General features: G+C 57.4%; 1 protein-coding gene across 1 annotated transcript; it reads right to left on the bottom strand.

Annotated features, from left to right (window-relative positions):
- Positions 1-24,110: 24,110 nt before the first annotated feature.
- Positions 24,111-126,622, bottom strand: CACNA1I (calcium voltage-gated channel subunit alpha1 I; the record flags this gene model as incomplete). The annotated part of the gene is made up of 36 exons (XM_082849693.1): positions 24,111-24,752; positions 26,122-26,318; positions 27,783-27,948; positions 29,560-29,682; positions 30,532-30,678; positions 30,927-31,271; positions 31,738-31,859; positions 32,553-32,631; positions 35,821-35,891; positions 36,731-36,864; positions 37,464-37,573; positions 38,817-38,968; positions 39,475-39,667; positions 41,009-41,098; positions 43,475-43,600; positions 44,899-45,025; positions 45,480-45,664; positions 46,187-46,255; positions 46,560-46,683; positions 47,426-47,526; positions 47,896-48,387; positions 49,055-49,257; positions 49,928-50,021; positions 50,512-50,667; positions 51,372-51,489; positions 51,796-51,981; positions 52,651-52,802; positions 60,415-60,851; positions 63,223-63,529; positions 66,892-66,984; positions 68,129-68,444; positions 73,397-73,556; positions 87,942-88,039; positions 106,765-106,898; positions 108,522-108,633; positions 126,381-126,622. The coding sequence occupies 36 exons, from the start codon at positions 126,620-126,622 to the stop codon at positions 24,111-24,113; spliced, it is 6,603 nt and encodes a 2,200-aa protein (XP_082705819.1).
- Between the last annotated feature and the right edge of the window lie 14,866 nt (positions 126,623-141,488).

The following is a 141,488-nucleotide window of genomic DNA, read 5'->3' as shown; positions in this document are numbered from 1 at the left end:
TGGTCAGGGAACTAAGATCCCGTAAGCCCCGTGGCGCAGCCCAAGAAACAACAACAACAACAATAACAAAAACAGAGTTTGCTCCTTCCAACCCAACAAACCCTAGGGTGCTTCCCTCCTCTGTGAGCCCCTGGGGCGGAGACCCGGCTTCCGGTTCTGAGTCCTAGGCACCTAGCAAGCGCTGACGGTCACTTTCCAGGGCATCCACCATGACCCTGTGGGGGAGCACGTGTCCCTTTGAAATCAGGACACTCGGGCCAAGGGGGTCTGTGTTTTGGCAAGAAGTGACAGGGTCACGGTTTCCACTCGGGTGTTGGCTCTGAGTCCAACTGTAACTGCTTCCCACAAGGACGTTACTGACTCGAATCCAGCAATCCCTCCACTTGTAGCAAGTTTCCTCAGAGCTCCAGTCCGACCCCCTGACCTAGGTACGCACCCTGGATGCCCTGTGTCTGATCAGCTGAGAGGTTGGGAGTTGCAGGAGTACCAGTATTTCTGAGAAATGGAAGGAACGCAGATAACGAGGCAGGCAGATGCACTTGCACGAAAGCACCAGGCTGTAGAGCACGGTGCCGCCCTGGGCTGGCCCCAAGGGTCCCTGGGCTCCTGAGAGCCCCTGGGGCTGTGCCCCAAGTCCTCTGCGGGCCCCGGCGGAGGAGGAGGTGACAAGACCAGCCCCGCTCGGGAACACGCAGGGTTTACTGTCCCTCTGAGGCTCTTCGGTGTTGGGCCCCAGTGTGGCTAGGGCTTATATAAGTCAGAAAATTCAGAAGTTTTCTCCCCATGTGACATTTCACAACCTCGCTCCCGCCCATCCTCATGACAAGAGCAGGGACACTTCCAGGGAAGACAGAAGCATTCAGGCACATGTGACCCTTGTCCGCAGGGACCCCATCTGGTCCTTGTCATCCCCTCCTCGTGGGATCTGAGCATCTGGGGTCTATTTGCCCAAGGACGTGAGAGGTTTCCAGAAGGATCTACATCCTGGCGCCACTCGGGTCCTCCCCAGGCCTTCCTGATGAGAACACGTGATGAAAACAAAATGATGTGACTCTGCGGTGTGTGAGCTGAGGGGACCGGGGCTCTGGGAGCTGAGCAACCCCCTCCAATGGATAAGATGATGCAGGCTGAGAGCAGCTGTAACCGAGTGGCATCTGGGAGAAAAGCCTGCTGGCCGAGGAGGTGGCCTTCAGACCTCTTTCACCGGAGCGGAGAGCCCAGCGCTGTTCCTTCTCTCCCTCAGGGCCAGCTGGTCTCCAAGGAGGGAGGTGACAGGGCAGGTCCCAGGAGCCAAGGGACATGGGGCCCTACAAGCCCTCCAGCCAGCCTTCTCCCACGGGGTCCCAGCCAGTGCTGGTGCCGGGCCTCAGGAAGTCCTGGGCAGCTGTCTCACGCTGGTTTGCGGGCTCCATCTTGGTGAAGTTAGTTTCTATCTGCATCAGGGGCCCCAGGAGTGACAGAGTCAGGTAGCCTCGTGGGCTGGGATTTGGACAGAACTAGTGTTCCTGGAGAGATGGGACACTGGGGTCAGACAGATCCAAAACAGGCGATGCCACGACGTAGCATACTGAGAGGGGGTAGGGTTTTGCAGCTCCAGGAGGACTTCCTGGAAGAGGAAATACCACGGACACTTCTTATAAAACCAGTAGTCACTCTCCAGCAAAGGCCAGGGAGTTGGGGAGGGGAGAGCATCCAGGCATCCAGGGACCAGCATAAGCGAAGATTTGGGGGGCGGGGGCAACATGAACCAGGTGGGGTGCTGTAGCCAGCGTGGAGTCTTGAGACAGGGTACGGAGAGAAGGCTGGAAGGGTGGGCAGAGGACAGCTGAAGTCAGGGAGAGGGAGCCTTGTGCCAAAAGCACTGAGGAGCCACCAGAGGTGAGGGGCTGATGCAGCGGGATTCATTCATGCCTCACATAGATCCCGTGGGTCAGTGAGGAGGGCGAGTGAGGGGACCCCGTGGGGTCCAGGGTAGAGATGACAAGGGGACCCGGCACAGAGGTCTTGGCAGCAGCAGATGGACCCCAGAGACATTTAGGAGGCAAAGTTCTCGGGGCTTGAAGCTCAGCTCCCTTCAGCTCAAGCCCTGAGCAGGGAAAGCTGGTGGCCTGGGCAGGTCCCAGACCGGAGGTGGGCTTCAGCCTGCAGGCGGTGGAGTGGCAATGAGGCAGTCCAGGGCGGGAGCTCGGGGGAGCCCGTTACACCCAGAGCCCAAGCAGGGAGAGGCCATTAAACGTCTTCACTAATTTAAGATCACGCGGAAGCTTCTCGAATGGTCGCTGCAGGCTGCCCCGGAGGCCTTGCTTGTCAGCTCCAGGTAACAGCGATTCCATTCACGTCTTATAGTCTCAGGCCTAAGCATCTGCTTTCACGTTCCAGAGACAGAAGATAAACGGCCCTTATCGTTTTGATGTATCTGGTGTCACCACCAAAGCTGTGCGTAGAGGGCCCTGAGCTGCTTTTGAACGTTGTTTAGGAGGCACCTCAAGACCTTTCTCCAGGAAGAAGACATATCTGAGCTGAGAAATGACTCCTAGTTTAACATAGTCCAGACCCACAGGACCCACGTAGGGGCGCTCACCCCTCCAATGAGAACCGCAGGGTGAGCCCGAGCCCAGGACAGCAGGAGCGATGGCATCGGTGCCCCAGTGGGCAGGAAGTCAGCAGGGGGGCAGCCAGCCTCTCACCGGATGACCGGGCGGGGTGTTGCAAGAGCAGGAGAGGAAAGGGTGGCGAGTGAGGGGGGCTGAGGGCCAGGCAGCCTGCCCGGCTCTCACTGAGGACCCTCGGGGTTACTCCAGGCAGGGTGATGGCCGCCAGCCAACAGGGAGGACGCTGTGGTCCAGAGGAGAAGACACAGCCCCTTCACCAGCCCCCGCAGGGAGGCTGGGAGGGCCGGAGGCCTGATCTGTGATGGGTGAGGAGATGGGGGATCTTAAAGCCACCTGAAACTGGGCAGGGTCTCTTTGGGCATGAGCCTGGTGTATTTGGAGACCTCTGTGAAGGTCAGGATGGAGCTGCAGTGCTACTTCCAAGTGCCAGACCACTCCATCAGGACACAACCCAGCCCCTTCATTATAGACCTAGGTCCCAGTCTATTTTTCAAACTAATGAGAAATCTTGTTTGGATGCATTGGGTTTTTTTTTCCTTCATCTTTTATTAATTTCCCCCAAAGCCTTTCCTGAATACCAATCTGTATGGGGAAGGGACGTGGCTCAGTGCGCTGTCAGCTCTGCAGGTCCCCTCTGGGGAGGCCGAGCTCGCCCAGGACCCGGTGCTGACCTAGGGTCTGCTCAGGAGGCAGAGCTGACACCCCCACTTCTTTCTTACTCCCCCTCTGCCAAGCACCGAGTTTCCTGGGTGAATAAAAATCCCACAAGCAAAGAGTTCCAAGTGCTGCCTTCTGACAGCAAGAAGGTTGCAAAGACAACAGCAAGGCTGCTCTGGAGTGGAGGGCCGGAAGTGGGGGGGGCAGCAGGAGGGGCGGGGGGGGGGGAGGGCGGGCACTGGCTGCTGGGGTGGGTGAGGCCCGCAGGCGGGAAGAAGTTTCCAGACCAGGTCCAGGATGGCCAGACTGTACAGGGAGGCAGAAGTCAAAGCAAGTTGCTGCCAGGGTGTGGGGACCGTGGGGACCGATCGTTTTGCATGAGGAGGACACCCTGCTCCACGGCCCGGTGGCCTCGTCGGGACCCAGGCAAACAGCCCATGCTGGTGCTCAGGGGCCCCCACCAAGGGCCAGGCTGGACCCCTGTGCAAGTGGGTATCAGGCCCTGACTCCTTCTTCTAGGAGAGACCGGGGGTGGTGAAGCAACTGATCTCATAACTCATGACGGTGCAAGACGCGTGGCCTCGCACGTGGTGGAAGTCAGGGTTCGAACCCTATCTGCACTCAGCAGCTGAGGAACCCAGGTAGGCGAGGCCTCGCGGCAGCCTTCTCATTTGCAGAAAGGGAGAACTAGTTCCTGCCTCCCCAGCAGGCGTGCTGGGGGCTGGGCGTGAGGGAGGGCTCCCCCTCCGCGTCCCAGGCCTGCCGTCCCCTCCTGGGGTCCCCGAGGGCACCCCTGCCCCATACAGCACAGCCTGGGCGCTGCAGCGGAGCCTGCGTCCTGGGTGTCCCCCAGGGCCGGAACCGCCTTGGCACGTGGTCCCGCGTGGGAGGGGCGGCAGCGAGGGGACTGGGTCAGGGGAGCTGTGAGTGAGCTCCAGGGTGCAGACGCTCCCCCAGGCTCCGGGATGCGGCTGAGAGTCTCTGGAAACACTCTGCTCCCGGGACATGGCCACGTGCCAAGGTCCCCACAGGTCCAGCTCCCCTAAACAGAAAGCTGGGCTCTGACACGAGCCTGCCTGGTGCCTGAATCTCCACCCTGCCGGGTGACCCGGGCCCCCCAGGGGGGCTGCTGTTGCCTGCCTGGTCCCCCACGGGCAGAGCAGAGGGCCCAGGCCACACCAAGCTTTCCCGTCAGAAAGCTGTCACTCTTTGGGCCCCCATCCCCTCCTGGCCCCAGGCAGCCCCAGAGCTGTGACCATTCCCGGCTCAGGCGGGGGACGCAGGCCAGGTCTGACCCGCCTCGGGATGAGGTGCTCCAGGAGGAGGGCTGTCGCACAGCCAAGTGTGCGTCTGGAGAAGTGGCCCCTCCAGGGCCCCGGGCCCCTCCCACGCCCGCTGCGGTAGATGCCCCAGGATCCTCTCCCTGCCAGAGCCAGCTTCAGCCCAGACAGATGTCACAGCCAAGATACCTTTCCTGAAGGCGGCTCACTTTCAACCCATTACTCTCCTGAACGGCTCTGTATAAAGCTTCTCCTCCTCCACGTTTGGTTCGTGCCCTTCAGAGGTTTGCAACGGGACTCATTTCTTGGTCCCGGGACAGGCCATCCGTCTGACCTCAGAAATCAGCCACCTGGGCATCCCCAGCGGCCCCCACTGCCCCCTCCAAGCCCTGAGTCCTCTGGGCGCCTCTCAGGGAAGCACCCACCCAGACCTCCAGCCCCTCCAGGAGAGGGACTGCTGAGCCCACGTGCCCAGCCCCGTCCTCCCTCCCGCCCCACCAGGTGAGGGCTCACAGCTGCTCCCGCAGGAGTCCGCCCGCAGCCTGGCGCTGCCTCTCCTGTCAGCAGGGCCTTCTCCCGGAACCGGGACGTCTTGAGCTTGTTGGGATCAACTGCCCGTGGCGTTCCACCTCGCCCCCCTGACAGGCACTGACAGCTTCAGTGGCGGGGAGGAGCGAGGACTTCTCAGGACTCTGAACCAACCCCTAAGGGACGTGGCCTTCAGGGTGGAGAATGAAGCGGGATCTGGAGGACGCGCAGTAAGAAGCATCCCAGAGCCAGTGACCTTGTATTTAGAAAAAGCCACAAGGCTGTAGGCCCTGGGGAGCCCTGGGAGGGGCAGCAGGACCCACAGAGTCCAGTGCCAGGCCCAGCACACAGTGGGTACCCAAGAAGGCCTGCTGAGGGGCAGAGGAGGTACGGTAACTCTGGTGAAGGGAAATGGTGTGTGTGTGTGTGTGTGTGTGTGTGTCTGTGGGGTGTGTGCATGGTGTGTATGTATGAGTTGTGTGTGTGTATGTGTGTCAGTGATTTCTTGGTGGGGACAAGTCCCAGCCTTCTCTATCTTTGACTTGAACCCCCATTCAAAGACCCACTGGCCGGAATATACCCTTTAAGTTTATATAGTGAACAGTTCAAAGAAAACGGATTGAGCATCTGCTCTGTTCTGAGCAGGCAAATGATGAAAATGCAGCGGTAGGGCTTCCCTGGTGGCGCAGTGGTTGAGAGTCCGCCTGCCGATGCAGGGGACGCGGGTACATGTCCCGGTCCGGGAAGATCCCACGTCCGTGGAGCGGCTGGGCCCGTGAGCCATGGCTGCTGAGCCTGCGCGTCCGGAGCCTGTGCTCCGCAATGGGAGAGGCCACAGCAGTGAGAGGCCCGCGTATTGCAAAAAAAAAAAAAAAAAAAAATTCAGCGGTAATGATGAAGACGCAGTCCTTGCTTCATGAGGTGTGTGTGCATTCTGGAAGGCTTCCTGGAGGAGGGCTGTTAACCCTGCAACAGACCAGAGAGACTTGGGATTATTAGACTAGTGGTTCTCAAACTGGAGTCTGAGCCCAGCAGCACCTGGGAATTTTAGAAATGTAGATTCTCAGGCCGAATCGGACACAGATGGTAAAAAGCCCTCCAGGTGATTCAGGTGAGAACCACTGGGCTGGGCCGTGGGAAGACCAGCACCGAGGGAACCAGATCCTGGGAACTCTCTCCTTTGGCCAAGAGTTTGGGGCCTGAAAGCGTTTTCCGGGCTCCTGTCCAGGTGCTGAATCATCCTGCAGGTCAACAAAGTGTGCACCTGGGGTACGGGCAAAGCAGAAAACATTTCTCAAAGAATTCGATATTTAGTATTTCTCCAAAGGGCATCAAAATCGTCATCCGGAAGTACCAGAATCTCGGACATTTTATCAGTTTTATCCCCCAAATTAGACAGTATTAGGATTGCTCTACAAAGTCAGTGTAACTTCAGGCTTTCCCACACATGGACCATCTCTTCGCCCCGTGCTCCTGCCCCCGGGGCCCTCCTTCCTTCAGGAATCACCTTCCTTTAGAAGCGGGTCTCGTGAAGGACCACTGTGCCCCTCTTGGCTTCCTCTGAAGATGTCTTCATCCTGTTCTTGAGAGATATGTTTACGTGTTACAGGTTCCAGGCGGACAATTAACTGACCCGTGTTTTAGTCTTTGATGATATTGGTTTCCAGGCTCCTGGCCTCTCTCACTGCCGTTAAGGAGTTTGCCTTCCATCGAACTGCCACTCACAGGTGGCTCATTTTCTCTTCTCTCGGCTTCTTGTAAGAGCTCCTTGCTATTCTGCATCACTGTGACGGGTCCAAGTGTGTTTTTTTTTAATCTCTTGCTTAGGATTTATCGTGTGCCCTGAACTGAAATTCATGTCTTTTATCAGTTCTGGAAACACCTCAGCCATCGCCCCTTTGAGTAATGACTCCCTCTCCTGTTCTTTGTTCTCTCCCTCTGGCCCCCCAAGTAGCTGTGCATTTATTTCTCACCCCAGCCTTTTCGTCTTAGCCTCCATCTCGTAGTTTCGGTCTTTCCCTCTGTCCTGCGTTACGCATTCTGGTAATTGCTTCTGCTCCAGCTTCTAGTTCACTGATTCCCTCCTGAACTGGGTCTACTTGCTATTCCTCCCATCTGTGGAGTTTTGTGTTTCAGGTATTACGTTTTTCATTTCTAGAAGTTCTATGTGGCTCTTCTTCATATCTGATCACTTTTTTAGCCTTTTCCCCCCCTTGTCTGTGTTCTCAATTCTTCTTTCTTGAAACATTGTTAACTTATTTTTTTTTAAACATCTTTACTGGAGTATAATTGCTTTGCAGCGTTGTGTTAGTTTCTGCTGTATAACAGAGTGAATCAGCTCTATACTTATCTTTATTCTAGTTCTGATCATTCGAAACTAGAGGGAATCTTTTCATCTAGCTTTGCAGGCATGGTTTCTGCTGGCTCTGACTCATCATGGATTGATGAGTTTTTGCAATCTGACACTGTGGCCTGATGATATTCTGTAGGCACCCAGGAGGACTCAGAAGACGTGGGTGTGCTCTGGCCACGTGCACCGGTTCTAGCCACCCAACACCACTGTAGGTTAATTTCTTGGCTTGAGGTTTTCTGGACCACTGATCTCACAAATTAGAACCCCAAATGCTAGTGAAGTTCAGGCTAAATTGACACGTTCTCAGGAAGGAATCTTTTTATCCTCATTCATTGCAGAGCCCGGGACAAATGAATGTCCTTGTTATCTTTCTTTGCCAGAAGGTTGGTTTTTATAGCCCACCCTTATGCTGAGGGTACCATCTTCGAGTGTCCCAGCTTGAGACGAGGATCTCACTTCCCACTCCCAAGCTCTCATAAGGTCTAGGTAAGATAGTGTCTGCATTGCAGTTAAAACCCAAAGTTCCAGGCTCCTGTTAGCAAACGCCTCAGGGCATCCAAAGGTCAGCATTTGCTTCTTGTTCTGGTGTCAGCTCCAGCATCGTTACTGGCTCTCAGGAATTTCCCTTACCTTCTTGCAAACTTAGCTGTGCATTGTATAAAGAAGTTTGTGGTAACTGAACCTGCATTTTTAGGTGTTATTATACCACGAGTGTCCCCGCAATGCCCAGGGGAATCTGACTATAGCAGAACAGATACTGTTCACCAAACCATTTCTTCTTCCTTTGGGGCTCACACCTAGACCACATCCCCAGCCCCCCTTGCAGCTAAGCATGGTGACATGTCCAGTGGGACCATTTCCAGCTCAGGCTCATGAAAACCTCCCACACGATGCACAGCAGCAGATGGCAGAGCCACAGGATGGATGTGCCTGCATCCCGAATCACTGCCTGAAGGAGAACTGCCTACCGTTCGATGTTAGATGAACAGGAAAAAAGCCCCTGGGACTTAGGGGTTTATCTGTGACAGCAGCTAGCGCTCCTTAACTAGTCCACTGGTCCACCATTTGCCAGAATTAAAGTCTCATTTAGAATTGTCCCACAGTTTAGTATCACCCACATAATCCTTTCACGCCGTAGGGGCTTCAAGGGTATTTATCTGGCCTGGCTCTCAGGAGGAAGGACAATGGGTCACAGAGCCTGAGGGGCTCACTGGAGCTGCAGATGGGATGATGGTTTGAGAAAGATCCCCCTTCCCTTCCCTTCCCTGCCTTGTCACCGCGCTGTGCCACGCCCTGCGCCAGCCACTGAGTCCCAGGCGTGGCCCTGCCCTTGAGGAGCTCCTGTGTACTGGGGACACAGATGCAGATACAGGCAAGCCTGGGACAAGAAGATGATGGTCGTAGTGGACTGAGGGGCTGTGATGACTCAGGCAGTGGCCCATTCAGACTGAGATTCCAGGGCCTGGCTGGGCAGTGCCTGTCACAGGGACCCCGTGGTCCAGGTCACGGGAGACAGAGAATCAGGCGGGCCTCTCCCTGATCCAAGCAGGCAAGATTCCAGAGGGCAGCACAGCCCGCCTGGCAGGGAGGGGCCTGGGCGTGCCCTGGAGGTGGACACGTGGCCCAGAGCCAGCAGGACTTCGAGGCCACCCTGGGCAGGAAAACCTTGCTTCCACAGCCCTAATGACACCTTGACTGGTCAGCTGGTGACATTGTCGGGATAGTGCCTACAGTGAGATATCAGGCCAGGGGATGGGGCTACTGGACCCCATCTGGACCCCAGTAGCCCATGGACACCCATGGGCTACTGGACGGCTCACAGCCTGGAGGGACAAGGAAGGGTCCCCCGCTGGGAACCAACACACACACACCCCTCCTCTCCCCCTCCCAGCTGCTGGTAACAGCAGTGTCCATAGCCCCCCAGCCAATAAGAACACAAGTCGATTTTATGTGTCAAGCTGGCTGGGCCATGGTGCCCAGACGCTTGGTCAAACACTGTGTAGGTGTTGCTCTGAAGGTACTTTGTGGGTGTGATGACATTTACAACCAGCTGACTTTGAGTAAAGGAGTTGGCCCTCCATGATGTGGGCGGCCTCATCCAATCCATTAAAGGCCTTAAGAGCAAAACCTGAGGCTTTCCAGAGAAAAAGGGATTTTGCCTCAGGACCAGGACACGGACATCCTGCCTGAGTTTCACCTGCCCTTGGGATTTGGGATTTGCCACCTCCCACAGTCATGCAAGCTGATTTCTGAAAATCAGTCTCTCAATTCCCTTCTCTTTCTCTCTCTCCCCTGCCTCTCAGCCTTCTCAACCAAACCACAGTCTCGAGAGCTTCCTGTGCACCAGACACGGAGGGGCAGCCCTTGTCTTTCAGTTCCTGGTGGGTCTCGCAGGGGATTCAGACTCATATACGAGGCGAACCCTGACATGTCCCAGAGGATGGGCTCCCAGCCAGAGGTTCGGGGAAGATGGCCCAGTCTGGGAAAAGCCTTGAGGGACAGGCTGAGAATTCTGCACTTTGCTCTGGAATGTCGTGCCGGCCTCCCCACCTCCATCCTGGGCCTGACTCCCACCCACCCAAAATAAAATGTCTGAGCGCACCCCACACCTGGAGGAATTGCCGGAACGGGAGGGGGTGACAGCAGGGACGGCCCGGCCCGGCCTCGCTCCCAGAAGAGTTTAGCAGACAGAGAAGCCCCGCACACTCGCCCCAGGGCTGCAAACTTGCCTCAGGAGATCGATGGTAACTGGGCTGCCCCTGCTCAGCGTTCACTCCGCGGCCACAGGGAGGCCAGGCTCCTGGGAAACAAAATGCCACTTAAAAACCCATCATCTCTACTCCCCTCCCATCCCGAGCTCCACAGGTCATAAATTCCAGAGGGAAGAGGAGGCCGGCACTGGGGGCTGCGGTCACGGCCCAGCTGCATCTGTTGCTGCAGGTGAAGGCCCTGTGGGAATGGGGTGCAAAGGGTCGCCATCAGCCCAGGGCATCCCTGTCAACCCCCCACATATCCTGCAGCCTGGGCCAGCCCTCCGACCTTGATGGGCACTATTTTGGTCACTGCCCTGCATTCCAGAGAAAAACGCTCCTCCTCTGCTCCTTCCTTCTCTGCTTACCCCACCTTGGAGTAGAGCCTCTGGGTTTTTAGGGTTAAAGAGCAGTGGGAAAGCTGTGAACACAGGTGAACCCAGTAACTAGCTCTTAAGAATACTCAGGAGGGAATTCCCTGGTGGTGCAGTGGTTAAGAATCCGCCTGCCAATGCAGGGGACCAAGGGTTTGAGCCCTGGTCCGGGAAGATCCCACATGCCGCTTAGCAACTAAGCCTGTGTGCCACAACTACTGAGCCTGTGCTCCAGAGACCGCAAGCCACAACTACTGAGCCTCTGAGCCACAACTACCGAAGCCCGTGTGCCTAGAGCCCGTGCTCCGCAACAAGAGAAGCCACCGCAATGAGAAGCCTGCGCACCGTAACAAAGAATAGCCCCCCTGCTCGCCATAATTAGAGAAAGCCCACACGCAGCAACAAAGACCCAACCCAGCCAAAAGTAAATTAATTAATTAAATTAAAAAAAAAAGAGAGAACACTCAGAAGCCCACAGACAACTGGGAAGTGTAGTTCATTTTCACTTACATCTTAAACCCTGTGGAGCCAGCCGGAAATAACACAGGCCTCGGTGCTGGCTGGTCAGAGCTGGAATCCCGGTGCTGCCCCCGACTGGTGGAGGGCCCTGGGCTGGTCACGTCACCTTTCTGAGCCTCCATCTCCTTGTCCACAGATGTGGGAATAATAACATCCTCTTCACCAGGCTGCCATGAGAGTGAAGGGCCGCATGGAAGCGCTCAGCCAGCATCCGGCGCTCTGTGCCCAGACCCCCAGCTCCACCTCTGTCCCTGCTTGCAGAAGCGTGTGGGGACACGGGACATGTAACAACTAACACGATTCCGGGGTGAGAGGCAGATGGGGGGTCAGAGAAGGCCGGGAGGGATTTCAGGTGGGGAAGGGCGTGGGCAAAGCCCAAGACAAAATGTGGGCTTTGTAGGCATTTGAGGGGCGTTTCCTGTGCCCCTTGATACTTTCAGAAGTAGGGGCTTGGAGGCTTCCTCTCAGCCCAGGGCTCCAGATGGACTGAGCGGCCTCCCTCCTTGTGAAGGGAGGGATGGGGATGAAGGCCCCATGGAGCCCTGGGGCTGTGAGGCATCATCACCTCTACAGCAAGTCACATCCCCTGTGGGATCTGACCACGTGGGAGTGAGGCCCCAGAAACCCCCGGCCGAATGTGGGAGCCGCAGAGGACAGGAGGCCAGCCTCTAAGGAAGGATGCGTCTCCCTGTCCTGAGCTACCTACTGTGCGCCATCCCTGGTGGAGGAAGCAGGGCCACAGAGGAGAAGTTCATGCACTGAAGGGTCTCACAGTGCATTCCACAGCTTCTTGTGGCTACAGCACGGAACCTGTGCGGAGCTGCCCTTGAGAAACACGGCCACAGTGACCTGATCTCACCTGAGGTAGCAGTTTCCATCTCCACTTCAGAGACTAGGAAACTGAGGCCCAGAAGGGCGTGACACTTCTAGGCTGGCACAGTGCAAACCTTCTGAGTACTCGGACCCGGGGATTTCCCAGCTCTGTGGCTTCCTTGCCGCATGACCTTGATGGAGACACTCCCACGTGCCTTGGTTTCCCCATCTATACACTGGGAATCATCACTGCTTCCTGTGCACTGGCCCTAAGAATGAAATGAGATAACACATGTGAAAGAGCCTCATCAGATGCCTAACATGATAAACCTTGATTAGAATTAGTATCCAGGCCACAGTGCTAGTATTCTAATTTTCTCCCATTAAGTACTCTGTATTTGCTAAATGAGTGATTTTTTTTAACATTTTATCATGAAATTTTCAAACACACTGATAAGTTGAAAGACTTTTTAGTGAACACCCAGATACGATAACAGTAGAATTCTACCGTTTACATTTCATACTACTTGCCTTAGCAATATCCATCCATCAATCCATCTTATTTTTTGATGCATTTCAGAGTAAGTTGATGATATCAGTCCAATTCCCCTTAAATGCTTCATAGTTAACTGTTTGAGAGGTGAAATTTGCATACAATGAAATGCACAAACCTTAAAAGTCATTTGCATATAAACATGTAACACAAACTTGTATCAGAATAAAAGACATGATTATCATCCCAGAAAGTTTCTTCATGCCTCTTTTCAGGCAGTCCTGCCCTTACTCCAAGGAGGCAACCACTGTTCTGATGTGGTTTCCACTATAGGTTTCCACTATAGGTTAATCTTCCTGTTGTAAAATTTCACATAATACAGGACATGATTTCATAACACAGTGTAGTATGTACTTGTACCAGTTATCTGTGGCTGCGTAACAAATTAGTCCAAAATGTAGCAGCTTAAAACAACAACACCTAAGATTTCACAGTTTCTGTGGGATGGGAACCTGGACATGGCTTAACTAGACCCTCTGGCTTGGGGTCCCCTAAGGCTGCAATCCACACACTGGCTGGGGCTGCAGTCTCATCTCCAGGCTCGGCTGAGGGAGGTCAGCTTCCAAGCTCACTGGAGTGGGGGTCGGCAGGCTCAATGCCTTGGAGGTTGTTGGACTCAGGGCCTCATCCCCCCGGATATTGGTCTGAGAGTGGCATCTTTCTGTCCCTCGTCACGTGGGCCTCGCACAGGGTAGCCCACAGCATAGCAGCCAGTTTCCATCAGAGCACGGAGGTAAAGGGTCAAGAGAGGGCAAGAACGATGGAAGCCAGACTTTTTGCCGACTGCTCTCAGAGTGACATCCTGGACTTCCCTGGTGGCGTAGTGGTTAAGAATCCGCCTGCCAACACAGGGGACATGGGCTCATGCCCTGGTCCAAGAAGATCCCACATGCCGTGGAGCAATTAAGCCCTTGCGCCACAACTACTGAGCCTGCACTTTAGAGCCCACGAGCCACAACTACTGAGCCCACATGCCACAACTACTGAAGCCCATGTGCCTAGAGCCCATGCTCCACAACAAGAGAAGCCACCGCAATGAGAAGCCTGGGCATCGCAAGGAAGAGTGGCCCCTGCTCACTGCAACTAGAGAAAGCTGTGTGCAGCAAGGTAGACCCAACACAGTCAAAAAATAATTAATTAACTAATTAAAAGAAGTGACATCCATCGCTTTTGCCATATTCTATCCGTTAGAAGGAAGTCACTAGGTCCAGCCCACACTCAAGGGGTGGGGACTGTACAAGGGCATGAGTCCCAGGAGGCAGGGTCACTGAGAGCCATCTGAGAAGCTGCCACCACAGCACCCTTGGGCAAGACACCCAGGGCCTGCCCATCACCAGCTGGGAACGGCCCTCCTGGCCGCTCTTTCTCCAAATGCCCCTCTGGCTCCCGGAGATGACCACGGTGCCTGTGTCCCTTGGCGTGGCCTCCTGGGTGGAAGATGCTCGTCTCCATGGCTGCAGGTGGCCTCGTTCTTGTCCCAAAGCTGACTGGGGCCTGGAGCTCCTGACTTTTGCCTCTCTGTCCTCCTGGAAGGATTGTCTGGTGCGGAACACCCCTTCGGGGAGCATGCAGCATGGGGTGCCCTGGGGTGGGGATGAGAACTCGCCCAGCTCTGCATTTAGCTGACAAGTTCTGGTGGCTCTCCTTTCCTTGGGGACAGTGCTGGCCATTTTCAGCACCAGCATGGCAGGCTGTCCCCTGATTTGCCCAAGAAGCATGACTCTGGGCCATGGTCACTCAGTGGCAGGACAGGGACGCTGACCTAAGTGCCCTTCCCATCACCTGAGACTCAGGAGGCGAGAGCGCACTCAAAATGCACCACGTGAGGAGGAAAGAGCACAGAATCAGGTCCAGGCCGTGACTCAGCCCTCAATCCACGTGGAGACCACAGCATCCTCCCGCCACAGACGGTGAACACAGAGGGCCTGGGGTGGCCGCTTTCACATAATAGAAAGTTATGTGATGTACTTTCTATTATTGCAAATATGAGGGGGAAATGGGCAGGAAGTCAGCAGAGAACCAGAGATGGAGGGAAATAGGACAAGACAGAGAGACAGAGATGGACAGAGGGACAGGCAGAGACGATACACAGAGAGGGACAGAGAGGGAGGGAGAGCAGCAGAGAAGACAGAGGGACCAGGACGTGAGGCTGGAAGGCCCACGCTAACGGGCTGAAACGGAGTGAACGGGGCTGTCGGCAGCAGCACAGGGGGAGACCTTACTCCCAGTGCCCTGCATTGCCCAGGGGAGACTCAGAAGCCTCATCCTCAGGAGCTTACATCTGGGTCATAGCTGAGGAGACCCCAGGAGCTGCCAGCCTGGCCCCGGCGGGGCACAGGGACCCCAGGCATCTGTTCGGGAGAAGATCAGACCCGACCCCTGGGAGAGGGCACAGCCGGGAGGGCGCTGCAAACCCCCACACACCGGACAGATGGACGGGTCAGTGCAACGTGTGTGGAGGGAGGCTTCCCTGCCCAGGAGCTCAGAAAGGCTCGAAATGCCACTTCTGTGTCCTCGGGGGCTGTCCCCACCCAGGGATTTGCCTCAGCGGTGTCCAGGCCTTAGAGACCCCTCCCCCTCCCCCGGAGCTCGTGAGCCGCGTGTGGCCCTGGGATGCTTCGCCGGGCAGGTGCTCCACAGGGCCACCCCTCCTGGGGTCAGACCCCAGTCCCAGTGGAGCAGAGCTCAGGACTCTGCTGGAGCAGCGGGGCAACACCCCCACCCCCCCATCCCCCCACCCCCCGCCACCCGCCACCCCGCCTCCTTGCTGGGAGCTCTCTCCTCCCTCCCCAGACTCTCCAAGTTCTCCTTTGTGTTTTGGAAATAAAAGTCAGGAAGTCTTGAGAACACTCATCTAAGCCGCTCACCTCCCCTGAGGCCAGGAGGCCGGAGTGTGCTAAAAAGAGAGGAAAGGAAACGAAGATGGGAAAGGAGAGGCAAAGTCTATAGATAATATATCCAAATATTAGCCAAGCCTCACACAAAAGCGGGGAGCAGAGGGGGCAGTAAAATGGTGCGGCTGCTGTGGAAAACAACACAGCAGTTCCTCAAAAAATTTAACACAAGATCACCATACGACACAGCAATTCCACTCCTAGATTTGCGCCCAGGAGAAAGGAGAGATATTTGTGCACCCATGTTCACAGTAGCACTATTCACAACAGCCAGAGGTGGAAACAACCCAGATGTCCAACAGCAAATAAATAAAATGTGCTGCATCTGTACAATGGAATATGATTCAGCCTTTAAAAGGAAGGAGATTCTGACACACAGATGAGCCTTGAAGACATGAGGCTCAGTGAAATAAGACAGTCACAAGAAGACCAAGACTGTACGATTCCACTTATATGAGCGACCTGGAGCGGTCAGCTTCGTAGAAGGAAGAATGATGGGTGCCGGGGGCTGGGAGGAGGGGGGCACAGAGTTGCAGTTCGGGATGATGAAAAAATTCCGGAGATAGATGGTGGTGATGGTTGCACAACCTAGTGAATGTTAATGCCCCTGAACTGCACGTTTAAAAATGGTTACAATAGGCTTCCCTGGTGGCGCAGTGGTTGAGAGTCCGCCTGCCGATGCAGGGGACGTGGGTTCGTGCCCCGGTCCGGGAAGATCCCACATGCCGCAGAGCGGCTGCGCCCGTGAGCCATGGCCTCTGAGCCTGCGCGTCCAGAGCCTGTGCTCCGCAACAGGAGGGGCCACGACGGTGAGAGGCCCGCGTACCGCAAAAAAAAAAAAAAAAAAAAAAGGTTACAATGAAAAAAGAAATGGTTAAAATGGTAAATTTTATGTTATGTATATTTTACCATACACACAAAAAATACATAGCTAATTTTTTTAAAAAAGTGAAGAGCTGATAGTTGTTAGAGGGTGGAGACCACCTGGAGTTGCAGGAAGGTTTCTGTAGGCAGTGACTCCCGAGTTGGAGGTTGAAGGCTGGGGAACAATGACCAAGTGAAGGGCAGGGAGGCGGTGCGGTCATCATAGTGGTCGGAGGGTGAGGACCAGAGCGCCAGCAGGCCTCCGGGCAGCGAGCCATGGAACAGGGCGGGGCAGGCAGAGGTGGGCTCAGAGGGCTCACAGTGAGAACAGATTGCAAGGTCGAGACTGGCAGAGAGGCTGCAAGCAGGCTTCCAGGAGGAGCAGGGCAGGGTGGCAGGCCACTGGGCAGTGTGTGGGCTCAGCTCCACCGCTCTGGACCTGGGCAAGTCACCTCATCTCTCTGATAGGCTCGGCAGATTTAACAATTAAGAATCTGAACTTAAAGAAAAGAATCTGAACTTCAGACAAACCACAGATAACTTTAGTGTAAGTATGTCCCCAATATTGTATGGGACATACTTGCACTAAAAAATTATTCGTGGTTTATGTGATATTCAAATTTAACCGTGCGTCCTGGATTTTATCTGGCAGCCTGACTCTCTGAGGGGTGGCCAATGTATTTGCATGGCTGTCTACCTCTTGTCCTTCAGGCCCTGGCTCAAAGGACTCCTCCCCAGAGAGGCCTCCCCTGACCTCCCCTCCCGTCAGTCACTCTGTCACATCACCTGGCCATAGCCTTCTTGGCCCTCGCAGGCTCTAAAACAACCCCACTCGTGTCTGTTTGCTGTCTATTTTCTGTCTCCCCCGCTGAGATGCAGACCCATCCATGCTGTATCCCCAGCACCTATCACAGGCCTAGCGCATAGTAGGTGCTCAACAAACATCTACTGAAAGGTGAAAGTGAGGAGCCATAGGGAGGGGAATGAGAAGATGTGGGTGATGTTGGGGCACTACGCACTTGCTGAGTTTTCATACTGCACCCCTCCCGCTGGTGACTTGTCCCCTCTCCTGTGAGGCTCAGGGCTGCCCAGGGGACAGAGCTGCCCGAGTCCAGCCCGCAGGTGGGGCTTGGAGGTCTGCACCGGCCCGGCCCAGTCCGGGCTGGCCGCCCCTCCCCACAGGACCAGCCTCCTATCCACAGACTCCTAGGGCAGCCCCGTTACCATGGCAATGGCAATCCGAGGTCACAGCACTGGAAACCAGAGGATGCTTCCCTCCTGGAACACCACCTCCAAGTCAGAATCTAATTCTCACTACAGTCATGATAGTGGTTTTGCATAATCGTCCATGTATTAGTACCTAACACGCCAGTGTTTATTTGGTTAAAATTCATGAATTCAGGTCTAAATAAGAAGTGCTGATGGACGAAGTTTTTCATTCTCTTAAAATGTTCTGGGTTTTTTCTTTTTTTTAAGTCAGCCTCTCTCCTTGACAGCAGCTTGCTTTTAATCCCATTATGAGCGGGTAAGGGACAGGAAAACACAGCACGGCTCTGCTCCCCAGGGTCCCTCACCTGCACCCCGGCCTCAACGGCAGAGCTGGACGCTAGCTCCCCGGCCAGCGAAGGGGCGGTGCGGGTCACTGTCACCGCTGGCACTGTCTCCCTGTGTGACCTGGCGCATGCCATGCCGCCTCTCTGGGCCTCAGTTTCCTCAGGCTTAGTTAGTCTTGAAAATCCCTTCTGCTTCCAAAACATAGACATATAGCTGACATGTGCTGAGGCTCAACCAGGCACCAGGCTCTGGGCTGGGAGAAGGGACCATGGTTGCAGTCCTCCGACTGATGCAGTGTGATGGGGGCTCAGGAAACAGACAAGGACATTGGGGAAAAGCATTGGTGTGGAGGAGAAGTGGAAGCTGGGGGGCAAAGACATGGGGCAGCCAGGAAGCCTTCCTGGAGGAAGTGACGTTTGAGTTGAGACCTGAAGTGATAAGTAAGAGTTAGCCAAGGGATGGGGAGAAAGGGAAGAGGGGAGTCAAGAGGGTGGGCCTCGTCCTATAGGACACTGGGGAAGAGGCGTGGGGTTGGCAGCACACGGGTGGTCTGCAGAGTGAGAGAGACTGACGAGGCCTGGAAAGGGTGACGAGGAGGGGCCTGGCCCCAAAGCTCCTGTGAGAACCAGGAAGCAGGGACAGCCTGGGGGCTGGGAGGGAGGAGAGAGTTCCAGAAGGAGGGATGGTCCTAGTGACAGCGGCCTCCACAGGGCTCAGCAGGGTGAGCTGCGGGCTGAGGGACGCGGCCCTGGGGGTCAGCAGGGAGGGTTGGGAGGGGATGAAGGTGTTTGGTTGAGGAGAAGATTGGGCCCGGGAGCAGGAGGGAAGCAAGGGTGAGGTGGGCCCAATTCAGGCCAGGGTCCCTGGTAAGGGAGGAGCCCAGGCTGACACCCAGCCTTCCAGGGAGGGATAGGTGTTTGGGGACAGCGATCTAGAGATTTTGGACACGTGGAGCCCAGCAGATCTGCCTCAAGGGGCTGGGAGAGGAGGGGCTGGAGCAGGGGGCCTCCCCAGGGAGCCAGGGCTTGCTGCACCCTTCGGCCGTGAGATCCTAGGCTGGGCAGCTAGACCAGGTCTCACAGGTGATGAATGAGGCTCAGGCTGGGGCCTGGACCTGCACTTGGCCTGCTCTGTGGACAGCCTGCTTGCCTCAGTTTCCTCAGCTGAAAATGAGGGTAACACCCCTCTCTGGACGGAGGTAGGCCGTCCAGGAGCAGGGGCAGGCCCGTGGCCGGCACACGTGCACACAGTGCGTGCACAGCTGCCCTCACCAGGTGTCGCCTCTCTCCCTGCCCCCACCGCTCTGTCTACCGTGAGGCCGATGCCCAGGTAGAAAGGCCCCTCTAGACACCCGGAGCAGGGAAGACATGGCACTCCGAGCATCACGGCCGGCAGCTGGGAGCGTCCATGTGGGCGCCGTGCAGAGGGGCCTAGACAGCTGCGGTGATTTCTCTGTTACCTCCCAGGGCTGCAGGGCCCACCAGAAAGGGATCACAGAGCAGAAACGGGGAAAGCAGGGGCGAGCAGACAGGATCACGCAGGGCCAGGGTTACAGGCCTGTCTGTGCGGTGACCTCACCTTGTTCTCCAGAGTGGGTGGGGCCTCAGAGAGGGAGGTGCAGTGTTGGAGGTCACACGCGACATCCCTGTGTCCCTCCCTTGGCCATGCCGAGACCCCGGTCAGCCCCTGAGGAAAGAGAGCGCACACTGGGGGGATGGGAGGCCCAGCAAAGGCTGGTGGGGACCAGGCAGGCCCTCTAGCCACCAACTTGGCTCTTCTGCTCCCACAGCTTGTTGACGTCCAGGTGACCAGCCTCTGGACCTCTCTGGGCCCCTGGCCTCATCTGAAGGGCGGCGGTGAGAGCACTCTTCCCAGGGACGAAGCTGCAGGGAGCTTAGCCCGAGGCGAGGTTTGGCTGCCTGCCCAGCCCTCATCCCCTCCTTCCAACAAGCGCACAGCGGTGCTCCTTGACAGCTCCTCCCTACCCTGCTCTCAGGCCGTGAGGCAGGTAGGTCGCCCCCATCCCTGAATCCCAGAGTTCAGACCTCGTCAGTCAGAGCCTGGCACGTACCCCGGTCAACCTATGAGATTCCGTGAACTTTGCCAGACTGTCAGGGAGAGGAGCTGTCTTTCATCTGGGGATAGGCAGACAGGCCCAACACCAAGGCTGCTGGTGGCCACTAGGGGAGGAGGGGAGCAGACCGAGAGGTGGAGAGGCTCCTTCCTAGCGACATAGCTGGAGCTCTTGATCCGACTGCACCTGAAGGCAACGCCACCTCTGGACTTTTTAGCTACTTGAGTCTCTAAGTTAGTTCCTTCTTGTTTCTCACTTTCCACCCTCCCTTCCTTTCCTCTCTTCTGGCTCTTTCTTTTTTTTATTCTCAGTTTCATTTGAGTCGGGTTTTTGTCCTTTGCAGCCAAAACAGTCCTGAAAATACCCATCGTATGATTTCAGGCAACAGTGCCAGGTGAGTAGACTATTACTCTCTGTGACCCTCTCACCAGGTCCAGCATCTTAGCTACAGAACCAGAGTGCGAGAGCCAGGCCCTGCTTCTTCCCCAGCCCAGCAAGTCCCCAACCCTTACCCCGGCCATGAGAGGACACTTTCATGGGTGTCTCTAAGTCCCAGACACCCCAGGCCCCACAGCCTGGGCATGATGAACACATCATCACCCCACCCACTGGGAAGCCCCCCAACTCTATACCCACCCCACTGGGGAAAGAACAGCACAGACACACGGAGAAATTCTGAAATAAGCTTCTGGGTTTTATTCAAAACAGCACTGGTGGCGGCTGCCGCTTGGTTTCTCTATCCCGGGCCATCTGGGCCAGCAGGTACCAGCGCCATCAGCAACTAGGAGGGAAGTTTATTCACACCATAGAAACTGTACAGTGACTGGGAGTGCGATAGTCACAGCAGCAGGGCTGGGTCGAGGGCTTCCAGGAGGAGGTGGCCTCTGTCTCCTCCCTAAACCCCAGCACGGCCCGGGCTCTGCCGGGAACACTGATTATTGCGCAGAGACAAAAAGAGTATGTGTACCTGGGCTAAACAGCGGCTTCTAAGAACCCAAGCCCTTACACAGCGCAGCAAAGGGGGCCAGAGGTGGCCCTGGAAACAGAAAGCTCCAGTGGGAAGATTTGGGGGGAAGACAGGCAGACAGGCTGGTACTGTGCACACTTCGTCCACTTTTAGGGGGCTGCCTGGTGCAGGAGGAGGCCCGGCAGGGGACAGGAAAAGGGTTTGGCTGGGTAGACTATGCCCCATCTGGTCTTGGGTCCCTTTGTACAGGTGTTGAGGGGCCCACCAGCCACCACGCTGCAGAAGCCTGCAAACAGACAGCTTGGGGTGTCCAGCACCAGGGTCCTCACTCTCCGCAGGGCCAGGCCATGTGGGTTAGGGTAGGTTTGTGCTTTTGTGATGGACAGGCCACAGGATCAGGGAGGGCCGAGGGGCTATTCACCCAACCCTTAGCCATTTGGGTTTTTCCTGGCCAATCACAGCTTCCCCGGTCCCCCATCGCCTGTAGCTCCCAGGAAAAAGGCCAAGTGCCTGGGGTCAGCATCTGGGACCCTCCAGGAGCCAGCCCCATCTCCCACAACTCCCTCAGGCAAAACTTCTATGCTTCGTGTTCAGCTATGCCCACCTCCAGACACACCCTGCTCTGTCCAGCCCTCACACCATCGCTCAGGCGATGCCTGGGTCACTCTTCCCACGTGTCTGCTGGTTCTGGGGTCACTCAGTTCAGGGTAAAAGGATGGCTCTATGTCAGACTCGCCCAGGATGTGTTCCCTGCCCAGCCACTTATAACCCGGTGACACCGAGAAAGTCACTTCCCTGGTCTGTGCATGGAGCAGCAGTGCACACGGCTCAGGGCCACCGTGCAGAGTAAACAGGATGACACCTGAGCCCAGAAGACGGAAGCCGCTGACCAGTGTCAGATGCCATCCCCTTGGACGCCAACCCATCCTCCACACGGTCCTCTCAGGTCCCACTGGCCACCTTCCGGCCCCCAGCACACACGTCCCTCCAGGAACACGCTGCTGTGCGCAGCCACTGTGTGCGTGGCCTCCCCTCCGCCTCGATGGCTGGCGCCAGCATGGCGCTGGGAGGGAGGGCGAGGCAGAGCTGGGCAGGCTGCCCGAGCCCTCCTCTTCCCCAGACGAGCGAGCACCCCACCCCGTGATGAAGCCATGGGCGTGGCAAAGGCAGCCAGCGCAAGGCTCTCTGGGGCAGGCAGGCGGCTTGGGACTTGGGCCCGGCCTCCCTCACCAGCCAACAGGCCACTGGGAGCAGGAGGGGACGCGACCCCAGGCCCAGCCAGCCTCCCACCCTGGAGGCTCCCGTCCTGGAAGGGAGCACAGCGTCTGGGCATCGCCTTGTGTGTCCTCATAGCGGCCCCTCGAAGAGGACTGCCCACCATCGCCCTTCTGGGCGAGGAGAGGGGGGCTCCAGAAGCTCAGGGGCAAAGCCAGGTCTCAACGCGCCCCCCCTGCAAGAGGCCCGCGGCCAGGCTATGGCTTCTGAATCCACCTGCTCTGAAACTCAGGGTCACTGTTGCACGTTCCAGGTACTCAGGTGCCCGAGGCCCCAGGGGATCCTGGGGTGGCCCCTTCACCTCCCTGGGCCTTGGTTTCCTCAGGTGTAAAGTAGGCCTGGCAACCCTTCCCCCCACCAGGTCTGGGGGAATGGCTTTGCAGGCCACATTGCCCTCTCCCTGTGCACGATGCCCAGGCCCCAGGGGGCCCTACGCTGCCCAGAAGACACCCAGAGCCCGTCAAGCAGACCCTCCCCACAACTTGCAGCCCAGCCCAGCCCAAAGCCAGACTCTTTAAGGTCAGGGTTTGGGAACAAGGTCAAGGGCTTCTCAGTGGGGCCCAGCTGAAGCCACTGAGACGATCTCACACAGGCAAAGGGCCTGGTTATTCCTGAAGCACAGTGGGTCCCAACTTGCAGCCTTTCCCTCCCCATGATCCCTGCGTGTCCGCAGACCATTCCACCACCACTTCCCAACCTTCTTCAGACTGACTTCAAGTCCATTCACTGCTCAGAAACTAGCCTTGACCTCAGCAATATGTCTGTGAAATCATGGGGTCAGTGTACTGTTTTTTTTCTAATAAATACTAAAATAAATGCATAACTAGTCAAATAAAAAAATACCCGTCCGTGACCCATTTGGGAAGCACTGCAGCTTTGAGAAAGTGGGGGTGATGGGTATGAGACAGAGACCCAGAGACGAGCAGCGGGAGGGGGGAGGATGTGGTCTCCAGGTGTCAGGCTGGGCGTCACCCCTGCTTAGAATCCTGTCAGATCTGCTTCACCCTGAACTCCATGGAGGGTGGGGAGAGGGGCAGCAGAGTAGCTCAGGGGACAGGGGGTTGTGAGGGGAGGGGGCGGTACAACCTCCTGGAATGGCCGTGGCTCAGGGACCACCTGGGGGATAAAAGGCAATAAGTAACCAGCCACTGACTGCCCAAGCCCAGGAGCCCCAGGGGCAGCACGACCAGCACAGACCAGGCGGGTTCCCTTGACCTTCAAGCATCTCATCTGCTTAATGCCTCCACCTTTCCTCTCCCTCCTGCAGCCTCGCTGCCCTCAGCCTCCTTGGGGCAAAGCCACCCGGGCCAAGGACCTCACCTGAGGCAGAGGCCCCTGCCCAGCCTTGGAGACGCCCTTCCCCCCACCCCTGCCCTAAAAAAATACGACTATTCGCCCCTGGTTTTTCTAAAGAAAGACACCTAACTGGTTGACTAAGAGAGTTTGTGTGTTCTGGGGCATCTACAAGAGACTGTCACAACAACTAGACGCTCGGGAACAAGACAGACACCCCAACACGTGGACGGGCGGGATCTTAGCAGCGTTTCTTCTTTAAAGGAAAAAAATGCACCCTGAATCCCACCTCTTCTTCTGGGCCTGTCTCCCTGGCCACGGGGCCCTCGGGGGCCTGAGAGCCCTCTCCAAGCTACTCTCGGCCCAGGGGAGACGCCAGAAATCACGGCTGCCAACGCCCCGGCAGGACCTTCTGCCCTGGAGCGGGTCTGGCCTGGGCCCCAAACATCAGGCGAAAGCCCCATCTGGGCCGGACCCGCACTCCCCACCTTCAGCACTTTCTGGAAGTCATAAGCTCTCAGTAGAAAAAATAAATAAATATATATGTCTGTCTCTATGTATATGCATATGTATACACGTATATGCACGGGCAGGACCACGCTGAGCCCATCTGAGCCTCGGCAGGCCGGACCCTGCTCCTCCCCCAGCCCCGGCGGCTCGGCGCGGCGGCCAGGTCGCGGACGAAGTATTGCTGTCTGCCCCTGGCTCCTGAGGTAAAGAAGGTGAGACGGGGCGGGCGGGCGGCGGCCCTCATCTCCTCCCCTGGCTCGCGGCGTCCCCGGGCTGTGGCTCCCCCGGCGGCGGCTGCGGCTCGGGCGCCCAGGGGCCCCGGGCGGCGGCCGGATCGGCCTGGCACGGCGGGTCCTTGCGGCGATCGGCGGCCCAGGAGGGGCTGCGGGCCAGGCCTTGGGACCGGGCGGCGGCGCGGGGATGGCCGGGGCCGGCGGCCAGGCTGCTGGTACTGCTGAACCTGCGCGCGGGCGGGAGGCCGGGCGGCGGGGGCGGCGGCCCAAAGAGGGAGGTGAGCGAAAGGCTGCTGAGCGTCTCCGAGTGCTCGCTGCCCGCGCCCCCGCCGGCCCGGCCGCCCGCGCCCTCCTCGTCCGACGGGTCCATGGAGTCGTGCTGGGTGCAGCCCGGGCTGGTGGAGCCCCCGCTGCTGTGGCTGCGCTGATGCGCCCGCAGCCCGCTCAGGCTGAACTGGCCCCGGCCCCGCAGGCTCGGGCGACGGCGGGCGGCTGGCGACGGGCCGGCGCGGAGCCCCGGGGCGGGCGCGGGCGGCCCCAGGGCGCGTCGCGGGCTGTCGCTCAGGGTCAGGCTGTCCTCCAGCGTGGTCTGCAGGCTGCCCGCCGAGCTGCTGCGGCTGCCCTCCAGCGACGTGTTGCTCCCCGTGGCCTGCGGGGAGGTCACAGGGGATGGGGGGCCGCCCGGTGTCCCGCAGCCCGCCCCTCCCGGTGACACGCGGGCACGCCCAGTCCTCCTTCCAAGCCCTCAGGAACTCCCTCGGATCACACGCGGCATCCCAGGCTTCCCCTTCGCCCAACCACCACCTGTCTGAGCTCCTGGGTGGCCCTCCGACCCGGCCCCCTAACCCCACCCCACTCCCCGACCCTCGGGGGACAGTCGGCGTCATCCTTCTCGGACCCCATCAGACCCTGGCCCCCCCGCGGGTGGCGTAGGCTCCGGGCTCACAGGGGGTAAAAGCCCTTGGGCCCCACCCCACCCCTCTGGGACCTCACTTCCCACCACCCTCCCCCTTGCTCACCGGGATCCTCCCGGCCCCACCCCACTGCCCTACCCCCACCCGCACCTCTGCTCTGGCTGCCGCCTGGAAAGTTCTTCCCGGCTGATACCCACCCGCTTTACCCCTCACAGCCTTCCCAGCCCCTCCGCGCCCCGGCTCCCCGCACAGCCCCCTTCCCTGTGCAGCGTTCTCCCTGGCCCGTATCACTATCAAACAGACTGTACTTTCCATGCATTTCTTTTGGTGTATCTTCTCTCCTCTCACATCCCTGCAACGCACTAAACACTAAACTGTAAAACCCAGGAGGCAGGGACTCTGTCATCGTGCCGCCCGCTGTAGCCTGCAAGCCTAGCACACAGCCAGGCGCGCAGCTGGGGTCAGCAGTCACCGAGTGAGTGAATGACTACCTGCCGGGGCCCTGGGCCCCGCCCTCCCTCCGCCCTCCCTCCGCCGCAGGGTGCCTCTCCCGGGGACCTGGTCCCTTCCCCCAGCACCCGCCCACAGAAGAGGGATGTCACGTCCGCAGACCCTTCTGCTCTGTGCTCTGGGCCCTGTGGGTGCCCAGGTGGTGGCCCTGACCAATCCAATACGGGTGGTCCTGCAGACCAAGACCTGCCATCGCCCAGACCTGCCCCCCATCTCCATTCCTAGTAATCACACCCCAACCCCCTCAGAGCTCCACCACCCCCTGCAAAGCCTCCCAACGCCCCCTCCTCCCCATCCCCTCAAGCTACACCCCATGACCATCCTTCAGGGCCCCGCCCCCCCCCACCGCGTCCGGGCCTGCCCCACCCTCTTCTGTCCCCAGATGCCCTGGGACCCGGCTCTGCCCATTTTATCAGCCTCTAGGGCCACCTCCTCCCTCAAGTCTCAGCACTACCCCCTCACTTTCCCAAGTGCCCCCAGCACTGCCGTGCCCTGTGCCTTCGGCTGGGCCCACCGCCTCCTCCTCCACCTTGGACTTAAGGGCCCCTCAGATGTCCCCTGACAGGAGAGCTCTCAGAGCTGGGAGTGCCATACCTGCTGGCGGAGGGTGCAGTTGACGCTTGGCAACCGCAGGGAGGCCCAGGAGCCCTGCAGGGCAATCTTGGGGAGGGTCCCGGCACCAGCGGCCTTCTCCTGTCCTTTCTGGCTGGCGGCCACAGCAGGGTGGAAGAACTCGGCCGGCATGGGCAGGAGTGGGTTGGAGGCATCCGGGGAGAAGGGGCTCGGGGGCGCTGCTGGGGAGGGAGAAGAGGGAGCTGGGGAGCAGGCTCAGGCCCCTGAGGGGGGTTGGCAGGAAAGGGCCACCTAACAAACTGGCTGTGAGACCGCGGGCTCCCTCTCTGAGCCTCGGTGTCCCCTTTGTGAAAGCAAGAGAGGAACACCGAGCCTGCCCGTGTGAGTCCTGGGAGGATGGGCACTTGGCAAAGGCACAGTTTCTGGAGCCAGGCAGACCCAGGCTCAAGGCCCCCTGGGTTCCTTCCTCTGTGAAATGGGGACCAGCTGCCCACCTCGAGGAGTGGAGAGAAGGCTGTAAGAGCAAGAGGCAGCTGTGGAGCTCCCAGCCCCGTGCAGAGCACTGCTCACTGTGACAGTCACCCCCCAGGTCCTGACACCCAGGAGGTCTGGCCAGGCCTGGGGGCCCCCCTAGGACAGCAGGCAGGATGGCAGACCAGACAGAGTGCTGGGGATGGAGAGGGGCAAGGAGAGGGCGAGGGGGAAATGAGAGCTGGGGCCCGTCTTCGGGGGCAACCTCTGTCCACCGTCCCCTCAGTGCCTTCCAGGATGAAGATGGAAGCCTGAGTGTCCCCAGGTAGGGGGATTCCTAATCTATGTCTTATTATGTAAGAAAAATGCTAATGAACGGTTAGGTAAAGAAGATGGGATTTCGTTGGATCAGAAAGGCTCTTGGGTCCTGTGCCCCAACTTTTGGTTCAGGAAGTCTGGGGTCTTGGCCCCTCAGCCATCAGGTCCAGTCCAGAGGCCGTCAGCTTTAGGGAAGGTCCTCGGAAGTCACTCCACCCCCAGCTCCTGGAAAGCGCTCAGGGCCAGGCCTCCCAGAATAGCACTTGGGGTGAGCTCAGGATCTGGGGGCCCCTCTTCTGCTGAGCTCACCCCTCTGCCCCCTTCCCCAGCCAGTGCTGTGAAGCCAGATCCCATCACCCTCCAACGGGACTGGAAGTGAAGGTTAAGTCCGTGATGGACCAGTCAACTGAGTCCTCCGTCCTCCCGCCCAGAACCCAGCCACAAGCCCAAAGCGCAAACAGAGGATGCTGAGGGTGGGGTTTTGTACAAAAGGGCTGTTGAGGACAACAGGCTTTCTGTTGTTCAGCGTCACCTCGTGTGACGATCTGTGGGATAAACACCTCTCGAATTCAGCTCTAGAAAAACCCTTCAATAATTAGGCAGCTTTCATTCTGCTTGACGAGCTCTGTGTGCCAACGTGTTTCCTCTTTCACCACAGCTCCTAGGACACTCAGCATGAATCTTCCACTAGCCTAGACTTCTGGTATAATTATGATCTCATTTCTATCAGGCCTGAGATTCCTATATTTTATTATCAGTTATCCATTTGGTTCTTTCTGGACTCAATATAATAGTCTAGGCAAAAACACCAAGGAAAAAACTCAGCCCGCCCCCTCTGAAGCCAACACCCGAGATCAGGGCTGTGGGGAGCTGACGGGGCTCCCACCCCTCACCTTGGTTGCTCTCGTGTTTCAGCCAGGACCGGACGGGGTTGAATGGGATCGACTCCATCTCACACAGGAAGTTCTCCGGATCCGACGAGACAGCCGTGTGGGATAAGGGGAAGAAGCATTCACCCAGGTCCCCTACCCGCATCGGCTCAGGCGGGTCCGGCTCACCCTACAGGAAAAGGGAGGTGAAAGGGGCAGGATGGTGGAGGGGGGACAGCCTGCCACAGCTGCTTTCATGCCCTTGCTCTTCAGCCCTTTGCTTGGTCGCTCTCACTGCCTGGGATGGCCTTCTCGCCTCGGCTACCTGGCCAGCAATCATCATCTTCCAAATCCTGGGTGAAAGGGCCCCGCCTCCAGGAAGCCCTCTCTGATGTCCCAGGCAGGTAGCAGTTTCCCAGTCACTCCCCTCATGACTCTGAGATCCTTGAGGGTCTTCCTTGTCTCTGTAGCCAAGTGCCTAGTTCAGACCCTGGTCAGTAAAAAAGCCAAGTCTAGGCGGGTGAAGGCACCAGAAGCCTGGCCAAGCGGCTGCAGGGCCTTCCTGTGAGCATGACCCTGGGCAGGTCCCTTCCTGTGGCTAAGTCTCCGTTCTTACAGCCATAAACGAGAGAGTAACCCCTCCTTCTGGGGCCTGGCACCCAGAAGCTGCCAGCCTTCCTTCCTGGCACTCCCTGGGCCCTAACCCTTCTCAACCCTGCAGCCCAAGGCGACCTCTGCACAGTAAGCTCCTCAAAAGCTGCCTCAATGTCCCCTCCAAGGCAGATGAGCCCCTACGAACTGTCCTTTGAGTCCTAATAAAACACACCCATCTAAGCCCAACGAGGCCCTAGAAACTGTGCACCCCAACATCCTGTGTGGAAAACAGTGCAGGGGTGCAGGAGACACAGGAAGGAGCTGTAGGAGCTGTCAGCTGTCAGGGAGGGGACGGGGGGCAGGGAGGGGCTGGGAAGATCCACTCCCCCCATCCCAGCCTTCCTGGAGCTGATGGAGGACAGCCCTGGGGGCAGTGGTGCCAAACCCAGGCTGCCCCAGGAGTCAGGGGTCAGGGGGACCGAGGTTCTCTTAGGGCAGGGCCACTGCACCCCAACCTCAGGCCGGGGGCTCCCTCTCTCATCCCTCAGCTGGGGCAAGAACGACTTGGCCTTGAGGTCACAAGCCAGGTGGCACACCTCCCCTGCCTGAGTCTGCAGGATCAACATAGTGGCCCTTCCAGCCCTCCTGGCCTCCTCAGACTGACCGCCTCTAGGGCAGAGGTTGGGGACCAGCCCCAGGGCTGGCTTCCCTGCTCTGCCTTGCCCTGCTGTGTGACAGGATAAGCTAACTCACTTCTCAGAGCTCTCATGTCCTCACACGTGAAATGGAGCCACATTATCCCTGCCACACAGAGCTGGGGAATGGACACACTGAGTGCAAGTAAAGTCTGGTGCACAGTAGGTGCTTGCGCCTGTTTCAACTCTTCAGCCTTAAGGCCCCCTTGTAAGTTTGGCCCGCCAGGGACAACTCCCATTAAATGGATCAAAAACATCCAAGCTACAGTGAGTGGCCAAGGCCACTTGGATGCTGTGATTGGAGCCCTGGCTGGCCTCATTGCTGTGTGGCTTCAGGTAAATCACTCCGCCTCTCTGTTCCCAGCCCTCATCTGATCAACAGGAGATGAGGGCCCAGCACACAGTGGGTGCCACTTAAGTGGTGAGCCAGGAAGGAACAGTGTTCCGGCACAGCAGGCAGAGGCCAGGCTCAAGGACAGATCCGCCTGCCCAGGAGCCCACTGGGTGCTCACCTTGCTGTCTCTGGGGCCAGGTGGGCAGGCTGCGGGGTCCTCCAGACTCAGGTCATCACCAAGCAGGATGGACGAGGACCTGTCTGAGTTCAGGGAGAAGGCCTCTGTCTCGGCCAGCTGCACCTGCAGGGAGAGGCGGCAGCGTCGGGTCCCCCCTGGGGCTGGGATGGGGCAGTCCGGTCCTCCAGAAAGATGCAGGGCAGTGGTCAGAGAGGACCAGAGATCTGAGCACAGACAGCATGTCCACCTTGTGCAGGAACCCAGCCTGGGCAGGGGGTGGGAGATGACACGAGGGTGTCACAGCCAGCAGAGTGCCACGCCTGGGCTGGGCTGGAGGGCAGGTGAGCTGCCGTGAGCTGTGAACCAAAGCTGGTCTGCTTGCCCCCAGGCCAAGTGCCACTCGAGGCTGGCTGGGTCTAACTCACCCGTGGCCCTGTGCAGGCTACCCGCACGCGCAGAGGTGTTTGCAAGCCCGGAGGACCCTGGGGAATTCGAAGCCACTTCAGGTTAGGGGGGTTCCCAGGGGCTGGAACACCCCTGGGGACGAGCTCAGGGCCCCACTGGGGAGAGGGGAGAGGGCCCGCCTGAGCCTGCACAAGACAGGCCCAAGGCCACTGGACGCCCTGGGATGCCCATCCGGGAAACTCCACCTGGAGTTTGTCACAGAAAAGGCAAACTGCACCAGAGGTGACACACGGGCTTCCTGCTGGCCCCAGCAGCCCACCACCAAGGTGGGCCCTTTCTGAGCACCCACTGTGTACAGACACAGAGAGGGGCCTCGCAGCTCCTGAGGCCACGCCACAGGCCTGCACTGAGCGGACGGACAGGCCAGCCCGGGCTCGGGGAGGCAGGTCTGCCACAGCCCCCGGGCAGCATCGGCCAAGTCGGCCCAGCCAGGCCTCCGCCCAGAGCCGCTCTCCTCCGGCTGGCCCCCCACCCCGAGGCCCCAGCTCCCTCCGGGGCTGCCACTACCTCCTGCTTGTCATGGTGACACTTCTCGCAGCTGGCCGGGGAGGAGTAGTGGTGGAAGATGGAGCCGGACAGGTTGTCGATGATGGTCAGCTCCCCCTCCAAGGAGTCCTTGATGATTAAAGAGACGCTGTCCAGCCACAGGTTCTCCTAGGCGGACGGGGACGGGGTGGGGACAGGCGGGATTATCGGCCGGGTCGGGACGGCGGGGCGGGTGGGCACAGCTGCCCTCCTGGTTCTCTGCCCGTGGCCTGGGCCCGACCCCTCATCACAGGGTCGCCCCTTCAGTGGAGCCGAGCAAGTGGGGCCCGAAACGACAGAGCTTTCTGCCCGAGGTCCCCGCCCAGCTGCCCTCCCAGCCCTCTGCGACCCCGCTGCCCTCTCCGGGCCCCGCCCACCTGGGCTGGCGAATAGCAGTTTCGGATCAGGTGGCCCTCGGCGTCGCCTGCGCTACCCGCCCCTCCTGGCCCGCGGCCAGGCACGTGTGCCCCCGGGGAGCCGGCAGGTGGCCGCGGGCCGGGGCCCAGGCCGTGGGCAATCTCCAGCTCCAGCTCAGCGTCCATCTCGGCGTCCTCCTGGGCCTCCTTGTTGCTGTCGTCCAGGTGCTTCATGAGCACGGCCACCACCACGTTGATGAGCACGAACTGGGCCGTGAGCACGAAGCTGACGAAGTACAGCGGCGACACGAACTGCAGGCTGCTCAGGCAGCTGCGCTCATCATGGGTGCAGTCCCGCAGGGTGTCCTGCCCCCGGCGGGGCGGGGAGGCAGTGGTGAGGCCCGGGGGCCTCCAGGCGCAGGCCTCACCTCCGTCCTCACGAGCCCCTCCCCACCCAGTCCAGGCCAGACCGCGGGCCAGGGCCGAGGAGCCTGCGCTGGGTGATGGGCAGTGAGGCCAACGCCGAGCGCCTGGCACCCGGAGGAGTGGTGCCCGGAACCCCTGGCCCTGGCCGTGGGCCCCCAGGACCCTCTGGCCCTGGGCGGAGTCCTGTCCCCTAGAATCTGAGCACTGACCCCAGAGCAGCACTTAGGGGCAGACAGAGACCCTGGCCTTATCTCCACCTCACTGTGCTTCAGGGTCCCGGGCAGGTCCCTCTGCTTCTCTGTGCCCTGCACCCCCCTCCCGCTGGGCAGGCAGAGGGCCCGGGAGCCCTGGCTGTCAGGACCCGGAACCCAGCCCAACTCTCCCTCCCCAGCCCACCCACGTGTACCTTCATGATCCCGTTCCAGTTGTCGCCAGTGGAGACCTGGAAGAGCGTGAGGAAGGCCATGCCGAAGTTCTCGAAGGTGGCGTGCCGGCTCATGCCCTCACACGGGTTCTCGTCATTGCAGACTGGAAGGAGAGTGGAGTCAGCCCGGGCCGCCCTGCACTGCTGCCTCTCGGCCTCATCTCAGAATCCCATGACAACCTCAGAGGTGCATGCGGACTGTGCCCAGCCCACAGATGGAGAAACTGAGGCTCAAGGAGGTGCCACACAAGCTGGGACTCCAATTCCGGTGAGCCTGGCTCCTCCCTCCACCCAGGTATCAATTCCTGAGAGAGACGATGGGGTGGGTAAGGGCCAATGCCCAAGGGAGCCCCACTTTCTGGAGCCAGCCCTGTGCAGGGCTGGGCTGGATGTGGGCTGTGTTGCCCTTGGTCTGTGCCCTGGCCACTCTGCCTGCTGGGGCGGCACTGGCTCTGGATGGGCACCGGCAGGTGGAGCCGGAAGGGGCATCCCTGAGAGGCCAGACAGTTGGGGGGCCCCAAGTCGGCGGTCCACTGTACAGGCCTGGGTGTGCCTGCGGACCCAGGCTAGCGTCTCTCAAAAGCTGCTATTCACACTGGGAGGGGCACGTGGATGGCAGAGGGTCGCCCATCCATCCCCCCCCAGGCCTGCTCTGGGGGCATCTCCCCAATACAGAGACCTTGACGGGACAGTCTGGTGGGGGAGTGTGTCTCAGGCCTCCCCACCCCTGCCAAGGCCCTCCACCAGACCTGTTCCACGAAGCCCCCAAGCCCAGGCCTGCTTCAGGCGTCACGCACCCAGCTTCCCGAAGAGCTCCACTCCCAGGGCAGCGTAGATGAAGAAGAGCAGCATGAAGAGGAGGCCCAGGTTGCCCACCTGTGGGGAGAGCAGGTGGGACTGGGCAGGGCCTGGGGAGGTGGCGGGCGGCAGGCTCCAGGCAAAGGACCAGCCTGAGGCTCGGGGCAGCTGTAACATTTCACCAGGCTCTGTGTCCGTGTCTGCCACCCCTGCACGACCTCCTGGAGGGCAGGCCAGGTCCGGCACAGAGCACAGGACAATAATAAAACACGTGTGGAGCCTTTGCTGTGAGAGGCCCAGTTTCAAGCACTCCACGTTCGTTACTGCACACAGGGATCTATGAACTCTCTTTTACCCGCATTCTTCAGGTGAAGAAACAGATGTACCGAGAGGTGAAGTACTTGCCCAGGGCCAGCCACATCGCTAATAAGCGGTAGGACTGGGATCAAGCCCAGCAGGCTGGCCCCAGGGTCCATGCACACAGTCGCTACACCTGTGTGTGGTTAGTACCATCCCACAGATGAATGGAGAGAGAGAGGAAAGGAAGGTGCAGCAATAATGCCACCTCCTCCACGAAGCCTGCCTGGATTCCTTCAGGCAGACCAGGATGCAGTCTGACAGCATGAGAGTAACTGGTGTGTCCCTGTCACTGTCTCTGCCAGTCTGGGAAGTCCTTGAGAGCAGAGACATGGCTGGATTAATTCAGATCTGCTTCCTCAGGCCAGCATGGGCCCCGGCCACAGAGCGGAGTGAACATAGGAATCATGCAAGACTGGGGGCCCCGGAAGCCTCCTGCAAACGCAGCCACCCCCATCCCACAGCTCCTGTGGGAGAAAAACATCGCAGATTCCAAACCTATTTCAAATCTATCCATAGTCCAGAGACCGCCTTTAATTCGTGTTATGGATGAGATAAGGGTCAAAAACGTTCCTGCCCTAGAAATGAAGTATCTTCAAGAACCCTCAGAAGACCCGCATGAATAGAACCCGAGGATGTTCGCATTAACTGCTGAAAAATAAACCACGTTAATCACAGACTCTTAATGCTTCTCTGCTGCAGACAAGGGTTTCCTTCCAATCTGTGCTACAATCACACCAACAGTGTCTGACTAATTAAATGATTCTCATTCATTAATGAAACAAGCACTCATTGAGTACCTCTGACGCCAGATGTGAGGCCCCGACTGCCGGAAGGAATCCGCCAGGGCCTGAGCCTCAGCGCAGCTTCCCACCCTGTGCGGGCCCAGGTCAGCATTTCTTCAACCTCACCTTGCCTACCAGCTCCCCCTCTTCCCTGCCCTCAGCATCTCGGAGTCTGCACGGCTACAGCAGCCTCCTCAACAGCCTCCCTCCCTCCAGCCTCTCCCTCAATCCATTCTCCTCACGGTCACCAGAGCAACCTTCTTAAAGGCAGCTCTGCTTGAGGCCTCCCTTATCCAGACCCTCCCGTGGCTCTCATTGCCCACAGGACAAAGCCCAGGCTTGCTGTCTTGACATCTAAGGCCTGTGTGATCCAGCCCTGCAGGACCCCCCCCAGCCTGATTCTCCACCCCGATTCCAACCACACAGAAAACAGACCCCATTTGCATATTCTGTTTCCTCTGCAGGGAAGACCCTCTCTCTGTCTTTGCCTGTTAAATGCCTCCTCCCCACCCCCAATTCCCAGATCATGGGTCACCTCCTCTGAGAAGCCTTCCCTGATGCCTCCTGCCTCTGAGTGCCTGAGGCAAAGCCTGGAAGGATGGGGCTGAAGTTTCATTTTCATATCACTTTACATAGAACCCAGGAAATGTCCAGGGTCAGCTAGCAGATGCTGAGGGGTAAGCCCCTCACCCCAATACCACATGGTTCTTGGCACACGCATCTCTTAAAGTATAATCACTATCACGTGTCTCCTACTCGAGGCTGGGACCTCCTAGGCATCTCCACGTGCCCTATGCCAACTCAGTGCTGGCCTGGGAGCCACCCTAGCATGGCCAGGGGTCAGAACAAGGGGAAAGGGGTAGGGGAAGGGGCAAGGAGGCCAGGCAGGCTGGGGGCGCACTCGCCACCCCCATTTCCATCCTTAGCAGACACTTACCTGGCACTTCCTGTGATCCAGGCACCGTTCAGTGCTTTATAATCTTTAACCATTTTAAACCTCACAACACCACTTTGAGGTCAGCGCTGATATCATCCCCCATTTCACAGGCAAGAAAACCAAGGCACGAGAGACTGAGTCACACACCCAGGCTCTCACCGGGGATGAGGCTTTGACCACAGGTCAAAAGGGCTTGAGTCTGGGCTCCAACCCACTTCCTGTCTACACCCTAACCCCCCAGCCCAGCACTCACCCCCCCATCTCCCATGAGACAAATTCCTCTGAAGGGATTTCATGTTAGGAAAGACCACAGCTCTCTGAACGAAGGCCCTTGCTTTCCACCCAGACCTGCTGTAAGCCGTGTCACTTTCCCTTTGCAGCTAGGCTGCTGGGAAGCTCACACCAAACTCAAGAACGGAACTCATTAACATCCCTAGCCCAGGTTCCTGAGCGGGTTAGCTTTGCTTTCACCTGCCCTGGGCTGTTAATCTTTTATCCTCATTTTTAGCATGCTGTATCCCTGCCTTTTACTTTAAGACACTTAAGGTTCCTTAAGACTAGGTGAGTCATAATGAATAAATGAATGCATATGAGGTTCACCTCAGAGTGAGGTGAGACCACACTGACGGGAGGGGAGCCTGGGACTGCAGAATTCCGAGGAGGACGAAAGATGCACCCTCTGTGGCCCTGACCCATCTCCCCTCCGGTCACCAATGTGGGGGGCTTTCCTAACTTCCCAGGGTTCTCACCCAGGTCAGGGTTTCATGCTGTCCCCTCCTAGAATGTCATATCTGTCACCTCTCCATCCACATCACCACCTCTCCTACCAAGCCACCTTACACGGTCAAGCTCAAAGTGCCCTGACGCCTTCCCTGATTCCCCAGTGTGAGGGCCTCTCCCCACACCGCCCTGAGGCCTCTGTCTTCCCCTCCAGGCTGGTGACTCCTGAGGGCAGAACATGGGCGCTCAGCGGCAGCCCAGCGTCCGGTACACAGCAGGCGTGGGCAAGCGCTTGGCGAGTCAGGGAGAAAGAAGCAGAGGGGACCCCGCCCATCTCACAGCCCCTGGCTCACATTTGCTTCTCTGGAGGTGGGACTCTGCCCTGGCTCCGGGCAGCTCTGGAGAGAAGGGAAGTCAGGGCCCATGCGCCCCAGGGCCCCAGAGAGGGGCCACAGGAGCAGCTCTTACCTGGGGCAGAGCTTGCACCACGGTGTCCAGCAGGGCCCGCATCCCCGTGGCCATCTTCAGCAGCTTCAGCACTGTGGGCGACACCCAGCCCGGCCCACTCAGCCCGGGCCAGTGGGGACAGGCGTGTGCACGTATGTGCTCGTGTGTGAATGCAGGAGAGTGAGAAAGTGGAGGAGTGTGAAATCAAGGACGACAGCTCTGCGATGCCGTACTACAAGCACGTGGGTTCAGCTGAACAGGGCGGTGCACAAAAACACGTGTGCCCAAGGTCGGGGCGTGGGTGTAAAAAAGTCCAAGAGAAGGGGGGCAGGCACAGTGGGAATGGAGGGACATTAGCTGTGTGAGTGAGTGCGTAATTCACCACGATGAGGCCACAATGACCGACGCGTGAGTGGCCCTGGTGTCTCTCCCTTTTCCTCTGGCTGGAGAGGGCCCCAGTGTTACTGCTGAGTTTCTCCACCTGCCCCCTCACCACTTCAGAATCTGGGGGCAACACGCAGGGCAGGTGGAAGGGTGAGCATTGAGGCAGGAGGCTTTTGAAAGAAGTGTGAGGACAGCCTTGGGGAGAAAGGGAGGCTTCTGGGAGAAGGAAGAGGATTTCAAGGACAGCGCGTCCCAGGCAGTGTTGGAGAAATGCTGGTGAGGACCCAGTGTCTTCCCAGCTGCACTGGGTTCCTTTCAACCGAACCTGAGACTGGACCACAAGGACCAGGGTGTTATATGGAGGGGGCGTGCAGGGTGCAGTACAGAGCTGTCAGGACAAGGGTGCATGTGTGCCCACGGGACGGTGGGTTGAGTGTGTGTCAGGTATGGGCTCCTCCTGGCTCCTGTCCCCCTGCTCAGCAGGAGGCCCGTGCTGTCCCGCAGTCCCCCCCCACGGGCCCCCACCCGGTGCCCCGCCCGCCCTCACCCCGGGCGATGCGCAGGACCCTCATGATGCGGATGATGGTGGGGTTGATGGGCAGCGCCGCGTTGATCTCGATCTCCTCCAGCGTGATGCCCATCACCGACAGCAGCACGATGGCCAGGTCCAGCTGGTTCCACCTTCGCGGCCGGGCAGAGGAGGGCAGGAGTGAGAAGCAGGGTGAGAGGCACTCGAGGTTAGATACGCCCCAGCTGGGAGGAACTTCCAAGCTCTCCACCCTCCTGCCGTGGTCCAAGGGGATCCCTAACAGCCCCTCCAGATCCCAATGGTTCCAGCTCCTTCTCTGCCCCCCACAGCCTCTGATCCCTCAAGCAAGAGGCTGACCAGGCTAAATGAACATCTCTGGCCTCTGCGGGGAAAGAGGAATGGGCTCTGACTCATAGGTATGAATCTTGAGCCAGATGCTCCCCCTGTGTGGCCTTGGGCTAGTCCATCAACCTCTCTGAGCCCAATGTGTTCCCTCTGAAAAGGACTAGCATGAGATATGGCCTGCTCTGCCTGTGGGGTATGGAAGACGCACAAGAGATGAGCTGAGGAGGGCTTGGCAGAATGCCCTGCACCCATCAGGGCTGTAGGCAGCACACACCTGGGGTCCCTGGCCATCAGTGGCCAGACACTTATTGGTTCCCCTCCTACAGCTGCTCCAGGCTTCCCCAGAGGTCAGGACTGCTTCCTCATCCTGCAGCCCACTCTCTGCAGCCCCAGCCCAGCTGCTCACCGGTCCTTGAAGAAGCGCCTCAGACCAAATGCCACCAGCTTCAGCACAGCCTCCAGCACAAAGACAGTGGTGAACATGTAGTTGCAGTACTTGAGGGCTGTCTCCAGAGACTGCAGGGGCAGCAAAGAGAAGCATGATCCAGGCCCCATGACCTGTCCCCCACCTTATTCCAGCCAGAAAATCTCTGCCTTTTAAGGGGAAAATTTACTCCATTCACATTTAATGCAATGATTTACATATCTACTTTCATGCTTTCCACCTTACTTAATGTGTACGATTTACTTTACATTGCTGTTTTCTTTTCCTTATTTCTGCTGGCTTGGTCCAATTGCCACTCTATGGAGGCAGTATGGGGTAATGGTTAAGGGTTGTGGTTAAGAACCAGACTGCCTAGATTTGAATCCAGACTCAGCACTTACTCCTTATTCACTGTGTAACCTTGGCAAGTCACTTGACCTCTCTGGGACTTAGTTTTCTGATTTATGAATTGGGGGTCATAATAGCACCCCCCTCAGAAAGTTGCTATAAAAATTAAATGAGGTAATAGCCCAACACCGGACAGAATAAATACTTGGTAAATGTGAACTATTATTATTCTATTTCTTCATGTTAATTTAGAAGTTCTACAATTACTGTTCCATTCCACCAGTGGTTGCCTTCCTTTTCCCTGCACTTATAATATTCCTCTCCTACCATTTAAAATAAGATACTAATTCTTCATCTGAAGGCTCTGCTCTCCCCTCCTTCCCCCACTCCAGTAAGTCTTTAAGAAGACTTGCCCCTACGTACCCCTCACGTGTCCCTCATGCACACTGCCTGCAACTAGCTGGGAACTGGTCGCCTCTCCTACCGCAGTGTTTGCCCCCAGCGGTCCTGCCCCTCCCCCAGGCTCCACATGCCCCGTAGCGGCGGAGCCAGCTGGCAGGCCCTGAGTGCAAATCAAAGCCCCAGTCCCGCCCCCACCGCCCACTGGCTGAGTGACTTGAGCACATTTTCTCTCTGAGCCCCGGTTTCCTCATCTACAAAAGCCTCCCCCAGGCACAGCTTAGGATTGCTGTGAGGACTAGAGAGTTAATATCCGCAGCGTGCCCTGCAGAGCCACACTGAACACACCACAGCTACCGCCACCCATGTTCAAGGCTGGGCCCAAATGCCATCCCTCCTGCCCTCACCCCCGCCCCACCCCGCTCACCAGGACCGAGTGAGCTCTCCCTCTCACTCCTCTCTCCTGCCAGGCCCTGCGCCTCCTGAGCACAGAGCCCCCAGCGGGGACGGTTCCGCCCCTGGGGTGGGGTCTTGCTGAGGACCCAGCCCCGCCACGTGGCCTCGGGCCAGAGGCCGGGCCAGGCTCACCGTGGGCTGGTTGTAGTGCTCCAGGGACATGGTGACCACGTTGAGGCAGATGATGCAGGTGATGAAGATGTCCAGGTAGTGGCTGGTGCACATGGAGTGGATGAGCAGCCGTGTGGGACAGTAGGTGGCATAGTAGGGCAGCCGCTGGGCCTCTGCAGGGGGTGTGGGGCGGCAGGGGGAGAGCGGCACAGACCACAGAGGGTTGGGGCCAAGGTGGAGGCAGAGCACACGGAGCGAGAGGTGGAGGGGCAGGAGGAAGCAAGGGGGAGAGGTGCCAGTCTGCCCCAGGCCCTGGGAATCAGAGTTAGGTCTCTTCCCCCAAGCCAGGGCGCCGTGAGGGAAGGTGGCAGAGAGGGCGCTGATTCTCCCCATTGTGCCCATGTCGGGGGTCCGGTCTGCTGGGGGCGGGGCATCAAGGCTCTGCCCTTGCCCTCTTCCTGGACTGAGCTGCCAGGGTCTCGTGCAGGTGGGCAGTGGGGTCACCATCAGACTCCGGGCGGACACCGAGAGGAGTCAGGTCACCTGGACAGGTGGATGCTGGGGGAAGGCCAGGGGCCTGGGGGCCATATTCTCTGTTCCCTTCTGGCTGCAAAGGCCCAGTGGCTGGGGTCACGCCCTGCTTGGCCCCTGAGCCCCGCCCCCCGCGTCACCCACTCACTCCGGCGTTTCTTCTCCAGGCGCCGCAGCCGCTTCTCCTCGCGCCGCCGCGCCTCCTCGGCCTCCTGGTGCTGTCGGCACTTGTGGAAGTTCTCCACCACGACGCCCACGAACATGTTGAGCACGAAGAAGCTGACGATGAGCAGGAAGGAGATGAAGTAGAGCAGCATCCAGGGGTTGTGGTTGGGCACCGGCTGCGGGGACCAGATGGGGCTGAGGGAGGCTGCTCGGGCACCGGGGGGCCCACCGTGCGGGGCGCGCCCCACCTCGCCGAGCCTCCGTGCGGTGGGGGCACCGGCAGCAGCCTCCTGGGCAGCTGGGAGATTTGAAGGAGGCAGAGGTAGGAAGTGCCCACCCTGCTTGGCACAAGTATGGTGCTCAGCAAAGAGAGCCCTCCCCTTCCCCGCCATCTGTCTTCTTCCTCTCACCCACCATCCATCCGTCCCCCATCCACTTATTCATCCGTCCACTCATCATCCGTCCATTTACCCACCCACCCACCTCTCCATCCATACACTCATTCCTCCATCTACCCATCCATCCACTCACCATCCGTCCATTTATCCAACCATTCACCCATCTATTCATCCATCTAGAAACAAGGCAGGAAGCAAAGCAGCCAGCAGAGGAGAGAGCGCAACCCTGATGGAGTCTGTGTGTGTGTGTGTGTGTGTGCGTGTGTGTGTGTGTGTGTGTGTGTGTGTGTGTTGGTAGGGGTGGCAGGCAGGAGGGTACAGACTAAAAAGTGGAGGAGGATGTCTCCACGTGCTCTATTCCCCCCACATCCCCAAGTCCCACCTCTACCTCCAGCTCTAGAGTCTACGGGGTGAGGCCCGAGAGGCCAAGAGCCCGAGCCTGCTTACAGGCCTAGGCGCTGCCCCCAGCCCCGATTCCTTCACTGAATGGGCCCTGTCGTGACCAAGACAATCTCCATGCTCCTTCTCCCGTGGCCCCCACAGCCATGACACTGCCAACCCTGGTCAGCCGTGTGTCTTGCCTAAAGTCCCAGCCTAGCCCCAGAGGGGATCCCCACTCTCAGGGGGATCTTGGGAGCGAGGGCTCAGGCCTCCTCTCGGGCCCAGCCTCCTCCCTGACCCCTTCCACCTCCCACTCCTAAATCCATCCTCACCCAGCAGCCCCCGGGAAGCTCCCGCAAGCTCACCTCTAACCGCTTCACTGACACCCACTGCGCTCAGCTACGCTCCACCCCCGGAGGCGTGCGCAGGTCTTCCTGACCTTCCCACCCTGCTTCCCCGCGCCAGCCGCCTCCTCCCACACCCTCAGTTCTCCACACACGGGCTCTGCAGCCCTCCTGGTGGGGCCAGCTCGCAGCGCTTGCCCTGCACAGAGTGAGGCAGACAGAGCAGTGACTTACACCAGCCAGGGAGCGGCCCTCGTGGGGCAGGGTGCAGGCCAGGACGAGGAGGGGCGGGCTGTGGCTGACAGTGGGAAACCCCAGCTTCAGACCCCAGGGCCCCAAAGACACCGTGTCCCTCCCCGACTGCCCGGGCCGGGCCTGGCCCAGCCACACCCACCTGCTGGTCCACAGCAACAGCGTCCAGTCCATTGTACATGATGTTCACCCAGCCGTCCTTGGAGGCCAGCACAAAGAGGGACATCAGGGCCTGGAACCCAGGAGGAAAGGGTACAGGGGCAATGGGCGCAGGCAGTTCGGGCTGCGTCTGCCCCCTCCATAGCTCTGGGAGGCAGAGGGACAAGACCTTCCCCAAGTCCAGGGCAGAGCTGTGTCCTCAACCAACAAACCTTCTCTGAGGGTGCCCTGCGGGCCTGCCATAAGCCCTGCAGGCACTGCAAGAGAGTGAGACTGGGCCGGGAGTCCTGGGCTCCAGTCTCAGCTCTGAAATTAACTGCACAGGAAAATTCACGAGGCCTTTTCCTCTCACCCACGGAACGGCGCTAACACTTCAGTGACTGCCTGCCATGCTGGCTGGGAGGGTCAGCGGAGACTTTAAACTGGAAGGTTCCTGACAAACATGTGGGACCCTGCCACCATCACGCCAAGCTTGCCTCTGGCACCTGAAATCAGGAGCTCGTGAGAGAAATCAGGACCAGCCCAAGCTCTGCCACTCACTGGTTGTGTGACTTAATGTCTCTGGGCCCCGGCTTCTTTGCCTGTAAATGGCAATAATTGCTCCAACTAACAGATTTTAGAAACAGAGGTGATGCCCAGGAGACAGCCAGCCAAGGCTCCTACACAGACGGCAGGCCGAAGCATCCTCAGGATAGGTCTCCTGCCCTGAACTGGCCCCTCCTTCCGGCCCACCCGGGGCACAGACCCATCCTCTTCCCTTCTAGGCGGGAATGGTGCTGAGGGCTGCCCGGAAAGGGCTCAGGCCCAGGAGGAGGGCAGGGCAGGGAACAAAGAGGGAGCCCTCCCTGCCAGGGAGGCACACGGAGCCCTCACACACCAAGGGGCAAATGTCCCCGTGAGCCCCTGGATCACAGAGGCCTGAAGTACAGACAGCCTGGGACCTTGGAATCACAGACCAGCTGTCACTGATCCCAATTTACAGATGAGGGCACTGAAGCACAGAGAGGGTCAATACTGGCCTGAGGACACACTGCTGATAAATGGCCCCACAAGGAATCCAAGGTTTCAGGCCATGCCGTAACCTCCCACGTGGCTCTGCAGGCTGAGAACACCCTACTCAGGGGTCCCCGGGCATCAGCCTGGCATCAAGCATGCCCAGAACGGGAAAGAGCTGGGGATGCTCCGTAGCGGCCGAGCCTGGGCCTGGCGCTGAGGTCAGGGAGTCAGGAGCACCATCATAAAGGGCCCCCAGTGGCTTTCCCTCAGCTCCTGGAACATCTCTTTTAAAACATCGTCTCGGGACTTCCCTGGCAGTCCAGTGGTTAAGACTCCGCGTTTCCAATTCAGGGGGCGCGTGTTCGATCCTTGGTCGGGGAACTAAGATCCCACGTACTGTGTGGTGCGGCCAAATGAATAATTAAAACTTAGAACAAAATAAAAATCTTTTAAATTAAAAAAATAAAACATTGTCTTACCAACCACTGAGTTGTTAAGAACTTGAACATGTACTACTTCTGGAGAATCTGGAGGGGCGGGGTAACTGGGACCCAGTTCCTGACCCCGTTTCCCGGCCACTCACTGCCCCTCGGAGGCCCCACAGCTCCTTTCCCAGGGGGCCCGGGGGTGGAATCCCTGGGGATGAGCGCTTCCGTGGATACAGCTGGACGGTCCTCAGCAGAGAGGCCCGGGCCCTGGGCCACCCAGAGTGGGATCCTTGCTTCCTTCCTGTGTGAACTGGGGAAGGCACTCCCAGGCTGGTCATACCCAGTCACCTAGGTGGGCCCTCAAGAAACAGGAGCAGTTTGGGGGTGGGGGGAGCTCTTTGGAGGTAGCCAGCTGGGGGCTCTCATCTGGGACACGACTCAGATGGCCAAGCCTGGAAGGCCCCCAGGAGAGGGGACCAAGGGCAAAGCAGGAACTGAGCAGGGGCCTGCCTGCCAGCTGGAGCAGGGACCAGAAGAGATGGGTGATGGGAGAAGAAACCCACCCTGGGCCAGAAGCTTGATACACTTTAGTCTCTGCCACAGCCTGTATGGTGGCCTGTAACATTCCCATTTTACCAACAGGGAAACTGAGGCTCAGAGAGGCCACACCTACAGTAAGTGGCAGAGCCAGGATTCACACCTGGTCTGGCTGACTCCAAAAATGCCTGTCTGGGCACCCCCCCGGGCAGGGGGTGGGGGCCAGGAACCAATGTCCACTAAAGCACTTCCTAAATGCCAGGCACTTGCTGGACACTCTGTATTCACGGTCCCTCAGCCTCACGCTACCTGCGAAGTGACTTCTATCCCTACCCATTCTGCAGAAAAGGAAATCAAGGCTCGCAAAGCAGAAGCCCTGGCAGGGGGGGACTGGAGCCTGGTCTGTAATCCCAGGGCTGTCGGCACCAAAGAGCTGTCACCCCAGCCACCGGGGATGGGTCCGGTCAAGAGCAGAAGGGGGCACTCACCTGGCCCAGATTGTCGAAGTTGTACTTGTGGTGGACCCAGCGGTAGTTGGCGGCCACGCAGTCGGAGCGGTTGGTGATGTTGCGGGTGTCTATGCCCAGACAGTGGTAGAACTTGCCCTTGAAGAGCTGGGGGCAGGGACATGGGTCACAGGGTTAGTGACCATCTTGCCAGTAATCCCAGGGGGTGGGGGTGGGGTGCAAATCAGAAGAGGGCCCCGCCCCTCGGGGTCACTTCCTCCTTGTACGGCCTGAGCCAACCACTCCATCCCACCGTCTCTCCAAGTCCCCCAGCAGGAAGCGGGGCTGCTCGCATCCCATCTCACGAGTGAGGAAACTGAGGCCCGGTGGTGTCAGGAGATTTTCCCAAAGTCATTTGAGGTTTAAGAAGGGGCAGAGCCAAGCTTCACACCCTGGTCTGTCTGATTCTTAGCTCTTCCACAGACCCCAGAGATCAGACACCAGTACCCACACTGGGGATTCGGGCAGTGACTCCACGTGAGAAAGTTGCCTGTACATCCCCGAGAGACAGAGAGACGTAAAGGGACCCTCTGTAGGGACCCAAGCCCTCTCCATGTCAACTGCCTGGAAGGGACAAGGCCACTGTCCACACAGGGTCCACACCAAGCCCGTTCTGCCCAGGAGGCCACGCTGTGAATCTCTCAGCAACCCCAAAGGACACCTGTGCACGGGGTTCCTCCAAACCTACAGCCCCAGACACAGGACCAGGTGGGGAGCCTGGGGGCCTCAGCACAGGGTTCAGACCCTCAAGAAATAGGGTCTCAGCAGCAGCTCAGACCGCAGAAGGCCCAGGTCACTCTGCCACCCCCCAACACACACTCTGTTATCTGTCCCACTACTCGCTGTCCCCCCGTGAGGCCTCATTCTACACCGGGCTGGGCCCCAACCCCAAATCTGAGTCAGCTCAAGGCCCTGCCTGGGTCAGAGACCCTCCATGACCCCTACCCCAGAGCAGCCAAGCCCCAACTCCTTAGCTGCCATTCCAGGTCTCTCCCCACTCGGCCCGGCTCATCTCTCCATGCCAGCCGTAGCCCCGGGGCTCTCTGCCCTGCTTGGTCCCGCCTCCCCACACGTTGCCCATCTGCCCCTGACACACCTTCCCCCCCGCCGTGACCTGCCCAAACCTCCTGTCTTTCAAGGCCCAGTGCCAAGGCCACCTCCTTCAGGCGTTTTCCCCACTGTCCCCAGCCCACCCCTGGGCTGCCATTTACCCAGCCTGCCTTGCAGTCAGCCATTTGGGCCGTGTCTGTCTCCCTCCCTGGAATGGGAGCTAACTGCTGGCAGGGACCATGGCTGCTCCACCAGGGCCACCTGGCACAAGGTCTGGAGAGCTGGGCAGGAGTGTGGAGCCTCTTCCCCGACTGCAGAGCCCACCCCATGCCCTGCCCAGCCCGGGTGCCCCTCACCTGCACCCCCAGGATGCCGAAGATGATGAAGAAGGCACAGCAGATGAGGACGATGTTGCCGATGGGCTTGAGGGAAGAGATGAGCGTCTCCACCACCAGCTTCAGGCCAGGCGCCCGGCTGATGACACTGCAGGCAAGAAGGGGTCGAGGGTACCGTCAGCCGTCAGCCAGGCCTGAAGACAACCCCTGCTAGGCCCAGAATCACCAGAGCAGAGGCTCCCAGGCTCCAGATCTATACGAACAGCAAGGCACTGTGCTTTCACCCCAACCCCTTGGGATCCACACCACACCCTCCTCTAGATATTAACGCCCAGAGATGGCAGTGAGCCACGAAGGACACACAGGGAGTGGGTAGCAGCCCTGGGGGCCACCTTCAGCCCCCGCCTTCCAGTACCTGCTCCAGGCTCCTCCCCCAGGAGCGGGGCCCACAGGTGTGACCCTGGCCCTGCTCAGCTGGTGCTGGGCACAGGCAATGGAGGACTGAGTGGGTGTGGGTGGTCAGACTGAGGGGTTCACCTAGACCCTGGGGGCGTCCTTGGACAGTGCAGGGTTCCCCCATCCTCGGATGCGAGGGTCCTCACCGCAGGGGTCGTAGGGTGCGCAGCAGCCTCAGGACCCGGAGGACCCCCAGGATCTTGGCTCCCCCGGCCGAGGCCAGGGACACCACAATGTCAATGATTGACACGAAGACAAGAAAGCCATCCAGCACATTCCAGCTGCTGCGCAGGTACGCCTGCTCACCGAAGTACAGGCCCAGCGAGACCACCTGGGGGAGGGGCGATGGGCGGGGTCAGCCAGACTCCTCGGGAGGGTGGAGCGAGATCAGATGGGCGAGGGGCAGAGCCAGGTAGGCGTGGGAGAGCCGGGAGCAGTGGGCTGGAGCGGACACGTGCCCTGCCGCCCCCTCTGAAGGCGGGCTATAGGTCTCCCTCTACCCAGGGAGCCACTCCCTGAAGCACCCCATTCCCTTCTCCCTGCACATCTGGTTAACCCAACTTGAAGCCATGTGCTCTGAGAAGCATCCTAGACAGAACCCTACTGCTGTGCCCTGCACCTCCAGCAGGTACCTCCACGACACTGGAAATGGGTTGTGAGCTCCTGGGCAGCGGGCACGAAGCTGACCGCATCCCGCCTTCCCCAGTCCTAGGAGCCCAACCCAGTGGCTGGGACCAAGTGGGGGTGAGCCTCCAAGGCCACCTGTAGAATGCTGTTGAGGGGCAGGTGAGTGAGTGACAAGTGGAGCGGGGCTGGGCCAGGGGGAGGAGAGGTCCCAGGTGAAGCCAGGTACCTTCAGTGTCATCTCGCCCACAAAGATGGCTGTGAAGATGTAGTTGGACACAGTGAGGAAGATGCGTTCCTGAAAGAACCAGGAGATGCCATGGATCCAGGGTCTCCCGGGATTGGTCTGCCTTCAGCCGAGGGGCACCCAGGAGAGGCCACCGCTTCACAGTCCAAGGAGGCGGCCCCTCTCCAGAGGCAAGCTCCCGGCCACATCCCCCTCCATGGCATCCGGTCTCACTCCCGGCCACATCCCCCTCCACGGCATCCGGTCTCGCTGGGCTCTCCAACCCTCCCAGCCCAGCATGCTGTCCCTCAGCAGGCCCTGGGGACCTGTCCCTCTGCCACGCTCCTTCCACCGCCCGAAAGCCCCAGCCACTCACGGTGCTGCCGGCCTCAATCTGGGGCCGCTCCAGGGCGATGGTGATGCAGTTGAGGAAGATGAAGGCCAGGACGACATAGTCGAAGAGCTTGTGGGCGATGATGGTCTGACACAGGACGCGGAACCTGGGCAGGGTGGGCAGGGGGCCACGTGAGTGTCAGTTTGCCCCTTACCCTGGCCAGGAGGAAGGCCCCAGGAACACATGAGAACCAGGGTGGCCTGGAGGAAGCTGACCCTTCTTTTCTCTGGCCACACAACAGGGGGCGGCTTTAGGTCTCTGCTCAGGATGCCCACCTGAAGCCACCTCTGCTGACCACACTGCAAGCTCCTGGCACCCGCCTAGCCCTGGCAAAGCTTTCCAAACACCGGCCCGAATCTCTAAGCCTTGTCCTCCGGCTGCATGGACACATTGTCTGATAGCCTCAGCTTCTGCCCCCAGGCCTTCCCTCGGGCTGCTCCCTCCACCTGGACCAGCCTCCCCCTCCTTACCACCCCTTCTTCATCTACAGAACGCTGTCTGCCTCCAAAGCCCAGCACAAAGGCCTCCTCCCCCAGGAAGCCTTCGGATGCCCCCCTCCAGATGGAAGCACCCCAGGTTACCGGAAGATTTATCCAACCTGGTGCCCAGCACAGGATGGCCTAGACTAGAGGAGATGCCCAGGAAAGCCCCCATACGAACCCCTTCCTCCCCAGCACACCCCCCACTACAGGGCCGGGAAGGCCCTCTGGGGTATGGGAAACCACCCGCCCGCCCCCCACCTCCCCACCACGCCCTGCCAATGGCCCTGCTTGGCTTGCCAGAAATCTCTCCCTCCCAAACCTGTCAACCCCCTACTCTAACGCCACCCTGAGCCTGGCCCTGCCCACCTGTTCTCGGGGGAGAAGAGGTAGACAGACCAGTCCTCGCGGACTTCGCACCAGTCAGGCTTGTAGACGTCAATCATCTTGCGGACGCGGAAGCACAGAGTCTGGCAAGGGGAGGACGGGGTGCTGGTGGGTCAGCGCTGCCCAGAGCCGCTCATATCCACCCACCCTGACCATCCAGCAAAGTGGGGCCACTGGATGACCTCCGAACTCTCCCAGCAAGACCAGAACCCTCACCTCACCCAGGGCGGTCAGGGAGGGCTTCTCTCCCAGGGGCGGGCCCAGCTCAGAGGTGTTCCGGCCCCGCTCCCTCTTCACCCACCTGAAGCCCTCTCCCCATGGCCAGGGTCCCCCTTAGGCGGGACCCCTGTCGGTCCCTCCCACTCCAGCGCCACCCCTCGGCCACTCCCCGTTGCATCCCAGCTGACCTCCTCGTGGTACCCTCCGTGGCCCCCAGAGCCTCGCGCACTCACGTAGTCCATCTCCTCTTCGTCCTCCCCGGGATCCCGGCGGTCGTCCATCTTGGTGAAGACGTCCTTGGCGATGTTGGGCATCCTGCCATTGCAGTCCTCGTGTCCGGGGACCGGGCCTGCCGCCCTCCAGGCAGTCCGTGGGTGGGTGCCCACGGCGGGCACCAGCTCGGCCAGGTCCACCGAATCTCTGGTGTCGAGGGACAGCGTCCGGCGGTGGTGGCAGTGACGGTGCGCCAGGTGGGGACCATGCTGCGCTTGGTGGGCGTGCGGGGTGTGCGGGGCGTGCGGGGCGTGCGGGGGCGCGGCCCGCAGCGGCCCCTCCTCCCGGGCACCTTCGCAGGCCCGGGCGCCGCTGCTGCGCTCTGCCGCCGAGAGCAGAGACTCGTGCTCCGCCGATGGGGGCTTGTGCTTGAGGCTGTTCCAGCTGGAGCGACGGCTGGCCCAGGCCCCACTGCGGCCCCACGGCCCGTGATAGGAGCTCCGAGAGCTGGACTGGGAGGAAGCCCGGGGCTCCGGTCAGCGCCACCACACACACCCACGGTTGTGACTGAAGGGAGCCTGCACACCCGCTGAGGCCCAAAGAGGGCTGCCCACCTGGCCAGTGGGGGACAGAAGGGGCTAGACCCCAGAGGTCCTCTCCTTGCTCTGCCTCTCACTCCATCCACATCTACAGACACATGGGCACCTCCACTGTGTGGCTATGTCCCTCCTGCCACCTCCCTTCCCTTGATAACAGTACAGTAAGTCAGGGCATCTTCCCATTTTACAGGAAGGGAAACTGAGGCTCAAGAAGGGCTGTAACTTGGTCACGGTTACAAAGTTTGGCAGTGGCAGAGGCCAGATACAAGCTCAGGTCTGCCCAACCCCAAGGCCCAGCTCTTAACCCTACACATTGCTGCTAAAACAAAAACCCACCTCTCCACACCAGACCCACTGGCACTATTCATTCATTCACTCACTCATTCCTTGTTGCCAGGTCCTGCTCTGTCCCTGGGCATCCAGGAAAGCAACAGACATGGTCCCTGCCTGTTTCTGGCTGGGCAGTCTGGTGCCCTAAGCCTAGGTACCAGTCTGAGGCTGGACTGGCAGACACTTCTCAGGGTCCCTCAGCACACACCCAGCAGGTAGTAGCCAACCAGAGCACCCCACGAGGACTCACCAGGGAGCGCTGGTCGTAGCTCACCTTCCCCAGTGACATGACACTGCTCTTGCGGGAGCCCAAGGCCATTAGCACGGGGTCTGGCTGCAGCGAGAGGCGGGGGGCGGATGCTGCAGCCCCAGTGGGGCCCAGATGTCCACCCAGTGGGAGATTGGGGTCCAGGTGCCCATTGGGGGTCATGGGGATTGGGCAGAGCTTGGGATCTGGAGGGTTCAGATAGAGACAGAGGGAGGAGCAGACAAGAGGACAGAACAAGAGCAAAAGAAGCCATGAGACGAAGAAACAGACAGGGACAGTAACAGAAATGAAGAGTTTTTCTGGAGAGATCTCCTCCACCAGGAAGTCCTCCTGCTTGGACCCCGTCACATGTGCCTCCCCTCTGCCCCATTTGCAAGGCTCTCAGCTTTATTTTTGGATGAGTGGATCCCTTGCCTTCTGTGTTCAGGGCCAGCTCCGAGCTTCACCCAACATAGGAACCTCACTCCCATGCCCAGTGCAGGAAGAAGGCAGAGCCTGCTTAGCCCGGTTACTGAGAAGGACACAGCATGGGCTGGGAGGTTTCTTCCAAGCTGCGCAGTGGTGCTAAACAAAACCCAGGCATCCTGAGGCCCAAGGCTCTTCGCTACAGGCCAGCTGTATGGAGGGGTAAGGGTGGGCTGCAGCCACCCCTGTGGCTAGAATTCAGGAGAGCCATGAATGTCACTGACCTTTGGAGATTTAGCAATTCTTTCAATTATAAATGTAAACAAGAAACCATAGAGAATTAGCAGTCCCGAGCCTTGGCTTGAGGGGAAACCAGATGCTGTGCCCTCTGCCCAACTAGATCTGGGGAAGAGTCCTGGCCTCCTAGGTGACGAGTGGAGGTCCGTTTACCTCCGCCACTGTCCAGGCCCTCCTGGAGCTTGTCAAACTCCTCCATGTTGGATGAGCTCTGGTCCTCGTCCGAGTAGGAGCGATTGGCGTCGCCCTGGGAGACCGTCCCTCACATTGGAACAAAAGTCAGCTTAGCCCTTCCCTCCCTCCTGAATTTTTCAATGGGTGTTTTCACTCCCCCCCCGTTTTACAGATGGGGAAACTGAGGCTCAGAAAATGGAAGCGAGAAGCTAACGAGGACCTAGGCCACAAACCCACATCTGCCTGATTGTAAGGGTCCCCAAAGCCTCAGAAAATGAAGGAGGCAGGATCCAGAATCCCAGATCTTGGGGACTTTAGGATCTCAGAGATGGAGAAGCCTAGGCCTACACCCCTGGGGGAGAGGCAGGGCTCCTAGATGCAGATCTCCCCCCACTTGCATGCCTCCTGTGATGGGAAGCTCATCACCTCACTGGCAACCCCCTCCTCTGGAGACCTGTTGCCTGCTAGATGTTTGAATCGCAGTCCTCCTCAATCCAGACCACCCCCCGCCCAGTCTCGTGCAGGCCCCAAAGGGGTGCTTCCTCCACCAGGGCCACAGTCACCTCCGCCTGGAAGCCCTCCACCAGGATGGCCACCAGCAGGTTGAAGAGCACATAGTTGCCGAAGGTCATGAGGGCAACGAAGTAGAGGGAGGCCCAGGGGGAGGTGGAGGCCATGCCATTGTAGAGGACGACGTTCCAGTCCTCCTGGGTAAGGATCTGTGCGGGGAAGGGGGAGGACAGCTCAGCCCACTGGGTGCCCTAGGTGCAGGCACGCCGCAGCCCACGAGCACCTACAGCATCCTCTCACGCACGCTCGGGCACACCCAGGGTCCTCGAAAACCACGGCCCTAGCTGGGGGCAGAGCCGCAGAATCATGCACGTGCATGTGTGTGCGCACGCGCGCACACACACACACACACGCACACGCACACCTCTTCCTGCTGCCCGGCCCGCCCACACCCTCGAGGCCTATGTCACACACTCCTGCCCTGACACGTGCGCCCCACGGACCGGTGCTCCCTCCTGGCTGCTCCCCAGCCCCACCCTCTCAGCACCGTATCCCACCACCCAGGGCACAAGCCCACCCTGCCTTCTCCCCTTGTTCCTTCTGCCCCCACCACACCTGTGTGTACACAGCCACTCAACCATGGCCACAGTACACGTGAGGAAACAGTCTCAGGGAAGAATCCTAACCCCACAGTCTCAGGGCAGGAGCGAGGGGGCGGGGACGGGCAGCGGGCAGTCAGTCCAGCTCCCAGTGCCAGCGCTGCGCCAGCCTGGCCACTGGAGGCCAGGGTTGAGGGGCCTCCTTGTCAGGCCACTGCTCTCCCCTGGATTCTCTGAGGCTGGGGGCACCTCCAAAAAGTGATCCTGGGAGAACTCCCTTTCCCAGACACCCATGGACACGTGCTGGGGCTCACCTGGAACACCGTGACAATGGCCCAGAGCAGGGAGTCGAAGTTCTTCCGGTCAGGGACGGTGTCTCCCGTGTCCGTGCGGAGGCTGAACTTGCAGCCAAAGATGTGCATTCCAAGGATGCTGGGGGAGAGACAGAGGAGGCTCAGGGGACTCACACACACAGCGCTCTCTGCCCACCCACCTTGTTTCATTCTCAGAACCACCCACTAAGATGGGAGGGGCCGGTGTTGGTCCCATTTTACAGACGTGAACACAGAGCTCAGAGGGGCAGTACTCGCCCGGAGCCATAGGGGATTAAGTGATGGTGCCAGGATTCGTATCCAGGAATACAGGATACAGGATTCGTATCCAGCCACACTCCCCCAGGTTTCTGCCCAACGGCCTGGCAGGCCCCACAGGTGTGGCCCCAGGGTGGGCGGGACTCACCTGAAGATGAAGATGAAAAGCATGAGCAGCATGCAGAAGGTGGCCACGTTGTCCATGGTCTTCATGAGCACCACGAGCTGCCGCCGCAGCGCGGGCATGAAGCGCACCAGCTTCAGCACCCGCAGCAGCCGGAAGGTCCGCAGCACCGACAGCCCGCCGTCCGCCTGCCCCACAATCTCCCAGATGCTGCAGCCCGCCGGGCAGGGGTGGGGAGGGGAGAGAGGCAGGAAGGGTCAGAGGGAGGCCGGGAGGAGACGAGGGCAGAGGAAGAAGGAGAGGCCAGGTGGGCGGAGAGATGGACAGCTTCCATTCGTTCACTCATTCATCCAATGGGTATTGTTTCACAGGTCACTGCGTCTCGTGGCACCCTGAAGCCAGAGCTCTGAACCCGGATTCCGTGGACCACCCCCCGCAAGAAGTCTATGGCGCATAAATATCACTGACCTCTTTTTGAGATTTAACATTCTTTTGATTATGAACGTCAACAACAAACAGCAGAAAATTAGCACTTCCTGTGACCTCGTGGCCAATCGAAATCACTGATACTTTTCTATCACATGACAGCCGATACAGGTGTTTCCAGATATTACTTATCCTCATCCTTTCTTTGGAATGATGGTAGTCACAGACCCACTGCTGTATCTGGCTATTTAATGAATTAATCCAGAAGTGCATACACTGCTATATCACAAATTTTCAAATATTTTGATAACTGTATTTCATTGTAATTAGCTTCCTTTGATCTTATGTACTTCATTTACTGGCTGGGGTCAGTGCATTAAATCCCCCTCCCACCCCGTTCTGTTTCTAGGTCCACAGGCTAGGGGCGGGATTGGCGGGGGGGGGGGTCGGCACCTGATGATGACAATGATGCTGTCGAAGATGTTGTAGGGGTTCCGCAGGTAGTCAAAGAGCCCGAAGGCGGCCAGCTTCAGCAGCATCTCCAGGGCAAACATGCTGGTGAAGACCACGTTGCAGATCTCCAGGATGTTGGTCAGCTCCTCGGGCTATGGGGGTGTTGGGGAAGGGAACAGGGACCCGGTCAGGCCAGAGGGCTGCCGGGATACTCATCAGCTCTAGAACCTCCGGGAAGGCCCAGCTCTGCCACCCCGGCTCCACGACCTGCAGGTCAGTGTCCTTGCCGGAGCTCCATCCTCCCCCTGCACTTGGCCTCAAGAAACCTACAGCTCTGCCTCATGTCTGCTGTCTTGAGAGGTCCACTGAGATGGGAACACATGGGGCTAACCTTCCACCAAGTTGGCAATGATGCTGGTAGTGCACACTAAGGGCCACATTATGATACCCATTTTACAGATAAGGAAACTAAGGCTCAGAAACAAGCCAGAGGTTACATGGCTAGACACAGAGCAAGACAAGAAGGCAAACCAGTGGCTGCAGAAACCCCGTTTGCCCACGACCCTAACCCATTTTGGGAGCACGTGCAGGACCTGCCCTGTGCACTTCATAGGCATCATGTAACTTAGTCCCTCACAAGGGCCCATTATGCATATGAAGAAGCAGGTTCAGAGAAGGCCAGTCCCCTGCCTGAGACTGCACTGTTAGTAAGGGGCAGAGCCAGGGTTTGAACCCAGGCAGCCTGGCTCCAAGTCTCCACCCTTAACCCCTGCCTGTGCAGACCTCCCTACACAGCCTTCCCCTCACCTCCTTCCTTCCTTAGCAATGGCCATCTCAGGATTGTGGGTGGCTGGAGACCATCTGCCCTGGGAAGGGAGGACAGAGACCACGCACCTACTGTGTGCCACCACGGCTCTCAATCCACCTGACCACCTGGTCAGTGGGGCTTACTTCTCCCGCTTCTCAGAGGAGGACACGAAGGCCCAGAGAGGTTAAGGGTCAAAGTCACCAGCTGCTCAGAGGGAGACTGGCCCCTCTGGCCGCAGATCCAACCTCTGCCCCTGGAGCTGTTTACTTGCTGGTTATTAGCAGTAGGTGACACCCCTGCAAGTGGGACCACGCAAGGAACCCCAGTGTATGAAACAGGCCACCCTGTTGGCCACGACTGGGGGTGGGGTTCCAGGTCCTCCCCCCAACAGCCCGGGCCTCAGTTTCCTCATCCATAAATCGAGGGAATGGAGTAAGATGAGGGCCGTACAAGACTCCAGCCCCTTCTCTCCCTGCCCCTCCCCCAGCCCTGGCCCATCCGCCTGAATCACGGAGAAGGGAAGGGCCATTTGTTAGGCCTGAACATGTGCCCGTGTTGAGCTCGACCCCAACACAGTTGCTGACAGTCAATCTGTGAGGCCACTGTTAGCAGCTCCATTTTACAGATGAGGAAACTGAGGCTCAGAGAAGGGAACTGCCTTGCTCAGAGCCACCCGGCAAGCCTGTGGCAGAGCCACCAAGTCAGACTCCAAACTGCTCTCCCGGTGTCCACACCCACACCTCCCCGAACTCGTCCATCCATCATCCACTTGTTCATCACTGCGTGCACTCCACAGGTCTCCCAAGCATCGTCAGAGGCTGGGCTTGTGCTACCTGGGGTGGGCGGCGGTGAATGAATCAGCACATTCTTCCTGCCCTTGAGAAGTGCAGGCTCCGCTGGCAAAGCCCATCGTGCAGGTTAACAAACCACTCGGCGGGGATGAAAACAGAGGGAACTTGAGGGTGGTTTGGGGGAACAGGGCAGTGCAGTCAGGAGCAGCTTCCTATAGAAAGTGACATCTCAGGGACACCTCAAAGCCGAGAGGGGGAGTGGGTGACAGGGAGAAGAGAAGGTTGTCCAGGCAAAGAGACCAGCCCGAACTCGGGCTGGGAGGCGGGAGAGTTCCCAGCATCAGCACCACCCACCCCAGCCCAGCCACCCTCCCCCCAACGCCCCCCACCCCACCCCGCACCGAGCAACAGGGCCTCAGGCACCTGACTTTGATTCCACTTGGGCCAAAAGGAGAAGAGAAAAAAATAACAACCCAGCCCTCCCGCTTCCCGCCTGGTGCCTGGGAAATCTAATAATACTGCCGGCTCCTCTCAAGGCCAGATAAAAGGAGAAGGCACCATTTCCATCTGTAATTACATCTGACTCACAGAATGGTCCCAAAAGGGGAGTGGGACCCTGAGAGAGGCCCCCAGTGGGGGAGGGGCTGGGGCCCGGCATCCCTGGCTGGGCCAGGGCCCAGATGCTACTCAGAGCCACCAATTTCCTAGCCCCCCAAAACAGAGGTGAGAGATTTGGACGCTGACAGGCCGTGATGGCAGTCACCCTGCTCTGGGCCACACGCACTGCACACACACTCCCGCCCACCTGAAGCAGATGCGGAGCCTGCAGCTCTGCTCTCCCCGAAAGGTAGGTCACCCACGTGCTCCCCTCCTCCCTCGCAAGAGCTGTTTCTCTAGTCGAGCGCACACCTGTTAATCTTTTTCTAATGGACCATCCATCACTCCTACGAGCATTTTTCTGAGAAAGACAGCGAGCGGGAGAGAGAGATTGACAAATACACAGTGAGTGAGAGACCAAAGGGGGTGGTATGTGGAGAGGGACAGGGCAGCCACGAGAGAGATGGAGAAACGGAGACTCGAAAGAGAGGTGGACTGATAGACAGACAAATATAGACCCAGGGAGTGAGAAGCAAATGCAGGGTGTGGAGAGACAAGACAGAGAGAAAAACAGAGATAAATACATAATGAAAGACCAAGATCATGGCACTGTGAGTCAGAGACAGAGCCAGAAAGTGAGAGAGAGCAGGCAGACAGACAGACAGGCAGAGACTGCAGAGAGGTGGCTGGAGATGGCAGAGGCCCACCCCATGGAAGAGGAGGTGCCCAAGGGCAGAAAAACCAGGTTAAGCCAGAGGCAGGAGGATAGAGGGCCGTTGAGGAGGGGCTGCAACCTGAAGGTGAGGCCAGAAGCAGAGGGAGACGGGGCAGGGGCAGGGCCAGCTCATCCCTGCTGGACGCCAGGCTTGGGAGGCCCAGCTGCCCAGCCTCTGGCCACTTCTGCAGGGCCAGATAAGGGCCCAGCTGGACAGGGGTCTCTAAGCTGCCCCCAGGGACCCCTTGAGCCCAACATCGTTCTCATGATAACAATGGCAGCCGGTGCTGAAACACCTCCCATGTGCCAGGCGGTGCTGAGCACTTTCCACGGGTTATCCTGTCTAAGCTCAAACATTACCCTATAGCATCCACATTTTACAGCCAGGAAACCTGAGGCTCAGAGAGAAGTGACTGTCCCTGGCCACAGCCAGGCAGTGGTAAAATTCGATCTCAAACCCAGGTCTCCTCCCTCTGGCCCGCCCCACCTCCCCGTGGTCCAGGTGCCCTCACCTGCACCACTCTTCTGACTTCAGGCTCCAGTTCAGCACGGACAGGTCACTGCCCTGCTTACAAGCCTTCCATGGCTCCCCACTGCCCTAAGGATAAAGCCAGTCTCAAGACCCTTCATGGATTGACAGCCCCTGGCCTCTTGGGCTGTCTGCCCTGCCCCATGGGCACATCCTCCTTGAGGGCTCAGGGTCTTTCGTAGGAATGCCCATGCTCCTGCGTCTGTCCCTCCTTTGTCTAATGAAATCCCAGTCATCCTTTAGGATCCATCTCCAGTGCCATCGCCTCCAGGAAGTCTTCCCCAACTGCAGTTCACGTTGGTGTCTCTCTCCCCTAAGTCCTCACAGAGCTGGAACGTCAGGTACTGAGCCACTCCATCTTCCTCTTCCCAGAGTCACCCCAGATCTGGCTTGGCAGTGACTTGCTGAGACTGCTGAAAAGAGAATAAAGCCTGACCCTCTCTTTGTTGTCCGACGTGGTGAGCATCCTCTAGCTCCAGGACAGCCTGGTGCAGCTCCGGAGGAGTCATGGGCCGGGACGGGCGAATGCTGGGAGAGGGAGGGGCTGAGAGAGCCTACTCCCAGGAGCAGTGCCTCCCCACCCCTTCCCGTCGGCCTCCTGAAACCTCCAATTCAACCTCAGCATCTCAGCTTCTCACCGCATCACGCTGGGCAAGGCAGTCCACCTCTCTGAGCCTCGGTTTCCCCATCTGCCCAGTGGGGACAAGACACTCACCCCACCTGCCCTGGGGGCTGCCGAGGGGATCACACCGGGAAGATATGTGACAGCAAATGATGACAGAGAAATCTGGCTGCCCAAGCCGACCCCGCCCACCTGCCTGTCACGCAGCCTCAGTCACAGACTGTTCCGGGCCCACTCCCCTCCAGGGCCATGCCGACTTCTGCACCATCTGACCACCTCATGGGTCACACACAGGTCACTGCCTGGCTGACCCCCACTTTCCCCTGTCACCTCCTCCTAGGCCAGTCCCTGCAAGGAATAGCTGTGGCCATGAGGAATCTGGTGACACTCCCTTGTGATTTTAGCAGCAGTGGCCACCTAAAAACCACGGGCACCCACAGTCTCACCTCATTCGAGCACCTGTGACCACAGAGGCCGGGGTGGCCCCACTTCACAGATGGAGCCGGAAAGCAAAGCCCAGGCTCTGTCCTGCCCTCACCACCGGCCCCCCTGGGCCCCCACCCGGTGGCCACACCAACCTCCCTGCCGGCAGGGGCCGCCACGATGCCTCCCTCTGCGGTCACTTGCTCTGTGGGAGAGGGGCTGCGAGCGTCCACCGGCCTCTCCTCCAGCTCCCCCCTTTCTCCCTGCCCCCTGGCAGCCCTGGGCCTCTGCAGGCAGCACCTCAGGGGCTGCTCAGAACAACCTCAGGGGCGGAGGGTTTCCTGCCAGCAGCGTCTGGGAGCCAGGGGTGTGGAGCAGAACTTCTCGCGCCCCCCACAAGCAGGCCCTGCGCAGAGCTTGGCCAAACAATGGCTGCCGCTCGGAGCTGCTTTAAAGAGAGTATTTTTTAAATCCTACCTCCCCCTCACTTTTTCCTTAATTACTAATTTTTTGAGGCTCCAGACGCCAGCTGGTAAACTTACCCCGAGGGTGGTGGGGTAAGGCTCCAACAAGATTCACAAATCTTTCCTAACGAATGCGCACCTACTGTGCGCCAGGCTTCTTAACGCATCAAACCCTCCCAGCTACTCTGGGAGTAGGGGGTCTCTGTGCCCGTTTCCAGATGGGGGACACTGGCCGCAGGAGGCCAAATGACTTGCCCAAGGCCACCCTACCAGTCGACAGCAGAAGCAGGGATGGAGCCCAGACCTGGAGCGGCAAATTGCAGCTCTCTGACGGTGGTCTTCAGAGTGTGGTCGGGATTGGCGGGGGGGGGGGGGTGGGCAGAGGAGGGTTGTTAAGACCTGTCTTGAGGATGGTTGTGAGGACTCAATACACCAGGCTGGCTCGTGGCCTGGCACTTGGTGCCAGGGAGCCAATCCCTATGATGGAAAGGGCACGAAGTTAGGGCACCTGCTTGTGGATGAGAAAGCCAGGGAGGATCCTTTGAAGGGGCAGAGAGCACCTGCTGAGGGCAACCCAGTGGGGGGACCAAGAGGGGTCCTACGGTGCCAGAGAGAAGAGGCTCCCCCGTCTGGAGGCTAGAAAGTTTGCCCTCTTCCCTGGTGGCGCAGTGGTTGAGAGTCCACCTGCCGATGCAGGGGACACAGGTTCGTGCCCCGGTCCGGGAAGATCCCACATGCCGCGGAACGGCTGGGCCCGTGAGCCATGGCCGCTGAGCCTGTGCGTCCGGAACCTGTGCCCCGCAACGGGAGAGGTCACAGCAGCGAGAGGCCCGCATACCGCCAAAAAAAAAAAAAAAAAAAGAAAGTTTACCCAAAAGGACGTGGCAGAAGAAGTGAGGGGGGACAGGCCAGGCAGGAAGACCCTGAGGAGGCTTGGGCAGGGACCATAGCCTGGCCTGAGGCTGGGGCTGCAGAGAGAGGGAGAAGCTGGACCCAGAGGATGGAGCCACCCTGGCCACCGTGTCTGGCCGTGAAGGGGTGGCTGGGAAGGCAGGAACCAGTAGTACACTGGCAAACGGGCCTCTGAAAAATACAGCCCTGATTGGCAGCGTATGTCAATTTCCATGGTGTAAATACTCCCACCATGGCCAATTTCAAGCTACGAACTGTTTATAACCACGGGCTTGCAAAATCCTTGAGTATGAGAAAACTGGCTCTTGCGAGCTGGTTCCACTGCCACCGGCAGGGATGGTGCTCAGGCCCTGGTGTAGCAGGACTGCGACAGGCGCCCTTGGTGCTGCCCCACCCAGAAGCTAGAGCCAGCACCCCAACAGTGCAGTTCCCTGTGGGGCCTTCCCCGGGGAGGCTGGGCCAGGCAAAGGCCAGAAGGCTGGACCCTAGGCGAGGGGGCCCAGCCTGCCTGTCTCACCAGCTTTACCCTGCAGACACCCTCCCCAGCCCTCCCCAGAGACACTTAGTTAAGCCGGAATAACTGGCAAACAGGCAGCCCCGCACAGAGCGTGGCGGCAGCCCCAGGGGCCGCATTTAAGTAAATTGAATGAAGACAGTGCCTGGTGAGCAAATGAAGAGGGAAACGAGAGTGTGGCCCCCCACGGGGCACAGCGGGGGAGAGGGGGCCTGCAGAAAGAGGGCCACGGGGAAGCCAAGGAGGCGTCAAAACCCTAAACTCTGCGGTGGTGTCAGTCTTGCCACACAAAGATGTGGGTTCAAATTCGGCCCCTGACTGGCTATGGGACCTTGGGCCAGTGACATCCCCTCCCTGGGCCTCAGGGTCGCCAACTGCCAGACTGAGTGCCTCATAGGAAAGGGGTGCAGCTTAAGGGAGGGACCCCACCTAGCAGCTGGGGGACAGTGGGAGGCAGAAAATGATGTTTTTCCAAATGGATCCAGGGCTGGACTTGTCCGGGCTGTCACCCGGGGTGTGACCTATGGATTGGGGACATCTGTGCGAACCCCCCAGAGCCCTCCACCCTGTGTCCCCACAAAGACCCTCTTGTACACATCCTCCCTGTGCTCCTGCTACTTCCCAGAAGCCATGCCCTCCTCCATGTGCTATCCCCCATTGGGGACCCTTTCTCTGAACTCATCTCACCTGTGAACCCCCAGCAGTACCCCCGATGGCCTAGGGGGCCTGGGACACACCAATCAACGCAGCCAACACCCTCCCTGCGCCCCACGCACCCAGAGCTGAAGACAGAAGAAACCACAGGTTTGGCCGAGAAGGGAGATGGGGGACAGCCTCCGCAGGGCACCCCTGGGGCCCCTCAGTGCCGTGGGGCTGTGGTGAGGCGGAGAGTAAGTGGGGGACGTGAGGGGCAGGAGGGCGTCCCACCTGCGGAAGGTATCAATATGCCGCAGATGGAGCACAAAGGGCCTTGAATATCAGTGGAAAGGTCTGAATTTTCTGCCAAGGTCAGCGGTGGCTCTGGAAGTTTGGGGACAGGGGCGCTCCCAGTCTCTGGAAAGACCACTCCAGCCGTTTTGGAGAGAAGAGACGGGAGGGTCACATGGAGAGGCGACAAATGGAAGTTAGGAGTCTGCAGGGACTGGCGGGGGATGGGTTGTGGGGGACCTGGTGTCCACGCTGGGAGGCTCAGAGGGAAAGGAACCACATCCCCCTGTCCACACCCCAAGGGGCCATTCGGTCACTTGTTGACCCTGAGCTCCACCCCCTCTGTGCCTGGCCCTGGGCTGGGCACTGAGGTCACGTGGCTGAAGGGGACGCAGGTCAGGGGAAGACAGACAGACGGCGGGCGTTCGACAGGCCCCACGGGCCCCGCCTCCCGACACTCGCCTGCTGGTGGTGCTCAATGCCCATGCTGACGGTGTTCACCAGGATGGCCATCATGATGCCCCGGTTGAAGTACTTGCTCTCCACGATGCCCCGCAGCTTGGCTCGTGTCTCCCGCCACACGTCTCCGCACAGCCAGGCAGCCCCATCCTCCTGCCCCTCCTCGTCCTCCTTCTCCAGCTCCAAGGAGGCCCCGTCCTCACCGTTCCGGGCCCCGGGCTCGCCGGCCTCGTCCTCGCCGCCGCCCGAGCCCCCGGAGCCTGAGCCCCCGGAGCCTGAGCCCTCCTGGCCCGAGTTGCTGCTGCCCAGGCCTGAGGGCGGCCGGCCCGCCTCGTGCTGGCAGCGGGGGCAGCTGGCGGGGTCGGAGGCCAGAATGGCAGAGACGGGCTGCACCGGCGTGTGGAGCGTCGAGTCCGGGGGGCTGTGTCGGGGGCACAGCTCTGGAAAAGAAGCCGAGGCCGGGGTTGGTGCCTCGGGTCCCGCAGGAGACGGCCCCCGCGCGCACTAGGCCCGGCCCAACCTGGGTTACCACTCGTGTGTGCCCACAGGGTCCGCCTGGAAGCCGCCAGCCCTGCCTGGAGGCCAAGGGGCTCGTGGGTCCTGGGGAAACAGCTTCACCCTCTGGGCTTCGTTGGCCCCCGAGGAAAAGCTGGCACCAGGAACACCCACACACCGGGGCCACGGGGCGGATCCTGTGGTTAATACGCGGGATGAGCCCAGAGCCGTGTCCTGCCCTGTCACTTCCCGCCCCGTGGCCCCAGTCTGGTCACTGAAAGACCCTTCAGGACCCCCAGCCCCTCCCCACCGTCCTCTTCATGATATCATGGAGCTTGGAAAACGGCTGAAAAGGCCATTGTGGAGGGTAGACACCCCTCAGAGGAAGCCAAGGTGGCCTCGGCATTCCTCAATTCTCCCGCCCGTGTGGGGGGACCTATCACCAAGGAGGAAGCGTGGAGCCGGGGCAGGGGCAAGCCCTTGCTCTACAAGCACCACCCCTACGACTCCCCCCGACACAGCTGAGTCGGGGTTAACCCTGGGAGGGGGCTGTCATCCCCCCAGCTGCCCAGGGAGAGGGTGAGAAGCTGGGCCGGTCTTGGACCCACGTTCTGTGATCTGTGAACCATTTCAAAGGGGTGTCAGAGAGGCTCTTTCTGGATAGTTTGGTTCCTTCTTCATATTTGTCTGTGTTTTCCTAGAATACACAGGTTTGGCTTGAGGAGCAAAATATAAATAAATGACGTTAAAGGGAAAGAAAAAGCTGTACTGTCTACCGTCCATTTCCACACTTGCTTCCAAACACCTCCCTGTGTCTGGACAAGGCTCTCTGACGCAGTCACCCTCTAGACCGGTGGGGCAGCCGGAAGCCCAAGGGTGGGCCACGCCAGTGCTGGAGGTCACGGCAAAGCCCTTCCCAGCCCAACTGTACATGGGGCTGGGCCCCCTGACACTTGTTTCCCAAGGAAGGGAGATGGGGGAGGCACGAAGGCCCAGGGCAGGGGGCACGGCCTCCCTCTAGAAGCCTGTCTAGGGCTTCTCTCCACGAGGTTTCCACGGAGAGGGCGATGGGCGGCAGCAGGAAGCCCTGAGCTGTAAACACCCCTCCCCGCGTCATCCAGGAACGCGGGGTGCCAGCCTCGCCCGCCCCCAGCTCCCCTGTCCATGTGCTGGGCCAGCCCACGGGCCACCTGGAGCCTCCAAGACCACGCCTGGACGGCTGGCCGCCAGCTTGCCTCCGAGAACCTCAGGTTCCCAGAACGTGAGACCTGCAGGGGCAGGGCCTGGGGGTGGCCGGCTCCCACAGCGCACGGCCTCATCCTCACTCCACGGCGGGGAGCCGGGCCGTCCACCGTCACAGCTGCGCCTACTCTGGGCTGATGCCGGCTGACTTCCTTGTGGGCACTGCCTGGGGGCAGGACTGGGCCTGGGGTGGGGCCCACCTCCTGTTCCTGTGGCCCTTTGCCTCCTCCTACGGGAGCGGTTCACGTCCCGTGAGAGGTGGACTCAGCAGAGCCTGCAACTCTGACGTCCCCAATGCCGAGCTTTGGTCACTGACACTGTGACCTTAAGGGACCCCCTTCATCCCTCTGGACGTTAGTTTTCCCATCTGAACACTGAGGCTAATACTACTCACTCTGCTCCCTTCGCAGGACTGTTTTCTAGAACAGATGAGGAAACAAATGGAAACCCCTTTTTAAGCCTACGCAGCTAACTCTCTGGAACCCGTCTACAGTGGAGAAGGAGAAATGGCCCCAAGGCAGGAGCAGATCACAGTGTTCGTGTGTCCCCAGCGTGCCCCGCCTCTCCCTGCAGGGCTGGCCACGGCCCTTTCATTCCAGGTGCCTGACATGCTGCTCAGGTGTGCTAGCAAGCCGGCAGGCGGCCACAGGAACCCATGGGGGATCAGCGGGGTGAGAACGGAGACAGGCTACAGTGGTGGAGGGATTTTATAGTTTCACAAGACTAAGGACAGGCTATTGTTCATTCTTTCAAGCGTGGTTCCCAGGGCGGAGGTTGAGTCTCTGTGCACACGTGGGATCCCGAAGAAAATTCCTCCAGGGCAGGGCTAGGTCCCCCAAGCGCAGGGCTAGCCCAGGCCAGGCACCAGCAGGTGGTCAGGAAAGGGGGCAGGGAACCCGGGAGTGTGGACTGGAGCTACCAGGGGAAGGTCCGGGTTCTGAACTTGCTGGATACCTCTGCTTGTGCTGGGAAGACAGGGCATGTTTGCAAACAGTGCTCTTTCTGAGTCCCCAGCTAGAGGCACACGAGGCCTGCGCAGGGCACCCTGGAGGTCAGGGGAGGTGGGCCACTTACTGTAGTGCCTGGGCTTCTTGACGTGGGGCTTGGGCTTGGTGGAGCCGGGTGCCCCCGGGGCCTGGCGCCGCCTCTGCAGGGCCTGGTAGAGGCCCAGGGCCCGGCGCTTGGCCTTGCGCAGGATGTGGCAGACGTACTGGAAGATCTCCTCGTAGCAGTCGCCGGGCTCGGCATAGCTGGCCACCGTGCTGGAGGACAGGTCACGCTGCCGCTGCTCCAACATCAGCCGGTGTTCCCGCTGCTTGGTCTCCGAGAACTGGGTCGCTATGACAACGAGGCACAGGTTGATCATGAAGAAGGAGCCCACCTGTGACCAACGGGAGGAGAGGACAGGGACAGAGGGGACGGTGGGGTGAGAGGAGGTGGGAGCAGGGGCGGGAGGGTGGGAGAGGGAGACAGAGAAGGAGAAAGAGAGACGGGGAGACGGCGATGGAGACGGGGAGACGGCAACGGAGACGGGGAGACGGCGACAGAGATGGGGAGACGGCAACGGAGACGGGGAGATGGCGACGGAGACGGGGAGACGGCGATGGAGACGGGGAGACGGCAATGGAGATGGAGGGACGGAGGCAGGGCGAGAAGCAGAGGGATACAGAGGCCGAAAGGAAGACCGGAGGAGGGGCAGGGGCGGATCCCAGACATGGAACAGGGAAAGAGACAGCCAGAGACAGGGGGGTACAGACAGACAAGGGCAAGGAGGGACACCAGGGGAGAGTGAGACAGGCTCAGAGAGGACAGAAACGGAGGGTGTGGGAAGCACAAAGTGACGGGCGGGTGGGGACAGGGAGAGAGGAGGGGAGGGCGGAGTGCCCAGAGAGACGGAGAGGCACGGGCACAGATAGGGACAGGAAAAGAGCGCTGAGGCCTTGCTCTGGGAGGAGGCCGGGGCTCAGGACAGCGGTGGCCCAGGCAGCTCCCCAGGCCCCCCTGAGGCCTGCTTCCAAGCCCTCTCCCCTCAGGCCCCTAGGCCTTGGCCACGGCTGCCCTCCCACCTGGGACATCAGCGCTGAGGGCAGGGAGGGAGGCACAGCCCCCCTCAGGCTACCCGGGCCCTGAGTCGCACCCCAGCCCTGCCTTCACTACGGCCCTGACTTTGGGCCTCCAGACAAGAAAAGACAAGCTTCCCTCAGAAAGGGCTTAGCTGTTCATCTTTATCTGGGCTTGGATGGGGAAAGGCTACCTGGCTAGTGCTAGGAATCTGCCACCTCAAGTCCCAGGGCCCAGCTCCAGGGGCCACCGCAGGCAGAAGAGCCCCAGTTTCCAGAGGCAGGCGCCTCCCAGGCACATGCTAAGCCTTTGAACAGACTCAGCGGCAGACTCTCACCTGCCAGAGGGAGGGGGCAGTGTGCGTTTCACCCTCCTCCAGGCTGCCTGCCAGAAGGTTCCTGTGGGCCGCAGCCCCAGTCACTGATCTCCCTTCCTTCCTCTCCCCCACAGCATAGCTGGGGAGCTGGGGCTCAGGAGGGGTTGCGGGAGCGGGGGGGCTTCCTGGCCCAGAGGACTCTGGGAAAACCCCCTGCCTCTAGAGTAAGAAGATGCCTCACTCATTTGCTCTCTCCGCATTTCCTGGAGAGCCGCTCAGCAGGCCTGTGTGAGGGGCGCGGACCCACCCCGTCCGCTGGGAGCTCACACCTGGCAGCCTCGACCCAGCCCGCCTCTGTGGCTGCTGTCCCTGGGTGACCAGGCAGCTCCCCATTCCCTCTGGACCTCCATTTCCCCATCAAAAACATAAGGCTCGGACGAGCTTAGGACTTCTGCACTCAGAAGGAGTCCTGGGGACCTGCGTGCAAAGGCTGAGGACCCCTCACCGGCTGTGTGGCCCAGGCCAGGCACCTCACCTCTCTGGGGCTCAGGGTCCACAGCTGGGAAACAAGCAGGTGACCCTGCGTGGCCAGGGTTGTGAGGGTAAAAGAAAGGCACGGTCGCTCAGCCTCTGCTCCCTGGATGCTGGAAAACTCAGCCTCCCCAGCCTCCTACCAGCACCCTCTCTCCCGTGACAGGGCCCCCCGGGGCCCAGTAGTCGCAGCAATCATAGCAGCGGGACATGTTTATTGAGCATGTACTGTGTGCCAGGGGCTGTGCAGCCGCCGGCTCCGTCTCCTCTAACCCTCCCCAGGGCCCGTGAGCCAGGTGCCGTCCCTGTTCCCCGCTTCACTGTGAGCTCAGGGGGCTAAGGGTCCTGCCCAGGGTCATGCTGGGAGTTACCAACCCCAGACTCCACCCCTAAGTCCATGAGGAGAAGCCGGTGAAGCGTCCTCCAGCCTCTCTCTGGAACTCAAGGCTCCTCTCGCAACCTCAGTGGTTCACAGTCCCCCCACTGCAGGATTCCGTCTGGCCTCAGGGTCTCTGTGAGGCGTCCCCCGCCCAGAAGGCTCTTCCTCTGGCTCTTCCCCCTCCAGGCTTGAAGGCTCAATTCTGCCATCACCTCCTCCAGGAAGCCTCTCCCTTTCCCTATCCCTCCTCCAAGCCGGGTGAGAGGCCTCCTGTGGGCTCCCTCAGCCTCTTGGGCTTCCTTCGGTGGTGGCTCCTAAGATGCAGGCTGGTACCTGTCTGCTGTAGCCCATGTTCCCCCACAAGACTGTGAGCTCCCAGGGGGCAGGAAGGGCCTGACTCACTGCTCAGTACCCAGCACTCGGCTCAGGGCCTGGCGCAGAGCAGGCTTCCCCGAATGTGCTAGGGAATGAACAAGCCAGTGGATGGACGGCAATGCTGAACAAAGCCTGGGTCCCTCTCTTTCTCTCTAGGGTGTCTCCTCATGGGTCCAAGGCCCCAGCACCCCCAGGAAGGCATCAAAGCTAAGCCAACAGCGGGGGTGTCTCAGGTCGGCTTCTGAGCCCCCGGGTCAAAGTCCCAGCAGCCCAGGGTGGGGTGCTGCCCCGGAGTCCCAAGCGCGCTCTCTCCCACGGCCAGGTAACCAGAGATCCCAGCCCTGCAGCAGCAGGGGGCCAGCAGCGACTCTCCCAGGAGGGAATCCCCTTGACATCTGGGGGCTGCGCTGTGGCTGAAGCTGCGCCCGGGAGTGACAAGGTGGATGAGCTCGTTCTGGGGAGACCGTGCAGGGGAAGGCGGGAGGGGCCAGCCAGACAGCGGGCCCTCTCTGGGGGCAGAGAGAACACCCCTTCATCTCCAGGTCTCCCCCACAAGACAGAGCTGCCCGAGAGCTGGGAGTCCCTCCGAGAATTTCAGGGAGTTCTACCAGTTCACAACCAGGCTCAGCCTCCCCTCCAGACCCTGCCCGGGAAGCAGCCCCGGGCTTCCGTTTCACAGCATCTCATCTTCCCACCCCAGGAAACGAGGGAGGTGCTGGAGCCCTTGAGACGCTCCCATCCTGAGGCTGCATCCCTGCTATGGTCATAAAAGGATGTATTCCCAGAGACTACGAGGCAGAGAAACACAGGCAGGAGCAGCGGGTGGACTTAAATGCCCAGAAATGAGAAGAGAAGGCAATCGGAAGTGATGGATGCCTCCACGGCCACCCCGACGAGCTCCCTCAGCCACCTGCTGCTCGGCTGCATTTACAAACTGCCCCTCCTGCTCTCTCCTACTCAGCACTCGGGCTCTGCAGGGGCACCTGGGGACTCCCAAAGAGCCCCGCCCCCACTCTGGGGTCCCCTGGCCCATGGGTCCCTGAGCTTTTGCCCAGAGAGCCCCAGCTCCCCTGACACTTACTATGATCAGCAGGATGAAATAGATGAAGTTGTAGAAGGAGTGCGCGTCCATCACGTAGTACATGATCTCCACCCAGCCCTCCAGGGTAATCACCTGCAGCCAGGACGGAGCAGAGGAGAGAGCGAGCCTGAGACGGCTGAGCCTCCAGGAAGGCAGGAGCAAAGGGGAAGCTGCCCGACAGAAGCCCCGCTGCGTGCCGGGACACTCGACACGTGTCCCCTCTCGTACTTCTCCCAAGGGCTCCACGGGGCAGCCATCCTCATCCCCAACACGCAAGTGAGGAAACGGAGGCTCAGAAGGTTAGGACACTTGCCCAATGTCACACAGCCAGGAAGGAGTGGACGAGGGACTTAACCTGGTGCCTCTCGCTCCAGAGCCCCCCACCTTCCAGTCTTCCACACCAAGGCAGAAGGACTGGAAGCAGGGGGCCCTGGGCTGCGGCTCCAGCTCACCCCCTGGGCCACTCTCTGAGCCTCGGCTGCTTCTTCGGTGTGTGGGATCAACAGAGCCCACCTGGCAGGGTCGGGGCGCAGCTCAGGTGAGCCCGGGACGGGGGCTGTGAGAAGCCTGGTGTGACTCTGTCGCCCATGCGCTTTCCCAGAGAGGAAAGTGGAGGAGCCTTGGGCGAGACGAACGCCCGGCGCCCCCAGCACCGCGGTCTTGTTCTCTTCTGGCAGATGCACAGAGCGTTTGCCAGGTCACTGCCACCCACCCTCTCGGGGCCGAAGGGTCCCAAAACGCAGCTGCTGGGCTGTGATCACATCACACCTTGCAGCTCTGAATTCTGTGATCCTGTTGCTCCCCAGAGCCAAGCGTGCCAAGCAGACCCCTCAGCGGCTTCTCAGCCACCACCCTCTGCACCTGCCCCATCCTTCCTTCTGACGACAGCAGGAAGGCAACCTTGACTGAGCACTCACTGCACACCAGGCTCGGCTGGCATCATCTGGTTTATTCTTCTCAGCCACTCAAGGTCGGGGGGCAGCTGTTATTACCCCCATTTTAGAGATAAGAAAACTGAGGCACAGAGGCATCAGGCAATACACCCGAGGGCCTACAGCCCTTTCTTCGAACCTCAGTTGCTCTGTCTGTAACATGGGCTGATAGTGCCTGTTGTGCCAACAGGACGGGTAGGTTTCAATGACTCGGGCGGCAAACCCCCAGCACAGAGCCCCGCCTGCCAGGTGAAGCTGCTCACCCCACCCAGCATGGGGGCCGGCGCCAGGCCCGAGGGCCCCACCTGGAAGATGACGATCCAGGCGTAGCCGATGTTGTCAAAGTTGATGGCGCCCTTGTGGGGGTTGGCGCTGCCTGTGCGGCACACATTGTAGTAGCGGTTCCAGTTGACACAGAGCCCACTGGCGTTGAGGTCCTGGCGCCCCGCCCCAAAGTCATAGACGTCATCCTTGGACAGGCAGCACTCGCGGCCCTGCTCCTTGAGCGGGGGAATCTCGTGGCAGCCCATGATGCCGTTGTCCCCCGACAGGGAGCAGATGAAGGGCATCTCGTCGTCCTCCTCCGGCTGGTAGTAGGGGGGCAGGGCCACATCCCCTTGTCTGTCCACAGGTGATGGTGGGGAAAGAGGAGAAGGGGAGGGGTCACTGCCACACAGCATGGCAAGACTGGCCCAACATGCCATCATCGCCTCCAGGCCTTTGCACATGCTGTTCCCTCTGCCTGGGACACCCTTCCCCACCTCTGCCGTGGTCACAAAAACTCCCACCTGCCCACTGTGGGCAGTTCCAGGGTCCCCCACCACCACCAAGAGGGAGCCTTCCCTGGGGGAAGCTTCAGGGAAGCCTCAGGGAAGACTGGGCCCTGCACTCACCCCCGTTACTGCTCTTGGGGAAAAATGCACCCAACTCCCCTGGGAGGCTGGAGCTCTTTTAGGGAAAGGACTGGGTCTCAGCATCCCTAGTACCCACACACTGTGGTCGGAGCAGAGTAGGTGCTTAATATACAAATGCTAAATTTTGCTGATTCAACAGATGAAGGTAAGATACCTTCCTGCCCCACCCTCTCCCATCTATGTGACCTTGGGCTGGTCACTTCCCCTCTCTGGACCTCAATTTCTTAATCTGTAAAACAGAGATGACAATGCCTGCCCTGCCCGTCCTGTAGAGCTAATCTATGATTCACTGCAATCCCAATCAAAATCTCAACATGTTTTTGTCTATGGAACCTGGCCAGATGGTTCTAGGATTTATATGAACGGGAGAGCAGTCAATACAATTTTTTAAAAGAATAAAGATGAGTGGAGTGCAGCCCTACCAGGAGAACAAAATACTCTACAAGTATGATTATTATTAGAGTGTGTATTGCAACAGGAACAGAAAGAATTGTGGAACATCACAGAGCACAGGGACAAACCCAGGTATAAAAGAGAACTTAGTATATTATAGAGACACCTTTTGAGTTCCATGGGGAATGGAAGGACTAGTCAGTAAATGGTGTTAAGACATTTGCTATCCATTTGGAAAATAAAAAAGTTAGGTCCTGGGCTTCCCTGGTGGCACAGTGGTTGAGAGTCCACCTGCTGATGCAGGGGACACGAGTTCGTGCCCCAGTCCGGGAAGATCCCACATGCGGCGGAGCGGCTGGGCCCGTGAGCCATGGCCGCTGGGCCTGCGCGTCCGGAGCCTGTGCTCCGCAACGGGAGAGGCTACAACAGTGAGAGGCCCGCGTACCGCAAAAATAAATAAATAAATAAAAAGTAACAGTGAGATCATTTTACATCCATCCAAACAGCAAACATTTCAGGGCTGATAATATTGAGTATGGGGAGAGTGCAAACACGCTAATACACTATTGGTGGGAGTGTAAGTTGACATGACCTTTTTAGAGGGCAATTTGGCAACAACATCCATTAACAATTAACATGTAGACATCCAACCCAAATACATACGGTCCCCGGACAGTTTAATAGGCACCACTGCAATTCAGTGGAGAAAGGATGGACTTCTTCATCAGTGGTGCTGGGACAATCGGTCATCCATATAAAAAATGAATTTTTTTTTTTTTTTGCCTATGCTCCGCAACGGGAGAGGCCACAACAGTGAGAGACCCGCATACCACAAAAAAAAAAAAAAAAAAAATCTACTAAAGCCAATAAACATATGCACTCCCTTAACCCAGCAATTCCACCCCTGAGAATTTACCCAAGAGAAGGAATGGCCATATCTACCCAAAGACATGGACAAGAGTATTCATCAGTCATAGAGCCAAGGAACCAGAAACCGCCCAGTTCAATGGGAGAATGGAAAAACACATAGTGGTATATTCACTCGGCAGAATCCTCACAGCAGTGAAAAAGGAGGGACTTCTCTGGTGGTCCAGTGGGTAAGACTCCACGCTCCCAAAGCATGGGGCCAGGTTTGACCCCTGATCAAGGAACTAGATCCTGCATGCATGCTGCAACTAAGAGTCTGCATGCCACAACAAAGATCCCCCATGCCACAACTAAGACCCGGCACAGCCTAAATAAATAAATAAATTTTTTAAAAAAAAAATAAGTAATCTAGAGATGATTTTTTAAAAAAAAATGAAAAAGGAAATACACAAGCAACAACTTGGATGAAGCTCACAGACACTGAGACAAAGATGCAGACACAAAAGGTAACGGCCTATATGATTCCATCTAAAGAAGCCTCAGAAACAGGCAAAGGGAATCTATGGTGATAGAGATCAAAATAGCTGCTACTTTGGGGTGAGGGGGAAGGTGACTGGGAAAGGGCAGGAGGGAGCCTTGCTGGGGACAGTGAGTTTCTCGGGGTAGATTTACAGTGATGTACAACCCAGGTTAAAACCTCACTGGGCACTTAATAGCTGTGCCTGCTACTGAGTGTAATTTATACCTTAACCAAAAAAAGTATTTTAAAAAAATGGACACAGGGGCATACCTCGGTTTTTTTGAGCTTTTCTTTATTGCACTTCTTACAAATTGAAGGTTTGTGGCAACCCTGTATCGAGCACATCTGTCGGCGCCATTGTTCCAACAGCATTTGCTCACTTTGTGTCTCTGTCATGTTTTGATTATTCTTGTAATATTTCAAACGTTTATTATTATTATATTTGTCGTGGTGATCTGTGATCAGTGATCTTTGTTGTTACTATTACAACTCACTGAAGGCTCAGATGACGGCTAGCATCTTTTGGTAATGAAGTACTTTTTCATTGGGGTATGCTCTCTTTTTAATATTATTGCACAATCAGTAGACTACAGTATAGTGTGAACATAATATGCGCTGAGAAACCAAGAAAGTCGTATGACTCGCTTTACTGTGGTGGTCTGGAACCAAACCCGCAATATCTCTGATTTGACTAGACATTATGAGTCTAGCCATTGATCACAAAGATCGCAAGCATACACGATGCTCCCTGCAGGCTTGTACGTAAGAGCAAAAACTTGGAAACCTCGCAAGGTCCATCAACAGAAGCTGGCTGGCCAGCTTCTTATTCATTCGTGGAATAAGAAACACTGATGAAAAACACACTCAAGACACGCTGCCAGAGCCATTCTCAGTTTTAAAACCTGTCTGGGGTGTAAATAGTCGTGTGTGTGCATTAATGCCTAGACAGAATCGGCAAGAAGGGACCAGATGCTTTGCAGAGGACACCAGACCAGGGCTCAGATTCTGGGCCCTGCCACTTCCTAGCTGGGTGACATCGTCCTGATTCTGTGCTCATCAAGAACACTCCAAATGACCACCTGGGGTCTCCTGAGGGGCTTATGTGCCTGGAGGGATGCTTCGCGCACACTCCCTGCGGGGCAGTCACAGCAGGCTTTAGAGTCAGGGGAACCCAGGTTCTAACTCTATCTCTCACTTCGCCAAGCTGGGTGCCCTGGAGCAAGATTCTCCTCTCTCAGCCTCCGTTTCCTGGTCTCCACAAGGAATCAAAAGTCAAGCATCACCTCCACGGCCCCTGTCACACAGAAGCGCTTCATCCTTGCTAACCAAGTAAATAAACTGGTCTAGAGATACCCAACAACCAAGAAAATAAACTCACAAGTGACATAATTTCAGACAGAGATAGTGCCAAGAAAATCAAGCAGGATAAGGCAATAGAAGGTCTGGGGGAGGGGGATGGTGAGGGAAGGCCTCCAGGACAAGGCGACATCGGGGCTGAGCTGGGATAATGAGAAGGGGACCATGTTGGAATGACCTAGAGAAAGATCCATATGGCACGGAGGGGCCTGGATGAGACCTGAACCCAAAGCTGAGAGCTCATACCTACCCGTCTCCATCTTTGAAGGCCAGACCAGGAGAAGCAGGGTCCTCCTCTCCTGCTGCCCCAGGCCCTGACTCAGGGCCCACCTCTTCCAAATGACTGACACAGTGAGGGCACCCCTGCCCCCCACAGGGCTCTTACCCACAAGGGTGCCCCGTCCCTGATCTACCCAGGTACCCTACTGTTCCCCCACAGTGATGGGCGGGTCAGTCCCCTTCCCCAGGCTTCCCCCTGGCTCTCCAGCTTAGCTCCATCCTCACAACAATCAGGCCAAGAGGGAGGCCCATCCCACGCCCGTGCAGTGTCGCCAGGGACAAGAACTGTCCCTCCTGCAGTCCTCGCTCCCCAGGGGCAGGAACTCCACCTTCTGCTGTGTCCTCAGCCCGAGCACGGGCTGGGCAAGAGCTGCCAATTGGATGAGTTTGTCGAGTGACAGGGTGAATGAAAACGCCTTTTTACTTCAGTCTCCCTGGGGCCTGGCACACAGCAGGAGTGCACTAACGCCTATCAGTGAAACAAAATGAAAGTATAGCCCTGTCCAAACACAGATGGGCATGTACGTACACTCAGAGGCGCTGCTTATCCCTCGTCGCTGAGATTCTGTAGATGTCACATTTCTCAGATAACTCAACGCAACTCCTCCAAGAGCGAAAGCTTGATTTCTGTTTACACAGCTTTGGACAATCATCTCTCTGAGGAGTTGCTCACCCCACTGCTTTTAGACACAAGTGGGCCGAATGCGAGCTGACCTTTCCCTGGTGACTCAGAGCCCCTGATAGGAACGTCTGTGCTGTAATTAGAAAGCCAGTTTCCACGTCTGCTTTGAAGGTTTTCTGTCTCTGCATTCCTTGTTGTCCCCACTTCTGCTTGGATCTTAGCCGCCCTTTTTCCTCTTACCCAACCTCCTTCTCGTTTGCTGCTTCCGCTCTTTTGGTCCCAATTCCCAAGTAAGTTAAAACTATGTGTTAGGTAAGAGTCACTAGGTACTGAATTAGCACCTAAGGGCCTATCTTGGGCTGGGACTTTTTGATACCAATTCTGAGAGCCCAGAGGACTTCTGTGCTCATTCTGGTGTCCAGCCATTCATGAGAGACCTACCACCAACTCACCTGGGCACATCCCTTAATCTCCCTGCACCACTGGAAATAAGGATCGGGACCAGGTCTCAATGTGGAGACCTTCCTAGCCCTGAAACATTCAGCGCCACTGATGCCCCAGCTAAAGCTGGCCAGGAACCCCGGGGCAGGCGGGTATGGGGTGGGGGTGGGACTGCACTCACATTGTGAAGTTCTCCTCCAGGAAACAGCGGTTGCGCAGCAGGCCCGCCCAGAGCTGCACGCCGATGATGCCAAAGATGAAGAAGACAAAGAAGCAGAGCAGGAGGACATTCCCCAGCATGGGCAGCGTGTCCAGGAGCAGGTTCACCAGGATCCGCATACCTGAGAGAGGGAAGGGTGGGGGGATGGGCAGACAGGGGCAGAGGTCCCAGAGAGGACAGAGGGAGAGCCGGGTTAGAGGAACAGAGAGGGGGCAGTGAAAGGAGAGGCGGGACATGTGGGCAGGGGCTCCTTACTGTCCTCAGCCTGCTCAGTGGCCACCAGACAGACTTCCTCCTTGGTACCTGCCCCTCCTCCCAGAGGCCACGGAAATGGCTCTGGGCCCCACGACACTTACACTAGATTCTGGGTGAATAGGCAGGCATTCATGGAGCACCTTTTATGTGCCAAGCGCCTTTCTGGGTAATGCACAAATATGATCTCCTTCGTGAGGGTGGTAATATTATCCTTATTTTATAGAAGAGGCAACTGGAGGTTCCTAGAACTGAAGCGACTCGCCCAAGGTCACACAGATAGGAAGCAGCAGGGTCTGGATTTAAACCAGGTGTCCTGACACCAAGTTAGCACTCTTTCCACAACCCTCAAGTACCCGGAGGCCTAGGACTGAGGCCAGCTCATCTCCCTATGCCCAGCACCCACCCAGAATGGGCACAGTAGGAGCCTAATAAGTGTCCTTCATCTCCGGGGCAGTCAGTGGTTCCCTGACCTTGCCAGGACACATCAGTACCAGCCAAAACCACCCCGCTGACCCGGGGAACTGCATGATGGAACCAGGCAGACCTCTCAGAGCCACCTACAGAAGAACCCTGGCCAGCCGAGGGACTCAGACCTGGCCTGATGCCAAAGGAAGAGGACTCTTCCTTTCCTAAGAAAGAGCTGCGATGAACAACCCAAGGCAGAGGCAAAACAGAAGATGGGGAAGTGGGAGTGGAGACAGACATCCCCAGGGAGGGCGACGCGTGACCTGAAGCGGGCTTCAGGCAGGCATGGGAAGGGGGCAGAACGTGTGCTCCTGGGGAGGTCTGACATCCTGAAATGCCTCAGGTAGGGAAAGCCTGTGGAAAGCACATAGAGCTTTAGAGAGATTCGGGTTCAAATCCTCACCCTGCTAGCCTCTGGGACCTGTGGGACCTGAACCAGTCCCTTCCCCTCTTGGAGGATAAGGCCCCTCAGCAGACGGGCCCAAGAAGACAGCAACCACTCTGCAAAGATTCCCCAGCTCAGGGCCCACAGCCAACTCTCAGCAAACTCCGGGGCTCCCGCCCCACAGAGGAAGTGGAGATGCTCAGCTTCCGGCACTGCTCCACACACTTACCACCCTTCACGTCTGTCTCCCCATCCTTCCCTTCTGCCCCTCCTGCCCTGGGCTGACCCATCTGCACCCTCCGTGCCCTCTCTCTCCCCGCGGGCTCAGTACCCCAGCTGTGAAAAGGACCCAGCTCTCCCAAGTCCAGGTGACATCATCTGTACAGCTTCAGTAACTGTCTGCATGTCACCCACTCCCTCCTGACTCCTCAGGAAGATCCAGCCAACCCAGTCACTGGAGAATCCGCACGAATGCAAGCCCCAGATGGGTGGGTCACCTCTGTAGTTTTGCCCAGCTCCCTTTCCCAGTCCTATGAAAACAGCACCAATTCCCCCATTCCAGTCCTGTGGTTTGGGTGGGCTGACATGGAGATCACATGACCTAGCCCTGGCCAATCAGCATAGCCTGTTCCTCTAGCCTCAATGATTGGTCCAGGATGGGCACGTGACTCCATCCAGGACCAATGAGAGTCTGCACTGAGACTTCTGCTGGAACTACAGGAAAAGAGATGCTCTCTTTCTGCAGAGGTTACAAGCTGGGAGGAGTTAAGCCTGGAGCTGCTGGGGCCATTTGCCTCCCGGGAATAATGCCTGCCTGGGGTTGAAGCCAGCCCAAGGAAGGCAGAGCCCAGGACAGAGAGGGAGTGATTCCTGATAACACACTCTACAACACAAATCTGGGCATGTCATCACTATGTATGAACAGTGCTGGCATTCTTATCAGTTACAGAAGCTGTAGTTTGTGGACCCCTGGCAGGTTGGGGGAGGTCCGTGGAAGGACTACAGAAGGTCCATGAACCTTATGGAATTGCTGTAAAGTATGCAAGTATGATGCCATGAATTTTTCTGGGAAGAAGGTCCACGCAAGTGTCTGTGGCCCCAAAGAGTGTCAAGAGCTGGTGGGTCACCCTTGAGCGCACCCCCCCCAAGATCCTGTGATTCCTGTGAACCCTGCCTACCTCTGTAGCCTCATCTTCCTCTCTGCCTCCCTCCATCCCCAGTGTGCATGCTATGTCTAGCAATATCAAATTATTTAAAGTTCCATAAAGCTACCATGGGATTTCACACCTCCATGCTTTTTTATTCATGCTGTCCCCTCTTTCTAGAACACTCTTCTGCCTCTCTTGTGCCTGGCAAACCTCTATTCAGCCACCACAGCTCAGTTAAGCATCTGCTTTCTCTCTGTGAAGACTTCCATACCCTTTCTAAGCCCCTCTCCCTCTCTTCTGTTCTGGGCAACCTCAGCACCTCTGACCCAGCCTAGGATGGACAGTTGTGCAGGTTGCACAACCTTGGAGGTACCATTTACATCAACATCCAATCTTCTTCTAACCCTAGTGTGTAGTCATCTGTTTACCCTCCTGTCTCTTCCACTTGGCTCTAACCTCCTGGGGGCAGGGCCTGTGTCTATGTCACCTCAGTGTTCTTGGAACCCAGCAGGTCCTGGCCCAGAGCAGAGGCTCAGCCAACATTTATTGAATGACTGCTTGTGAATGAATGATGTGCTAAGTCATAGGGAGGGAGTGGAATATTGGAGAGGGGAGGATGGAAGGATGGTGACAAGGAGAACAGTGGCCCTGTCCAGATTTTTATTTATTCCAGGGGTGATGGCTGAGGTAGTTTTTTTTTTGTTTTTTGGGTTTTTTTTTTTTTGCGGTACGCGGGCCTCTCACTGTTGTGGCCTCTCCCGTTGCGGAGCACAGGCTCCGGACGCGCAGGCTCAGCGGCCATGGCTCACGGGCCCAGCCGCTCCGCGGCATGTGGGATCCTCCCGGACCGGGGCACGAACCCGCGTCCCCTGCATCGGCAGGCGGACTCTCAACCACTGCGCCACCAGGGAAGCCCCTGAGGTGGTTATTCATGAGGGTAGTTATTTGGGATTTGCATCACAAGTTCTGTATGGAGTGATTTCCAATCAATAATTAATGCCCACCCCCATCCTCCCTCCCCACAAAACTAGGTCAGCCTCCTCTTGGGAAAGGCAGTGGGGCTCCTTTGTAAGCTCCTGCTCTCCAATTGAGAGCAAGCCAGGGTGAGTGAAGGCTCAATACCCCACCTCGCCACGTCTGCCCCCCGCCACTGCAGGGTAGCCAGGGGGTGTGCAGAAGAGGGAAGCGAGAAAACAGAGCAAGCACCCTGCAGTCCATCCAAATGTTAATGCAGTTGCAGGCCTTTCTGATGCCCCATCATTCATTCACTCATCAAACACTTATAAATACTGTTTCATACCAGGCACGGTGCTGGGCACATGGGGAAACCAAAATCCTCATTTTTTTACGCCCTCATTTTTTACCCCTGCTGGTAGAGCTTGCAGTCTACCAGCAGGGGGTCAGGGGACCACAGTGTTGGGGAAACGCACCATGCCTGGGCAGTGAGGGCAGCTCCAGGCCCATTCCTGGAGGGGCTGACTCGAGCTGGGCCCTGCAGGATGCCGGGAGCTGTGGCAAAGTCGCAGAGGGGTGACCGTTCAGAGAGGGCATCCAGACTGTGCTTGGGGGTCTCAGGAGCGCGGGGCTCTCTGTTAGGTGGCTGGTCAGGGTGGTCCATGGGCAGATTTCTAAACAGGGCGAGCGCTTGGTCAGCTCTGGGCTTTAAAGGGGAAGGAGTAATCCTGGAGGACAGGACAGAGGCAGGAGGCAAGCACGGAGGGCCAGGTGGCAGCTGTGAGAAGGGGTGAGATCAGAAAGGCCTGGAGGAGGCAGCTCCTCACCATCCCAGCCCCGCTTCTCCATGTCTGCTCCCCGGGCCCAGCCTGTGTTGCTCAGTTAATTACATTTCTCAGTTCTCCAGGACATTGAAATTCTGAAACGCTCCTGAGAACCTGCCAGGCTGGCTTCCCTGAATGGCAGCCCGGTCCCTCCTCCCCTCCTGCCACCCTCTGCTGAGCTGGGCCGCAGCTCACTTCACAGCCCCCCTGGGGCCCGAGGAGTCCCAGGGCCACAGAGCCACCACATAATTAGCTAATTAGGGGCTCAGAACGAGTTCATCACTTCCGTGCCAGGGAACAGGGGCCACGCGATTAGGGAGCCAGGGAGGACCCCGTGAGAGCCCAGCTAATCCTCCTTTTATGCCCACGGTCAAGTAAGTAATTAGCTAAGGCAAATGCAGTGGTTCCACTCTGCCCTCATTTCCCCTGGCGCTGTGCACAGGAGAGACAGACAGACAGACAAAGTGCGACAGAGAGAGAACTGTAGACAGAACAGAGATGGAGAGAAAGCGAGACAGAGAGAGGCTGCCTTTAAGACCCATCACCATCTGCCTCGGACCATCCTTCCTGCTCATCTCCCTCCAAACCGTCCCCCAGCCAAAGCCTCCTCCTCCAGGCAGTCTTCTCTGATTCTCACTCCCAGATACTTAGGAAGGCTTCCTGCATCTAGTTCCCCCATGGCTCTCCTTTTTCCTCTCTCAGGATGAGCTTACCTGGTTCTGCTCTCTTAGTGTGACTTTTGAGGCCTTCAGCCTGGGGTGGGGACCAGGTCTGCCTTGGTGAGGGCAGGCTGCAGGCGGCCCACGAGCGTGGTTGAGGGCCCTGCTTCCCTAGTTAAGAAGGGGAAGAGGACCCCGGAGTCCTCAGAACATTCAATGTAGCCCCTACCCTGATGAGCACGCAGAGCACCAACCCACAGCAGGACATCTGGGCCCCAGTCCTGGCTGGGCGTCCTTGAGACAGTTTGCCCTCTCTGGGGCCCAGAGGCCTCATCTACAGAAGAGGACGGGGGTTCCCATCCAGCCTCAGAAACACCCCAAGGCCAGGACACCTCCGAGTGGGGAGCCCCCAAAGTTAGAAGCCTCCAGCAGCCCAGCCACCCCCGTGGGGAAAGTGTAAATCTTCATCCCAACTGCCCCCCATCCCAACTGCCCCCCATCCCACAGGCCCCCACAACCTGGCTCCAGTCTATCTCCCAAGCCTCGCCCCCCACGCCCTCCACGCCACGCCTGAACCCGCTGCTCCAGCCAGACAGCAGACGCGCCTGGCACCCTGGCTTCCCACCTCCGCACACTCTGCCCCCACTCACACCGCCCCCCACTCTCTGCCACAAGGGTTCCTTTGCTATTGTGCTGCCGGGGGCAATGCCGGGGGCACTTCCCACGGCAGGACGGGGTCCATGCTGGAGCCAGACTGACCCACTTCCAGTCCCTGGAAAGTCCAGGTTCTGGGTCACCGCCGGGCCCTCAAAGTCGCCCGGAAGTCCATCTCTCCTCCATTTTTAAAACTCAGCTGCGTGGTCGCCTCTTCTGGTCCCCAGGCTGAGCTCGTGCTCCCGCAATGAGCTGCCACAGCCCCGTCCTCCCTCCGTCACAGCACTTGTTACGCTGTCGGCCTTCATCGCAGCTCTGCCCTCCTCTCCCCGCCGGAAACCAGGAGGGCAAGGCCCACCGGGGTGTTCCGCATCCTCCGACCCAGCCCAGGGCCTGGCACAGAGCGGCCCCTCCGAGGAGGGCAGCTTGAACGAATGTAGGAGCGATGGCTGAGTGGATGGGTCATCTCAACAAGTGTTTAGTGAGGGCCTACTACATGCCAGGCACTGTTTTAAGCTCTAAGGATGCATCAGTTTAAAAAAACACACAAAAGGGACTCTCCTGGAAGTCCAGTGGTTAAGACTCCTAGCTTCCACTGCAGGGGGCAAGGGTTCCATCCCTGGTCCTGGAACTAGGGTCCCACACACCACACGGAACGGCCTAAAACACAGAAATACACCCGCACACACACACGCACACACCCCAAATCCCCTGCCCCTGTGAAGCACACATTCTAGGTAGGGGTAGGGAGAGACAGAGAAACAGCAAACATAATAAGTACATTTCCTCATTTGTTGGGTGGTAAGTGCTACGAACACAAAAAGTAGAATGGGGGAGGCGATGGGGAGGGCCAGGCTGGGGCCGGGGGTCAGGCTGGTATAAAATGGGGGCCAGGAAAGGCCACACCAGCAAGATGCACAGAGCAGCTGTGCGCACAGCTGGGGGAAGAGCTCTCCAGGCAGAGGGAACAGCCAGGGCAAAGACGGGAGGGAAATGGGGCTGCCTGCAAGTGAATGTGAAACTCTGGCTTCAACTCACTCTGAGTGTTGTGGGCAGAAGAGACACATGGTCTCCCAGCTGCTGGGGAGAAAATGGACGGTGTGGGCCAGGGAGGAGGAAGGAGGCCCGTTAGGAGGCGCCAGCCTGCAAGATGGTCTACAAACACACCTGTGTGACCCTGGCACATGCGGACGCATCTCTGGAAAGGGTACCGGGCCTGTGGGCTGCAGGGCCAGGAGGGTGACAGTGGCCACATGGTGGCTGCTTCCCGAGGGCAGCCCCTGCCTTCCCCTGGGACAGAAATGGGGAGCACTGAGGGGGTGCCCAGGAGAGATGCGGCCTCTGCCCGGTGCCCTCCCTGCTGAGATTGCCTGGGCCAGACGCTGGGCTTCCTCCGTGACTCTCCAGGGTGGGGACCAGGGCTTCTGCCCACCTGTCCTCTCCACCCTGCCTGGCCCGGCCCAGCCACTGCTCACCTGCCATCCTGATGATGCAGAAGTGGCTGGTCCTGACGTGGCAGTGGAGGGGGTCATGGCTGGGCTCAGGAGACCTCTTGAAGGTTGAGCCGAGGGGTGGGGTGTGGATGCGGGCGGTAGAGAGGGACCCAGGCATCTCCGAGGCTGGGGGCCTGAGACTAGAGGCACGGAGCAGCCCTCAGTGAAGATGGGGGTCCGCGGGGATGGGGGGGGGTCTGGGGTGCGTGGTGTACACCCATGTGAAGTTGCTTCGTAAGATCTCAGGGTCCGGGGTTCAGGAGAGAGAAGTATGGCCTGGAGCGTCATGTGGGTGGCATCAGGGTAGAAATGGTCTCTAGGTGGCATTTAAAGCCAGGAGCCGGGGGAGATGGATGACAGATGGGCAAACTGATGGAGCTGCTCAACCTTTTCACCCCTTCTCGCCGGGGACCCCCCAGACCAGACCCTCCGCCCTAAGGAAAGCTGGGCAGCAGCGAGGCAGAGGGCCCTGGTGGCAGTAGGGGGCCAGGAGGAAGACGGGGGTGTGCTTCCTGACAGGCATCTCCCCTGGGGGTCTGGGGTGCTCTCTGCAGACAGGAACTGTCAGCCCACATTAGCGGGGCCGCTCTGCCAGGCCCGGGGCAAGGGGCGCCGAGGCTGTGCTCGGCCTGGGGGCTCCCCTCTCTCCCTGGTCTGGCCAGGTCAGAGGAGGGCGCTGAGCAGCCGGGAGAGGCCGTGTGCTGCCCCTGCCATGGCCAGTGCCAGCTAATCAGGGGCACAGTGGGTACCGGGAGGCCGGGCCAGGCAGCATACGGCTGGGCTGCCGAGGACACAGCTACTGGCCCCAGCCCAGCCTGGGAGGGGCCTGTGGGCTGAAGAGGGCCCTCAGTGCCCACTCCTGAGATAAGAGACAATCCCCAGCAAGGAGTCTGCAGCCCTGCACCCTCCACCTCAGGGGAGGCCTTGGTTTCCTCCCCAAGGCTGTCAGGGCTCACTCCCTAGAGGGTGGGCCTGGTCCTGTGCCACTGAAGGGACCCCCCCACTGGGTACCTTCCTGCCCTTTTACTCCTTCTTCAAACGTCCTGTGCCCCCTCCTGTCTGAAGCCTCCTCAAAGTACGTCGTTAGTGGCCCTTCCCCTCGGCCCTGATGCTTCCATTAGAGCACACGTCCCCCGCCCAGAACTCCTGGCTTGAGGGTCTGCCTCCAGAGACGGGGCTGCATCTGAGTCTTCTCTGTGACCCCACAGCTGACCCAAGGCCCGGCCCCATTGCCCCTTAGTGGATGCTACTTTGGGTGAACGGATGATTGGATGAATGGATGAATGAATGTATACACAGTGCCTCTCTCCCTTCATCTTGTGTCCTATCCACGAATCACTCCTTCCTGATTTGCAGAACAGAACTTGACCCCAGCGGAGGAGGTGGCGGTAGGGGGCGAGGGGCGGGGGGTACCTTCACCCCACCCCCACCCCAAGCATCTCTCCTCTCACAGTCCTGGCTGCTCTTTACTGTTCGCAAGCCAGGTTCTCATCAGACGTTCTGGCCAGATGCTCTCCCGCCCACCCCCACCTCTTCTGAAAGGCAGCAGCCCTGGGGAAATTGGGCCCCTCCACTGCCTCTTCTCTCTTCTCTCCCCACCTTCCTCCTCCCTTCCCTTCCTTCCTTGGGGGCTTCCAGACCTTTCTTCCTCAGGGCAGCTGGGGGACCCTTGTGGGATCCAAGGACAGACAGTCTGAAGTCCAAGGTCCTGCACCCCAAGTCCCATTAAACACACGTACAGAGTGGAAGTGCTGAGATTCTCATGCAAGCTCTGTTTCAAGGTCCCCCAGCCCCACCGCCAATAGATGCGGAGTATGAGACCCCCACGTGATCAACGTACGGTGTTTGCACCTTCACTGGGCACCTTCCAGGAGCAGATGTCACAAGGATGTTTTGCTGCCCCACAGCCTAGCGAGGAAGGGCTGGGACCCCATTTTATGGATGGAGAAACTGAGGTCCGAGAGGTGGAGCCACTGGCCAAGATCCCAGGCACAAACGCTGGTCTAACTGCTCTGGATGCAGCAGTCTGCAGCCTCAACACTGGGACCCTCCCTCTGTGAAAAGGGCAGGGATGGGGCAGTTCACAGGGCACATGTTCCACACCTGGCACTGCAGATTAACCCACATGATGGTGCTGTGTGCCATCCCCCTTGTGCAGACAGGGGTCCGAAACAAAAGAAGAATCTTCCCCCAGGTGCTATAGCTAATTAACACAGGACCAAGCTTTGAATGCTGGCAGGGTGACTCAGACACCACGCTCTGCACTAACCATTGCGCCATCCTCTTTCCTGCCCTGACTCATCCCCCTCGGGCTGCTTGGGGCCTGGCACCGCGAGAACTCTGCACCCTGACAGTGAAAGGCGTTCGGAGGTCTGGGGCACACCAAACTTGGGGGTAGATGGGAAGAGAAGGGGCCTTGAGGGCATTACTTCAGCCCACGGGGCCTTTCTACTTTGACCTTGGATGTGGGCAGGGGTCTTTCCTGATGCCCTGCAGATGGAGTGGGCGGCTGAGATGGCTACACACTAAAAGGAAAGGAAGGAGGTTGTGAAAAGGAGCAAAAAGCTCTGGCCAGCTGTGTGGCCTTGGGCAGGTTACTCAACCTCTCTCTGACTCAGTTTCCCCATTTGTAAAGTGGGCATCACAATGGTACCAACATCCTAGGACTGTTACGAAGGTGAAATGATACAGCCCATGTAAAGCATCTGATAAATTTTAGCCATTTATCATTATTAGGAAATCCCTAGAAGATGTGGAATGCTCACCTTCCACCTCCCCATGACACGCAGTCCTCTGCCCAGCCCCACTGTTCCCAGGACAGCTCCTGCTCTCCACCTTGGCACATGCAATTCCACTCTGTCTGCAGGGACCACCCTCCCCAGCCCTCTGTGTCCTTGTTGAGCATCTTCCAAAACCAGCCTCTGCAAAGCGGTCCTGACGTCCCCACCTTCCACCTCCAATGCTCCCAGCACCTTCTTCATAATAGTAGCACCTGTTGGCCACTTACTGCATACAAGGCTACGTGCTAAGCTCTCTACACACCTGAGGGCATTTCATCCTTACAAAACCATATGGAAATTGCTATTATTAACCCCATCTTATCGTTGGAGAAATAGAGGCCCAGCGTCCCACAACAGGCAGGTGAAAGAACTAGAACCGGGGCCTGTCAGCACAGAGTAAGTCTCCAGTCCTGCCTGCAGCTGGAGCCGGACAGGAGCCTCACCCACAGCACTGTCAGCTCTGCCTCCCTGTCCCTGGGCCCTGCCCAGCCCAGCCCCATCCCAGAGGCCCCTGCACAGAGGTGGCTTCTTGCTGACCCCGGGGTTGTTAGTTGGACTGGGCTCCAGGAAGGGGGCAGGGGCCCAGGCGAGGATCAGCATTCCCAGCAGCTGCCCCTGAGCTCCCCAGGCCTCCCTCCCAACCCCCTGCACAGACTGGGCAGGGGTGTGCAGTGGCAGGGTGCAGATGTGGGCCAGCAGCTCAGACTCAGCCGGCTCAGGCTTTAGCAGTAACTGCCCTAGTTTCTTACTGGAGAAAAAAGCACTTTTCATATTTAAATGGCTTGGCCAATGGGCTTTGGGAGGCATTGCAGCTGATTGAGGGCTGTATAGGCTGGGTGAGGCCTGGAGTCTGCTGGTGCCAGGAGGGGGCGCTTTCAGAGATAATCCAGCCCCATCTTGCCAAGGCCCAGAAAGGGATAGCAACTTATGAAAGGTCACACAGCGAGGAACCAGAACCCAGCCTCCTGACTGGCAGTCTAGTGCTTCTTCCCTCCCTCCCTAACCTCCTCCCATGCACTATCTCCTGCCCTTTATCCACCAATGGTTCAGTGGCCAGGACAGACCTGGCAGGAGTAGGGTAGAGGGACATATTTTTAACGAGGTTCTGTAAAGAGCACCACGACTCCCAGGTGCCCCAACCATCCTGGACAAAGTCAGAACCACACATCTAATCAGTCCCTCCTCCTCCTTTGTGCAAATAGGGAAACTGAGGCCCAGAGACACCCAGGGGCTTCCCAGGTCACACAGCAGGCTCCCTGCAGAGCTAAGAAGTAGAAATTACATTCCCTGACAACCCAACTGAGTCTTCCTCGTTGGTCGTGTTTTTAAACTACTTTTTAAACTACAGGCAGCCACCCCCCTCTCCACAGCTTTGCAATTAATAACCCATAATTTCACTTTGCCTAGTCCCAATTCTCTAGCCTGCCATCTAGTGGCCAAATGGAAAGCTACAGGCTATTGTTGAAAAGAAGGCGTCCCAGGGCAGAAGCGGCTCTAAAGATAAATAAATGGGAGGACCTGGAATGTTCGTGGAAACATCTAAGAAAAAAGAAGGCAACCAACCAAACTTCTCGAAGAGACACTTCTAAGACTCTGTGCCCCGCCCCCATGCCACTCATTCCCCAGTGACCCTGGGCAGAGCTCCTGGCAACTGGGAAGGACGCTGCCCCTTCTGTAAATGAGGGTCTGGATCAGAGGACCTGCTCCAACAGCCTGAGGCTCCTGTTAATCAAGCTGTTCATGAAGATGGATTTATCTTAAGGTCGCTTTCCAGGGGGCGCATCGGTTATATTTTGGATCCTGGAGCGCTGTGCCTCCAGGTTCTGAGAAAGCAAGATTCGAGATTCGTTTGTCAGCTGAGAGGCAGAATCAGCTCAGAGTGGAAACAGAACTGCCCACCTCAGGCCACCCTGGGCCTCCCAGCGAAGCCTATTAGAAGGAAAGAGGCCCCTAAGGAAAGACCCGAACTCCTCTCTGGGCCCTTGGGGCTACCCAGCCTCCAAAATCGGAACCTCCAGGAGTGCAGGGCCCAACCCCGCCCTTCTCCAGAGAAGTGAACGGACTGGCTCTGGGGACCTGGAAGTGACCCCTACAGCCAGGAGCTGCAAATGAGCTCCTCACGCGGGCAGCGAGAGAGGGCGAAAAGGGCAGGGAGGAGAGGCACGTGGGCCCACACCCCGCACACGTGCACACACATATACATACAGCACATGGTCTCTCATAGATACAGAGACCCTCACACCCACACGCGTGCACACACGCGCACAGGTGTACAGAAACCCACCCGGAGAGAGAGGCCCGTACCCTGTGTGTGTACCCTGTCTGCCCCCCACCCAGACCATCTCTTCTGAAATGTCCTGTCACGTCGCTGCTCCCATGCCTGTCAGACCCCGAGACCTGACGGGGGATGCAGAATGCAGGATCGTGTACAAACGCCCCTGTGTGACCCCGGCACATGCACCCGCATCTCTGGAAAGGGTACCGGGCCTGTGGGCTGCATGGCTAGGAGCGTGACAGTGGCCACACGGTGGCTGCTTCCTGAGGGCAACCCCTGCCTTCCCCTGGAACAGAAATGGGGAGCACAAAGGGGGTGCCCAGGAAAGATGCGGCCCCTGCCTGGTGCCTTCCCTGCTGAGGTTGCCCAGGCCAGACGCTGGGCTTCCTCCGTGACTCTCCAGGGTGGGGACCAGGGCTTCTGCCCACCTGCTCCTCTCCACCCTGCCTGGCCCGGGCACGGCTCACCCACACTACCAGAGCAATCCTCTGTGTCCACTCCACTTCTGCCAGGCGTTTCTAAAACACTCCCTTGCCAGGTCAATCCCCACACTCCGCTGGGTCTCAGCTGACTCCACCTCAGACCCCCAGTGCCCCCCACTCTGCCCCTCCCTGCACCCCCATAAGCTCCACATGCCTGGCACCCCTCCGTCTGAGCACTGACTGCACAGAACAGCTACTCGATAAACTTGGCCAGCGGGTCCACTTCACACCTATACTGAGCGCTTTCCACACACCAGGCATAGTTCTGGGCGCTGAGGGAACAAAGTCTGCCTTGTGGTCAGTTTCCCAGAAGGAGGTGGCGCCTGAGAGAGAGGAACATGCACCCCTGGGCAAGGTGGGCTGGTTAGAAACAGGCTCCAGTTTAGTCCCTCCCACTAACCTGCTGTGTGACCTTGGGCTGGTCATGGCCCTCTCTGGGTCTCATTCTCCACACTTGTTAAAAGGGGTAAAGATGGTTTTGAACAAGTTAATCTTTAAGGAGACTTCTAGGCTTGGTGGCAAGTGGGAAGGACAGAGACAGTCTGCCACCTAGGATGGCCTCTCTGGATGTCCCTTCCCTGCCCCCGAGGGAGTCTCCCCAGGACAGTGGGAGGGGCAAAGGTGATATAGCTGAACTGCCCCTCCCCCCCCCACAGCTTTGGTTCTCACCGCTCACCCCCAGCCCCACCCCCATCTCTCAACCCCCCCCTCAGGACCTTCACAGCAACTCTCAGGGGCCCCTGGAGTTTCCCATCACGTCAAGGCTCATGTGTGGGGAGGTGACCTTGTATATGCGACCTTGAGACTCCAGCACTCCAGGACCCCCTATGTAATTCACCCAACCTGTGCCAACCTGCCCTCCCAGGTCACCTTGCTCCACAAATATCCCAGAGCACAGCCTCCACTGCCCAGCCAGGCCTGTCCGGGCTGACCAACACGCTCTGTGAGCCCAGAGTCAGGCTGGCCCCACAGGCACTCACAGCGGACGGCTGCAGAGAGGTGGGCAGGGCGAGTGGCAGGGACCCCCAAGGCCCCAAGCCTGGGTATTGGCAGAGTGGGGTCAGCGGTGACTGTGGAGGAGGACGAGGTGCCAGGAGCCCTCTCACCTTCTGCAGATTGGGAAACTGAGGCTCAGGCAGGGAAGAGAAGCAAGGGGTCAGACAGAGCCAGGGAAAGAGCTGGGCTTAGGACAGACATAACTCTGCTCAGATCCCTGCCTTGCCCCTGAATTGCTGTGTGACCTTATGCAAGCCACTTAACCTCTCTGAGCCTCACATAGGTTGTTCAGAGGGTTAAGTCAGCCAGCGGCATGTCAAGAGCCTGGCACACAGGAGGTGAGTAGATGCTCATAAAAGTTCCTGACCTTCCCCATCAGGCCTGAAGCCCCCTGCAGGCAGGGCCCTCCCCCTCTCCTTCCCTAGATCCCCATCCCATTCGAGACACAGGGCAGTGGAAAGAGTCAGGAGACCTCCTGGGCAAGTAACCTCAAGTCTCCAAGTCTCAGTTTTTTCATCTCAGTTTTTCATGAGACTAACCCACCTCCCGCCAGGGGGACTGCAAGGCTCCGAAGAAATCACAGAGATGAAAAGCGTTGAAAGCTGGATGATTCTGGGCAGGTGTCAGGGGTTTTTGTTATCAGATAACCTCTCTCAATACTAGGTGGGCGGACAGATGGACGGGCAGCCGGTCAGATGGGGGAGTGCGTGGATGGACCTGTGGGGGATGAACCTATGGAGGGGGTCAGTGGATGGGTCGGGAGCTCGAGCTCCAAGTCAGCACAAGTGGGGGGTCTGGGAGCCCCTCCCCAGTGGAATGCTGCACAACGCCCTCCCTCAAACCAAGCAGCTTCTTTTCACACACCTGCCACCTTGACAGTCCCCCCACAAGGAACCTTGTCCCCAAAAAGCCAGTATTTGCTGCAGTCTGAGTCCTTTTGGGACCCAGAGGCACCAGGGCCACCTTCCAGCATCTTCAGGCCCAAATAGTGCCCCGTGAACCCCTGGCAGCAGGGCCCACATCTGTCCAGTCACTGAAGGATCCCGTGCCCAGCACAGGCCTGGCATGGGGAGATGCCGGTCAGTCTCTGCTGAGTGAGTGAGTGCTCTGGGGCAGGGCAGGGGACACCAACTCACTGGGCACACGGTTGATGGCTTTGAGGGGCCTCAGGACACGCACGGTGCGGATGGCCGACAGGTTGATGTTCTGGAGGTCCAGGGAGTACTCAACCATCCTGCGAAGAGAGGGGAGAAGAGTGAGGCCCAGAGCATGGGAACAACAGGGCCACGGCCGAGCCAGCCACGCCCACGCCTGCCTGGACAGGGTAAGAAAAGTGGTCAGAAACCCGGCTAAGCCCCAGTCAGCCCTCTGGCCTTGGGCTGTCTCCTTGGGCCCGTCTCCTTCTCTGTAAGCCGCGCAGGTGACATCCACCTTGTGGACTGCCCTGAGGGTCCCGGTAGATGCGGCCAGGGGCAGAGGGAATGGAGGGGCAGAGACCCTGCGGCCCCACCGCGTACCCAGCACTGTGTCAGGCGGCTCCTGCCCGCACTTCCAGGGCAGCCTCTGAAACAGGGAGGATTCGCCCCATTCCTCAGAGGGGAGCACGGAGGAACTGCCAAGAGGCCCCCAGGCTGAGCCCAGACGGTGACTGGACATCACAGTCACAGCAGCAGCAGCGTCTGCGAAGATTTTGCTGAGGGCAGAGGCCGGAGTGGAGCCCCAGTCCCTCCGTCTCCCCAAGCCCCCAGGGGCCCCCCAAGCCAGGGTTAGACGCCCAGATTTATGAAGAGATGAGGCTGTAAGAGAGGTGACATCACGTGTCCCAGGTCACCCAGCAAACGGGTAGAGGCTCAAGCCAGGAGTCACACCAGTTCTGCCCCCCTCCACCCCCTCACACCCATCCCCCACTCCCCAACTCCCAGCTCCGCTGCCGGCTCAACGAGGCCAGGCGCAAACTGTACTTGGTCTGCAGGAATAACCCCTCTCCTGGGCACGCAAGGCGGCCGGCTCCAGCCTCGCGGGGCCCACTCCCGGCCTTTCTCCCACTGTCCCTTCTGCCTGCAACACCTCCATCATCTCTGTCCATTGAAACCTTCCTCAGGTTCTGTGCAGATGCCCCTGGAGTCCTGGAAGTTTCTCCACACCTGTGTCCATGATGAACCAGGCCAGTCTAGGCGCTGACTCAGACCGGCCCCTACCCTCAGGCGTCCGCACTCAGGCAGCGGAGAGACCGAAAAGCAAAGACAGCACTGGAGCCCTCACCACTGCCTCAGTTCTCATCCTCGGGGCCTCACCAAACAGGTCCCCCTCCCCTTCCAGTCTGCCTCCTCCAGGAGGCCTCCCCAGATCTCCAGGTGAGGCAGATCTCCGGTGTCCCCTCTATAGTTTCCTGCACGTCCGTCAGATCCTTCCTGCTCAGTTGCTTCTTGCCCCCCGTATCCCCCTCTGAAAGACAGGTTCCAGGGGCCTGCAGCCCCAGCCTGACCCCAGACATCCCAGTCACCGGACCTGGGCCCCCCACCCTGAGACTCCGGCACTGCCGCCAGCTCCACCTGTCGCCGCCATCAGCGGGAAGTGAAGGCTTTTCCTACACACCATGCAAACCTGTCCAACTGTTGCGGAGCCATCGCCCCCTCCCGCTGCTTGAAGAGTAATTGAGTGAAAGCTCTGTCTCCCTGAAATGCCTCCATCCATCTCCCGGCTTTCTGGGGCACAGGCTCCGGCTCCCATGCTTGTGTGCTCTCTCTCTCCTTTTTCACACACACACACACACACACACACACACACACACAAATGCAACACAGAATCAAACGCCTGCACACAACCATTGGTGCGCACACACGTACACACTCACTCCTTGGACACCCTCAGCCACACTCACTCCTACCAGGGCCCAAATTCAGATGAAGGGACATGACAAAAAAAAGTGACAGAGACCTAAGAACTGGAGACAGAGACCAGGGGTCCCGAGGAGGGGGCAGGAGGGGAGTCAGTGGGGGCAGCAGCCAGGCAGAGAGGGTGAGGGCTGAGGCACCCAGGGGTAGTGGGTGATCTGGGAAGGGGGCGCCGAAGGCGTGGGGCAGCGTAAGGATTCCGCGCGTGGGTGAGCCACGCCGTCATGTTCGTATTTGGTGGAAAGAGCTCTCCAGGCAGCCAGGGAGATGTGTGTGATACAGGCACTGCGGGGGCAGCACACACGGGCACACAAACAGGCTCTCACACTGGCGCGCACACGCGCATGCGCGCACGCACACACACACACCAGGCCTAGGAGAGCCACCCCATGGCAGGCAGCCCCTCCCCCAGGCCCCAGCCTCTCAAACACAGACCCTCTTCCTTCTCTGCCTGGTTCTCTCCCTCCTGCCAGTGGGCTCGCTTTATGCTTTGCTGGGTGTGCTGGAGGTGGGAGATCCCAGCCCACGCCAGACTGAACCCACCCAGGTACTGCGTCCCAGGAGCCCCTGAGCACACCTGCCGAGACCCAGCAAATCCCAGCCCAGGGTATCTTCCCATCCTGTGACGTCTCACCACAGAGATAAACAGGTGCCTCACAGACGATGGGTAGACAGAAAAGCGAATAGTTTGTGAGGGCCTCTTGTGTGTGTTACCAGCGTTAGCCTGCTCGAGCCCCCTCTACATTTCTCAGATCCCACATCATCCCTCTCTCTGCTGCCCTGGACCAGGCCGGGCCCACGGCTACAAGCCACACCAGGGCCTGCCTGCTGCAGGAGCCCTCAGGACACTCCTGCCTGGTCCCTGACTCTCCCGCCCCACTCAGCCACATGGGCTCTGTGCCCCTCCATCCCCCCTCAAGGAACCCATAGCCCACCGTCTGGGGCTACTGGTTCTTAATTAGGTTGGGGGCACCCACCATGGCCCCTGCCCCAGGATAGGCTGGGAGGCAAGAATGGGAAACTACAGATGCGCTGTGTAGTCAGGTCCCGTGGTGAGGATTCAGGTTCACCTTCCTTTCTCTAAAATAAGTGGGGCGGGGGGCCGGCCTCTGGGTCCTGAGTGAGATACAACTTATGGCTGGGTGTCACCGAGGCCCACAGTTACCCAGTGTTAGTAAGCTTTAGGGTCTGAACGCCTCCTAGACCCCACCTTATGGGAGGCTGATCTGACTCTTGTCCCCATCTCTGAAGGGGACGAAGCAGCCACAGCCTGACAGACCCAGAGCGACACAGTGACCCAGTCCCTTCCCTTCACCTCTGACCTGATCCTCTACTACAAAAATTCCCCTGAGAATTAATCAGCCCTCAGGGTCCCCACTGAAAAGCCCTCAAGAGAAATTTCTGGGAGAATTTAGTGTCAAGATCTTAGCTCTGAGCTTCCTGGCAGTTGAGTCAAAAAGAGAAATGTGATGAGTCACTAAGTTCTCAGCAGCAGGAACGGTCTTGGCTTTGGGGAGTTTTGTTTGTTTGGTTGGTTTTTGGCTGCACCACGCGGCTGGCAGGATCTCAGTTCCTAAACGTTTCTCCCAGGTCCTAACTCTCTCTTCTATACTTCATGAACCTATCTGGGTGGCAGGGGAGGGTGTCCTGCTGCAGCCGCATCTCCCATCTGGGGGAGCGAGACCAGCTGTAAATACTTTCGGTGATAAAGAGCAAATAGGGGCTTCCCTGGTGGCGCAGTGGTTGAGAGTCCGCCTTACGATGCAGGGGACACGGGTTCGTGCCCCGGTCCGGGAAGATCCCACATGCCGCGGAGCGGCTGGGCCCGTGAGCCATGGCCGCTGAGCCTGCACGTCCGGAGCCTGTGCTCCGCAACGGGAGAGGCCACAGCAGTGAGAGGCCCGCGTACCAGAAGAAAAAGAAAAAAAAAAAAGAGCAAGGAGCAGGTGCGCAGTGAGGAATCCAGTAGTTCTCGTTCCCTGAGAGGAAGAGGATAGAAAGCTGGACATTGGACAAGGCCGGGGAGAGAGGGGCTGAGCGAGTAGCCGGGAGGTAGGAACTGCAGGTTTAAGTCTCTGCCCTGGGATCACGCTGTCCTGACAGTGACCGTGCACCGACAAGCCCAACACCGGACAGTCGCTGACAGCTCCAGCACCCAGCCCTCTCTGCTGACAGCTGCAGCAGCCCCCTGCTTCCTCTCCACACGGCCCATCCTCCGTTAGTCCAAACCTCCTAAAACTCGAATCTAGGGACTTCCTTGGTGGTGCACTGGTTAAGAATCCGCCTGCCAATCCAGGGGACACAGATTCGAGCCCTGGTCCTGGAAGATCCCACATGCCGCGGAGCAACTAAGCCCGTGCACCACAACTACTGAGCCCAAGCTCTAGAGCCCGCGAGCCACAACTACTGAAGCCCACGTGCTCTAGAGCCCGTGCTCCACAAGAGAAGCCACCACAATGAGAAGCCCACGCACCACAATGAAGAGTAGCCCCCGCTCGCCACAACTAGAGAAAGCCCGCGCGCAGCAATGAAGACCCAACGCAGCCAAAAAAAACCCTCGAATCTAGCTGTGTCACTCCTGGCCTTAAACCCTCAATGGCTCCCCATTGCCCTTCAAGGCCCTGCAGTCTGGCCTCGGCCCCCTCCCCCCACCCCTTGCCCCTACTCCATGCACCTCGGGCACCAGGCCAGGCCCGCCGAGCTCAGCAAACACGCGATTCTCTGCCCCCCTTTGCTTTGCGCGTTGCCTGTTCTCGCTCTCATCCTTCAAGACGCCCTCCTCCATGAAGCCCTGCTCACGCCCTCCCTGCACGGCAGGCTGAATCCAACCCTCTCTGCTCTGGCTCCTTCCACACTCTGTTCACACCTCCTGTCTAGCTTGGGTTCCCCCAAAGCAGACTCAGCCAGGGGCTTGGGAGCAGCCGCTTATTCGGGGGGTGATCCCAGGAGGCACAGAGAGAGAGAGCAGAGAGGGAACAGCCAGCGAGGGGCTGGTCATGGGCAGGTTACCCTGCAACTGGGCCGCAGTCCCAGCAGGGGCCCCGATGGGCTGTGTGCCTCAGACGTGGACCGGCGAGGGCGGGGCTGCAGCATTAGCCATCGCCTGATCGGCTGGATGCTGGATGCTGGCCGGCTCCTCTCTCCTCAGACGCACCCCGCTCCAGCCCCGCCACGCAGAGCCCGCGCCCCGGGAATCTATGCAGCATGAAGAACGCCTGTGACAGAAGCAGCCACCTTCCACCTCCTTCCTCCTCCTCCCCGCTGGATGAAAGCTAAGGGAGCATCCCCCACCTCCAAAAAAAAAAGAGGGTGAAGAGGGCCGCTCTGCGGGTGAATAACCACCCGGCTGACTTCCCTTAGGCCCCAAGTAAGACATCACTTGCCGGAGCGAGAAATTAACCCTAATTACACAGTTACTTTATGGTGCAGCATCAGTGCTAAAAGTCTAAAAACAAAATCAACAAAAACCCCCACTGCCTCCTGCCAGCTCCCAAGTGCCTAATTAGGTAAGTAATTTTGCTTTAAAGCGAGCACTTTCGTCCTGACATCACCCCAGGAGGAGGCTGACTGCACCCAGCTCCCGGGTGGCATGTCATCTGGAGAGAGGGGCTCGGATGTGGCCGTGCTGAGGTGGGGACCGTGCCAGGGTGGGCAGGCAGGGCGGACATCTGCTCTCCAGGGCCCTCCCCATGGATTCCTGCTGAGAGGCCACCCTGCCCCACTGCCAGCTCCCCTGGCTCCCGGGACAGGCCCGGAGACCCAGGCCTGGTCGACCAGTGGACAACCATTCCCCGGCCACCACGACTGGCTCAGGATGGGCCATGAGGGGCAGCCAGTCCTTGAGCTGGGACTGCAGGGAAGAGGTGCTCTTCCTGGCTAAGCCACCGCCAGGAAACCCGGAGGCACTAATGACCATCTTGCCTCCGTGGTGGCCCGAGAGTTTTGCCAACACAAAGGAAGGCTGAGGCCAGAACTGGAGAGAAGCAGGATCCTGACCATACGGTTCGAGCACTCCCTGCAGCTGCACCCGGATCCAAGAGCTGCCCTCTATTCTTCCCAGGCACGTGAGCCAGGACCTGCCCTTTGGGCCTTGGGGGTCATTTGAGTTGGGTTTCTGTCACTGGCAACTCAGAGTCCTGCTGATTCAGAGGGGTTTCTAGAGCACTCGCCATGTGCCAAGCACTTCACACCCCTTCCCACGGTGGGATGACGGTGCCCAATGCAGATGAGGAAGCTGAGGCTCAGACAGAACCCAGGTCACCCAGCTGAGTAGTGGGGGACCCAAGAGCTCTGCATGACCCCTCCCCACCTCATCAGTCATCAGGCCAGGCGTGAGCACCTCCCACAGCTGGCCAGGTGGCCAGTAAGTACCAGTAAACTGGATCAGCAGCACGTGGAGTGGAGCCAACAGCCATGGGGCACTGCTGCCCCATGGTTAGAGCATCGAGCCTGGATTCCGATCCCAGCTCTGCTGCTAGCGCACCATGTGACCTTGGGCAGGTCACTGAATTGACCTCATGGGGGTGTGGGGAGGGTGAAATGCGTTCACATATGGGTTCAGTGCCTGGGACAGGGCCTGGCACAAGAAAGAGCCAGCTATTATTATATCACAGCCTCATTTGCTGCTTCGGTTCACACTGGCCCACGAGTCACATGATGCCTGCTTAAACCCCTCCCTAGATCCCACCTCCTGCCGGGGAAAGCCCAGGCAGGAAGGGCCTCCGGAAGTTCTCTGACCGTGACCCCAGCACTGCCCACCGTTTGCCCTGCAGTCCAGAGACACCCACCATCTCAGTTTCCCAGAGTGCACCATGCTGTTTCCAGCTGACACGCCTTGTCACTCGCCAGTCCCTCTACCTGGAGTGCCCTTCCCGGCTGTCCAGATCCCACCCCCAGGCAGAACTGAACTCTCCTGCTCTGTGGCCCACTGTGCCTCTACTAGGGCAGCTCTGGCCCTGAGGGGTGCTGTCGTTGCCCCTGTTCCTCAGGGGCCAGCTCAGAGTCCTAGCCGAGTCCCCAGCCCCCTGCCCAGGGCCTGGCTTGGAGGCGGCTCCCTTGCCAGCTTGTCAAACAAATAACCTGAGGGACAAGATCAGAAAAGAAAAAAAAAAGAAGCTTGGAGCTGACAAGAAGCACCATAAAATGACTGAGACTTAACATATTTCCAGGAAATACCCCTCCCAGGAGATGATTCTTATGTGTTGCTGATAAAAATAGGGTGTTTCCTCAATCTTTACAAGGGACCCACAGGGGCTTTCTTAAAATGTAACGTAAGATGTAGCTAATGGAAAGGAAGCTGAGATGCTGGAACTGGCAGATCATCTGTCAGGAGGCAGTTCTGTGATGACTCAGGCTTGTGTTGCTTGATAACTAGACCACCAGCCTATGCTACTGTGCTGGTACCCAGCACGTAGTAGATGTTCAGTGGAGGGAGAGAGGAAGGAAATAATGGAAAGAGAGAATTAGGGAGTGATAACATTAACCCTTGACTTTGGCCAGCGTGTGATGATTTATGGGTCATTTTTACGCATATATCCTCACACGAATCCTATGAGACCAGAAGAACAGGGTTTCTTTAGCCCCTGGACAAAGAAACTGATGCACTGAAACCAACTCAGGCCAAGTTCAGAGTAAAGGGGGAACTGGGGACCACAAAGGAATTTGGGGACCTCAGCAGTAGGAGACCCTGGACCATCTCTCGACAAGGCTCCACTCAGGTGACAACACTCCAGTGACTTTATCTCTGGGTAGAATTGCCAGATACACACAGGATGCCCAGTTAAGTCTGAACTCCAGGCAAACAACGATATATGATTTTTTAGCATACATCCCAGATACGCCTCCCGCAAAATTCAGCTCCCTTACTCCAGGGTAGTCTTGGCACCACGGTAGTTGGGCGCAGCTGCTGGAAACCAGACAGAGATTCTTTCGGCTCTGCCACAGCTTGAGGGAAAGGTCCCTCTTCCGAGACTCACCCCACATCCTTCTGAGAGTCCTCCAGGGGAGACCAGCTAGAATATTTTGGCCTCTGAAAAGGTAAAACCCTTCGTATTGTGAGTGAGCGTGGGCTCTGGGGACGATTCTACCTGAGCACATCCCAGATCCGGTCCATACGGGCTGTGTGACCTGAGGCAGGCTGTTAATCTCTCTGAGCCTCCATTTCCCCATCTGGGAAATGAGGTTAACAACCCCAAGTTCTCTGGACTGTGGGGATGTAAGAGAGCCCAGCCTAGTCAGGAAACTTTAGTTCTGGTAACCTACCTAAGCAGCAGTGGCTTGTGCCTACCTAGAGCACCCTTCTCTGCTTGCAGGGTAACAGTCCTGGGATTTTCCAAGTCCATCCTCCCCACTCTTAGGCCACGTGGTATGAGAGACGTCGACCCACACCCAGCGCCAGGGGATGGGTCTTGACCTAGGTCTGGCCAATCAGAGTGCGGCCGCATTTAGGCTACCGTGATTGGTTCAGGGATCCAAGCCAAGGAGGCTCTGTTCCGCCCTCGTTGGAGTGGCTGAGAAAGCAAAGGTGTCTTTCTGTTGAACCAGAGGGAGGAGGCTGGGCACTCAGGGCTGTCCGCCGCCATCCCCCCACTGAGAGGAAAGCTGCCAGGGATGGAGGTCAACACAGAGGAATGAGAAGAGCTGTGAGACGGGAGGACACGCTGCCTGGTGACATCTTTCAGGATTCTGGATTAAGCGTGCCCTGAAGTCAGAGACCCCTCGACTTTCAGTAAAGGAGATGATAAACTCCCTTAAACAAGGTTCGGCAGGCTCCTGTCCATATAACTGAGAGAATTCTGAATGATATATGATCGACTGGTGTCTGGCTTGTCAACCTGTAGCCTGAGAATCTCTGGTGATTTACCCCCTACCCTGCCCCCCATGACATCTAGCATCCTGTTTCCATGGAAACGGACCAGAGCAGTGATCATCACTCTTTCCCTCCCTCCCACTTTTCTCCATATGCAGATGAAAAATCATCCACACCAGGATTCTCCCTGGAACCTTCCCAGGTCCACACCCACCCAAGGGCCATTTCGGCTACAAGAAAATGACCCCAGATCCCCCAGCTCTGCAGCGACTGGACACAAAGATACAAAACAAACATGTCATGGAGCCTCTCTGCCACGATGGCTCAGGGCCAGGCTCCAGGGACTCCAGGTCAATGGCTCAGCCTCAGCCCTGCCCCACAGCATGCAGGCCTTGGAGCAGACAGACCTGTAGAGCCCAGGATAAAGCAGGGTGTAAAGTCAGCGGCAGAGCCAGGAGGATGCCCTAGGCCTGCTGGCACGTGGAGTGCTTCCCTGACCCAGAGATCACGCACACAGAGCCATGCAGGAGGGAGGCCGGCAGCAAAGGCTTCTGGAAACAGCCCAGTGGTGACTCTCTGATGCTGGTAACCACAGCGGGTCTGCTGGCGGGCATGGGCCTCTGTGGAGCTTACACAGGTTGGTAATTGACTTTAGATTTCGCAACAGATCATGTGCACCCACAGTCAGCCCAGGTGGTGCTCATGGAGACATGGTGGGGCCACCGCTTTGGCCAAGAGCAGACAAAGAAACTCAGGCCCTAGGAGAGGCGTGTGGCAGACCCGGAGAGCTGCCCACCCAATACGTATTCTCTCGTCTTCCAATCTTGCCTGGCCCCAGGGAACGATTCTTGGTTGATTTACCCAAATTCAATTATGTTTTCTATTTTCCTAGCTTCCCTTGCAGCTAAGGATGGCCATGAGATCCAGTTCTGGCCAAGCATGCTGGGACAGGGGAAGGATCCAGAAAAGAAAATGCTGTTTTCCAGATCCAAGTAGACAGGTGCGGCTGGCATAGCCCCGTCTCCCTTCATCCTTTCTGCCTTCAGTGCAGACACGATGCCCACAGCTTCAACAGCCACCTTGTGACCATGAGAGGAAGACCTGGAAAATCACAAGGACATCAGCCCCCACATCACAGAGGCATCACTGGTAACCACTGACCTCAGAACATCATGTTATGTCAGACAAAACAGCCCAGGATTTGCACAAGTCACTGTTGGTCCTATGTTCTGTTCCTTGCAGCCAAATGCATCCCTGACAAATACACCCAGCAAGTTACACAGAACCAGGATTTGGTCCCAGCCCATGGAGCCAAGCTGCCTGGATTCAACTCCTGACTCTGCTCCTTACCAGTCCATGACCTCGGGCAGGTCACTCCCTGTCCCTGTGCCTCATCTGTGAAATGGAACTGACCACAGTCCCTCCCTCGCAGAGCTGGTCTGAAGATGAAGCCAGATAATGCAGAGCATCGGGCCCAAGGTGGGCACTCAGCAAACAGTAGATGCCCTTATTTTTATCACCTGGATAATGCCTAAGAGGATTCAATTCCCTTTGCTTTTTAAAGTCCCACTGATGGGGCACTTTGGACAATAGGAACTCTCAGCAAGCAGTCACAGAGGGGACACGTCTGCCTGATCTTCCTAGAAAGCTCTAGTCCAGGGATAAGGAACAATGCTTACTGACATTTTGTTTCCCGAGAGCCTGGAAGAGTCAGGCTGGAGAAACTGTTCCCCACGCACTCTCGGGAGAAGCTGTTTCCAGGGTGGGATAGATCCTGGTCCAGCCTCTCCTTCTCCCTCCCTGGCCAAGGTGCAGAGTTCCAGACATTACTGCTATTTGTGTTAATATTATTAACGATGATAGAAAGTCTTACAAGGAGTCCCCACTGTTCCGTTGACACAGCACATCTGCTTGTCATGAGCATTAATTCAGATCCTGGACACAGATCAGTGATGGAGCCCTCCCCATGCCTCTCCCCGTTCCTGCGGCTTCCAGAAGTGGGAGTCACGCTCTCCACTTGAAGCACCTCAGTGAGGGGCTCTGTGAGGGTCAAATGAACTAGACCCACTTGCATCAGGGCCACCTGGGCATTTGCGTATAATGCAGATTCCTAGGCCCCCCATACCTGCTGGGTCTAGATCCCTTGGGTGAGGCCCAAGAATCTATATTTTAACATGTGCCCCAGTAATCCTGTCACTCTCTGAATTTTGAGGAGCACTAAGAAGGGGTACGAGGCTGAACGTATGTTTGAGGACTGGGGAGGTTGCGCCTCCCTCAGCTGCTCCATCTTCTACACCGAGGTCCTTTCCAGGATACCATCATAGTCAGAAGCTTTCAAGGGACATCAGACTCAAGGCCATTACTGTGCCCTGCACTCTTCCAAGGCGGGGCCCACACCAGCCATGCCCTTGGCAAGGGCTCTGGCTCAGCCTCATTCTGGAAAGGTCCCTACAGCCCAGCCCTAGAGCCCTGGCTCAACCCCACCACAGACACCAGTCATCAGAATTCTTGGGGAAGGTTTTAACAGACGCACCCAGGCCCCTCCCCACAGACGTCAACGGCCACTTCATGTTGTTGGTTAGGGGAGGCGGTAGTATTACCAGCTTGACGCAGCAAGGGAGATATACAGATAAAGAAAACCTCAAGTTCAACAAGAACGTCATTGAATATTTCACTGCCTCCTCATGGACTATAAGGCAGAAAAGCGTAGCTTAAACAAGACAGTGAGGTAGGTTCACCTATTACCCATGGATTAGTGGGACTTTGTCACATACTGGAAGAGAGTCTCTAGTGAGGTGCCACAGGGCTCACTGTCCTGGGCTGATCAAACACAGGAAATAAATGTAGTGAGTGACTGAATCAAGACTCCAAGATATCACTATAAGATGAAATTAATAAGAATAAATGCAAAGTTTGGTATTTGTGGTTTAAAAAAAAGATCAACTGTGTTTAATTCCAGGTTGGGAGAGACCTGGCTTGGAAAGTGAGCACGACCCAGGGGTGGTAGGTAGCACAGCCCCTCACAGGTCACCATGATCCCACATGACCCTGGGGCGAGGGCAGTCCCTTCTCTCCCCCCATAAGTCATCATTGGAAAGTTGGGGTCCTGCTCCCCAGCCAGGGACCAAGACAGCCTGGAGTATGTCCAGCAGGTGAGGCCACCCACCTGTCCTTTGACAAATGATGGGAGATGCTGGGAGACTCAGGGAGGATATGAGCCGCTTTCCAATTAGTGAAGGCTGTCATGAGTCTGCGGGGAGGCACCTGCCCACGCACTCCAGGCCCCTCTGTGTGATCAGGCCACTGCCCCCGTCTCTGGCTTCATCTCTCAGCACCCACCCATGCCCCAGATTCCTGGGCTCTGACAGACACCCTCCCCCACCCCCTGCCTGGTCAGCTCTTGCACACACCCCTCCCCACCCCGCCTCCGGCCCGGCCTCTCTTCCTCAGGAAGCCGTACACTAACCCTCCCCCGCCATCTAAATCAGGCCCCCATTCCACACCCTCATGGCCCTTCTATACTTCTTTGCAACAACATTGGTCCCAATTTCGAAGTTATTTAGAACTTTATTATCTGTTTTGTATCCATTTTCTAAATCGGGAGCTCCATGAAATCACAGCAGCATCTGTCTTGTTCCTCTCGTGTCCCCGCTGCACAGCACCTGGCGTGTAGTAGGTGCTCAATAAATGCTGATTTTGTGAATGAGTAAGTGAATGAATGGTCCCATCAGGTGGGAGCTACTGGAAGACAAATTTCAGCTTCGTGAAAGAACTTCCTAGCACATTAGGCTGTCCCAGTTTGCAATCGGCTGCCTTGTGAGTTGCCCCCAGTGGCAGCACACAAGCAGGGGCCGAATGGATGTGGAGGTGAAGGCTCTGACCTCTAAGGAACCTTCCAGTACAGGGGTACAGAACCTCCATCGCTTGAAGAGGGAGCCAGTAATTTGGGGAAGAGGAGGAGCAGGAAGGAAGAAATCAGCCTCGGGATGACAGGCCGGTTACTCGGGAAACAGGACATTTATAGCTGCAAGCTTGGGTGGGACTGGGGGGGGTGGGCGGTTGGGCTCTGGAGTCCAGGCTTGTGGCTTCCCATCCTGCCCTCTGCACCCACACCATCCCTAGGCACAAAGGACAGGAAGGACCCAGGACAGGGGTAGGTCTGGGTCACCAGAGTTCCCAGCATCCCACACGGGGCTGGTTATGACTCACAAAATGTCTTCATTGAACCCGCCCCCTAAGCCAGGACTGGCTACGTAATTTGCAGGGCCCAGTGCTAAGCGAAAACGTAGGGCCGCTTGTTCAAAACGTATTAAGAGTTTCAAAATGGTGAAAGCAGAGCATTAAAGCAAGCATGGGGCCTTAGGGGACTCCATATGCACCCAGCCCTCCCTGACTCCCAGGAGGACTCTGGCCGGTGGACCCCACCCCAAGGACCAAGAGAAGACATCAGACGGAGACCTCGCCACAGTGCTGAAGCCAGGCCAGCTCCTCACTCTGCCCAGCTTAGATCTTCCTTGTCTTTATTCATAAATATGAGCAGACGGCGAGGGGGAGTCAGTAAGCAATAGAGGAGACTCTTCAAGTCAAAAGGGCGGAGTGGGGGCACCTCCTTGGCGGTCCAATGGTTAAGAATCTGCCTTCCAACGCAGGGGATGCCGGTTCAATTCCTGGTCCGGGAAGATCCCACATGCCGCGGGGCAACTGAGCCCAAGCTCTAGAGCCCACAAGCCACAATTACTGAGCCCACGCGCCGCAACTACTGAAGCCCGTGTGCTCTGGGGCCCGTGTGCCACAACTACTGAGCCCACAGGCTGCAACTACTGAAGCCCGTGTGCCTAGAGCCCGTGCTCCGCAACAAGAGAAGCCACCGCAATGAGAAGTCTGCGCACCGCGAAGGAGAGTAGCCCCTGCTCACTGCAACTAGAGAAAGCCCGTGCACAGCAACGAAGACCCAGCACAGCCAAAATAAATAAATAAATAAATCATGCAGTACTGACTTAAAAAAAAAAAAAATGACTTCCCTGAAACAGGAGTTAAGAAAAATTATCCTAAAACATGGAGATACAGCAAAGGGAGGGCAGTATTTCTCACAATGTCATTTAGAACACTATTTAACAGACCTATCTAAGGATTATTTCATCATCTAGGGGAATATACCTTTGTTTGATTCACTCTTTACCATTAATTAACAATTTGGCTGCTGTGCAATTACATGTAAACTCAGAAATATTTGTAAGTGATTTCTGAGAGGGAAGACAGCAGAAGCAAGAAGAACTACAATCCTGCAGACTGTGGAACAAAAACCACATTCACAGAAAGACAGACAAGATGAAAAGGCAGAGGGCTATGTACCAGATGAAGGAACAAGATAAAACCCCAAAAAACAACTAAATGAAGTGGAGATAGGCAACCTTCCAGAAAAATAATTCAGAATAATGATAGTGAAGATGATCCAGGACCTCAGAAAAAGAATAGAGGCAAAGATCGAGAAGATGCAAGAAATGTTTAACAAACACCTAGAAGAATTAAAGAACAAACAAACAGAGATGAACAATACAATAACTGAAATGAAAACTACACTAGAAGGAATCAACAGCAGAATAACTGAGGCAGAAGAACGGGTAAGTGACCTGGAAGACAGAAGGTGGAATTCACTGCTGCAGAACAGAATAAAGAAAAAAGAATGAAAAGAAATGAAGACAGCCTAAGAGGCCTCTGGGACAACATTAAACGCAACAACGTTTGCATTATAGGGGTCCCAGAAGGAGAGAGAGAGAGAAAGGACGAGAGAAAATATTTGAAGAGATTATATTCAAAAACTTCCCTAACATGGAAAAGGAAATAGCCACCCAAGTCCAGGAAGCGCAGCGAGTCCCATACAGGATAAACCCAAGGAGAAACACGCCGAGACACATAGTAATCAAACTGGCAAAAATTAAAGACAAAGTATTGAAAGCAGCAAGGGAAAAACGACAAATAACATACAAGGGAACTCCCATAAGGTTAACAGCTGATTTCTCAGCAGAAACTCTACAAGCCAGAAGGGAGTGACATGATATACTTAAAGTGACGAAAGGGAAGAACCTACAACCAAGATTACTCTACCCGGAAAGGATCTCATTCAGATTCAATGGAGAAATCAACAGCTTTACAGACAAGCAGAAGCTAAGAGAATTCAGTACCACTGAACCAGCTCTACAACAAATGCTAAAGGAACTTCTCTAAGTGGGAAACACAAGAGAAGAAAAGAACCTACAAAAACAAGTCCAAAACAATTAAGAAAATGGTCATAGGAACATACATATTGATAATTACCTTAAACGTGAATGGATTAAATGCTCCAACCAAAAGACACAGGCTTGCTGAATGGATACAAAAACAAGATTCGTATATATGCTGTCTACAAGAGACCCACTTCAGACCTAGGGACACATACAGACTGAAAGTGAGGGGATGGATAAAGATATTCCATGCAAATGGAAATCAAAAGAAAGCTGGAGTAGCAATACTCATATCAGATAAAATAGACTTTAAAATAAAGAATGTTACAAGAGACAAGGAAGGACACTACATAATGATCAAGGGATCGATCCAAGAAGAAGATAAAACAATTATAAATATATATGCACCCAAAAAATATATATATATATGCACCCAACATAGTAGCACCTCAATACATAAGGCAACTGCTAGCAGCTATAAAAAAGGAAATTGACAGTAACACAATAATAGTGGGGGACTTTTAACACCTCACTTACACCAATGGACAGATCATCCAAAATGAAAATAAATAAGGAAACAGAAGCTTTAAATGACACAATAGACCAGATAGATTTAATTGATATTTATGGGACATTCCATCCAAAAACAGCAGATTACACTTTCTTCTCAAACGTGCACAGAACATTCTCCAGGATAGATCACATCTTGGGTCACAAATCAAGCCTCAGTAAATTTAAGAAAATTGAAATCATATCAAGCATCTTTTCTGGCCACAACGCTATGAGATCAGAAATGAATTACAGAGAAAAAAATGTAAAAAACACAAACACATAGAGGCTAAACAATACGTTACTAAATAACCAAGAGATCATTGAAGAAATCAAAGAGGAAATGAAAAAATACCTAGAGACAAATGACAATGAAAACACGATGATCCAAAACCTATGGGATGCAGCAAAAGCAGTTCTAAGAGGGAAGTTTATAGCTATACAAGCCTACCTCAAGAAACAAGAAAAATCTCAAATAAACAATCTAACCTTACACCTAAAGGAACTAGAGAAAGAAGAACAAACAAAACCCAAAGTTAGCAGAAGGAAAGAAATCATAAAGATCAGAGTAGACATAAATGAAATAGAAACAAAGAAAACAATAGCAAAGATCAATAAAACTAAAAGCTGGTTCTTTGAGAAGATAAACAAAATTGATAAACCATTTGCCAGACTCATCAAGAAAAAGACGGAGAGGACTCAAATCAATAAAATTAGAAACGAAAAAGGAGAAGTTACAACAGACACCGCAGAAATACAAAGCATCCTAAGAGACTGCTACAAGCAACTCTATGCCAATAAAATGGACAACCTGGAAGAATTGGACAAATTCTTAGAAAGGTATAACCTTCCAAGACTGAACCAGGAAGAAATAGAAAATATGAACAGACCAATCACAAGTAATGAAATTGAAACTGTGATTAAAAATCTTCCAACAAACAAAAGTCCAGGACCAGATAGCTTCACAGGTGAATTCTATCAAACATGTAAGTGATTTCTGCCCAATATGAAAGATAACCCCAAAGGTTATGTTTTATGACCTTATAAGGCTGTTAACCAGCTTTGATTCTAACTGCCTCTTATCCCCACATTTTTTCTCCAGTGCCTGTCTTCCTAATTCTGCTGATTACCATCCTGCTTGTTCCTCATTAATGAGTTGAATAAATCTGTGATACAGGTTCCTTCTAAGATTTCTGTGAGGGTAATTCTTTTTTAACTTTTTGGAAATTACACTTTGACTTTAGGATCAGGAAAGGACTTTTAAGAAGGCTGACTTGTATCTATAAAGAGATACGAGCGAATAATGCATCCATTAAAATAAGCTGCTCTGAAAAATAAATTCAAGAGCCAGAAGCAATCCTGGGAATTAAAAAGACACAGAGGAGAGGAACGCTTCCATTAGGGGCAGTAAATGGAGAAAAGGACATCGTTAGTGATTCAGAAGGCCGAGTCAAGGAATTCTCTCCAAGTACAGATGAAATCTGTGAGAGAAATGAGGAAAAATGCAGAGAATAGAGGAGGGAAATAACCGCTTACTGGGAATTCCAGGAGAGAGCAGAGAAGGATGGGCAATCACCAAAGAAGATACAGAAGATTTTTTTTTCTGACTTGAAGGAATACATGAGTCTTGAGTTCCAAAAGGCCCCACAGGGAGCAGTTCTTCACTTACACCTGCCCTTGTGAAATCTCTGAATTCTGAAGGTGAGAAAACCTACAAGCTTCTAGCAAGGAAAAAGCAGGCTGTCTCCCAAGAAAAAAGAACCAGATCTATGGTGGCCTCAGCTGCAATACTATGGTGTTGATTTGGCTGGTATCATGGGCAGGGTTCTGAGGGAGAAAAACTATGACACTAGAACAGTACAGACAAAAACTGCCCTTCACCCACAAAGATCAAAGGAATATATGTTCAGACAGGCAAGACTGAAAGATGACACTATCCAAACACCTTTTCTTTTTAAAAAAAACTACTTAAGGATGTCCTCCAGCCAAACCAAAATGAGAATGAAGAATTTGACAAATGGGTGACACATCTCCCAGCATAGGAATCCCAGCATTAACCTCTAGTTTGGTCTAAATCATCGCTGATAATGTGGTTGTGAAACTGAATACAGCTCTGAGGAAAGGATACTCAGAAGAGCTGCCACATTTTAAAGAACACCAGTGAGTGAACCACTGCCCTTCAGGACTCATCTGTGGAATTCAGCATATACTTGGTGATAGCAATTCCCCATCTCAGCCATGTGCCTGGCCACCCTCCCTGCCCCTTCTCAAGGGCATCACACACATATGCTGGCATGCACACATATGCAAATGTACATGCTCTCACAGATACTGACATGTGTATACATTCACACACACACTCGTGGGCCTCCAGCCTTTTTGTCTCCCCCCTTCTCACCTCTGCCATATTGACCATTACTGGGCATGATTAACACCTGCTCATCCTTCAGCTGTTATGTGTGTGTCACCTCCTCAGGCAAGTCCTCAAGCTCCCGAGCCTGCAGCCCGGCCCAGAAATGCTCTCAGAAAATCATAACATTTTCCCAGAGCTCTGGTCTCAGCGTGTGGCACGTTCACCCATGTGGCTGCTGGATGCCTCTTTCCAGACGGTAGTTGGGAAGGACAAGGCCTATGTCTGGGTTTGCCATCCTCCATACCCCACATCAAGGACAGCGCTGACACTTAGTAGGAGCTCAGTCAACGCCTGGCTGTTGGATGAATGTGTGAATGGGCCACCAGCCTGGTTTGACCCAGGAAAGCAAGGACAAGGCACAGAGCAGAGTCCAAAATGCTCCAAACAAGCTGAGTTGTCACCTGGCCTCTCTGACTGTAGCTTAAGTCTTGGCAGAAATAACCACAGTTTGGAGTCAGACAGTACTTGAGTCTGTGCTGGATCTCTGACTTGCCGAGTGATCTAGATTGATATAATAATAATAATAGCTGGGATTTCCCTGGTGGTCCAGTGGTTAAGACTCCATGCTCCCAGTGCGGGGGGCCCAGGTTCGATCCCTGGTCAGGGAACTAGAACCCACATGCCGCAACTAAAGATCCCGCATGCCTCAACTAAAGATCCTGCACGCGGCAACGGAGCTCCCATGTGCACCGCCAAATAAACAAATACATATTTTAAATAATAATAGCTAACATTTATTGGGTGTTCACTTTGATGTAGCTACTATTCATTATATTATCTCCATTTCACAGATGAGGAAACTGAGGCTTAGAGAGGTGAAGTGGCTTTCTCAAGGTCATAGTTAGTATAAAACAGACCCAGTATCAGCTGACAGTGCAGGAAGACACATGATTTACCCGAATGGGGGGGTATGAATGTCTGTCTGTCCAGGCCATTCAGGGAAGGGACATAATTCCTTTCTTTGCAGGCATCCAGGAAGGACCCAGACAATACCACACAGCTTCATCAATATTACCAAGAAGCCCCAGGGATTATTCAAATTATGTCTGGCATGTACCAGAGGCTAGGACCTACCCTGCCATGACAATGAAGAAATCCAGTCGGTTCCATGTGTCCCCAAGGTAGCACTTCTTGCCAAAAATGCCCAGGGCCACCATCTTGAGCACCATTTCCATGGCAAAGAAGACAAAGATGAAGTCATCAAAGACCTGCAGGGGCAGGAGGAAGGGAAGAAGCAAGGGACAGCATGAGGCGCTGGAGCAGGACCCAGGGTCAGAGCCATGCTGCCAGGTGGGAACATGGGCACAGACACGAGGGGCCAGGGAAAGACCTGGAAACTTCTCCTAGGCAGGGAGAGAACCTCAGAGATCCTCATCCAATGGAGTCATTTCACAGATGAGGAGACTGAGGCCCAGAATGGGGAATGAGCTTGCCCAGCGTCATCCAACCCACTCTCTTTGTTCCCTAAACGCAAGTGTAATGACAAGGGACCCAGATGGGAGTGGGGCAAAGGGAGTCTACCTGATAATCGCCATGCCCTGGGCTAGACACTTGACCTCTTCGATTCTCACAATGACCCCATGAATGCTCCCATTTTACAGATGAGGAAACTGGAGGCCAGATTGTTTTAAGTGACTTGCCACGGGTCACACAGCAGTGAATGGCAGACCAGAAATGACACTCGGGTCTATCTGACTCCAAAACCTACATGGAAGGAGCTTTCTCAAGACAGGCCTGACACCCCAGTGGGCACAGGTCTCAGTGCTGCCTTCTTCCGCTCAGAAAGGAGGCTCCCAGTATGTCCCCAGTCATGGGCTCAGGTGAGTGTATATTTCCTGAGGACGGGGCCTGGGTGGAATTCCTCTTCCCAAGATCAATGAGGGCTACAGTCAATTCAACAAATGGGTGCCCACCTTCTGTGGGCAGCACACAGGCTGGGTGCTGGGGACACAGAGGCGAGTGCTCGGTAAACTCACCACCTGGTAGGGAAGCCAGCCTAGTATCCACCGAGGCTAACTGGTTCTCACTCCACCCAGGGCCCTGGGGCTCGCTGAGGAGCATGTTACCCACTTGGACCCCAGACCCACCCCAGAGATTCTAATTCTGCCGGTTTGGGATGGGTCAGGGGTCTGGATCTTTGACCAGTGCCCCAAGGGAACCTGAGGCTTTGGGCTGCTTGGAAACCACTGAGTCCTGTGCGAACACAGGAAGCAGAGGGCAATTCCTCCCAGGAGGAATCTGACTTTCTCAGGGAGACAGAATTGGATGTTTACACATCTGTAAAATGGGTATAAACCTAACACCCTGCACTATGGGTATACATGTGCCACAGGGACCAAACGTCAGGCTTCCACCTGGAACTATGGGTGTACGTGTGCCACAGGGACCAAACGTCAGGCCTTCATCTGGAACCTCGGTGAGATGAGAACAGGAGAGGTCCAGGAGGCCACTCCTAAAGGCATAGACAGAGTTATGGAGCTTGGCCTTTATTCCATGAGCACTGGGAGCAAAGGGCAGGCTTTCTGCAGGGAGAGTCCAGTCACTTGTGCTTTACTGGATGGGGGGTAGGGGTGGGGAGAACAGAAGGAAGCTGACGGTGGGAGATAAAGGGCGCGTGGACTAGGGCAGAGACCTCGAGATAGAGAGGATGGAAGGGAAACGGGTAAGACCAGCTGGGAGTGAGGAAGAAGAGGACAAGAGAGAGGGCAGGCCACGTGGTGAAGATGTGGCTGGGCAGGGTGGGGCGGGGCATGGCAAGAATGGGCGTGGCATGGCAGGAGGGGCGGGGCGTGGCAAGAATGGGCGGGGCGGGGCATGGCAGCCGGCCTCACCTGTAGGATCTTGCAGCGTTCTGACAGGCAGTCCATGTCGTCGCACGGCTGGTACATGCCAAGCGTCACGCAGTTCAGCAGGATCACCAGCATGCTGATACATTCAAACCACGTGCGCACAAGTCAAGGACAAAACCGCTGGGGGACCGTGTGCACCACCCACCACAAACACAGGGCCACCCCATTTCCCCACAGGTGCCTCCCCTGATGGGTCAACGCCCACATTTTCAAAGACCTTGGAGGCCTTGGAGCCGGCCTACCCCTCTCACAACAGACAGGGCCACATGTGCCAAATGCGCCAGGGAACGCAAACCCCACCAAGCCACCGCCTGCCAGGACCCCCCACCGCCTTGCCCCAGCCTGAGAGTTCCCCTCAGACCCAGAAAGGGAGAGGTCCCCAGAGGCCCAGCTGGCGAGCCATCTCCGGACCACCCCAGCCGCTCTGTCTCTGACCACCTCCCTCTGACTGTCTTTGCCTCCCTTCTCTGACCATCCTTCATCTCCACAACCCACGGCCCCGCCATCTCTGCCCGACCCCTGGAGCTGAAGCCTGCAGAGGGCCCGGCCAGTGTGGCTGAGGTTGGCTGGACACCCTGTCCTTCTCTCCTCTCCTGTGGCTGCGTTACAACTCATGACCAGACTCAGGCGCGTCTGTGCCTAGGCCCTCCCCAGTCCCTGCACCAGGCGGGGTGGGGCTCAGCCGCCTTGGGCCTGTCCGGGCAGAAGGTCTCCTGCAGCCACCAGCCTTGGGCAGGGCCTCAGGGGCACGTGCTTGGACCCAGACGAGCGGGCTCCCCAGGCTAGGCTGCTCTCCTCACTAACACCCTCCTCCTTCCTGACTGGCTCCTGCCCAGTCTTAGAACACAGCCCACTGATGTTCAGCCCCACTCCTCCCAATCCACCTAGAGTCCTAGAACCGGGGGGGCCAGAGCTCGAAGGGACCTGAGGGCCTGGGTCATTCATAAGTTATCTTGCTGACATGCTCATGGTCTTTATCGACTACTAGAACCGACATTCCAGGGGGACGGGGGGGTTACATTCACAGCCCTGACAGGGACAGGCATCTAGGAGGAGTTCAGTAAATGTCTGTTGTGATTAAGTCAATCTCTCTAGGCACTGCCCACTCTGACACCCAAGATTCTTGAGTGTCCTCAAATGAAAGCCCTGGACCCTCAATTTCAAAGCCCTTGCCCTGAGCTCAGATGTAGCTATGGAGGCCAGACCCCTAGCCAGACCCCATCCAGTGCAGGGGGCGGGGAGTACCTCTTGCCTGATGGAAGACGGACCTGGTTTCCTTGGCAACGAACTCCCTCCCATCCCCGGCCCTTGCTCACCTTGGGATGCTGCCTTCCCTCCCGCCTTCCCCTCAGACCCTCCTCGCCCCAGCCCTGCCCCTTCCTGCCCCCCCAAACCTCTGTCACTCTCCGGCCACAGCCTGTAATTAACGTCAGTCGTTGCCAGGGCCCCCTTCTAGCCTGAGCATCGCTCCAGCAGCAGCTTCATCATTAATTAAGGTTTTTGAAGTTCAAAAGTTCTAATTACCAGCGAACGTCCCCCACCCCCTTGCCTTTCCCCCCTGCCTGTTGTGCTCGCTCTCCTTCCAGCCACCTCTTCTGCTCCCTCTGCCCTTCCCGCCAGTTTCATGTTCAAAGTGCACTTGGCAGGTGTCTTCCTGGCACTCCCACTTCTTCCTCACCAAGGCCCTGAGCAGTGGAGGTCAGCAGGCCCATTTTACAGATGAGGAAAACTGAGACTTAGAGAAACAAGGGGCCTCTCCTAGGTCACACAGCTGGAAAGCACCGGTGCTGAGGTTCACACCAGGCCTGCTCTCCTCTGTAACGGAGGGCCCATCTCTGCCTGTGTCTTCACCACCCCTCTCTGAGGCCTCAGCCCATCCTCAGCGTCTCTCACCTGGACCCTGCACAGTCTCCCCGATAGCTTCCAGGTCTGGTCTCTGCCCCTCCAATCTGCCCCGCACACAATCCCCAGGCACTTGCTGTGTGGCCAACACTATCCGAGCTCTTTGCACGTGTCACCTCATTTAATCCTCCAGCACTGTTATAAGCCCCATTTACAAGTGAGGAAACTGAGTCACAAAAGGGAACACAATTTGCCCAAGGACCCCAGCTGGGTAAAGGCAGAGCTGGGATACAAACAAGAGCCTGCTTCTCTCACCCCCAAGCTATTTCATCTCTGCCAGATTCACGTGGCTGAAGCACAGCTCTGAGGCTGCCTCTCCCCTGGTCAGAAAGCTTCCATGGCTCTCCATCGCCTTCCCTGGTCTGACACTCAAGGCCTCCTGCTTTCTGACCTCACTGAACTCTTCTGGCCTTACCTCCCACCAGCCTTCGCATGCATTGAACTTCGTGCTGTCCCCAAGCATACGCTTTGCATGTATTTTCTTCTACCATCTTTACTAGGCAAACTCCTACTCATCCTTCAGGTGACAGCCCAGGTCATTTGTCACCTCTTCTTGAAGCTCCCCTTGAAGCACCTTTCCCCACGCACATAGCGGTGGCTCAGCGCCCTCTCCGGAAGTGCTCACACCCACCTGGTCTAGCTCGTATCACAGTAATGAACTTGGCAGTGATCACGACTACTGTATGCCAGGCCCCTAGGGGCATGGCCCCAACGCTCATCACAGCCCACTGGGGGCAGGTGGAGAAACGGTCTGGAGAGCTGGAGTGACCTGTCCAAGGTCACACAGTCAGTAAGTGGCCCAAGCGGTCTGGCTTAGTGGTGCGGGAGCCGCCGCCACGGGGGTGCCTCTGTGGCTCATCCCTCGAAGGGGCTTCACCTCTAGATTGCTCAGCGTCAGAGACGGACAGTCTCAGCCCTGCCCCGAGGCGCTGGGGGAAATCCCAGGTGGCACAGCCTGGGCCCTTTCCAGGAGCCCATGAGGCTCAGAAGTCAGGCCAGAGCTGGCATCGCTGCCCGTGGTTCCTGACACGCTCCCCACTGGCTTGGGGATCAAAGGCACCAGCCCTCCTTGGAGTTAAACCAGACCGCATGGTGCGGGATCGGAGAACGTCAGAGGGAGTAAAGGTCGTGGGCTGAGCAACGTGGTGGCCTGGCCCAACGCCCAATGGTGCCATCATTAGTCACAAGCACGGAGGAGCTCCAAGAGCCATCAGGCAAAGCTCCGGGGCTCTGGGACAATGTGAGGGAGGACCGAGGCCCAGAGAGGGTGGTAAGGGATTTCCGGGGAACAGGGCAGGCAGGGGGCCTGAGTGCCAGCTCCACGAGGGCAATGGCTTGTCAACGGCCCTGCGTTACCTCCCACAGCGAGGCTCAGGGCCCCTGTCTGGCACCTGAGGCTCTGCAGTTAGGACCCTGCCCCCTTGCCCACTTCGTCACCCAGACTTGCATCCCTCTCTGGGTGACCTTTCTCACAGAACAGCCCCATCCAGGTCCTCAGAGAGCCCCTGATCCCATCCCCCACTGCACAGAGGGGACACAGAGGGGCAGAGAGCATCCAGCAACACGGCGAGCCTGGATCAGAAGTGACCCTCTGACAAGAGACTCCCCGCCCACAGGGGTCCGTGAGTCACGGCTGGATTCCAAACCCTACCCAAAAATCTGCGTGTGTAGCAGCCACTAGGCACAGGTCCCCACCCCGCTCCCAGCTCCACCCCTGCCCCCATCTCAGCCCCACCTCCTGCCAGCCCCGCCTTAGGACCAGGCCCATCTCCCCGCACCCCCTGCTCTGCCCTCAGTGCCTCCTGTGGCCCTCAGAACTGGGGCCTCAGAGCCCAGCAGTGAATTAATGCCCACCTACTGAGCCCCTGCTGTGTGCCCAGCACCAGGTTAGCGACAGCGATCATGGTAACAATGGCAAACACATCTCAAGTGTTCTTGAGTGTTTGTCTGCCAAGGAGCTTTCTCATCAAACAGCATGTATTATCTCATTTAAACCTTACATGCCAGTCCAGGCCTTCTTCCCAGGGCCCCAGAACACAGAGCCCATGTAGCCGTGGACTGAGGACCGGGGCTTGTCATCTGTGTGCAACAGGGGAAGGCCCGGTCCTTGTCAGCCTCTTCTAGAACAGGGTCCAGAGTTTCCCATTCTTTGGCTTTGGGGGGAAAATAAAAAAGCCACCTCACCAGCAAAGGACTGAAAATCCCAGGCTGCTGTTATCTGCAGTTTACTTAACATGACCTTGAGTAAGAATAAGAGATTCCTTCACAAACCCTTTAGACAATGGCTGTCTTCCAAGTGCTGAACGTTCGCTCACAGCCTTTAAATACAATCAATCAATTCAGGCCTGGCAACGTGGAGAGTCGCCCTGCAACTTCAGCCAACTCCCCGCAGCTGGCAGGTACTACTGTTACCCCCATTTTACAGATAAGGAAACTGAGGCACCAGTGCTGGCTCCACGGCTCCAGCCACAGCCACCCAGGGTCACATGGCTGGTACGTGGCAAGGGCAGGATTTGAACCTGCTTCTGTTGACTCCAAACCCCCTGTTCTCGGCCACATGCTCTCTGGCCCCAAGCACAGGGCCTGGACTGGCATGTGCTCTGTGGAGTATTGGCTTTTCCCTTCTCGCCCACACCGGCTCCTCCCGACTGGGCCTGGGTCAGCAGTGCGGGGTCAGGAAGGGGGACAGTCCACCCCCGCCATGGCTGGGAAGGAAGGACCTGTGTGCAGGAGATGGCAGGAGGGGAAGCCAGTGAGGAGAGGGTGCTGGCCTCAAGGCCCCCAGTAAGAGCCGAGCTAGATCAGTACCATCTCCACCCCATGCCTGGCTGCTGTCTTAAGAAGGCCGGGGTGTGATCTGGGAGGACAGGGTCACCAGGGAAGCCACAATGCCGGGGGCCCCCTCAAACCTGCCACTTCCCAAAGAGAAGAACGACCAGCTGGGCAGTGTCCAAAGCCCCAGCAGGCCCCTCAGGGCAGCCTCCCTCTCCAGGAGCCAAAGCCAAGGGCTGCACAGTTTCCATGGCAACCACCACCCTCCATCCTGTAGGCCCAGCTGACAGTCATGGTTTCCGTAATCTGGGGGGCTCTGGGAAGGTGGGTGGGGGGTGGGAGTGCTGGGTTTGGCTGGGGCAGCCAAGTTTGTTTTAATTTTTGTCAAATCTGAAATCAGATCCATTTCCCAGGGTGCATCTCAGTTGTCTAAATAAATCAAGTGGAGGAAGGGGGCCGGGAGCTGCATCCTCGTGGGCCAGCCCTTATACAGCATCCCTCCCATATACAGCCCCAGGGAGTCCAGGGATGGGCACGCAGGCCTCGGCCCTTCATAGACCAGGGCCTGAGGTCCCAGATCCCTGTTCCTGGGCCAGCTCTTTGATCCTCCGAGGCCAGGTTCACGAGCATCCATGGAGCGCCTGCTGTATACCTGGCCTGTGCATCATTGTACTGAGATGAGCCAGGCTCACTCCTGCCCGGGAGATGTCCAAAGTGCGTCCATGTTCCAGGACCTGCCGTGGTGTGAGGCCACGTCGTAACAGTGGTTACCATTTTGAATGTCAACTATGCTCCAGGTCCTGGGCTTTAAAGAGGATATCCATTCACTCATTCGTTCATTCATTCGACCGGTCTTTATGAGCAGCAACCACTCTGGAAAGCTGCTTGGCAGCATTTATTAAAACTAAACATTGGGGGCTTCCCTGATGGCGCAGTGGTTGAGAGTCCGCCTGCCGATGCAGGGGACGCGGGTTCGTGCCCTGGTCCGGGAAGATCCCACATGCCGCGGAGCGGCTGGGCCCGTGAGCCGTGGCCGCTGGGCCTGCGCGTCTGGAGCCTGTGCTCCGCAATGGGAGAGGCCACAACAGTGAGAGGTCCGCGTACCACAAAAAAAAAAAAACTAAACATAAGCCTATGCTAGTATCCAGCTGTGCCACTCCTCGGTCCATACCCCAGAGAAATGCCCAAATAAGTCCACAAAAAGGCACGTGCGATTCTTAACAGCCCCAGCCTGGGAACAACCCAAGTGTCCGTCAAGAGGAGAATGAGTCGGCAGGAGATTTCAACTGGGGATGATTTTGGCCCCCAGTGGACATGTGGCCATGTCTGGAGACATTTGTGGTTGTCACAACTGGGGTTTGAAGGATGCTCTTGGCACCCGGTGGGCGGATTCCAGGAATGCTGCTCAAAACCCTACAATGCACAGGGCAGCCCCACTGCAAAGAATTGTCCAGCCCAAAATGTCAACTGTGCCGAGGCTGAGAAACTCTGTGGTACGTCCTTTTGATGGAATACTACCCAGTGATGAAAAAGAACAAACTGCTGCAGCAGCACGGATGGAGCTGCCAGGCGTAACGCTGGCAACGGCAGCCAGATGCCAAAGAGCAGAGAGTGTCCGAATCCAACTACACGAAGTGAAAACGCAGGCAAAGCAAACCGATAGGGAAGGAGGTCAGAACGGCGGTAACTCTGGGGGAGAGTCCATCGCAGGTGGGGGTGAGGGAGCTTGCGGGGCTGGAGATGTTCTTCTTGACCTGAGTGGGATCACAGGAGTGTGTGTATATGGAAAAATGCCTTGAGCTGGACATTAAGATTTGTGAGCTCTACTGCAAGCACACTTTATCTCAATAAAAAGTGTAACAAAAAGTGATAAAGAATCACAGCTATAAGGAAAAATAAAATGCAACAATTAAAAAAACACAAGCACCCGCTGGGGCACCAGCTGTGATGGACCCCCAGGGCACCTTCACCACAGCCCTGCAAGAGAAGGGTACCATCCTTGTTTCACAGACTTGCCCAAGGCCACAACAAGGGACAGAACCAGATTTGAACCTCACTCCATTCCATCTTTGTTTAAAGATTTGTTCTGTCCAAATCCACGGCAGCCTTGGGAGACAGGCACGGCAAACATCAACACACCCACTTAACAGATATGAAAATGAAGGTCCAGAGACTGCAGGACTTGCCCAAGGTGTCACGGTTGTTGAGCTGAGGCAGAAAATTGTTCCACAAAGTGAAGAGACCCGCTGGGCAGATGGTCCTAGGCCTCTCTCCACTTACATGCCTCTAGCAACAGGGAGCTCCCCACATGACACACAGCCCTGCCCAGGCTGATTGGTTCTGGTTATAAGCTGTGAAGCCTCAGTGGGCTGAGATCCCTTAGAAGGAATGAGCTCTCTCTTCCTTGTCCCTGTCCCCAAGCCCACTTCTTAGAGTCCCTGTAATTTGACAACTCATTGAATTTGGCCAAAGTCTCTGATTCCCAGATGCCCAGCAGGCCTCCGTGCCCAGTGCAGACAGCTGGAGTGGGGGAGGAAATGGTGAGGGAACTGGGGCCGTCAGCTTGGAAGAAAAGCTGGGATGGATGGTCCACAGCAAAGAAGCTCCAGCCAAGTACCCTCACCAGACGCCACACCTCCTCCATCGCTGAAGAGAAGGGCAGGGAAGGCCCCTGGGGGTCCAGGGTCCCGCTGTCTGTGAGCTGCCCCAGCCTCAGGAGCCCATCCACAGAGAAGGTGCACTGCAGGGGAGCCTCCTGGAGTCCCAGGCAGTGGGCGTGGATGCCTCCCCTGGGCCCGCCCGGCAGCTTGGGTGTCCCCCTGATGACGGTGTGGTCTGTCCTAGCCTCCCGCCCCCAACCAGGCTGTGCTCTCCAAGGGCAGAGCATATCCGACCCTCTCTGTGCCCAGAGGCCCACCTGGAGCAGCAGCTCAGGGGTATCTGCAGCCTCAGGAGGGAGTGAGGTCCCTGTCACTTGGAGGCATCAAGAAGGCTAAGGAGGGACTTCTACACCAGAGGGATCTGCAGCCTCCCTCCCCACCCTGAGCTCCCCCTCCTCTCCTTTCTAACATCCATCACTCACTATTCATATAATCAGCCCCTCTTCACTGAGGGTCCCCTCTGTCTGGCCCACAGTGGCTCCGGGAACCCCAAAGAAGACATGGTCCCTGCCCTCCAGAAACCATGAGCAAACACTCCATGGAGACACAGACGGAGAAGGTGAGGGCTGGACAGAGGGTGATGACAATCTCCCTCAGCCTCCTGGGGGCCTGTCCCCACCACACATCTCCCCTGCCTGCCCCTGACCACCCACGTACACACGTTCACGTGTGCACTCCCATGGAGCCCTGGAGCCCCTCCCGCACGCACACCATCCTCCACGCCCCCCAGGCCACAGCCCTGGGCACGGCGACCTACTCTCTCCCTGGAGAAGCTCGTGAGCCCTTTCTCAGAATAATGTTTTTAAGTGCAAAATTGTTCTTAAAAGAATGCTTAGTATTAGAAAGGAAGGAAGCCAACTCTGTTAAAATAGTTGTCAAAATATTTTTTAGAAAAACAAATTTGTGATGGGGGTGTGTTTCGTTATCAACACAACGGATAAACAGAGCTGGGGCGGGTCGCATACCGGCTGCCTGGGAAGCAGGGATGAATGTCAACGACATTCCGAGAGCTCTACAACGACCATGATGTGGCACGGGAACATTAAATATCGGTGACTGCTACCGGTGACAGTCGCAGGAACTGCCAGTAACCCCACCGTGCTTGGTTGTCTCCATTCATAATAGATAGAAATGCTCCATTGCAGTCCGAAGTCAGTGAAAACAAACATGCAACTTGTCCCCATCCAAGTTCACAAACCTTAGTTTAAGACCCTCGTTCTAGAAACTCTCTCCTCCTGGGCGCTGGGGACACCACAAGCCCCTGAGCAGATGCCCTTCCTGCTTCGTGGGCTCCACCCCTTGAATGCTGGCCCTTCTCAGGCTCCCCAGTCCCCGATGTCCCTTCTCCATCCTCTGACCCCACACCCTCTCCCAGAGCCTTGACAGCCGTCCCTGGGCTGACCGGGTCCTGTCTGGTCCTGGTCAGGGACCCTGACAGGGTCAGGGTCAACCCTCAACACAGGGTTGAGCTGGGGATCCAGCACCTGCCAAACAAGTGAATGGATGGATGGGTGAATGGGGGACAGATGGGTAGGTGGGAGGGTGGGGGTGCGGCCTTTGGGTAGCTGGACGAATGGATGATTGAATGAGTAGATGGTTGGGAAGATGGGTGAATGAATGCACGGATGTAAGAGTTGGATGGATAGGTGGGTGGGTGGGCAGATAAATGGATGCAGAGATGAAAAGGATGGATGGATGGATGGATGGATGGATGGATGGATGGATGAAGTAAAGAAAGGTGGGTGGGGAGATGGGTGGGTGGGTGCACGGGTGAATGGGGGACAGATGGATGGGTGGGCATATGGGAGGGTGACTGGGAATGGGACTCTAGTAAATGGCAGCTCCAGGACTCAAACCCACGTCTACGGGACCACAGGAAACCCTTCCGGTTGGGACTCACCCTCCACTCCTCTCTGAGGGATTCCCACCCTCAGCCTCAGCCCTCCTCCTCACAAGACCCTCAGCTCCGTTCTTTCCTGGAGCTTCAGGAGATCTCAGGGACCACCTAGGCCAGCGCTTCGGAGCCCCAGCATTATTGACATTTGGGGCTGGATAGCTCTTTGCTGCGGGAGGCGGTCCTGTGCGTTGTAGGATGTTTGACCTTTATCCACTGGAAATCAGTAGCACACCCTCCCCAAGCCGTGACAGCCAAAAGCACCTCCAGACATTGCCAAATGTGGCCCGAGGGCAGAATCACTCCCGACTGAAAAATCACAGTTGATACAGCTCCACCTTCCCTCACCAACAATTTTAGGGATGAGAAAACTGAGACGCAGACAGGAGGAGTGGCCGGCCTGAGGTCATGGGGCTTGCACGTGGGCTCGGCCTCTCTCCCGAGCCCAGCGCCTCCACATTCACACAGCACTTCACCATCAGCCGAGCCTTCTCCTCCTGCTTTCTCATCTAGATGAGCCAGATGGAAACCGGCGCCCAGAGGTCCAGTTGTTTGCTCAGCATCACACAGCAGTAAGCACCAGTGTCAGGATTTGAACTTGGGGAGAGACGAGGGAGATGGGGGGAGCAGAGCACAGCTCCACAGGGCAGCTGGGGGCGGAAACGTGGAAGGCAGCCCTATAGGAGGGCTGGAGGGAGCTGAGCAGGAAGACATTCTGGCTGATTAAAAAGACATATCGATTTCTCTCCAAGGGAAACAAACAGGGCCATTTGTCTCCCACGGGACCATGACGCGGTCTGAGGGAGGCGACAGGTCAAAGTTGGCTTCTGACACGAAGCTGCAGCCCAGGCAGGACGGACGAGTAAAAATCCAATCACGTTTTAAATACCCCAGGAGGGGGCTGACTCTGCGTCAGCCGGCCCTCTTTCCAATCCTCCTGCTGTGCATCAGTCGCGAGGAGGCTTCCCCTGGTCTGGGCTCTCGGGCTTCACGGGGCGGCGCACAGGCTGCCCCCAACCCGCCTCCGCCACCGCCAGCCTGGGTGGCCCACACGAGCTGGCCTCGACTAGCAAACGGGCGATCTCGAGGAGGGCACTGAGCTGCACCCAGCACGGGGGAGGCCCTTAGGGGACGCAGCGCCCGCTCCAGCACAGCCTTCCTGAAGCATCCTTGCACGCTCAGCCTCCACTCCTGTCTGCTCCCTACCCACACCCCAGGCTATAATCAGCAGCCCTGGCGACCCCAGCTTGGCTTGGAGCCTTTGACCAGGCTGTTTCCTCAGCTGGGCTGCCATGCCCCTCTGCCCACTTCCCATCAAAGTCTCTCCTGCCCTGCTTTTTCTCCACTGACGGCACCTGCCGCATCTCCGGTCAGGACGGGCTGACCACTGCAGCCTCCTGGTGCCCTCAGACCCTCAGGGTCCCTCTGCCCGGTCTTTACCTCATTTTTCTTCACTGGAGTATGATTCGGGTGTGGCTCTGCCTCCCCCATCAGGCTGGGGACTCCTAGGGGTCACTGCTGGGTTCCAGGCCTGGTACACCGTGGTCCCACCCAACATGGCTGAACAGCCCTGGGGGCACCTCTGCTCAAGTCTGGAACAGTGTCCAACACTACTGAAGCTGGGCTTCGATAAACACTTGTTGAATCAATCAATCAATCAATCAATCTTCATTATAGGTGCCTCCTGCTTGGTCTGCAGACCTTAGTCTCTCTCCCTCAAGCATCCTCCATTCTGCTCCAGGAGGGACCATTGTAATACATGAAATTACTCATGTCCTGTCCCTCCTGGACCCCCTTAAATGGCTCCCCAGTGCCCACAAGACGGAGAGCAAGCTCTAACCTGACACTTCATACCCGGCTATCCAGCCCCTGCCTCACACTGTTACAGCCACACTAAACTCCTCACTGTTCTCTACACTATTCCCTCTGCCTAAAATACCATCCCTCAACTGTTCTCCTGGAAAACTCCTACTCATGCAGCAAGACCCAGGCCAGATGTCCCCCCTCCAGGTAGGCTTCACTAATGCTCCCAGCCTGGGTCAGGGGCAGCTTCTGCACCTGTAGCTCTCTTTCTTTTTTTTTTTTTTTTTGGCTGCATTGGGTCTTCGTTGCTGCTCACAGGCTTTCTCTAGTTGCGGTGAGCGGAGGCTACTCTTCATTGCGGTGCGTGAGGTTGTCATTGCAGTGGCTTCTCTTGTTGCAGAGCACAGACTCTAGGCTCGTGGGCTTCAGTAGTTGTGGCACGTAGGCTCAGTAGTTGTGGCTCGCGGGCTCTAGAGCACAGGCTCAGCAGTTGTGGCGCACGGGCTTAGTTGCTCCGTGGCATGTGGGATCTTCCCGGACCAGGACCATTTCCCCTGCACTGGCAGGCGTATTCTTAACCACTGCGCCACCAGGGAAGCCCCCTGTAGCTCTCTTTATATATGAATCTCCAGGTGACAGTACCTGAGATTGCCCTGTGAGTCAGGCTCTCCCTGACCCAGCCAGGCTCCTCTAACTGGCCGTCCAGTCTACCCTGCGGACCAATGAGCGTGCAGCATCCACTCTGACTACCGTGAACATCCCCAGGGCATAATTTGATGCTGACTTTTAGTTCTGAGAAAAACAACCTTCTCTACACCAGATGGAGGGAAACGGACAATTTCCCAGACATGTGTTGCTTCTTCCAGCAACACTTGCCGTCTGTCTGGGCATTCCGCTTGGGCCAGGGCTGAAGGAGAAGGGGACACCTTCTCCGAAAGAACCCCTTCCCTGGCGGCGAGCAGCCCCTGGCCTGAGAGTCCTGGGCTCCGGTCTGCCCTGGCTTTGCCGACTACTCAACATGTGACCTCGGGCAGTTCACACTCCCTTCCTTGGCCTCAGTCTCCCCAGCTGTAGAATGGGGAGTTAGCACACTCCCAGCCCTGCCACTGCATGGGAGGAGCTGAGAGTATCTGAGAGGTCATGGCGAGTGGGAAAGTACCTTGTAAACTGGAAAGTGATGAGCAAAAGCCCATCTGAGCCAGGCCTGGGCATTGGAGGCACAGAGTAAAGTGAGAGCCACAGGCCCAGCCCTCTGGGGCCTCACGCCTGGAGGAGGAGACAAGGCCAGCAACAAACGATTCCCTGAGGCAGGAGGAAACTAAGATAGGGAAGGACTGATAAAAGGCTAAGGGAGCCTAGAGAGGAAAAAGCTGAGATCCAGGAAAACTTCCTGTAGGTGGCGGCCAGGAAGCTGGGGCTGGCAGGATTTGGCACCATGGAGATGGGGGAGAGGGCATTGTGGGGGCAGACTCAGCAGAAGCAAAGTCAGGGAAGCAGGGGTGTCAGGAAACACCAGCAGCTTGTTTGGGCTTCAGAGCAGAGTGCGTGAAGGGAAATAGCAGAAAGGCAGCTGGAGGCCAACCAGGTGGATCATGGAAGGCCCTGAATCCAAGCTAAGTGAAACTATTCTGGGGGTGACAGGGAGCTGCTGAAGGTTTTTGAGGGAGGAATGAATAAGCAAACGGAAGCAGGCAGGCAGGGAGGGAGGAAACAGTACCTGACAAATGACAAACCGCTTCCATGCTGGGAGCCCCAGGACCCCCTGATGGTGAAGGCGAGTGGGTAGGAGAGAGGGGGTCCAGGGGAGAGGCTCTCATCCCAGGCTGCCGAGCTTTACGCTCCCAGTTGGATGCTCTTTCCACCATGCAGGGAAGAAAAGGGAGGGTGACGCCAGCTGTCAGTGGGGCAGGAGGGGTGAGATCCCCGGAGCCGCCTGCTTAGACAGGAAGAGGTGGAGGAACGCAAGGCCAGATTTCCCAAGGGCCCAGACACCAGGAAAGGGCTCAGGACAGGAGGGGTGGCGGTTAGATTAAGGAGGACTTCCTGATACTCAAGAGCCCTCAGAGGCCCTAAAGTTCCTTATCAGGAGGCCCAAGGCCCCGTCTGGTGCAGCAGGACTGAGAGGCAGCCCGCCAGAGGCAGGGGGATGGACTAAATGACCAGGGCAGGGGAGCAGGGCGATGGGAGAGGGGACTTCCTGCTGGTGACTGGCCCGTTTCTCTCCCCATGGTTAGGGCTTTGCAGGTTTTCCCCCCTCTCACTCCCCAGCCATCATGCCCTCTCCCCACCTCAACCCTGCAGGAGCCCGCACATTCCCACCCCCGCCAACACCGCTCTCCCTGGCAGCCCAGCCCACAAACTTCTCAGACCATCGTCAAAGACGCAGGGCCCAGGTCCCCGCCAGCCTTCAGGACGCTTGTCCTGAGCCAGGGCACCCAAGCCACCCTAACTCTGAATGCTCCATCATCAGCTCCAGGGTGCACAGAGCTGTCGCTCTGCACTTAACAGTTTGCCCGGTCGGTCAATGCTTGCCCTGGAATTCTCAGTGGACCCCCTGACATTCCCAACTTGGGGGGGGGGGCGGGGGGTGTCACAGAGGCTCCCATTTCACAGATGAGCAAACAGAGGGTCAGCAAAGACAAAGGCCTCTCGGCCAAGGAGCCAGGAGCAGGTCATCATTCATGCTCAACCAAGCCACAGTCCCGGCGGTCACCTCAAAGTCCTTTCCTTCCAACACCAACCCCAAAGCAGCCACACCTCCACTCGGACCCCGCTCTCCAGGCCCCACCAGCACCCTGGGCCACCATCATCCCTTGTCACCATCCCACAGGTCCCCTCCAATGATGGTCTCCTGGCTGACGTCTCTCCAAAGGAGCCAGAGTGACCCTCTCCTGCCCCAAACGGCCATAGCTGTCCTCTGCACATGCCTGGTACATGGCACACACTCAGTAAAGGCTTGTTGACCGAGCTCATGAATGGGTGAGTGAAGGCTGGATGAACAAGATCCCTTTCACCCCCAGAACCAACACACTGAACCCTCACAATGAACAGCACAAGGCTTGGCACCACAGGGCTATGATGAGACCCTGGGCCCTGCCCTCTTCCTGCCCAGTGATGACCCAGGTCAGAGGGTCTGCAAGGCGGGGGTCTCAGCCAGGTGGACTTCAAAGCAAGAGCACCCACAGACCCCATCCTAGCAGCAGAGGGTCCCCCGGCAGGGGACCAGAAGCAAACAGAAGTGGGACAGAGCGGCAGATGAGAATCAGGACCACAGCCATGAAAGCACAGAGCGATGGAGCCCACCCACAAGGAACACGGAGCCCCGCCCCCACAGACACCACTGCGATGCTTCCTGACAAAGGCGGCAGGGAAATGGGCACCCCAGGCAGCCTCTCCTGACTTCACTGCCCAAGTATCCCCAACCTGCAGACAGGGAGACTGAGGGCAAGAGAGGGGAAGTGACTTATCCAAAGTCACTGGCAGCTGGCGGCTCCTTCCCCCCAGCCCAGGCTGGCGCCCTCCCCATGCCCAGCAGAGAGGCAGCCTTCACAGCCCGCCGGCTTCCACCATGCATGGCTGGTTCATGCATGGCTGGTTCGCACCTCAGCAGAAGCGCTGACTCAGCGCTGGCTGGCGCGGGGGAGACAGCAGCCAGGAGCATGCCGGAAGGCAGGGGCTGCGAACTCCTCCAGGGGGCAGCCCCTGGCAGGGCACAGTGAGGTGGCTCCCGAAGGTAGACACTGGAACCCAGGAAGACCCTTGCCCGGCCACCTGGGACTGCAAAGCAAACGTCCCTGCTCCGGTGGAGTGGGGAGAACCCCGTCTCCAGGCTCCGCAGGGGGCAGCCGTGTCCTGGATAAAAGCTGAGCCTGAGAATTCAGAGAAATTGAGGATTTCACGCCAGCTTTACCACATCCTGGCTGCACAACCTGGATAAAAGTTACTCAGCCTCGGGCTTCCCTGGTGGCGCAGTGGTTGAGAATCTGCCTGCTAATGCAGGGGACACGGGTTCGAGTCCTGGTCTGGGAGGATCCCACATGCCGCGGAGCAGCTAGCCCTGTGAGCCATAACTACTGAGCCTGCGCGTCTGGAGCCTGTGCTCCGCAACAAGAGAGGCCGCGAGAGTGAGAGGCCCACGTACCGTGATGAAGACTGGCCCCCGCTTGCCACAACTAGAGAAAGCCCTTGCACAGAAACGAAGACCCAACACAGCCATAAATAAATAAATAAAGTTACTCAGCCTCTCTGAGCCTCTGACAGCACCTACCTCTTGAGGTGGTTATAAGGGTTAAAAGGTGATACTTCAGGCAAAGCGTTCAGCCCAGTAAGCACCAGCTCTTGTTATTATCGTTCCTGAGCCCTCCTCTGTGCTGGACACATGGCTGGGTGCTTTGCAGGAATCATCTCTAATCATCTTTAATCGTCCCATTATAGAGATGAGAAAACTAAAGCTCGGGAAGGGAAACTAGAGTGAGTACAGCCCACCACTGGCCCTTCTCCCACATGCAGCCAGTTACACGCCTAAGAAAGGCTCTCAAAGTCTAATCTAGGGTGGAAAATAGGTTTCCAACTGATTCGTCATGCTGCCACGGGTGCCCTGCTGGAGGATGCTGTTATCGATTAGCAATGTCTGCACGGATGAGGGCATGGGTACTAGCAGCGTAACTGGCACAAATGTTCCTAAATCACAGAGATAGAATCTGATTTTCCCTGGAAACAACGTCCTCTGAAGGCATCATGTTCTACCTAAAGACTTGATGCCCAATGTCTTATTGAATCTACCACGAGCAGCGTTTACTCAGCTGTATGTGAGGGCTCTGTTCCTTTTGCGCACAGGTAATAAGAGTGATAACCACACGTGTGGCAGTTTTTCGAGTTTACAAAGATCCATTTTCGCATTACGTACTGCTTTGGTCTGCAGTGCAATCCTGTGAAATGGGTAAATACCACCGCCGTTTGACAGGTGGAGAAACTGGGGATCAGTGAGGCTAAGAAACTGGCTTATGGTCACACAGCAAACAACAGGCAGAACCAGCCCATGGGTCTGTCTCACCCTGGTTCCCAATGCTTTCCACACTCCACCTACCCATGAGTCAGCACCACGGGAAAAAAAAACAAAGAGCACCATGGACCCCTTGACATTTCAGACCCAGTTTCCTCCCTGCTGAAACCCTGCTGACAGTGCAATGCTCAAGGGCCAGGCCGGGCAGGCAGGGAGTGGTGCAGACATATGGGTGAGCGGACCTTTCCCACCCCAGCTCAGCAGGTGGTGGAGGGTCCCAGCAGCCTCCTGGCTCTCCAGGGAGTCAGGTGGTGACTCAGGGCCTACCTCTGAGCCAGGGCCCCTCAGCGCCAGGGACACTGGCGCTCAGGACAGTCTGTCTGGGGCAGACCTCCCACACTGCCCTGCCCCCTCCCAGGCCTGCTGGTCCTGGTAGCCATTCCCGCTGACCTGACCCCGATGCCTACATGTCCACCCATGTTCCTTCGGGTTCTTGATGGGGAGCAGAATCCTGCAACGTCTGGAAATGCGAAGGGTCATTTGTGGTTGTCACAATGATTGAGGGCCACTACCTACCGATATTTAGGGACCAGGAAAGAACACCAAGTGTCCTGTACTGTGCAAGACAGCTCAGACCACAGAACACTGTCACACCCAAAGTGCCAACCGTGCCCGCATTGAGGATTACTACTGCCCCCTCCCTGAGCTCCCTCCCAGGGACGAGGGGCGGGAGGGAGGTTTCTGGCCAAGGAAGAATCCTGGAACCCTCAGCACCTGATCGATGACATCCCCCTCCCCCCCCCAAGACCCGAAAGCCCAGCCTGAGTGCCCCATGATTAAGCCTCCGCTCCATTCACTACTGGAGACCCAGTGAGGACACTGCCAACACGCCCCCAGCGAACGCTACAGGAGCACCTGCGGTGCGCCAGGCACTGTGCTGGGTGCTGGGGTCCCGCAATGAACAAGACAGGCTCGGTCTGTGTCCTGGTCACCTGATAGCACCCTGGAGGAGGCAAGTGTTAGATTCAGAATCACATACTGGCTAATACGGAAGGGCTAATAAAACGGAGGGGCTAAGGGGGAATCACAGAGGGCTGCCCTGAGGAGGTGGCACTTAACTGTGATTTGAAGGATGCAACAAAGGACCTAGCCAGGTGAAGAGGAAAGGAAAGCATTTCGAGAGGAAGAGCATGTGAGAAGGCCCTGAGGCCTGGAAGAGCTCGGGAAGCAGAGTGAGGTAAGCGAGGCCGTGCTTAGGGGGCTGGTTAGGACTTTGCTCTGCTCCTGCAGGGCAATGGAAACAGGAAAGGGTCTTGAGCAGGGGTGACCCGAGCAGACGAGAGGCAGCAGGTGGATGCAGGAAGAACTGTAGGAGGCAAGGTGGGTGGAGCCTCGCCCTGCGTGCTGGGGTCAACTGTCTCCGGTCCAGGCCCCTGGGCTCCCCGTCAGGCTCTCATAACCCCTGTAGCCGCCACCCACCAAATGGCTCAGCCACTGGGAGCTGGTCACGGGCCAGGGTCTGACTAAACTCTGCCTCCTCAGTCCCGGCGCAGACCTGAGGTTCACACCTGAGGGCTTCCTGAGCCAGCGAGACACTGCACTGACCCCCACGGCCATCAGCAACTTCCAGAACATTCACATCAGCAGGACGCCAGGTCCTCACCCATCCGAGCTCCACGGCCTGAGCAGGGTGTCCCCTGACCCAGCACGAGAGTTGGCTCACCACCACCAGAGCCCTGCAGCCTCAGGCCTCCTGACCAGAGGGAACAGCGGGGCCCCGGGCAGACCCAGACGAACCCAGGCCGTACAAAGGATATGGGTTGCACACCAGCTTGATGCACCAGTTCCGGGGGCTGGTGGTCTGTCGCAGGCAGAAGAAGGCAACGGGCGCCAGGTCTGGGCGAGGGACGTCTGCATCGACTCCGTCCAGGGGCTCCTCCGGGCCTGGAGGGGAGGGAGGGGGGCTCTGGGGCCCGGGCTGCTCCGTGACTCCTGGCTCAGCTGCGGGGGCTGCGGCAGGGGAGGAGGGCAGTGGGGAGCTCTCGGCCATGTCGGCACTGAGCAGGGAGCCCTGCGGAAGAAAAAGAGACGGCGCTTGGCGGGGGACAAGCTCGGCACCCACTCCGCGACCCGCCTCCCCTACAGGGGGACACGGCTCAGACAGCCCAGCCTCGGGCCCCTCGGCCTCACTCTGGCTGTGAGGATTAGGAACGAGCTGGTGGTCCTGGGGCAGGTCTGGTCAACCTTGCTGAGCCTCAGTTTGGGGAGATGAAAAGTGGGGAGAACAAAACATTCTTAGAGTATACTTGTGATATTGTTGGGAGTTGTGGGTTGGTTGGTTGGTTTTTTTCAATGAGACTAGAGCTGTGTATTTATTGCATCATCAAAGTAAAGAAAACTTGCAGGAAAAAGGTGAAAGTGATCGTAAAGACAGACATTACTGCCAGGATGATGTGTGTTACAAAGCAGAGGTTGAGGTGCCGTGGGACCAGATACCAGCGTACCTGGGCAAGCCAGGATGGAATCAGGGCAGACTTCCCCGAGGAAGTGACATCTGAGACGAGACTTACAGCTGAGCCCAGAGGCGCCCCCACCCACTGCCGCGCAACGCTGAGAACCCAGAGCCCTCACACGCCAACCTCTCTGCTTTACAGACGGAGAAGCTGAGGCTCAGAGAAGGGACAGGATGGACACACAGCCGGGTAACCGCAGAGACAGAGCTCCACCAGGGCTGGATGCCTGGGTGTGTCACCTGGGCACCCACCCAGGCAGCACTCAGAAGGGCCCTGTGCTTGGTTTAAAGCCCGGCTGTCACCAACTTGAAATCCTTAATACTTTTTGACCGAGGGTCCCACATTCTCATTTTGCGCTGGGGCCTGCAAATCACATGGCTGGTCGTGACTTGAACACAGAGGTACTCTGACATCCTGGCCTCGTCTAATGCTCACTACAACCCCAGAAGCCTTATTAGGCCCATCTAGCAGATGGAGAAACTGAGAAGGGAGGGGCATGCCAAGGCTACACACTGAACTACGGCTTGTCTAGGGGCCAGAGCCCAGCACCAGCTCACCAGATTCAGTGATGACCGACTGTGGCCTTGCTTAGCCCCCTCCTCAGCCAGCCAACGGCAGGGCCCGCCCCTCCGCACCTCACCCAAGAGGTTACCAATCCCTGAATCCTCACCCACTGGGGTCTCCTGGGCCCTGGCACCCTGGCAGTGCCAGGCTGGGCACTAAGAGTAAGAGATCCCTGGCACCCACCCGGCTGCTGCCTGCGGCCGCTGGGCAGTCAGCTGAGCCGCCCAGAGCTGATACATTTGGACATTTCTCTGGCTCCTGGGGGCAACAGGCGGGAGCTGGTGCCTCCTGCCACTTCGCCCGGCTGGTCAGACAGGCAGAGTTTTCTCCTGAGCTCAGGGCTTTGCTCTTGGTTCTAGAAAAACAGCCAAAGGCCTTACATAAGCTCCCAGGCACCCCGGCCCTCCACGTGTCAACCACTAGGAGGGAAAACATCCTCCCCGGAATGGCTGCAGGTCTGCTCACCGCTGTGCCAGCCCAAGTCCACCGCTCCCCGCACCAGCCCTCGCTCCCGCCAAGCTCCACCTCGTCAGGTCCCAGGGCAGCGGCTGCCTCCCCTAGGTCTCCGCTCGCACGGCTCCCTCTGCCGGGAGCACCCTCTCCCCATCTCCCATCCACCGTTCTCCCAGGCCCTGACGATTCATTCATTTGTCCAACAATTATTTCCTGAGCACCTACTGTGCGCAGGCACTGTGAGGGCTCTGGGGTTAGGCTGGTGAAGAAGCCAGACTGGGCGCCAGCCCTCATTCAGCCTTCACTCCAGCAAGGGAAAGAGGCACACGGGTCAATTCATTTTTCTCTCTGGGTTTCCATAGCTCTTATCACAACCGAACATGCCGTATAATTTATGTATTTATGATTCAGTGTCTGTCTCCCGACCTGAAAGGAGGCTGTAAGAGAGCAGGGACTGTGGTCTGTTTCATTCACTGCTGTATCCCCCAGAGCCTGAAACAGTGCCTGGAACGTACTAGGCGCTCAATAAATATTTGGTGAATTAATAAAAAGTGCTGGGAAGTAAATAAACAAGGAAGAAAGATGGGAGTGGGGAGATCCCACCTCGCCCTCTCTAAAGAAAGACCTTTTAAGATAAAAACAAGAATCAGCAGTCACCAGCCATGGGTGGTCTCGGGCAAGAGCCCTCCAGGTACCAGGAACGGCTGGGAGGCTGGAACGTTCAGTGCATTTAAGGAACGGAAACGAGACCAGTGTGGCTGAGCAAGGGGTAAGCGGGGGGATGAAACTGAAGAGTTCGGCGGGGCCCACTGTGAGCCCACGGCAGGAGCTCGGGTTTTAGTCCAAGCGCAACAGGAAGCCACAGAAGGGTTTTTACTCAGGGAGTGCTTTGCTCTGGTCTCTGTTTTTAAGCCGTCCCTCTGTGGGCTGAAGGGAGACAGGGTGGAGGGGCAGGGACGGCCGGAAGGAGACCGGAGAGATGGGCTGGGCTGGCCTGGGATGCTGGTGGAGGTGAAAGGAAGGCGGTGGATTTGAGGTATGTTTTACAGGCAGAAGAGCCTGGCCTCGCCTGGGCCCCCGTGCCACCGCACCTAGCTCTGCCGAAGTCCTGCCTGCAACCGCAGAGGTGGAAAGAGCTGCCGTGGCCCCTGGGACCACACAGAGCCGCTTCCTCTCCTCCCTCTAAGCTCCATCCACGTTGTACTCTCTTGCTCTTTGCCTCGCTCGGCCCCGTTTAAAGCTGTCACACTGTGCTGTCCTTTGCCCTCACACCTCTCCCCATACGCTGCGGGGAGCCTCCAACCCACTCCCCAGGGCCCAGCCAGCCTCTACCGCTCACCTGCTCCCTCGCAGCAGCCCAGGCGACAGCTTCGGGCCTGCTCCCCATTCCCAGTTCCCTCTGCTCCACGCCTGCAGCCCAGCTCCTGGCCCCAGTGCCCATGTGCCTACAGCGGAAGGCTCTTGGGCCTTTGGCAGCTGGGGCCCCCTGGGCTCCAACCTGTCTGCAGATGGAGCCTCAGGGAGAGCAGAGGACGTGCCTTAGGTGGCAGCATTGGTGGATCCAACTCAGGCCCATCTGGCCCGAGTCTCAGCTGCTTCCACAGCCAGAGCCTCCTCCCTCTAGATGATCCCAGGGGGGCCCCGCAGGCAGTGGTGTCGTAACTCGACTGGCCTCCACGAGCAGGGACAGGACCCCACTGTGTCTAGAACACCCGCCCCCACTCCTGACCCCACTGGCCTCCTGGAGCCTCAGCCTTCCTCTCCTGTCTCCCTCTGCAGGCCCCTGTGAAGAGGTGATGTAACCTCGATGGAAAGGCTCTCTAGGACCCACGAAGGTGGCTGTCCAAGCATGTATGGGGCCAGCTGTGCCATCCCGAGGGGCTGCCACCCAGCCCTCTCTTTGCTATCACCACTGTCACCACCACCAGAACCGCCATCACCACCGTCACCGTCATCTCCACCATCACCACCACCGCCACCATCATCACAGCATCACAGAGGCTCTGATAGAGTCTGACCCTGTACCAGGCAATGGGCAGAGGGCTTTCTATGCACTGGTTATGTCGATTCCCAACACAGTCCCATGACGTACAGACCATGCTTATTCCTACTTCATGGAGGAGACTGGGGACCAGGGAAGTCCGGCAGTGCCCGAGACCATGCAACTAGTATAGGGCAGGGTCAGGGTCCCAGTCCAGGTCTGCAGCCCCTGAGCCCAAGCGCTGAACCATCACAGGCACCACTGTGGGACAAGGAAAGGTGCCCTGAAACCAGTCCTTCCCTCCCACTTAAGTCACCAGGCAGTGCAGATATAGCTGCTGGTCCAGCCAAGACCCCCAGTGTGGGCAAAGACACTCCAAGTCTTCCCAAGTCTATGGGGAAATCTGCCTCCCAGTGCTTTCCAGAGCCTTTAGAGCGTGGTATGGGGAAGGCTTGTGTCTGCTGAGGCCTGGCCTGGTCACCCCAGGCCGTGTGCGTGTGTGTGCGTGTGTGTGTGTTCACAGGTGCACACAGGCAATAAGCAACTTGTTTATCCCTTTGTCAACAACCACACATCAGCTAATGTCACAGCTCGAAGAACAAGCTACACATTCAATCCGGGAATTCTAGAATCCAGGAATCTCAGAATCAGAATATCTTAGAATCACCCAGGACCTTAGAGGCCCAAGATATTAATTATGGTCACCTGACACTCTATAGTGTATGTTTCAGAGCACAGGCACTGGAAGCCGAGACCCGTGTCAGAGTCCCACCTCTGACACCAGCCCACCTTGGCACATGGCTCAGCCTGGCAGGGACCTCGGATACCCTGTCTATAAAATGAGGGTGGCGGCTGTCCCGTGGCAGGCTCGCTGGGAGGATGAACTGGGGTAACACATCAGCACCTGACCACGCCACCAGCCACTAGGCCAGCATACAATAAGCCTGTGATGGTCCCCCACACTTGTGAGCGCCGTCAGCCACAGAATTCCAGAACCCCGGAACATAGGCATCCCAGAAACACAGCGTCTGGTTTTAGACCCTGTGGGCTCCAGATCTTTACACAGGGAATCTCTGAAAAGACTGGGACCCCTGAAGTGGCCTAATCATCACCAGCACAAAGATCACACAGTCACACACACACACAAGCACACACAGAGACATACATACAATTACACACTCACACGACACCCAGTCACACAGACATCCATCTTACTATCACACTCACAGACACGATCAAACTCACACACAGACACACACAATGACACACACTCACACACACACACGTTTACTCACATAGATATGCACTCACACACCTCACACGCTCATTATCACAGACACACACCACAGCACCCACTCACACACCACACACGCCAATGCAGAGCCTGCATCTAGAGGCCTGGAGAAAAGTCTCTATGAAGCTGCAGGAAACCTGCCTCCCAGAATCCTCCAGCCGGTGTCTCAGAGCCCCTGGAACCCTCTGTCTGCTCCCTCTTCTGCATGACAGCCCTGCAGATGCGTGACGACAGCCCGCCCACCCCCACGCCTCATCTGCCCCAGGCCTCTTGCCACCAGCTCCCTCATCCACTCCTTGGGTGGCAATTTCCAGATCATCTGCTCGTTGGGGCCTCTCCCCAGTCATGTGCAAGTTTGCCTTCTTACCTCCGCAAGGACTGGGACAGGTTTGCACCAAGTCACCCAGAGTAGAGCAGACAGGTCACCTGCCTGATTCTGCAGGGACAGAGCTGGATCTCTCTTGATGCAGTCTGGGAGCCCCAGAGCCCAACTGGCATCCCAGTCAGACTGAAGCAACTATGGGGCATGTGGTCCACTGGGCCCCTCTGATCTTCTTCAGAGGAGCTGCGGCCAAGTCAAGGCTCCTCTAGCCTAAAGAGGAATGGCTGAAACCTGGCCTCTAAGTGCAGAACCTGACACAAAACTTGCTCTGGTCTGGCCAGCTAAGCCTGTCCACATATGGCAGCCACCTTGGTTCTGTCACCAAAATCAACAGCTCACCCTCCCAGCTTTGCAGGGTTAAATGAATTGGATCAGCAGCCCCTCCCATGATGGCTAACAAGACTCAGAGCCAACATTATTTGTTGAGCACTTACTATGTGCCAGGCGCCTCATTACAACCCAGTGAAGTAAGCACTTTTGCCCTTTCCGATTTATAGGTGAAGAAACTGAGGCACAGAGAGATTAAGGGATTTTCCCAAGGTCAAGAGCTACTTAGTCAAAGAGCTGGGGTTTGGATCTGGGAGGTCCAAATCCAGGTTCCCTGTTAAAGGGTTGTCCAGGCCGGGCTGTATACAGAAGGTTGCAGCCCCCTCCCCCTCCCCCGGTACCTGTCCATGTGTCTGTCACTAGACATCATCATTTGTTTGTTGGCCCTCCGCCTCATGACAAGTGCCAGCAAGTGAGGCTGTGTCTGAATCTTGATCAGTGTGTTTGAAAATGTCCCAGCAGGTGACTCTGCTGATCATTTTTCACTCGCTCTGCAGTAATTAGGACCTTGGGTCTTACTTCAGCGAACAAATCAGGGTGAACATGGCCCCTGATGGAGGGAGAGTTTTCTAGCAGGAAGAGCACTGGGTCAGGAGCCTCAGGGCCCAGGTTCGAGTCCCAGCTCTACCCTCTCTGCATCGTATAGTCTCAGCAAGCTTCATTTCCTCTTGTATAAAATGCAGAACAGGATTCTTTCTCTACCTCACAAAAGGGACAGCAGATGGGAAAAGAGATTCAGAAAGTACCTTAATGAAAGAAAAACGGCCTCCCTGTACCAGGCCCCATGCTAGGCACTGTAGAGACATTTCTGAGTCTCACAAAAATCCCTTAAGGTGCAAGTTATTATCCCAATTTTACGAGAAGCAGATGCTCCCCTGATGCTAAGTGCCTTGCCCCTCGGGGCCAGGCCTGTGACCATGGACTGGCTCGTGTGTCTCCCGGCCAGGACAAGAGCTGAGTGATCCAGGGTGGAGGCCTAAGTCCCTGGACCAACAACGAGTGAAACACAGCCCTGACTGCTCATCAGGGCCGGTGGTCAGGGGTGAGGAGAGGGAAAACCCTGAGGCTCTTCTCAAATAGCATCATCAGCGAGACTGCCCAGGCCAGAGTGCAGGAAAGGGGGGTTTGGTAGAGGGAGGGCCTCCACGTTGAAAGAAGAAGGTCTGCAAGGCAGGGCCAGACCTGTGCTGACCTTGGCCCCAAAAGACTGTGGCTTCCACCCTGGAGAAACCACTTCCCTCTCATCCTCTCCTGCACAAGGAGCCCCAGAAGCTCCAGCACTTGCTCCAAGGGTATCCAAATACCTCGTGCTTCCAAAGCACCCCTCCCCACGTGCATCAGACACAGCCCTGGTTCTCCTTTCTGAGAGCACAAGAAGAAATCAGGCCCTATGGCCACGTGCCCACACGGCACCTGGCACAGGGGATACCCCAGGCCGCTCCCAGGGGCACAGAAGCACCAAGACTTTGTCTGTTCCCTTCTGTTCACTGCTGTGTCCCCCAGGGACCAGAACAGAGCTTGGCACATAGTAGGTGCTTAACAAATACAACAGAGAAAGAGAGAGAAGGGAATCAGGAAAGCAGACTTGTTTTCTTCCCTCCTTAGACTGGCAGCCGTGAGGGGGAGAGACTCAGCCCACATCTCTCTGGATATCAGGAGCCACAGACCCACGAACCTACGCCCACAGACCCATGAATCCACACACCCACAGGTTCACAGAAACATATACCCACAGATCTATAGATCCACAAACCCACGGACCTAAGGACTCACAGACCTGCACACTCACACATTCAGAGATGCACAGACCACGGAGCATGGAGCATGGGCCCACAGACCATGCTCCCAGCTCCTGGGCTGTCTCTGAGCCCCCAACCCAGCCGCAGCACTCCTGGGGGCATAAGGATTGAGGGCACAAGGCAAGAGCACATCCTGGGAACGTGCGGGAAGAAAACATTCTGCAGCAAAGAACGAGAGAGAGCGGAGGGGCCGGAAAGGAGCAAGGGGAAGGGAGGACAGAAGAGAAGAGGGGGAGAGCCAGAAGAGGAGGAGAGGAGAGGAGGGCGCTGCTCCCCCTGCAGCCCCAAACCAGCCCAGCAGCCTCTCTTTCCAGACATGAGCACCCTGAGCTGGGGGCTGGGCGCCCAGCGAACAAGGCAGCCGAGGGGGAGACAGGCGCCACTCAAGGAGCCCCTCAAGAGCCTGCTACTACCTTGGACCATGTTCAGAAGCTGCTGGGGGTGGGACAGAGCGGTGCCCAGAAGCAGACTTTCCTGGGGAGCCCCACTCGGGGCACAGGGTGAGGGTGGCAGAGATGGCAGTGGAGGGGGACAAGGGCAGGAGAGTCGGAGGCAACCCCCCACGGGGTCAGGATGTGGGTCTGGGTCCAGGACCACAGGGAGGCTGCAGCCATGCCAGTCCTTGAAGCTGCTTCCAGCTTGGCTGCGGGCTCACGAGGGTCAGGCTGTCTGGAGCCAGCGACAGCGAGGGGGAGAGGAGGGCTTCTGGCAGCCACTCCCCACCCAAGGTCAAGGGGAGTCAGGGCACAGGGATACGGAACTGCTGCTTGGTGCCCCCTGGTGGGCCTAGAAGATGCCCTCTCAGAAGCGCCTGGAATGGGGGTGGGGGGGAAGGGGGCAGAGGTAGCCCCACCCCCAAGCTGCCCTCCTCAGTGCTCCAGAAGCAGGCCTGGGCAGCTCTGAGAAGCCAGGCACGGAGCTCAGAGGTCCTGGTGTGATACCCAGGCCCCCGGTGTGGGGGGGGGGGGGCGATGTTGGGGAGGGCGGGAGCGAGTTTGGTGCCAGCCAGCTCAGCAATCCCCCCAGGATGTGCTCTCCCCTTTTCCTCTTCCTCCCCACCAGACTGCAGCCCCAGAATCTGTCCCACTCAGTGCCACCTGCCCTGACACCTACTGGGTCCTCTCCCTCTGGTCTCAGCACGGATGGTGGAGGTGGAAAGGGGACAGGGAGGTCTCTAGACTCCCCCGCCCAGTCCCCCCCGCCCCATCCCAGGCCGGGGTCCTGGAGCCTGAACAGAAAGTTTGTCCTCAAGGGTGGACAAGAGTTTCCAAAGCCAGTCCTTGGGGCTGAGGGGAAACACTGATCCGAGAGGCGGCCTCACAGCACGGCAGGGCCTGAGGATTGAGACGGTGGGGAAGCAGGCCCAAACTCCTCAGCAAGACCCTCTCCCGCGGGGCCTAGCCCACGGACCCACAGCTCCATCTGCACAGCACCCTAGCCCTGGGCAGTGCCAGTATCTGCTGGGTAAATCCCACAGGCGGTGAGAGACAGAAGGACAGACTGGCTCCCTGGTCAGGCCAGCCTGAGCACCCCAGCCCCTAGGACGCTGCTCACATGGCGTGTCAGACCCCATCACACTGCACGGCAGACGCAAGCCAGCTTCCTATCTCCCTCTCTCCCCCTCTCTCTCTCTCTCCCTCCCTCTCTCTCTCACTCTCTCTCTTTCTCATACACACACACACACACACACACACACACACACACGCAAATAGGGACACACGCACACATGCATACACCTGGGCCCAGAACATAGACTCCTAGGGCCAGAATACGGCTCAGGGTTCTCTCCAAATGCCAGTCTCATCCATGGCTCAGGAGCCCCCAGGACCCTAAAGGGAAAGAAAGACACAAGCAGAGCAGCTGACTGACGCCTCCGCCTGGGCCCATCCAAGAGCCCCTCCCCCAGGCATCATGACCTCCCCCAGAGGCCCTCCCACTCCCTGCCAAGGCCTCTTGCCCCCCGCATCCCACACACACACCACCCAGCAGACAGTTAAAACCCGATCATCATGAACACTCATTATATAACCAGCCCCGACCTGCTGAGGATTCCTTTTACCCCCTAGAGTCCCAGCTCCAACCCCCCTCCTGGCTTCCTACAGCGAGGAATTGGGCACCCCCTGGGTGCTGACCAGAGAGGGGGCCGGCTCTCCCCTCTACCCGGGCCTCGAGGAAAGTTAAAGGCTGCCTGGGATTTCCCCCATTCCATCCCCTGCTGCGGCTCTCCCTCCACCAGCACTCCCAGCTCAGCCCCCTGGACACTGGCACCAGCTATAGTCCCGCTGGCCGCAGAGCCGCAGCAGCTTAGGGGCAGCGGAACTGACAGCCCCCGGCCGGCAGCCTGACTTGTTGAATAAATTTCTGCAGCGCTGGCTCAGCCGGCTTCAGCATTGGCACCGAGAGAACTTTCGTGGCCTTGGAGAAGGGACCGGTCAAAGTTTCCCGTCCTTCCTCCCAAGGCACCTACCCCGAAGGTACGGGGTGGGGGACCGGCCTGATGGGCACGCGCGGGTGGGGGACCGGTCCCCAGAAATAAATAAATAAACGCCTCAATAAAGAAAGAACCCGACGCGCCAAGAAACTGGCACGGAGCGGAGCCCTCCTTTGCTTCCCCTTCCCCCCATCCCCACCCCCACCCCACCTACCTTGGCATGGACTTGGCCGGGCAGCGGGGGGTCGTCCACGTTAGAGCCGCAGGGGCGACGCGGCCCCCCGAAGCCAGAAATCGAGGGCGACCTGCAGCCCCGCCAGCTTCCCCCCGCCAATTCAGGATCAGCTGGGCCCCCGGGGCGCGAGGGGCGGCGGGCAGTGGGCGGCGGGCCCAGGGGCCCGGGCCATGGCGGGAGGAGGCGGCGGGCTGGCTGGAGTGTCGCGCGGCTCCGGCGAGCGGCGAGAAGCCGGCAGCGCGGACGAGCCGCGGACCGAGCCGGAGTTGGAGCGCGCGGCAGGCGGCGGGCGGGCGGGCGGGCGGGAGCGCGGCGCTCCGGGGCCGGGGCCGGGGGCGGGGGCGGGGGCGCTGTGGGGACCGAGCGGCGGGCAAGTGCCCGAGGGGAGCCGCGCGGGCGGCGGCTCAGGGCCGGGGCGCGGGGTTCGCCCGGCTCAGCTGGGCTCGCGCCTCCGGCCCCGGGCTCGAGGCGCGGGGTCTGCGCGCGGCGGGGGCTGCGGAGGAGCCCGAGCGCCCGGCGGTGCGGGGACGTGCGGCAGCGGCGAGACCGAGCCGCGTCGCGTGCGAGGCAAAGCCGTCCTTATACTGACACCAAATGTCTTCGGGGAAAGCTGCAGGCGCGGGACGCTGGAGGGGGGAGGCGTGGAGGCGACAGACAGACTGACGGCGACGGCTGGTGAGTCCCCACTTCTCCCAAGCGGACAGGTAGCCCCCAGCCTTGAGGCTACCTCCTTAAAATTCAGGGTCGTGCCCGGGGGAGGGTCCTATCCCCTCAACATGGGGGCTGCGTCATGCATAAAAAGGGAGGGACCCTATTACCGACCACTCCCAAGTCCCAGGTGCCTGGTTTGGCCACATTACAGTCCGGATTCTCACCGAGGTGCTGTGAGAAGGGTGGGGAGAGGGTCCTTCACTGCCCCAGTGAGGGGCTGCCCATCTAAGACCACCAGCTTTTACAAGGTGGAGCCTGGCTAGAACTCAGCTCCAAAGGTCACTCCACAGCCCAGGCAGCCTCCCCTCTTCTCATCCACATCCAGCTTCTTCCCACCCTTCAAGGCTTGGCTGAAAAGCCACCTCCTCCAGGAAGGCTTCCAAGAGGGCTCCCAAGTGGAACAGATGCCTCTCTCCAACTGCAAATGCCCCAGCCTTGCCAATTCCCCTGGGCAGCCCAGGCCACAGGACCCTGAGGGGTCAGGAACCTCAGCTCAGCTCTCCCACCCCCACTTCATCTTCTTGGAGGTTGGTGGGTGGGGGCATCCTGCTGAGCTGGGGGCTGTGGTGGGGGGATACTGAAGCCTGCCCTGGTACCACTTGGTCTGGCAGATGGACAGAATGTTGGGGGAAGGTGCCTTCAGGCTTGATCCCAGCTTGACCCCTTCCTGACTGAGGGCCTTGGGCAAGCCCCTTAAGGTCTCTGAGCCTCAGGTTCCTCATCTGTGAAATGGGGGTAAAAGTTTACACTTTGCAGAATGAGAGGAGTCTAAAAAGGTTTTAGCACCGTGCCTGGCGCATAGTAGGTGCTCAACAAATATTCACCGCTTCTTACCTTTTCATCTGTCCAGGGAAACAAGACAAACCTTTGTCACCAGACCACAGTGCAAGGTCTTACAAGCACACACCAGGGTAGGCGGTGTCTCACAGGCATGAACTGAGCAGGCCAGAAGGTGTCCACCGGTGGGATGGATTTATTTCAGAATAGAGTGGGCTTCAGATCAGGAGTCTCGGGGAAGACCTCATCAAAGGCCAGAGGCTTGCACCGGGCCTCGAAGGCTTGTGCAGGATTGAGATAAGAGGAGACGGGGTGGGTGGAGAAATGGCATCGAGAAGGGAGAAAGGACATGCGCAAAGACGTGGAGGTGGGAATGAGGTGGTGGGCACTCCATGCCCTGACCAGCTGAGTGCCCAGCTGGACAGCCCCAGGCCTGGGAGAGTGAAAGAGATCAGGCAGCAGGGCAGGGCGAAGATGCTGACTATTGCTCACTTCCTCTCCATTCTCCTCCGGCAACACTTACGTTAAGTTCAAAGCTGGACGGGCCCCTGAGAAGCCACCAGATGGTGAGTTCTCAGCACTGGGGCTTTTCAGTCACAGTCTCCCAAAGTGACTGCTCAGCTGCCCCCACCCCAGTTGCATACCTGGAGTGACATAAATCTCACCATCTCGTGGGGCAGCTCCTTTGTTCTCTGTGCATCTCTGATCATTCAAGTTCTGTTTCAGATTTCAGGAGAAATTTGTGCCCCCCTCCATGATCCAAGTCCCTTTCCTGTCCCGACAGGACTAGCAACCCCTCCCAGCCTCCTTCAAGCATCCACACTGGCAGGAAGTCCTGCTTTATGTCCAACCTAAATGCTTTATGCTTCAACTAAAACCTTCATTGTCCAGTCCTTCATTCTTCTGTCCACCCCACCGCTCGTCACTGGGATGGGCTCTGTGGACATGGAGGGCGCACAGACTAAAGGTCATGGAAGGACTGTTGACGAGGGGCGACCCTCAAAGCTGCTGGTGAACGGGAGTGCAATTCCAGGCCTCCTCAAGAAGCAAGGCTGTGGCCGTCTCTCCTGGAGGCCCTCGCTGGCTGCAGGAGCTTCATTTATTCATTATTGCTATTTATATTGGGCCTGGTATTTGCAGAAGGCTGCAGCAGCCGTGCACACTCATTAGGCCCCGCCGTGCCCTGGGAGCGGGAGCCTGCCAGGGCCCTGCCAGGAGGTAGGTGTGATGGGCCCCAGCCCGGAGTCCCCTAGTGCACCCACCTGACAGCTGGGCCAGGCTCCCTATCCCCTCCCCCAGGGACAAGACCCAATCCTTGTTGGACCCTCACTCCCTATTCCAGCAGCTGCTGGGCTTCTCTGCCGTCCCCGAGGAGAACTTTCTAGCAATTGTAGCGGCTGGAAGGGTAGGGAACACCTGTCAATGGGGATAAGCAAGCTGGGACTAAAGGAAGCTGGGGCAGGATTCCTGCCCTAGGACATGAGATAGGTCCCTTCCAGGCCTAAAGATCCAAAGAGTACAGAGACAGAGATTCCAGTATCCTCAGAATCCACACGGATTTATTTCTCAAACACTTACAAAGCACTTTTCTGTGCCAGGCCCTGGTCTAAGCCCTTGACCAATATTATTAACGCGTTTAATCCTTTCCGCAGTCTTGTAAATTGTCACTACTATTTTACAGATGAGGAACCAGTGGCAGAGAGAAGTTAGGTGACTTGCTCAAGGTCACACAGCTAATAAATGGCAGAGCTGGTATTTGAATTCAGGGGACCAGGCTCCAGAGTCTGTGCTGTTAACGAGGATTCTGGATTCTAAGATTCAAAAACTCTGAGGCTTCCCTGGTGACGCAGTGGTTAAGGATCCGCCTGCCGATGCAGGAGACACGGGTTCGAGCCCTGGTCCAGGAAGATTCCCACATGCCGCGGAGCAACTAAGCCCGTGTGCCACAACTACTGAGCCTGCGCTCTAGAGCCAGTGAGCCACAACTACTGAGCCCACGTGCCACAACTACTGAAGCCCACGCTCCTAGAGCCCGTGCTCTGCAACAAGAGAAGCCACCGCAATGAGAAGCCCGTGCACCGCAACGAAGAGTAGCCCCCGCTCACCACAGCTAGAGAAAGCCTGCGTGCAGCAATGAAGACCCAACACAGCCAAAAATAAATAAATTTAATTAATTAATTAATTAAAAAAAAAAAAGGTTCAAAAACTCTAAGAGTCAAGGGTTCCAGGATTCCCAACAGGCAGAATAACCCCACCTACTAGAGCAGGGAGGGGATGGCCTGAGATACCCTCACATGGGCCCGTGCCGCTTCGAGCACATTCCACCGGGGCATGGAGAGGGACTGCTCTCAGCCCAGTACCCTGGATGGCTAAGAACCAGGCCCTGGGAGCAGCCCACCATGATCAGAGCTAGGGATAGAAGAAAACCAATGGCAGAAAACGAACTTCAACATTCCAAGAGCTTTTATTAAGCATCTACTGGGTACCGGGCCTGTGCCAGGGCTGAAGGACGTGACAAGATAGAAGGGTGACAGAAATGCTGACTGTGGATGAAACAGGGTGGAGATCTGGAGTCAGACTCAGAGGGAAGGTGGGCCAAAGCTGGTCCCCCCAGAGGCAGGTGCTTGATGGGTTCAGAGAGGCCAAGATGGACCCAGAGCTCAGTCTGGAGGGCCGTGGCTGGATTGGTCAGGGGAGAGAAGAACCGGAAGTTTCAGAGGGGAAAGAGCAGAGAGTGAAGGGAGAGGAGAGAAGATGAGAAGCCTGGGCCACCAGGAAGGAGAGCCCCTGGGAGGGGCCCCCAGAGAGGAGGACCCCGATGTGCCCGTCCCCTCTCCCCACAAGCCCCCAGAAAGTTGCTAGATGCACACAGGCCTTGTGAGAGTGGGGTTTTCAGTGTGGGAATGTCAAGAAAGGATGAAACCCCCCGGGAGCTGCTGTGCACAAGGCCAGCCCTGGGCAGGTCAGCCAGTTCATCCGCCAACTGGACGAAGCTGGCGGAAGCAAAGGTCAGAGCCAGAGGGGCCCAGGAGGACACTGGCATCCCTTCAGGGTCGCTGCAGCCACAGGAATCCTTCCCAGGCTGGAAGGGTGGTGGTCCAGCATCTCACCCAGCTGAGGAGAGGCAGCCCCCTCCCCCAGACAGGTGCCCATATCCTCTATCACCCCACTTAACCCAGCGAGAGGGATCATGGAGCTCATTTTACAGATGAGAGAACCAAGATCCAGAGAAATGAAGTCAATTGCCCAGGGTCACATAGCTAGTGAGCGGCAGAAACAGGATTCTACGCCACAGTGAGTGAGTGAGTGAGTGTGTGTGTGAGACAGAGAGAGAGAGACAAGAAGAGGGAGGAGAGAGATCCATCTCCAGCTGCCCAGGAAGGAGGCTGGAGGTGGCAGAGGGAGAGGGGCCAGATCTCAGGACCCCCAGCTTCCTGCCGGGTGGGAGA

The sequence above is a fragment of the Leucopleurus acutus genome, assembly GCF_964270905.1.
Source record: "Leucopleurus acutus genome assembly, chromosome: 11".
In the NCBI taxonomy this organism is placed as follows: Eukaryota; Metazoa; Chordata; class Mammalia; order Artiodactyla; family Delphinidae; genus Leucopleurus; species Leucopleurus acutus.
The sequence above is the reverse complement of the archived record's forward strand: the minus strand, read 5'-3'. Positions and strand labels throughout refer to the sequence as shown.